The 121,896-nt window shown below is 49.8% G+C and overlaps 1 protein-coding gene across 2 annotated transcripts; it reads left to right on the top strand.

Moving 5' to 3' along the window:
* Positions 1–1,454: 1,454 nt before the first annotated feature.
* On the top strand, positions 1,455–96,649 carry TRANK1 (tetratricopeptide repeat and ankyrin repeat containing 1). 2 transcript variants are annotated; one of them, XM_037070875.1, is made up of 24 exons: positions 1,455–1,738; positions 27,721–27,852; positions 32,588–32,714; positions 37,870–38,020; positions 38,977–39,095; positions 41,173–41,256; positions 41,468–41,603; positions 43,341–43,472; positions 50,019–50,189; positions 57,767–57,928; positions 60,710–60,964; positions 62,578–62,754; positions 63,419–66,352; positions 69,352–69,551; positions 69,945–70,082; positions 74,345–74,491; positions 75,614–75,770; positions 78,734–78,822; positions 82,486–82,589; positions 82,696–82,828; positions 87,357–87,502; positions 90,135–93,178; positions 94,015–94,113; positions 95,249–96,649. In XM_037070875.1, the coding sequence occupies exons 1-24, from the start codon at positions 1,716–1,718 to the stop codon at positions 95,347–95,349; spliced, it is 8,961 nt and encodes a 2,986-aa protein (XP_036926770.1). In that variant the 5' UTR covers positions 1,455–1,715; the 3' UTR covers positions 95,350–96,649. The 2 variants fall into 2 exon arrangements, with proteins under 2 accessions (XP_036926770.1, XP_036926769.1); XM_037070874.1 differs by lacking the exon at positions 1,455–1,738 and having other exon boundaries at positions 27,632–27,852.
* Positions 96,650–121,896: the final 25,247 nt, after the last annotated feature.

Raw genomic sequence — 121,896 nt, 5'->3', positions numbered from 1 at the left:
CCCCAGCTGGCTGGAAGGAGGAGACGCACCAGCAGGGGCGGCAGGGGCCTTCCCTGAATACAGACCTGGGAGACGCCGGGAAAACACTGGAGAAAGGACAGGTAGAATCTCCTAAAACGGATGATGTCTGGGAAACAGTGAGTGACTCCAACTATGTGAAGACGGGGAGTGTTTCCCCAGCTTTGTGTCATGTTATAATCACATGAGGAGCTTTGAAAAAGGCCCCCGTTGTTCCCCATGCCCAGGCCACACCCCATACCAATTCAATGGGACCATCTGGGAGTAATGAGCCGGGTATCAGTAACTTTAGAAGACCCTCGGCCGACTCCAGTGTTCAGCCGAGTTCGCAAACCAGTGGAATACAGCGTTTGTGTCCGGAGGCTAAGACTGGAAGCGCGGCGGAAATGCCCAGCTAGGTCCTCTGGTCTTTAGGAGGCCATGTGATGACCCCCCCGCCCCCCCACCAAGGCTTTTGAACTGTGAGAGATGCACAACAGAGTTGGGGCAAGTTTAATGCGCAGAGGAGATGGGAGGAGGCCAGGCGGGAGCCCACTGGCTAGGTGGACAGGCTTGTTCTCAACTCCACGCACTCACACCCTCGCCTCCCGGGAAGCAGTGCTGTCGCTGAAGCCCAGTGGGGTCCTCCTCCTCCGCCCGGGCGCTGGGGCGCTGGCGCAGTGGTGCCTCCAAAGGAAGTGAGAACCCCCAGGAAGCAGAGTGGACTCGAGCCTTGCCTCGATGTCTGGTCCGGCCAGTCCCTGGTTGGGGGGCCGGGGTGGGGAAGGATTCCCGGGGAAACTGAGGACCCACAGGGGCGGTGAGGGGGAGGGCGGGCCGCTCGCAGCCCCATCCACGCCGACATGGCAGCCTGAGGTTGGCCCGACCACCTGCCCACTTGGTACCCACGCTGCCCTCCCAGAGGCTTCCTTGCAGCTTTCTGCCTCCCCGGTGGGCTCCACGAACACTGCTGTCAGCATTGAGAAGCCCGAGGCCTCACTAGCCTCTTCACCCGCATCCTCAGCTTCCCAACAATGGAGGGTCGAGCTCAGAGTGAGTACTCGGCATCCAGCGAAGGGCTGACCGGGAGCTACAGGAAGTGGGAGCGAAGGGTCGGGCTCGGCGACCCGCAAGTTTCTTTGCAGGAGGGACTGATGGAGGGATGGGCAAGTCCAGGCCCCTGGGTTCACCGTGGCCTCCATTCCTGCGGCCATCGCAGCGTCCGGGCCAAGGCGAACAGAGTTCCCCAAAGACCGAAACGTGTCGGTGGGGGGAGTGTGTGCGCTGTCCCCCGTGGTGACTGGTCCGAGGCACCCGATTTTCAAAGGCAACCGACAGCCGCTCCACGGCAGCCCCCGCCCGTGCTCCTGGAGAGACGTCGAAACGCCTCTTCTGAACACACTGGCAAACACCCCCTCCCACCCAGAGGCGACGTGCACGTGACAGTCTTCGGGCTCTTGCAACTACGTGGAAACTTGGAATAGGTCTGCGGCTGCACACAGCTGGCCGCCGGGGTCCCCGCGCCCCCGCCCTGCTCATCAAGGCTCGGGCGCCGAGCCACCCAGAGCAGGGGCCCCGCGCGGCCGCTGCACCGCGCCGCCCCTGCCCAGCGCCGTGGCTTTCGGGCTTCCGCACCGCCCGCTGCGCCCTGCCCACCGGGGACCAGCTCCCGAGGCGGCGGCGGCTGCGGCCCCAGTGCGGGCCCTCAGGCCCCAGGCATGTGGGACCCACGGGCAATTAGGTGCGTACGCGGCGCGGGAAGAGCTGGGGAGCAGCCGGCCTTCCGGGCCCCGCGCCTCTTCCAGGCGGGAAGCTGCCGTGCGCTGGGGCTAGGGACCCCAAGGCGGAGGCCGAGCAGGCCATCCCCTTGTGCCCCGCACTCCTCCAGGTGCAGACCGGGTTTGTCTCGAGGGGTCGGACCCGGGGCTGCTCCGGCCTTCCGGGCCCCAGGGGACTAGGGCGCGCGCTGCGACAGGACTGCGGCGGCGCGCGCGGCCTGCCTGATCCCCCAACCCGGGGACTGAACCTTGTGGTTCCTGGGCGCCCCCTCCCATCTCCCGGGGTGAGGCGGGGTGCGGACCTCGGGGCACCAGCACGTTCTGACGAGAAGACCTGTGGACGCGCCCCCGGGCACGCACTCGAGCTGGCCCGCGCCCGGGAGTGGGGCGGGATTTGTGGGGAACTTGGAGAGGCACCACTTCCCAGCAGGGAGAGGATCGCGATTGCAGCCCCAGGAAGGCCTCTTGCCCAGCCTTCCCAATCGTGAGCGGGGCTTGCCCGAAAGGGGCTGCACCGCCCACAGTCCTCAGCGAAAGGAGTGTAGGGTGGGGGTGCAGCAGGGGCTTAAGGCCGAGAAGGGGAGTCCCCAGAAGCCCAGGCTTCTGCTTTTGGTCGTTTTCAAATCTGGACTCGGAGCCTGGAGCCTGGAGCCTGGGGGGGTGCACTCAAGGGAAGCCCTGAGCATTTGCAACGCCTCCGTTGAAGTGGTGCCTATCTTTCAGCGTGCAGGGCGGGCCAGCCAGCTTCCCAGATGGGGTTGTTTCTGGGTGGCCGAAAGCTTTGGTGCGGTGGTGAAAATTCTTTGGGAGATGGGCAGTTTGAATAATAAAGAAAATGATTTTTAAAAGAGAGAGAAAGGGGACCCTGAGGTGACTAGCCCCTAGCCCAGTTGCTGCTATTAGCTCAGTCAATACTTGGCTGGAAGAAATACCAGGGAGCAAAGGGCTTCTTGCATGTCTAGCACTCAGGTTCTCCCCACGCTGAGCCTCCCCAGTGGCAGGCACCTTTCTTAGGCAAGGTTGTTACACAGATGGCTTGGTCTTTTGTTGAGCATCTTGTTTTGCACCTGATAGGAAGTTCTACCACCTTGAAGGAGAGTGAGAAGTTTGTTCCAAGTGTTTGCCAGTCAGCCCTATTATGTGGGACTGCGACATGGGTGCTTGGGTTCTCAGTGCCGTTTGCTGGCCCTTGCATCCTCCGCAGGGGGTGGAGGTGGGAACGGGGTGTGTGGCATTCCTCGGTGGGGTCAGATCCTACCCCTTCGGCACATGGGTTTCTCAGTCTCCTTTTGACCAAGACCAGCAAGAGAGACCACATCTGCCCACATACAAGTAATAGGGATAAAACTCTACAGTAATTTCACAGTATACTTATTCTCTTCTCAGGGTGAGGCACAATGACATTTTCTGTTTCTCTATCATTATTATTTTTTAAAGCTAGTTCTAATCCATGAACTTGAGGCCTCCAGGGGTGCCCATCATTTTGGCATCTCTGGGCCACACATTAAATACACAAACACAAACAAAAACTGATGAGCAAAAAAAAAAGATTTTCAGTGAGTGTATGATTTTGTGTAGGCTGCATTCAGTGCCATCCTGGGCTGTGGGTTGGACTCCCCTGGAACCAGGTTAGGTGGTGGGTGCAGGCTGCCTTTGGGACATCTCCAGGTGGGCTGAGGAGCACATCAGCCTTTCCCTAGGAAGGAACTCTGGGAGGGAGGAGACAGTGTTGGACAGATGGAGGCTGATCTTCATACTCGAGCAGGGAAATTCCTGCCTGAGTAATGAGAGTACCACAGGACAGGGCTGTGTGGCTCGTACCGGGCAGCGTCTGCAAAGGCAGGCTAGAGGATGCTTCTGGTCACGGTGGCTGTCTGCCCACCCGCCTGGCTGCTGGCCATGGGCCTTACGTGAGTGCTGGTGCTTGGGGGTGGGGTGAAAGGGGAGAATGAGGATTCCTTGCTATTATGCCTTCCTTTTTTTTTTTTTTTTTTAAAGAAGGAAAGAAAGTGCTGCAAGCCTGCCACAAACTCTGGATTTATAGATTGGAAAGGGGATTCTTTAAGTCTCTGGTCAGAATTTCACACCTGCAGTGTCAGGAGCTGGGCCATGAGCATTTTATAGGTGAAGAAACCAAGGCCCGTCTCCTGTTAGTCACCAGTGGTGGGTCTGGGATCAGACACCAGTTCTCTTGACTTCCCAGCCTGTAGCTCTAGGGGACCAAATAGAGACTTTGCCTTTGTGAGATTATTAAACTTGCTGATTACTTCTGTTTTCCTGTGGCTGATACTTAAGGCTTGTCACTGTGGTATAGTCCCTCTTACTCCTACCTTGTTTCTTGGGGTGAAGTTTCTTTTAGCAGAGTGGAGCCTGCAAGCCCCACGTTGGGGTGGGGAGGATAAAGCACTCCTGGATGTTTTTAAGAGATGAAGTGGAGGTTGGGGTGTGGGCCTCCGGCCATTGTCATTGTTACGTAAGAGCGTGGCATTGTTTTGATTGACCTTGAAGAATAGGCTGTCCACTGCCCTTTCAGAGGGGGAAGTGGAGCTGACAGCTCAGTGCCTTGCCTTCGGTTTCCCAGCCAGTGACGCGCTAACTGTGGACTCGTGGCTTTTGTAACAAGTTTCCTTCGTGTGGAGCCTGAGGTTCTTATGGTCAAAAAATCCTTGCTCTAAGAAATGAAAGAGACATTTGAGGGCAAGTTGTCTTTGTAGCAAAGATGACACTAAGTTACAGCAGAGATGGATGGTGGGGACAGTGGCGGTGGGAGGGAAAACACTTAGGTTTAACATTTTTTTAAAAAGTATTAATAAAGAGTTAATGAACTGAAAAAAAAAGTATTGAGCCAGATAAACAGGCAGCTCTGGAACCCCAAAATGCCACAGTGCTTAACCCAAGAGCAGTGTTCTTCCTTTCATCAGCGGGGTCGTCCATTCTGCCTGGTCAGACATTTTTCTTGGTCTGAATTCCTCAACTGGGCATTGCTTCACTTTCTTGTTTTTGAGCAGTGCCTCGTCTCCTTGTTTTTGTGGGAAATCGGGAAGCGTGAATCAGCCTTACCGATGACACCTTGACCGGGTCTACCTGACTCGGCTCCCTGTCTTGCCCGGGTGTTGAGGTTTCAGTGGCCACCTGTGCTCACTGTGGCCTGTGCGTCTGAGCTCCTGTGAGCCCGGGGAGCTGGTGGCGCTCCTGCATGGCGGCCAGAGCCGAGCCATGGGTAGGGTTAGCTACCTCTGTGTTTGAAGTTCCTAAGGCATTTAGATCGAGATGTTTGTCATTTTTTAAAGCACTGGGTCCTCCTGCAATGGGGCCAGAGGCAGGAAGTGGGCAGAGTCAGGAATGGGGCAGGATTGCTATTCCTAGAAAATGGTGATGACCTTTCAGAGGCATAGGGGTGGAAAAATTTCCCCTTCTTCCCTGCCAGGTTCTTTGGCTGTTGTAATAGTGAAGCTGGTGGAAGACAGATTAACAGGAGAATAATAAGTTTAATTTTATGTGGGGGAGGCCCATAAAATATGAGGTTCAAAGAAGTGAGCAGAGCGAGAAGCTTTTTTATCTTTTAGACACTGAAACAATGTGTTTGTGGGAAAGTGACAAGACCAAGGGGCGTGAGTCGGGGGCAGTAAATCAGGGAAGAAGTAACAAGGTTTATTTATACAGCCTTGTCTGCCCTCCACTCCCTGTCTGGTGAAAGAACGCCTTCTGCCTCCTGGTACAGGGAGTGTTCCTTTCACATGGGAGATTTATCTCACAAGGTAGGTCAGAGTGTCCTTGTACTGGCTGTTTCTCAATACCTTTAATGCAAAATAATCAGTATACCAGAGAGACGTATTTGGGGGTCATATTCTGCTCCCCGTCAGAGGAAGCCAGGCCATTTGGGGGAAACTGTGCAACATGGAGCATGGAGAGAATCCCAGTGCTCTCCTGGGCAGTTTGATCTGCTGGGAACAAGGATACTTGGGTGGTAGCCTTGAACGGGGATGAGCTTCTTGCCCAGCTGTGGCCTGCAGGGTACTCTTCTTATGTCGCCCGTGGGCCAGCTCGTCCTTGGCCCCGCAGGGTCCACCCTACCTGGCGGCTCAAAATTTGGTGACTTCCAGGGCTCGCTCAAGTCCGAACTCATTGGCCACTTACCAAGTAAGGTTCTGTCTGATAGGCCTTTTCTTCTCTTCTCAGTGTCTGGCTCTTGTCACCCCTTTTCACTTTTTGTTTTTCAGGGCAGTGTCACTTTTCACAAAACTCAGGGCCCAGGCCTATGTAGGATGTCAACAGATGAGGCACAGGCATTGCTAATGGTGGCAGCATGGAGTGAATGCCAGGCAGGCCCATGTGAAAAATTTTGTGGAGATGCAGACAGGCACTCCAAGAGCGTTCCCAGCCCCTAAATCCTTCCGGGGGGAGGTATGGGAGGTCAGTTTTGGGCCATGTCTAGACCGAGGAAAAGAACTTCTAGCAGGCAGATTGAGGGGTGCCAGGAGGGAGAGATAAGCATCCCTGGTAAAAGAAGCAGCTGCTTTTTAAGAATAATGATGAGTAAATGGGCTTTACCTTAAATATCAAAATAATAATGATGATGATGGTGATGATGATGTAATTATAGTAGTAGTAGTTGATCCTGCGCCAGGCTCTATGGTGAGCATGTATTCATATGTTATCTTAATTAATTCTGACAGGAATATTATGAGTAACCTTCTGCCCTAGAATGTAAACTTCACGAGTGTTTGGGCTGGTCTGGCTCACTCACATGTCCCGAGCATCCAGCAGAGCACTTGGCACTCGGTACTTGTTGATTGACCGAAGAAACGAGAGTCCAGTTCACCTAGGGGGTACCGTCTGCTTTCCAGTGAGGAAACTGAGGCCTAGCGTTGAGTGAATTAGGTACCTGACCCCAGGCCCGGAAGAGGTAAAGTGGGGCTTGATCTCAGGCTCTAGATTTTCTCTTCTATCGGGGGACACATTCATATCCTTCTGTCCTCCTCCTGGCACCAGCCCCAGCCCCACTGTGTTGCCCTGCAGAGACCCATGAGAGGGAGGCAGCCAGATGCATTGGTGTCGCACATGGTGACCACGCCGTGGGGCTTGCAGGGTTGGAGAACGCTGGAAAGGTAAGTGGAGGGCGTGTGTGTATGTAGGACTTAGAATGAGAATCTGAGCTACCGGGCTTTACTCTACAGGGAGTTCAGCACTGTGAAAAGTGGTGTGTGTGTGTGTGTGTGTGTGTGTGTGTGTTTAACAGTTCTAGGTTTTATTTAGAAAGCTGGAAGTATAGATGGATAGATCTTCCCATCTGGCCACTTTTTTCAAGGCCAAGTTCAAGGCCCTGTGTTTCAGGAAACTTGTTAGCTAGTGTTAGAACTGGGGCTAAAACTCAGATTTTCCCAGCACTACTGAGGGGCTGCCCTTCAGGGGTCCCTGTCTGGGGGAGACTTTTTTATGGGAATTTCCAGGGTAGCTCTGAACCCCTCCTCGCTCCTCCCCATGTCACAGTGGATGGTGTTTTAGCCTCTTTGCTGGGCTTGTCTTGCCCTGCATCCAGGGAGGGAGAAGTAGCTTATCCTGGTCTGGAGGGTGGAAGGTGCAATGGAGGCCAATCCGCATTTAAAATATCACAGAGGGGGTTGGGGAGGGATCTGGAGGACAGGTTGATGGGGCTGCTATTCAACTCAAGTTCCCTCATCAATGCGAAAGCGCCTTTGTTCCAGAGCTGCCCCGGGAGGGCTTTGTGCCCTCCAGGGCTGCTCCAAACTTTGCAAACTTTGTAATCATCTGTAATTCCCAGGTGCTTTGGGGGCAAGTGGAGAATATGACAGGAATGTGGTGCCTGCCGGGCAGCCTGGATTTAGCACAGATGCTGAGTCAAGATTGATGAGCAACCTGTACGGGCTGATCCTTAACTTCCTCCTTTGTGTTCAGGCGGAGTGAAATGCTAACGTTGGGGGCATTCTCTGGGTTTGCTGTTGCAGGGATTTGATTTAAATCCTAAAGGCTGTCCTTCCCATTTTCTCCAGTCACCCTCACCCTTTGTGCAACTCACCCCTCCCAGGGCTTGTGAACACTGATCTGGGTACAGATTTGGATTTGCGTCTTGCTTGGAGATGTCCCGTCACCTTGATTAAACCTGTTTTCTGACCTGGGAAATTTGGATAACTGGCATTCTAGGGACATTCAGTGAGAAAATACCCAAGAAAAGCTTAGTCTGTGGAACATAGTAAGTGCCCAATAAAATTTACTTGTTATTGTGCAGCTGCCTTACACTACTCACATTCAGGTATCAGAATGGAAAAAGGCCAGTCTGTGGCACACACTGAGGAGCAATTGTGACTGTCACCGGCCACCAACTGGGAGGAGGCCTCTCTATGACCCTTCTCTTTGGAGGTCAAGTGATCGAGACTTCACTGCGGCATCAGGAGTTGACACTGATCTTTCTGTGTCGTTCAGTGATATTTCTTGAGCATCTTGCAGGGACCTGGTGAGGTTTCAGGGACTCGGACCTGCCTTTCAAAGTCCAAACCATCTGCAGGCCATCCAAGTCTAGAAGGTGCTGTAAGATTCTCAGCTCCCCGTTCCTTGACAATGGCTTTCTCTGGTCCAAGTTGGCATTTCCCTCCTTTTGGAGGGAGTTAAAATAGCCCTTCCTTTGTGAGATGATGGGGAGAGAAGATGGTACACTTTTTAAAAATGTCTTAAAGACATTTTTAAAAATGTCTTAAATGGCAAAATAGAGAGTTAGCAGCTCTATTTAGGTTCCTTTTGATTCCTTTCCTGTGTGTGCAAATGTTACTGCCTTCCAGCTCCAAACTGATGTATAGGATTACTCGTTGCTTTGAGCATTTCTGCATCCCTGAGACTGTAATTTCTTTCACACGGGAATATGTGGCACTTTTTGCTGACTATTGAGTTCTCCACAGGTGCCTATGAATGTGCAAACATCTCTCTCCTTTGTTTTCCCAGAGTAGCCAGCCGCTGTGGCAGTTTTATTTTGGTTGGATCTATCTGGTGGTTTCTGCTTTGTACTTTGTGTGGTTGGCTTTCATTAACTTTGCGTCTTCCAAGGGAACAGCTGGCAGTTCAGCATTTCTTGGCTTTCCAGGAGATGGTGAGAAACCCAAAGCCACCAGTGAAATCAACTGCCACCCCCTTAAGCATTTCTCCCTTTCCAGTTCCTCCAGCTTAATCGTCTGCCTCTGATAAGTAAAGAGCCAGGAAATCATTTATTCATGCAACAACGCTGAGCCCTCCGGTTGCAGAAGTAACAAGACTTAGTGAGACTTGGTTTCTGCCCGAGGAGCTCAGTCTAATGGGGAAAGCAGGAAAACCAAGGTCTAGCAGGGTGCTTTGGGGCCTAGCAGAGGATGGGGGCAGGAGAGCCCCGACAGAGGCCTTGTTTAATGTGAAGTGGTAGAAAGAGAGGAGATAGGCACGCCACTGTCCTTTCCTTTCTAGGGAATGAAAGAGAAGAGCTACTTAAGCAACAAGAGGAAAGTTTTAGAAGGCTGCCGATGTCTTTGGTATTTAGGGAAGGGGCCAGGGAGCAGGTTGGCCTCAGAGGCAGCGGTACCCTGCTTTCTGCCTCTCTGGCCTCTGGGTATTGGATTCTCTCACGCCAAAGTGGCTATTTTGCAGGGTAGGGGCAAGGCCACTCTGTCTGGAGCCTCCGACCTCAGCTGCCACCATGGTTGGAGCTCCTGCAGAGGTGCCAGTTCAAACACTGCTGTGGAGGGGCTCCGGCCTGTAGGTCTGAGGCTTAGATCGTACCTGAGGGCCGGCCTCTGTGCACCTCGGCTCTCCCCTGAGCAGGTCTCTGTGCTGAGCTGGACAGCCATCTCAGTGAGTGATTACCACGGTGACAGTCCTGCAACTGAAAAGTTTTCTAGGGCCTGTGAGCAGGTGCTGAGCCCTTCTTCCCAGAGGAACAATCACTGAGAAGGACTTGGAGCCATTTTCAGACTTGCCAGCCATGACCCCTCCCATCCTTCCTCCAAGGCCTCGAGTCTCACTGATTGTCTTAGCTACAGCTCCTTGACTAACTGACTGGTGATTTCAGGGAAGCCCTGTGAAAACAGGCAAATACTAGGGCTGTTTTTAGCAAATGTTTTCTCTTTGCTGAGTCCACAAAACAAAGGTTCTGGCCAAGCTGCAGGGTTTACACTCAGATTACATGCAGGGACCACCACAGCTAATACCAGTGCCCTGAGTCGTCGAGGACCAGGGATGAGACCTGGGATCCGGTCTGGGCTTTCCTGCCCACCCCAGGGGGTGTGGGCCAGGGCACCCCGGTGGGGGCCTGGCCATAAGCTGGGGTTTCATGGACCGTGCTCACTCACTGGTGTGTGACCTTGGTCAGGCCCTTGAATCTCTGAGCTTTGGATTCCTGGCTCCAGAATTTTAGTCCAAGCACCTCACTTTATTAGATCCTTTCTGTTTGTGTGATTCTGTGAATGTATTCAGAGAGGGTTGCTGGGTGATCTCCCAGATTTACTTCCCAACGATTACCACTCCGGTTAGTGTCATAAGTGTCCTTCCAAAAATTCTCGCAGATCCAGTGTACACACACACACACACACAGATATTTCCATAAGTTCTTCAAGTTGCACTACCAAGTGTCCTCCAACTTGCTTTATTCACCCTAATTGCATATTGTTACATTTCTTCCTCTTTATCTAGATCTGCCTTATAGTTTTTAACAACTGTATGGTGTACCGTACTAAGCTGTACCATTTTTTAAAAAATATAAAATCCGGCTGTGGGGCTTTTGGATTTCTGTTGTTTTTGCTTTTACAAAGAACGAGGCAGTGCGTGTCCTCATGCACTTGAATGAAGTAGGTTTGTAGAATGAATTCCCAGTGCGTCTAACGTTTCTATAGATAGAAGCTTCACCACCCAGTCCCGCCATCGGCAGCAGTGTGTGACAGTTGCTCTCCAGCCATCATAGTGCTGAGTTAGGGTGTTACGCTACTATTTTCAGGGCTTTTTGATGTATAGAAGTTTTGCATTTTTCATGGATTCATGACTAGTGCTATATGGGTTCTGCTTTTGTTATCATTAGAATGGCTTTCTTGAATGTGGAGCTTGGTATTAAAACTTTTGAATTTACGTAATTCAAGAATCAGAAACTAGAAACGGAGGGAGTAGGGTCTCCTCCTCAGGTCCCCTCCTCCACCTCCACCCCATTTCCCAATAAAGGTAAATCATTTTATTTCTGGTGGATCCTTCTAGAATTTCTTTATGCATATACAAGCAAATACGAATATACATTCTTATTCAGCCCTTCTTTTTTTTTTTTTAACTTTGCACAAAAGGGAGAATAGTGTACACACTATTCCTGCTTTTTAAAAATATATTTTGGAGACTCCCAAGTCAGTAGTACGTAGAAAGCTCCTTCCTTCCCCCCTTCCACACTTGTGTAATGCCCTGTCTGGGGCCTGCACTTTAATTGACTGAACTGGTCCGCTGGTGATGGGCATTAAGGTTGGCTCCCGTCTTTTATTATTATAACGAGTTTGACGGTGACTAATCTTGCACGTCTGCCACGTCCTACGTGTTCAATCAATCTACAATATTGATCCCCAGAAGCGGCATTACTGGGCCAAAGGCCATATGTACGAGTCACTGATTAGATATTAACCAAATTTCCCCCTAGAACAGCTGAACGTGACCTAAAATGTGTCCCTGTATTTTTCTTTGTGCTTTCATGGTTTCTTTTTCCCAATGCTTTTTTGGTTAAAGAAAATTAGATACTAGCTTGTGATAAAAGGCACACATTTTAAATATACTGTTCAATAAGCTTCGACAAATTTATACACCTGTGTGGCCACCTCCTCCCAGTGAGACTATTGAACATTTTCATCCCCCGCAGAAAGGGCGTTTGCGTCACCCCTTTCCAGTCACTGCCCCTCCCTCCCTTTGGTTCCTTCCCTTTGTTGGTTCTAGAACTTGACCTAAGTGGGATCCCAAGTGTATACTCTTTGAGTGTGGCTCCTTTGGCCAAGCATCCCATTTTTTGATATTCTTTATGTTGCTGTGTGTGTCAGCAGCTTGTTCCTTTTTATTGCTGCAGGTTTTGAAAATAATTTTATTTTTCAATTACAGTTGGCATTCGCTATTTTATATTAGTTTCAGGTGTACGGCATAGTGGTTAGACAATTTATGCTGTGGCTTTTTTTTTACACTAATATTTTTTCATTCATTTAGAACGGACTTGGTATATGATGTGTATTAGTTTTCTGTTGTTGCCAGAACAGATGATCACCAACTTAGCATCTTATAACAACCAAGTTACACAATTATCTCACGGTCGGTGGGTCAGAAGTCTGTGTTAGCTTGGCGTGTGTCACAAGGCTGAAATCAAGGTGTTGGTTGGCTGGGGCCTAATAGAACCCTCTCCTGGGCTCATTCGCGTGGTTGGCAGGACCCAGTTCCCTGCAGCTGTAGGGCTCCTGTTTCCTTACCAACCGTCACCCAGGAGCCTCTCCAAGGCCACTACCTTCCTTATCACGTTGGCCCCTCCGTCCTTCAGACCTGCATCGATGGGTGTCTTCCACGCCTCCCATCTCCTGCTGCGTCTCTTCTGCCTTCCTCTTTCCAAGGTCTCTCTGACTCTGGTCAGAGGAAGTTTTCTGCTTTAAAGGGTTCATCTGACTGGGTTGGGCTCACTGGGCCATCCGGGTAACATCCTGCTCTTAACATCTGTAATCTTAATGACATCTACCAAGTCCTTTTGCCATGCAGTGTAATGCTTTTACTGGTTCTAGGGGTTGGAGTGTGGGCTTTTGTGGGGAGGTGTCCATTACTGGTCCACCGCATGGTACAAAGGAGGAATTTAAATTCTCTTCTATCTAGCCGGTTGTAGCAACTGATTCGATCTTTTCTTGTCAGTTTAAAAAGCCCCCATTATCATGGGTGACATTCTTGTAGACTGCACATTATTTCTGTGTATTCCATTTGTCCCATTGGTCCCCTTACTCACAGTTCAGTGTCGCACTTAGAAATTAGAGGAGTTTGAAAATACACTTTAAAGTGGCAGAGAAGTTTTTCTCTTAATGCTTCTCTTTTTGTTAAAAATATCTCAGCTATTCTGGCTTGTTTATTCTTTGTGATGAAGTTGGGAATTATTAATTGCTGTAAGCATCCTGTTTTTTCATTGAAGTTTTGTTGAAAATAGACATTAATTCATTAATATGGAGAGGATTTGACATTTTATAATAGGGAATTTGCTCAAACAGAAACATGTTGGGTATTTTTAAATATAAATTTAAAAATAAATTTATAAAATTTAAAATTTAAAATTTAAATTTCAAGACGATTTTTTGAGTGAAAGTGTTTTTTTTCTTCCTTTTTTAATCCACGTGAGTCTTGCAATTATATGAGTGTTAGCAGATATTCTATGAGGAGCTTAAAAAAAAAAGCTTCTGTGAGAAGTTTATGTACTCCTGGACTTGTATATGTTTTCATTAATATTTTTCTTCTTACCTTGGTTTTTCCTGGAAAAGTTTGTTCCCTCAGCTCAAACAGATACAGGTCATTTTCTTCCTGTGTCAATTTTAGCCTATAAACATTCAATTGTAAAGCAGCGTGACTGTAATTTACCTTCCCAGGAGTCCTCTTTCTGCTTTTCTCCACACAGTGAAACGGGCCACGTGTGGTCTAGAATTTGAGTCCGTCCGAGGTGAGTCCAGTCTTAACAGGAACACCCAGGGGAAGTTGGCTGCATTGTAAACTCTAGACAGTCACTCAGCAGGGGTAAAACTGGAATCATAGAATAAAACCATTTTATCCTCCTCTCAAATGAAATAACCAAGTCGCTTTAGGAAATCATGTCAGGAAACTCTCTTCACTCTTGCTTTACAAGGTCAGCAGCAGTTTTCCCAGGTTGTACCTCGGTTTTGCAGGTCTTTGCTCTGTTAAGGGAAGAAGTAGAGACACTTAAGGTTCTGTGTTTACGGGGAAGCTACGGAGCAACAAGCTAGTTTGTAGTTGAGCTACTGCGGGCACTAAACTCAATGTTTGGAGGAGATAAGGCCTCAGCACAGGCTGTGATGCCGCATTCTACCCAAACTATGGTGCAGAAGCAGTCCCAAGTGAACTGAGTCCCTGATCACAGGTATTATCGGTCTCTCTGTGTTAGATGTTGTGCGGGATAGAAAGACAGTACGGCCGGCGCTGGGTGGTGAGAGCAGGGTCATGCAAGAGACGTGGGCGCCCAGTCCCTCGGCAGAGAGAGACCCTGTGCGCCGAAATTTGGGGCAACAGCCCTCATGTCTACCACTTGCACACGCGAGGGATGAAAGGCTCCTTTGCTCACTGAGCAGAAGAACACTGTCTGAGATGTGCACCCAGGTTACTGTGCTATCTGGAACGGCACTCTTCAGATAGAACTTTTTCCATGTGGGTGACGTTCTGTGCCTGTCCTGTCAAGCAAGGTAGCCACATGCAACCACTGAGACCTTACAGGCAAGAAGGGGCTGGAAAGAAGTATTCCAAGTCATGAAATCCAAAGACCTACAGCCAAGATTGCTTTATCCAGCAAAACTTTAATTTAGAATGGAAGGACAGATAAAGTGCTTCTCAGATAAGGTCAAATTCAAGGAGTTCATCTTCACCAAGCCCTTATTATATGAAATGCTAAAGGGACTTATCTAAGAAAAAGAAGATCAAAAATATGAACAGTGAAAGGACAGCAAACACACAGTTATTAACAACCACACCTAAAACAAAAGCAAACCAAGAGGACAGCTAGATCAGGAGTGGAACCATAGAAATGAAGAACACATGGAGGGTTAGAAACAGGGGGGTGGGAGGGGGAGAAGGGGGGAGAAGGCACAGAAAATAGCATAGATGGTAGGTAGAAAATAGATAGGGGGGAGGGCGAGAATAGTGGGGGAAATATAGAATCCAAAGAACTTGGGACACGTGGTTATAAACTAAGGGGGGGAGAATGGTGGGGGAGGGAGTGTGCGAGTGGAGGGGAATGAAGGCGGGGAATAGAACAACTGTAATGGTATAATCAATAAAATATATTTAAAAAATAAAGAAATGTGGCTAGAGTGACCGAGGCACGGAAGCTTCCCACTGAATTTAGTATCAGTTAGTTTAGATTAAAATGTAAATAGCTGCATGAATAAGGCAGGCCTCAGACTCTCTCAGACCAGTGGCTCCCGCATATTTTCCTGTAATTCCCTGGGCTCTGTCCTCTTCCACTCCCTGTTGGCTTCCTCTCCAGGCTGGCGATGGGGGCTGCGCACCTGCGTGTTTGGTGTCTAGAGCCACAGCCTCACTTCTACACTGGACGGTGCCCCAAAGGACAGATTTGCTTTGGAAGCTTGTTCAGAAGAGTGAGCAAAAAGTGTGCCCAGAAGCCTCTAACAAGCACCTCTGTAAGTCCCAAGAGCCCCATTTGTGTCCCACACTCAGCACGGAACCAGTCCCTGGCAGAGAGATAGGACTTGCTCATCGGACCCTCCTCAGGAACTAGGGTGGGGCCGGCTTCCCCAGGAACTGGAGGCTCTGGGGAAAGGGGAAGTAACGGAAAGGCAACTGGGGTTCCGTCAGCCAGGGGTGGCCACTTTAAAGGCTCCAGGATGGTTCACTGCAGCAAAATAGGTCTTCTCCAAGCCCTTCTGAATTATGGATACTGTTAATTGATGCTCAGGACCAATGTTCAAGTGGCTGCCGTAAAAGTGAACCTGGGTTTAGCTTTTTGCTATGACACCGTGCTGTCACTGTCGAATCCAATGACCTCTCGTTAGCCGTTAGCCACTCACTTGTAAAACCTGCTTAGGAAGTCCGTTTCCTGAGCTTATTGTCATCTGTGTGCTGTTGTTTTATGTGAGGGCTGTTGGGTGTCCAGGTCAGAGTTCAGCCCTGTCCCTGCCACCAAACAGAGATGTTATTGCCAAAAAAAGGAGCTAAAGTGGGCCTGGCATGTGGTCACCTAGTGGTTACTTATTAAAAACAAAACAAATAACCCTTTCCTTTTAAGATTGGGTCTGTTTGGCTGACATCTTTATCTAAGAGCACATACCATCGTTAGTCATCAGGAAAATGCTAGTTAAACCCACAAAGAGATCCCACATTGGTTAAAGTTAAAAAGACTGATAACACCTAGTATTGACAAACGTTGGCAATTTATGCTCCCAACACACTGCTATTGAGAGTACAAATTGGTCCAACCACCTGGGAAACTGGGAATGTCCACCAAAGCCGTACAGCACCTTGGGACTCAGCGGTTCCACCCCTGGGCTATGTACTCAAAAGAAATGCAGACACTTACTCACTGGCAGACATATGCAAGGATGTTTATAACAACTTTAGTCATAATTACCTCAAACTGGAAACAGCCCAATGCCCATCAGTGGCACGGATACATAAAATGCGGTGTAAATCAGGCAGTACAACACTGCCCAGTGGTAAGATATGTGAACTATTCATACACAGTCACACGGGCGAGGCTTACACGTACAACGTTTAAGGAAAGACACTGGGCTCGAGAATCCCTACTGCGTGATTAGGTGGTTCCAGAACAGATAAAACTGATCTGCAGTTTAGAGATCAAAATCGGGGTGAAGGTGTGTGTACACAAGGCAGGGGCCAGAGGGTGCTATATATCGATCTGGACGGGGTTACCTGGGTTAGAAACTCATCGATCTGAGCACCTAAGATTGGTGCATGTACCGCGCATTACTGTGCTTTCCCTCACTGGCAATGGATGTTAAAATAAAAAAATCGGGCACCCCAAGTACCGATATCTTTTTATTAATATGGCATGTAATTGTTGATGTATGTTGTCTGACAATTTAACTATAAGTCCATATACATTATTTGCACACTGTCAGCTTTCTTGTGCTCACAGAAATCACCCTCTGAGCGCTGTAACCCACACGATGTGATGCCTTCTGGAGGATGGGTTTCCCCTCAGCTTTATGGAGCTGAGATTGATAAATAAAATTGTTGGATATTTTAAGTGTACAATCTGGCGATTCGATGTATGTCCACATCGAGGGACAATTTGGAGGATGGTTTTTTTAAAAATAATATTTTATTGTTCCGTGACAGCTGACATACAGTGTTATGTTAATTTCAGGAGCACAGCCTATTGATGAGACATTTAGATAACTTACGATCACCCTGATTGGGGGATGGGTTTTGATTGCCGTGGTCTCCGTGGGGTGCGCATGTCCTCCTGGCTCTGTGAGTCTTGGCCGCCTTCTCTGTGCTGGATGTGCACGTAAGTCAGGACTGCTGGGAGTCAGGGAGGTTCGGGACCCTGCCGTGTTTTGGGTATCTTGGCGTAGCATAGCACACATGGGGAAAATGAGTACTTTTTCTCTTAGACTTGGAGTAGAAATACAAGTCTGAAAAAAATAGTCTTCCTTTCTGGGCTTTCAGTTTGTCTTTCCTTTTTAAAAATTTTAATTGTGGCAAAAACCCACGTAACATAAAAGGTACCATCCTGGCCATTTGAAGTGGGCCGTTCAGTCACGGTGAGTGTGTTCACACTGGTGAGTGGCAGACCTCCAGAACTGTTTCATCCTGCAAAACGAAACTGTGCTCAGTGAGCCGGGACTCTGCCTCCTCCCCCAGCCCCTGGCAGCCACCTGACTTTTGCAGGTGGCCGCCATTCTACTGTCTGTCCCTATGAATTCGACTCTTCCAGGGACCTCGTGCCGGTGGAATCGCACAGTGTGTGTCTGTCGTGACTGGCTTATTTCAGCCAGTCACACACCCTCGAGGTTCCTCCGTGTGGGCAGCGTGGGTTGGCACTTCCTTCCTTTGTAAGGCAGAACTCTCGTGTGTGTGGATTCCCCACTTTGTCAGTCCGTTTGTCTGGAAATGGATCTTTGGTTTACTTTTCACATTTCTTTATCCCCCAGTTTCCTCATCCCCAGGGCACTGTTTCTTAATTTTCTCGTTATAGTCACCCCCAACCACATAACTTCTTTTTGCTAATGTAGCAAATTTTAGCACCACGGATACACTGTATATATATTTGTTTTATCTATCTATCTATCTATCTATCTATCTATCTATCTATCTATATCTGTGCTTTGTACATAGAAAGAATAAACATTTTCACTCCTTTGGAACCATTTTTCACCCCTTTGGGGACAGTATAGCTCTGTTGAGTTTTAGAGAAAATCACTCCCAGACTGATGTATATGGAGGGAGCCCCAAATTTGCTAAAAATCCTGGTAATGAAAGAAATGGCACTTGAAGAAAATTCTAAACTCACCTCTGCTCTCCCTTCTCCTGCTAACTCGATCTCCCCCACTGCCTGTCCCGCCCCTTCAACAGACAGACAAACAAACAAACAGACAGAAGAAGGCAGCATCCTGACTTTGGCTGCGTTGCAGTAGAGAAGCATCTTTTCCAGCCCTGGGGTGGGGCTGTCGGCCCCTGTCCCAGAGGGCAGAGTGGCTCTCCGTGCCTGCCACTGCCCCCGCCTGGCCCCTGCAAGGGCTGTCGCTGCCGGAACGCTGTAAAGGGCTCATGACACTGTCCGGCTCAAAGGACCTGTTTTCCCACAGACTGTCTTTCTCCTTGGTGTGTCCTTGACAGTCACAAGCCACCCATGCTCAGACTTGCACATATTTCCCTACATTATTTATGTCATAGAGCATATACAATAGCCCGTTAGAGGCAGTGGCATTGGAAAGGTTGTTCTCAGGGGCTAGGCTGAAAGTTACATACATTTATATTTGAAACCAAAGCTCCTATTTCTGTGATGCAGAGTTTGACTGAAAGCGTTGGAGTTGATTTTCCTGCCCTTGACTCCCACGTAGTCCCATCAGCAACTCTTATTGACTCTGCCCCCTGAGTTTGTTTTATGTTGGCCTATTTCTCTCCAACTGGCCTGCAGCCAGTGTAAGCCAGTTCTTGGTAGTCCCCAGCTTAAAGCCCTCCGGTGCCGTACTGTCCAGTATGGTAGCCACTAGTTACTCACTCATGGCTGTATAAATTAAAGTCAGTTAAAATCAAATAAGATGAAAAATGTAGTTCCTCAGTTGTACCAGCCATATTTCAAATGGATAATAAGCCACAAACGGCTAGCGGCTACTGTACTGGCTGGTGCAGAATAGATCATTCTCATCACCACACAAAGTTTTAAGGGACAGCCCTTTCCCAGTTGCAGTTAAGATGAATTCCAAGACGTTCTGACGGCCCCCCAGACCCCAGGCCCTCCCTCTGATGCAGCCCTTGCCTACCCCTCCAGCCTCATGCTGTACCCCCACCCACCCGACAGTTCTTGAAGCCCAGAGCCTTTGCATATACTGTTCCCCCTGCTTGGACACCTCTCCCAACCACCTCCCTGTACTTTTTAAAAAATAGATTATACTTTTTATTTATTTTTAGGGAGAGGGCAAGGGAGGGAGAAAGAGAGAGAAGGAAACACAGATGTGAGAGAAAAACACCAATCAGTTGCCACTCATACGTGACTCAACTGGGGACTAACCTGCAACCCAGTGCCCTGACCGGGAATCATGTGCCCTGACCGGGAATCAAACCAGTGACCCTTCGCTTTGCGGGGTGATGCCCAACCAACTGAGCCACACCAGCCAGGGTCTACCTATACTTCTCACTGGCCTAACTCCTGATTTTCTGGATCTTAGCGTAAATGTCTACTAGGAGAAGCCTGCTTTGCTCCCTATAATTTAGGGTGTACCCTCCTTTTATGTGCTTCCTTGTACCGACTACTTTTTATTCTCAAGGAGAAAAGCCTGTTAACTGTAATATGTGTGTGATTGTTTCATGTTCCTCTCCCTGGTGGACAGGGAGCTTCTCAGAGATGGGACAGTGGTTGTCCTTCCACGATCAACCCCCGGTGCCCGGTACAGTGCCCAGCACAGGGTGGGTGTGGCGTAAATGCTAGCACTGAAGTGTTCTGAAAGTGACAGATCTTCCTGAGAGGCCCATGTGTGTTGGGTGAGCGTGTGAAAATCTCATCAAGAGGCGTAGATTTTAAAATAGTCGAGAGACCCTGCATGTCAGGTAGATAGTTATTTATGGTATTTACTTTTTGCTGGGAATGTGTTCTTGGGTGTAAATTTTACAAGAGCAGTTCAGAGCTGGACTTGTCAACTGGTTTTAAAATCCCCGTCTTGACTCTGGTATTCTGTGTAGTGGGGTGTTAATGAGGCTGTAAATTGGAGCAGAATATATATTTTAAAGATTTTATTTATTTATTTTGGAGAGGAGAGGGGAGGGAGAAAGAGAAGGAGAAAAACATCAATGTGCGGTTGCCTCTCATGCACCCCCTAATGGGGACGTGGCCTGCAACCCAGGCACGTGCCCTAGATTGGGAATAGACGGTGACCCTTTGGTTCGCTGGCTGGCACTCAGTCTACTGAGCCACACCAGCCAGGGCAGGGCAGAATAATTTAAAGATGATGGATGAAGGAGAATGGATGAACTGGGACAGCCTTAGGTTTATTGCAGGCTGGTGAGAGAGCCGAGGTAGGGTGGCAAGGTGGTCTGTTTTTCCGTGTTCTATGTTGATGCCCAAGTAGGAAAGGCTTGGGCCTGATACTTCATATTTTTCCAGAGGTCTGTTGATTGATTTTGAGTGAGTTTCTTAAGGAAATCCTTACTTTTCTCCTCTTGCATTTACCCTCTTTCCCTCAAGAAAAAAAAAAAAAGAAAAAGAAAAAGAAAAGCAAAGAAAACAAATTGGAGTCCCCAGAATGAGCCTGGCTTGGATTCTTTTCCTGGCTGACTTCCTGTGAGGAGTAGGAAGGAGGCAGTTTTGAGAATTGTTCTCTGGCCTCGGTCTGGAACTAGCTCTCCACCCAGCATTCCACAGTTGATCTTGGACCATTGACTGCTTTTAGGGTCTTTTGAAATGATTTTATTTTATAAAAGAACACCACCCAAACCCCAAAAAGCAAATTAATTTGCTTTCGAGATTTCAAGTAGTACCCAGATGCCCTGTGAAAGTAAAGCTCCCTCTGCCCATTTCAGCTGCCCCCAGCCTGCTCCTGTTGGCAGGTTTTGCTGCCTTCCTATAAGTCAGTTGTGTAACTTCACGTACAGATACATAATGAATAATGCAAACCACAACATCCCGGATCTGTTTGCCTTCAGACTTGCTTGTTTCAAAATCTACTGAGCGTATTGGTGTTCTTGTTTCTGTTTCTTTGTTTCTAGGCGGCCCATGACACCTCCCCCGAACTGGACCTTGAATTCTCAGAGGGGTGTAGTGAAATTGACTGAAAGCCAACGCAGCTGCTGCGAAAATGACTCTTCCTTATCTTTTTAGCTTTTGCACCCTTAGCAAAACTGAAAGAACAGGGGAGTGACTGCTGGGTGCCAGCCAAAATATCACACACTGTAGTGATTTGATTGGGTTCTGACCTTTGGCCTCTGTCTTCGCCCTTCAGAAGGGAGCTGAGCTCCTAAAGTCAGGCCGTCTAGGTTTGGATTCTTGCTCTGCCACTGCTCGTGTGACTGTGGCAGGGGGTGTGATGTCTCTTTGCCTCAGGTTCCCTGTGTGTCATGTGGGGGCACAATCATGCCCACCTCACGGGGCTTTTTGCAAGAATAAAATGACTTGATGATGTAAAGCCCATAGTCGGTGCTCAAGCATATGATTGTCATTCTGTCCAATTATTGCCACTTGTGTTTAATAATTTCACCTTGCAAGTGGGTCACCCCATTGTTAAAAAAAAAAAGACTCAACAACTGAGCCCTCTGTGTTCTAAAGCAGAGATAGAAAGCATTATTTCTTATAATAAAAATGTAACTGTCAATAAATCCTATTAAGAAGTGAAAAGCCTTCTGTGTGGCTGGCAATTCACTTTCCCCTGTGACTTGTCGGTACCAACAAAAAGCAAAAACATAAATGCATGAATACAAGGGATGTTTGCCCATAGAACATTAAGAGCTCACTCCTGGTTTCTAGAGGAGTATAAAAACCCCCAAATATTCTAACATGAATAGTTTTTATTACATTTGTAAGCAGAGTGGAAAATATTTTGAGTTTGAGTTCTTCAACACTGATTTGACAACACTGATTAAATGTTATTTAAAATAGTAATTAAAACACCGTGATATTGGTGTAGAAACACACATCTAGATCAATGGAACAGAATAGGAAGCCCAGAAATAAACCCATGCCCACAGGCTCAGTTCATATATGACGAAGATACGCACGGGGGCAAAGGACAGTCTCTCCAGTAAGTGATGTTGGGGAAGCTGGGCAGCCACGTGCAGAAGAATGAAACCTGACCACTGTCTCACACCACACACAAGAGCTAACTCAAAGTGGCTTAAAGATGTGAATGTAAAACCTACACTGTGAAATTCCTAGAAGGATCTAGGCTCTTTTACGTAGATCTTGGTGATGAACATTTGAATCTGATAATGCGAAGAAAAGCAACAAGAGCAAAATAAATAAATGGGACGACTTCATACTGAAAGGCATCTGCACAGCCAAGGAAACCATCAACAAAATGAAAAGGCAACCTCCTGCATGAAGGAATGAAAATACTTGCAAGTCATATATCTGATAGGGGGCAACTATCCAAAATGTATAAAGAACTCACACAACTCAAAATCAGAAAAAACAATCTGATTTAAAAATGGATGGAACAGAATGTCTTCTTTTTTTCCGGAGAAGATGTAGAGACAACAATAGGTGCATAAAAAGATGCTCAACATCACTAATTATCAGGGAAATGCAAATCAAAACTGCAACGAGGTATTACCTGTTAGAAAGGTCGTTATAAAAAGATAAGAAATAACAAGTGTTGGCAAGGACATGGAAACACCTGCTTCCATCTGGGTATCACAGGGCCGACAGGCCTCATATTGCTGAATTCCAACAACATGACCTCTGAAGGGGCTGACGGGTCTGGATCAGGACTTCAGCTCACTGAGTACTGAATGGCTCACAGTGACTTTTGGCCAGGTAGCAAGTCCCTGAGTGAAACTAAAGTACTGTTTTGGAAGCCCACCAGGGGCTCACTGAAGGAAAGTTTGGGGGTTTGAAGCTCACATTTGCCTAGTCTCACTAGGATTGCTCAGGCTGCAGGAGGGCTCCATCTGGACAGGTTTCCGTAACATGTCCTCCATATTAAGAGGACAGAAAATCATCTTGTTTGCATTTGGGAGTCTTTCCTGGAGAAGCCAGGACCATAAACAGGGCCTGCAGAGTCTGTGGAAATGTGGAGGGGTGTTTGTTAGAGCTGAACCCAGAATGGAGATGGTGGGTCTGAGTTTCCCAGAAGAAAAACACTCATCCAGTGAGGCTGACTTTTGAGGAAAGCTGCTGGGAATGTTACATTTGATGACAACAAAAATGCCATCCCATTCTCCAGTGGGAAAATACGGCCCCAGTGACAAGGCCAAATGGGGGGAGAGGGAGAGTAGCTGAGAACCCTGCATGGAGGGTAGCCCCGAAGGATTTGTTAGCACCCCCAATAAGTACCCAAGATCGATCTCGTCAATAAGAGACACCATTGCAGAAATAAACAAAAGGGAAGCACAGGGCCTGACATCTTAATGGCTTTTGAGAATATACGAGTTGAGAACCTCCAGCCAAGATGGAGGTGTAAGTAGATACACTTTTCCACCTTGCACAACTAAAAGAAGGACAATAACAAATTTAAAAACCAGAGATAATTAGAACTGCCAGAAAATCAAACTGTGTGGAAGTCTGACAACCTAGGAGTTAAAGAAGAAACAATTATCCAGGCGGGTAGGAGAGGGGAGACAGGCAGCCAGGGCAGAGAGGACACATGGCAAGGAGGGGGCTGGAGGACCGGGGCAGGCAAGGTGGTGGCTGGCAGACCTGGTGGTCCCACATACGCATGCGGACGAACTGGGAGGAACAACTGGGGAGCGAGACAGACCGCGCAACCCAGGCTTCCAGTGTGAGGAAATAAAGCCTCATAACCTCTGACTGTAAAAAGCTAGGAGAGTTGTGGCAGCAGGAGAAACTCCCAGCCTCATAGGAGAATTCACTGGAGAGACCCACAGGATCCTAGAATGTACACAAAGCCACCCACCTGGGAATCAGCAGCAGAAGGGCCCAGTTTGGGTAGTGGAGGAAGTGACTGAAAGCCAGCTGAGAGCCAAGCAAGTGGCATTGTTCCCTCTCGGACCCCTCCCCCACGTAGAGCACCACAACACAGTGGTATGGATTGCCCCATCCTGGTGAATACCTAAGGCTCTACCTCTTACAATGTAACAGGTGCACCGAGACAAAGAAATATAGCCCAAATGAAAGAACAGATCAAAACTCCAGAAAAACAACTAAGTGATGAAGAGATAGCCAACCTAAAGGATGCACAGTCCAAAACACTGGTAATCAGAGTGCTCACAGAAATGGTTGAATATGGCCTCAAAATAGAGGAAAAAGTGAAGGCTATGCAAAGTGAAGTAAAGGAAAATATATAGGGAAAAACAGTGAAGGGAAAGAAGTGAGAACTCAAATCAATGATCTGGAGCAGAAGGAAGAAATAAACCTTCGACTAGAACACGATGAAGAAACAAGAATTCAAAAAAATTAGGAGAGGCCTAGGAACCTCCAGGACAGCTTTAAACATTTTAACGTCCGAATTGTAGGGGTGCCAGAAGGAGAAGAGTAAGAGCAAGAAATTGAAAACTTATATTTGAAAAAATAATGAAGGAGAACTTCCCCAATCTGGCAAAGGAAATAGACTTCCAGGAAGTCCAGGAAGCTCAGAGAGTCCCAAACAAGTTGGACCCAAGGAAGCACACACCAAGGCACATCATGATTACATTAGCCAAGATTAAAGAGAAGGAGAGAAAATAAAGCAGCAATAGAAGAGGAGAGAATTACCTACAAAGGAGTTCCCATAAGACTATCAGCTGATTTCCCAAAAGAAACCTTGAAGGCCAGAAGGGGCTGGAAAAAATTCAAAGTCATGAAAGGCAAGGACCTACAACCAAGATTACTCTATCCAGCAAAGCTATCATTTAGAATGGAAGGGCAGATGAAGTGCTTCCCAGATAAGGTCAAGTTAAAGGAGTTCATCATCACCAAGCCCTTATTATACAAAATATTAAAAGGACTTATCTAAGAAAAAGAATATCAAAAATAACAGTAAAACAACAAACGACTATCAACAACTGAACCTAAACCCCTCCCCCGCAAAAAACTTAAGCAAACCACTAGAACAGGGACAGAACCACAGAAATGGAGATCACATGGAGAGTTATGAGTGGGGAGGGGGAGGGAAAGAATGGGTGCAAAGGTACAGGGAATAAGCATAAATGGTAGGTACAAAATAGGGAGACGTTAAGAATAGTATGGGAAATGGAGAAGCCAGAGAACTTAGTATGTATGACCCATGGACATGAACTAAGGTGTTAGAATGCTGGTGGGGGTGGGGGTGCAGGGCAGAGGGGAATAAAGGGGAGAAAAAAATGGGACAACTATAATAGCATAATCAATAAAATACAGATAAAAAAGAATATATAAGCTGATGGCGATGGCTTCCATTCCTTTAACACCCCCCTCCACTTGGATGTGCCTGTCGGCAGCTCATAAAATAAAGGAAGGATCCACTCAGAGATGTTGCTTGCTGCCTAGAGTCGAGGTCCTCCGTGATGTCTACGGAGCACATGCTTAATCGAATGAATCAGTGAATTGAAGAAGAGCAGCACTAGGAGCAAAATGAATCAAGGGTGGGGCTTATTCTGCTTAGTGTAGACAGACCTGCAAAAAAATCATTTACGGTCTGATTACTCCGGTTGTGTATCGTAGAGCAATTGGAAGTTGGAGAAGGTGAAGCCCTGCCTAATCCCGATGTGTGATTGTTGACATCTGGCATGTTTTCCATACCTTTTGTGGTTTTAAAATTGAATTTTGGATTATACATCTTTTCATGTGGGCTGTAGTTTTTTTTTATTTACTAACTTAGGCTATCATTGAACTTTCTCTTACAGCATGATTTTAAAAATAACTGTGTGGTGTTGCACTGTACGGATATGCTACAACTGATTCTAACCCATTACGCGTTGTGGAGCGTTCAGAGTTATTTTCCGGTTTACACCGCGGCGAGCATCCGCAGGCCTAACTCTACCCTTGATACATAATATTTCCCCTGTAAGAGAATACGACAGTGCCCGATACTTGTGCCCAGTCTTTTAATTATTTTCCAGTGATACCTTGTTTTAATTTTCTGTTTCTTGCTCACTAGTGAGGGTGATCCTGTTTATCTTGTCTCCATGTATTTAGCCATTACTTGTAGTCCTTGCGAGTTGTCTGTTTAGGACTTTACACATTTTGGTCAGGGTGTTGCATTTTTTCTTGCCTTGGAAATGTATTTACCAAAGAGGGCTTTTAATCCTTTGTCAGTTGTTGATAGTGATTTTCTTTTTCTAGTTGCCTGATAATGGCCGGTTTAAAAAAGATTTATGGGACATATGGCTGACAATATTTGAAAAAGAAACATGTTTTTGTTCTCAGGTCAATAGATTCTTTAATTTTCTTCATGTTCTTCTCAGTCATCTCTGTGTAAATGCGAGCCGTAAATTTGAGAGATCATTTCATGGAAGGTGTAGGTGGAATCTCACCTTCTGACTTGTTTTACGAATCAAGTGTCTTGTTCTGCTTACAGCTCTGCCTGAGGAATGCAGCACAGTGTTTAAAAGAGCCAGACAAAAAAACCCATATCTGATAAGCTCATATGGGTTTAAAATAAGCAACCACTTATATCTGCGTGGGTCTGCTTCCCTGACCTGAACCCCCCTCATTGGGATCTGAAACAATGACAATAATAGGAATTATCATATATCCAAGAACTGTGTTAGTCAATGAAACCCCCAGTAGGTTGTAGGACCCCGCAGGTACATGGCGTTTGCAATCACCTGAATCGCCCTCATATGTAAGACCTTCCCCACCGCCTTCCCTTTTCCTCTGCTGTCTTGGGAAGAGGAAATCCTCAAGGACATTTCTGCTGCTGCCCCATGTCCCCCGCCACCTCCCCGATGTCCCCCGCCACCTCCCCGAGGCTCTCCAAGGTGGTGTCTGAGGCTCTTCACGTGAGCAGGGCCGCAGCGCTTCTCTCTGACTCTCCCGTCTGCACCCGAGAGAATCAGTCAGAAAGAGGCAACGCTGGGGTCCTGCGTTCAGATTTGTTGCACCCACTATATGTTAGGCAGCAGAGCACACAGTGAGTAAAACAGAAGTCATGACCCAAAAGAAGCAAGGGTTTGTTGGGGAGGCGCAGACAAGTAAGCAGGCAATGGCAAGTGCAGGGACAAATCTAGGGGACAAAAGCTCTGAGGCTTATTTTACAGTGTTTTAGGAAGGGTGGAGGGTGGGTGGCACTGCAGTGATCGTGGTCCTGTCACTCAGTCCCTTGTGTGTGGTGGCCTTCAGAACTGCACCTCCCCCCACTGCCCTGTCCCCCCATCTTCTGAGTAGAAGGGCTATCAGCTGAGTTTTCTTTGCACCAATGGGCGATGGGGTACGGTGGTTAAGAGCAGAAACCTGAATTTCGGGTCTGAACCAGGGGATGCCATTAGCAGATCCTGAGGCGAGTGGACGTGAACCTCTTAGAGGATTGTTCCCAAGTCTGAATGCTGTGAACAATGACCCCTTATGCGCTGTGGTGATGGGTAAATGGTATAATCACAGTGCCTGTTATAGGAACCACTGCCACTTCTTGAGCCAAACTACCCACCAGCTTTACATTGTTTTGTGCCCCGAAGCAGCTTCCTTGCTCAGTGCCTATCTGATCTTCAGCAGAGAATGAATGGAATCCTTCTGGTTTCTGCCCTGAGGCCGGAAAAGGACTGAGGGGAAAATGACCTCATCAGACTCTTTGTTGGGGTTCATGGTGGTGAAGGGTGTGCCCTGGACAGGTGGGCGGGGCCGAGTGCACAAACGGCCTCTGTAGACTCTCAGCGATGCAGATGGGAAGGAGGCTGGCCTCATGTCGACCTGGAAGCCAACCTTTCCTCTTGCTCCTTGCAGGATGGACCCTATAGCTTATGCTGAGCTGTTGAAAGAATCTGGCAACCAAGTGTTTAGGAATGGGAACTTCGCTTTGGCCATCAGGAAGTACGATGAAGCCATTCAGGTTCTCCTGCATTTATTCCAGTGGGGGTAAGTGTTTGTATTTTCTTTCCACTTTTTTTGGTGGGGGAGGGCAGATAAATGGAAACTCAGTTGGTTCTGTTTTCTTGACATTTCTTACCCCACTGCCTAATTTCTGTTTCCTCTCTTCCTCGGTTCCTGTTGATCTTCTCTGTGTTGGCAGCTCAGACACTGAACTGACGACACCAGAGTATTAGAGGAAACAGAAAATGAAACCTAGGGACTGTTGATAAACATTTCAGAACTTTTGCTTCTGTCTGGTTACGGAACCAGAGTTTCTGGAATGACTGAAGTCCCCAAATATCTCAGTTGTCATTCATGCCATCACCTTTTTAAAAAAAATTATTTATTGATTTGAGAGAGAGAGATTTGTCCTTCCACTTACTTGTGCATCCAGTGGTTGATTCGTGTATGTGCCCTGACTGGGAGTCAACTCCATGCCCTTGGTGTACTGGGATGATGCTCCAACCAACTGAACTGCTCACTGCTCAGCCAGGCCGGTGTCATCTTCCCTAGTACCTAAGCCAATGTGTACCCCCTGGCCGCAGTGCGTGCCACTCGGGACCCGAGGCTCTCCCCTTCCCCTGCCCCTTCTGCTTCGAGTAGACCTGTTCCCAAACATTTTAGTGTCATGATAATGCTTAAAAATTATGGAGGACCCCAAAGAGCTCTTGTTTATGCAAATTTTTAGCTGTTAATATAGTCTGTATCAAAACTTAAAATGTAGAGAAATTTAAAATACGTATTTATTCATCTATTTTAAAATGTCAATAGGAAATCGATTACATATTAATATAAACATGTTTCATATATTGTACTTATTTATTTATTTAGTGAGGGGTAAGGGAGGGAGAAAGAGAGGGAGAGAAACACTGATGTGAGAGAGAAACATCGATTGGTAGCCTCTCGTGTTTCCCAACCGGGAACCAAAACCGCAACTTAGGTATGTGCCCTGACTGGGAATTGAACCGGTGACCTTTTGTTTTGCGAGATGACACCCAACCAACTGAGCCACACTGGTCTGGGCTAAATAACATATTTTATAGAAAAATGACTATATTTTCCAAAGCAAACAGTTTGGTGAGAAGACTGGAACGTTTTACATTTTTGCAAATCCCTTTAACATCTGTCTCAGTAGGAAACACCCAGCTTCTCGCGTCTGCTTCTGCCTTCAGTCTGTTGTCGTGTCACACATCATGTAGCCTCTAGAAAGTCCCCCAAACACGTGGGAGCGGATGAGTGCGAAAAGGGCACACATAGGCTTAGTGTTGTTATTGTATTAGCTTCCTGCTGCTGCTGTCACAAGTTACCACAAACGTAGTGACCTAAAATGATATGATTTATTGTCTTACAGTTCTAGAAGTCAGAAGTCTGAGATGAGTCTTAACGAGGCTAGAATCAAGGTGTCGGGCAGGGCTGGGTCCTTGCAGAGGAGGATCCATTTCCGTGCCGTTTTGAAATTTGAGTGGCTGTCTGTTTTCCTTGGCTTCTGGCCCCTTCCTCTGTCTTCAGAGCACATCGTTCCATCTGTGTCTGTCATCCCATCACCTTCTCTGCTGTAGCCCGGTCTCTCTCTCTCTCTCTCATAGGGATGCTTGTGATTGTATATAATCTGGTAAAACTTCTTGTCAAGATTCGTAAGTTAAACACATCTCAAAGTCCCTTTTACCAGCATCATTTGGGGATCATTATTAAGTGCACTATAATTGTGAAAATATTTTCACCTTGTGGTCCACCTGAAATGGCCTTGGGGACCTCCCAGAGGTTCCCAGTAGAAACAGAACTTGGCATTTGAGGGGCATGTGCAGCCTAAACTTGTACTTAGAAATGACAGGCAATTAAATTGCTGAACTATGGTTCCTACCTCCTACCTCCCTGTCACCATGGTTTCTGTACTTTAGCTGGGTTTGGATTGAGTGTAATTGGCTTGGGTCTGTATTTCTGTCATTCTGCCCCCTTCTGGTTTGGATCAGAATTGTGTGTCAGAGCTGGGCCTAGAGATCCTCATTCAGGGCAGAACTTCCAGCTTTCTTAAAGAGGTGGCAGCATGGGAAAGTGGTTACGGCCACAGACTGGCCCCACACTGTGAGTGCTCATATCTCAGCTCTACTGCTTACTAGCTGTGTGACTTCTGATGGCACTTCTGCCTGGACCCTCACGTGTTGCCTTTCGTGGCCCTTCCCGACACTGTGTCGCTTGCCCATCACCTGCTGCCCACCCTCCTGCTGACACAGGGATTTAGGTGCACGTGCTTTACAGAGCAAGTGCTCTCAGGAAAACGGGGCTGAGGGAAGGAGCACGGGGCAGGGGGAGACTCCAGGCGGCCATGGCTCATCTGCAGTCCCCACAGCCGGTCTTCCCGGGAACTTGGGAGCACAGACTGTACCGCAGAGCTGGTCCCACTTTGGGGCCAGGGGCTGACGTTCTGATTCCCATGTTAGTCCATCACTGGTCGTAGGCCGGAGCTGTCCTAGGGAGCGGGGCTGTGTTAGTCGGGCTGCCATAATGAAATACCATAGACCGACGGTTTGAACAGCACGGATTTATTTCTCACAGTTCTGGAGACTGGGAAGCTGCTGGCCAGCTTCGTTCCTGGTAAGAACTCTTCCTGGTTTGCAGACGGCCACCTCTTCATTGTGTCCTCGTGTGGTGGAGAGGGAGAACAGGTGTCCCTTGTTACAAGGGAACAGACCCCAACACAAGGGCCCCACCCCCATCATCTCATCTAAACCTAATTACGACCCCCAAACTCCTATCTCCAAACACTGTCACACTGGGGGCTGGGGCTTCCACATGAAAATTGGGAGCAGGGCACAATTCAGTTGGTTGCAGGAACATAATAACTTCCTGTGGAGAGACTGCTCCCATTAGGCGGGGTTGCCTCTGGAGCCCCTAGTGGCAGCCAGTGCTCATTGCAGATGGGGATGGCTGTGCTGGTCCGGGTCTCTGGGCTGGACACCAGGGCCCCTACTACACTTCAGCTCCCTTGCCAGCCACCCACTGGATGCTCCACTGCCCCTTCTGGGCTTCCAGGGACTCATCTCTTGCCCCAGAGGGGATGATGGACGCTGAGAGAAGCCCGACACACAAAGCACTGAGGTGGGGACAGTAGTAGAGGAGATGTTTTTCTTTGCTTTATTTCTGTGCTTATCTGCATCACCTAACCTTTCTATAGCAATTTGTATCATAATCACCATGAAAAAATTTTTATAAAAGAGAAGCATAGCCTTGCTTGTTTTGTCCCCCAGCTCCCACCCCATTCGTCTTGAAATCAATGGCCCCTGGGCTTCTGTTAGCATATTGTGATAATAATTTGGGTTTTCCTTCTTCTTTTGACCTGATTTTAGCACTAACTTTGCCATTGTGTTACCCCAAGATCCAGCACGAGGGGCCCTGTGCTGCCACACTTCAGAGAGGCCTGTTTACCTGCCCCTAGCTGTACCACTGCCCACAGGCAGGAGTCTGTGGGGCCAGGGGCTTGGTCCAGTCAGAGCCCTTTCTTCCTCTTTGGTCCACACTGTGGGTACTGGGACTCTGAAATTTCTGCCTGTGAACCCTGTTCCCAGGCCCTGCACAAGCCTCCTACCTGTACCCATTCTTCTGAGGGCTGGCAAAGGTCAGGGGTGTGGACAGAACTTGGAATTGTGCCTCCTGCAGGAGCTTGCAGTTCTAAGTTTGAACCTTGCCTTCCAGCTATTATAAATTAGGAGGGTAGGATATATATATAATCTTTATTATGTGTTTTCCATTACCATTTAGTCCCCTTATACTCCTGTTCCCCTAGCAACCGTCACTGTTGTCCATGTCTCAGAGTCCTTTTTCCTTTTTGCTCAATCCCTCCACCTTCTAAATCCCCCCTGCCACTGCCCCACTAGCTGTCATCTGTTCTCCATCTATGAGTCTGTCTCTGTTTTGCTTGCTAGTTCAGTGTGAGGGTAAAACATATTTTATTGATGTTTTAAGCTTGAGCGGTAGCCTTCACATATTGAGACGAGCACTGTCTGATAGGATCTTCTGTGAATGTGGTTACTCAGTACTGAAATTAGGCCAATACAACCAAGGAACAGAATTGCAAATTTTATTTAATTTTAAGTAATTTAGACTTAAGTAGCTACCCGTGGCCCGTGGTCACTCTGTTGGGGGCTGCAGATTAGTCGCATGGTGCGTGGGCCTCTGTTGGTGCCCTGGCTCCGGGCCGTGCCATGTTAGGGTGGCCCTGCCAATGTAACACAAGAGTGCTCATCCTGGGCCTCTCGGGGTGGGTCCGTGGGGCTGGCATGCTCAGGTGTTTCGAGAGGCCCCTCCTGTGATCAACTCTGCCCCCACGCAGCAGGGACCTGAGTATGTACGTTCACACCACGTCAGGACTCTGCTCAGGCTCAGTGCGAAGCTCCCGTCCTCTCCATCCTTGGGAACAGGCACCATTTCTGCAGCACGTTCACCAGTGGTCCCTGAGGTGACCATCAGTGATCGACAGGAAGTGAGAACGAGGTGTTGAGAACATTTGTCAGTAAAAGCTGGGAGTGGAGGTTTTGGGAGCGAGGAAGGGCAGATCTGTACCTTGCAAGTGCCCCAGACTTTCTTGGGGTCAACAAGAATCAGCGCTGACAGGCACAACTGGGACAATTCCTGCTGAAACCGCATCGTGATGGTGGCAGCCAGCACCAAAATGGTGCTTTCTAGGATTGTTTTCTGCATTTGCAAGAAGATAGTTTTATGATTACTAGCTCGTTCTTTCTTGCAGGGTCCCCCCCAGGGAATTGGCTGTACTACTGTGCAACAAATCCAATGCATTTTACAACCTCAGGAAATGGAAGGAGGCATTTGCGGCTGCCAAGGAATGTCTGGAATGGGATCCGTCCTACGTGAAGGTACGGGGCATGGGACAGCTCGGGGCAGCTGCCGCCTCCCTCCCCTGAGCCTGCCTCCGTCCCTCACTGCTCTTTAAAGTGGGAGTGCTCCTCACTCAGCTCTCTTTGTATTCCCCACGGATGTCCATGGGCACGGGAGTGGCACCCAGAGAGGAGTGGACACTGGGATGGCCAAGCGTTGAAATGCTCTTGCAGAGGAGAGCAGTGCTGGGCCTCTTGCAGGTGGAGTGCTATGGGGATAGCTTTGTTCTGAAGTAGTTACACCAAAATTCAGTCTGTTCACGTTCTCTGCTCTTCTGAAGTCTCATTTTAGCAAAGCTTTATTTCAGATGCAAGTTGGGTGGACGACGTGATGCAGGTTCTTGAGGCAGCGTTTCTTACTACCTCAAGAAATGCTACCTCATTCTTGCTTACTAGCATTTCTTGAGGCCCTTTGGAGGGATCAGGGAAGTTTGAGAGGCTAGTAAGGCCCTTTAAGTTGGTTAACAAAGGCCCATAAGTCATCATTTTGATTGTGTTTTTAGCTAAAATGCTTTGAGCGCCCTCTGTCACAGGCACCTGTAAGTTCTTGGTGTTGAGGCAGATGAAAGAAGCGGACGACACCATCCCAGACCTTGGGTAATTCACAGTCAAGCAGGGGAGAGGAAAGCCATGTGCAAAATCAGAGGCCTCAAATTACACTATGGGCCTCTCTGAGGCAATAATATACACCTATGTGTCAAATTAGAGGTATAGGCAGTTTCTAGAAAGGCTTCGCAATAAAGCGGGGAGCGCCCAGCCCTTTCGCTGTCCCGCTCGCTTGGACTGGTGTCAACAGCTTGGCTGAGTTACTTTTCCCTCTCTAGGCCTTCATTTCCCCGACTGTAAAATGAGAGGATACCTCTGCCTTAGATTTGCTTCAAGGATTAAGGAGACGGGAAGTGTGGTTGTTGACGCTCAGTAAATAGCAGTCTGCATTGCGCCCCCAGGGGTCTGCGTTTTGTGTGGGAGTGTTAGACACAAAACAGTGGGAAGTGGGTGGGGAGGTGCAACCTCCAGAGCACGTCGGCCTTGAGGGAGAGATTTGTATATTTTACAGCAAACCTTTTCTCTTGGAGGATGGATACTTTAGGAATTATTGAGTAGCTTTGAAATGCTAATGAATTTCTGAGGAATTCTGCCCACAGACTTTGTAGGATTTTCGCACCCTGCCCCTGGCATAGGGTGGGGGTAGTGGGGTCTGCCCGCGTTCCCGACGTGGAGGCTTGGCTGTGGCCGACTGGGTGCCTGGGATCCCGGATGATGCTCTGGGCTTTTCCTTGAATGGACACGTCTGCAACAGCCCCCGACAGCAGAGTCACCAGGGCCAGTCGCCCGGTTTTACTGAGAGCTTCTGGGTGTCTCTCTCTCGGTTCTTTCCCTCTGCTCATCCCTCCCCCAGGTGTCCTCCATAGTGGAGGAAGAAAGTAACCTTTTTCTTTACCCTCTTTTGGTTTAGTGGCTTAGGGTCCTGCCGATTTGCCTAAAAAGAGACAGACAGGCAAGAGGAAAAGCATACAGATTTAAAAAAATTATATTTTATTGATTATGCTTTTATAGTTGTCCCGGTTTTTCTCCCTTTGCCGTCCCCTGACTGGTACCCCCTTCCCTCTAGCAGTGCCCCGCCCTGTTCATGTGCATGGGTTGTGCATATAAGTTCCTTGGCTTCTCCACTTCCTGTACTATTCTTTACACCCCCCTGTCTATTTTGTACCTACCAATTATGATTTTTAATGCCTGCACCTTCCCCCACTACACTCCCCCTCCCAGCTGATAACCCTCCAGATGATCTCCATATCTATGATTCTGTTCCTCTTCTGGTTGTTTGCTTAGTTTGTTTTTTACATTCAGTTGTTGATAGTTGTGAATTTGTTGTCATTTTAATGTTCATAGTTTTGACCTTCTTCTTTTTCTTAAATAAGTCCCTTTAACATTTCCTATAATAATGGCTTGATGATGATGAACTCCTTTAGCTTTACCTTGCCTGGGAAGCACTTTATCTGCCCTTCCATTCTCAATGATAGCTTTGCTGGATAGAGTTATCTTGGGTGGAGGTTCTTGCCTTTCAAGACTTTGAATACTTCTTTCCAGCCCCTTCTTGCCTGTAAGGTTTCTTTTGAGAAATACAATGTCTTCAGCTGATATTGTAAAGGGAACTCCTTTGTAGGTAACTCTCTCCTTTCCTCTTGCTGTTTTTAAAAGTCTTTCTTTATCTTTAACCTTTGGTACTTCAATTATGACGTGTTTGGGTGCGGTCCTCTTTGGGTCCAACTTGTTTGGGACTCTGTGCTTCCTGGACTTGTGTATCTATTTCCTTCACCAAATTAGGGAAGTTTTCTTTCGTTATATTTTCAAGTAAGTTTTAAATTTCTTGATTTTCGTCCTCTGGCACCCCTATGATTCAGATGTTGGTACATTTGGAGATGTCCCAGAGGCTTCTTATACTACCCTTGTTTTTTTGAATTCTTTTTTTCTTCTTGCTATTCTGTTTGAATGCTTCTTTCTTCCTTATGTTCCATATTGTTGATTTGAACCTTGGCTTNTTTATCTTTAACCTTTGGTACTTCAATTATGACGTGTTTGGGTGCGGTCCTCTTTGGGTCCAACTTGTGTGGGACTCTGTGCTTCCTGGACTTGTGTATCTATTTCCTTCACCAAATTAGGGAAGTTTTCTTTCGTTATATTTTCAAGTAAGTTTTTAATTTCTTGATTTTCGTCCTCTGGCACCCCTACGATTCAGATGTTGGTACATTTGGAGATGTCCCAGAGGCTTCTTATACTACCCTTGTTTTTTTGAATTCTTTTTTTCTTCTTGCTATTCTGTTTGAATGCTTCTTTCTTCCTTATGTTCCATATTGTTGATTTGAACCTTGGCTTTATCTCCTCCCTGTTGTTTCCCTGTAGATTTTTCTTTATTTCACTTAATGTAACCTTCATTTCTGCCTGGGCCTTCTTATGCTGTTGCCCCGCTCAGTGAGTTCTTTGAGCACCCTGATGGGCCGGTGTTTTGAACTTTGCATCTGATAGGTTGGTGTTCTCTGTTTTGTTGAGTTCTTTTTCTGGGGTTTTGTTCTGTTCTTTCATTTGGGCCATATTTCTTTGTATCCTCAATTTGGCATCCTCCCTGTGTTTGTTTCTGTGTATTAGGTAGAGCTGCTTTGACTCCCAGTCTTAGTAGTGTGGCCTAGTATAGAAAAGGCATCTGTAAATTGTGTGGGGCAGAGCCTTAGGTAATTGCCAGGACAGGGTAACCCACTTCACCACTTTGTGGCTCTGTATGGAAGGAGTGTTTGGAGAGGGAACCATGCTACTGCCTGGCTTCTGGAGGTTTGCTTGGCACTCACCCTGTTTCCAGTCCCTTCACTTTCTCCCCATGTGGGGCTGGTGCCCTTCTAGCTGTTGCTCTGGTGCTGAATCCCAGAGGTGGTAGGTATGTATAAGTTATAAGTCTGTGCAGACCCTTTAAGTGGAGGGAGTCTCCTGGAAATCTGGCGGTTTCTTCCACTGCCCCAACCTCCACTGGTTTTCACAGCCACAAGTTATGGGGGTCATCTTTCTGGTGCTGGAACCCTGGGCTGGGGGGTCAGGTTTGGGGCTGGAATCCCTCACTCCCAAGGTGTCCCTCCTGATTTTTATCCACCACACGTGGATGTGGGACTGTCTATTCCACCACCTCCGCACACCTCTCCCCCTGGCTCCACATCTCTGCCCTCCTACCTGTCTGGATGAGTGTGGCTTCTTTAAACCCTTGGTCGTCAGACCTCCATACAGCTAGATTTTCTGGTGGTTCTGGGTGACACTTGTTTTGTAGTCTATTGTAATTTTTTCTGCACTTGTGTGAGGGGGCGAAGTGTATCTACCTATGCCTCCATCTGGAGTGGAAGTCTCATCGAAAAGCATACAGATTTTATTTGATGTTAATTTTTATGTGACGTGGGAGCCTTCTGAGAAAAGAAGTGAGGACTCCAAAGCCGTGGATGGGCTGAAGAGCTTATATACCATTTTAACAAAGAGCGATAAATTGTGGAGACCCGGCAAGACAAAGGACGGTGTTTTGAAGACTTTCAGGGTCTGCGAACTGTAGAGAGTGCTTGTGCGGAGAAACTGAGGGAAGGGAAGGGCTAGCTTGACTAGGGCGGTTTCTGCAGGCTCAGCTCAGTGCCAACTCTCTGCCTCCTTCATGGCCGTCAACGTTGCCTGGGAGAGTGGACTCACGAAGTCCTCCTTTCTCATATTTTGGCGTGGCGTGTTCAGATCCCCCTCACCCCTCTCTGAAATAAAAATATGGGACTCAAACCGAGGAAGTCGAAGAAGGGGGAAATTCTGTACCAGCTTGTCTGCTTGGGGAAAACACACATTTTTTTTTCTTTTTCCTGATATCTGAAGTTTAGACCTTCAAGTGAAGGTCAAGACAAATTAATAAATAACTGAAGATTTGGTGGCGAGTGGAATTTTCGGCACTGATGCGGCCACGTGGTCAGAGTGGGGGGCAGTAGGTGTTGTTTTGCTTTTACTCAAACGACAGTACAGGATGCATGGGTGGCCTTTTGCATCACAGGCTGTTTTCCTGTGTTAAGCATTATAATTTTCCCCTCTCTACAGAAACTAAAAAAAAATTGCCTCTGGTATATATTGCCTATGATGTGGAAATCTGTAAATCTCAATGCTTGGGGTTGCAGTCTTCCCCCTCCACGTTAGTGCAAATTGGGTTGAACCGATTGAAAGGACCAGGGAACGAATTCTGTGTTTACATGACAATCTCATTCTTCCCCAGAGCGCTGTAGTCGCGGCATTTTTTTCATTCTTCTCTTCTGGCTCACTCAGGCTGTGATTTGAGGCGTGAATAAATACACCACACATGCAATTGGAAGCCGGTCAGCTTCCTTCTTTCTCTGTGTCAAATGTTAGATGCTGCGCACATCATAGATCCGGAAGCGATTATTTTCTTCACACTTAGGAAATGATAGGGGAAATGTGGCCCAGAATCTAATGTGGCGATTCTACGCGCAGAGCCTGCTGGGAATCTGTGTTTCTACAGAAGCGAGGTTCTGTCCTCATGTCGTCATTCTGGTTTCGCCCTTCAGCAGCACATGAGAAGGGAGGGGTGTTGTTAAGGTTTTCCTTTTCCCCTTTCCAGGGCTACTACCGAGCTGGTTATTCCTTGTTGCGGTTGCTCAATCACTATGAAGCTGCTCGCATGTTTTTTGAGGGCCTTGAACTTCTGCAGGGTAGCAGCGACCAGAGCCAGTTTGCTGATTTCCTCGTTGGAGTCTTCACCACCGTGGGCAGTAAGTCTGATGTGGGGAGGTTCCAGAGCCCGGCGGCTCGTCCTTTCCATGCACGTCTTCGCTGTCTTCTCTGCGCCTTCCGAAACTCGTCGTTCAGTCAGAAGCCAGGCTGGCCAAACGCCTGCTCTTGGTGACTGTCCCTTGAAGAAGTCTAGGTGGTTTCATGCTTCCCTCGTCATGAGAGAGAGCAGTTAACAGGGCTTCTTAGGGCAGTGCATCCCATACTTTTCTACCAACGTGCTCCTGTTTGGAGTGGGAAAGAATGCCCATGCCCAGTTCCTAAATTTTGGAAAATGTATTTATGGGAATTTTGTGCCCCTTCACCATAATAACATATGGTTATTTTGATATTTATTTATTGTCGGAAATTCATACCCTGGAAGAAGTGCCATCTTATTCTGTCTGCCCCGTGTCCTTGGATGTTCTTGTCGTCCACGAGTTTGAGGAACGGGGTTTGAAGGGTAACGAGGTGCAACATTGTTGGGCCACCAGGTTAGAAGAATGGATATCGATGTGGTTTCCAGCCTTGATTTTTGTCGGGAGCTACCAGCACGATATACTGTGAAGCCCGACCTCATTTGCGACCATTTCTCACCTGTTGGGTGAGAATAGTATTTGTTGCATTTTTCTTCAGGGAAGTGGACTCTGTAACTTCCCTTAAGCTTCCGTTTTCTCCTTCATAAGTGGAGATAACAGGCACTGCCCTCGTGGCTTGGTTGAGGGATTAAACACAAGCACACGTCACTGGATTTGGCGAAGAGAAAAGCTAAGTGAATGTTGGCTTACCTTATGCTAACGCGAGGGGGACTGACTGTCACCCGAATTTCAAATAATTGCAACTTCGTGTGTGTTTAATTTATCATTTGGGTCTGTGCAGTCTTAATTGGAAGGCCTTTTCCCAAAGGCTGTAGACTTTTCCCAAGTTCAACTTTCTGAACTCTGGCGCTTTCTTTCAGGTGACCCCATTGTTTTGCAAAGTTTTATGCCCCACTTTGATCAAATTTTCTCTACTGGATTCTCAGCGGAAGTGTGGCAGTCTGTAATAGAAAAGCTGGCAAAGAAAGGGTTATGGCATGTAAGTAGAAGGAGACGGCTCCTGTGTGGGAGAGCGCACTCTATACCAAATGGCCCCTTTCTGTGGGCCCTGGGGGTGGTCATTTATGGTTTGTTCATCTTTAGGCCAGAATAACTTTTTAACTCTGACATGTCATTGAAGATGGAGACTTGTTGAGATATATGAACTAGCCAGATTCCATTTTTTTAAAAAAAAATAAAAAGGCACACTCCCTGCTCTGTGTCGCCAACGTCGCGGAAGAACCGTGAAGTCCAAACGCGAGCGGTAGCACCGAGTGGGGAAAACACGCGAGCACGTTCATCTTCACAACCTTTGTACACTGCTCTGGCCAGTGTGGGCCCAGACGACCTTCCTGTGATGCTCGGAGGGTTGTTTCTAAGGGGCTGCTACCCAGAGGTGCCCTGGAGGCTGTAGGACCTGAACCCAGAGCTGGGTACCCAGCGAGCGGAGGAGCAGAGCAGACTGTGGAGCCTGGCTACAGTGTCACAGGGACATCTCCGTGAACCCTAATCCTCCACTTTCTATTTTGGACCAATTACTTCCCCTCTCAGCCTCATTTTCCTCATTTGTAACTTGCAGGATATAAAGCTCTTTCCTCAGGGTTTTGATGAGGATTAGAAATAATGGGCCAAGAACTCCTGATAATAACCTCACCTAATGTTTGTTCAGGACTTCCCATGTGCCAGGAGCTGAGCTACAGGACTTTTAGAATACCTGGCACATGCCAAGTGCCCCCTGAACAGGAGTTATCCTTGATGGCGGCCTGTCAGTGCTCCTGAGAAAGGGCTGGCCGAGGCTGGGGGTGTCATCAGGAAGGTCCTAGCGGGGCTTGCAAAGCTGGGAAGTCCAGGGAAGTCACCAAAGCAAGGGCAGCCTGCCAGGGCAAAGCGAGGACTCTAGAGCCAGGCAGGCCGAACGACTTCCCAACACAGAAGTCTTCACTTTTTGGGAAGGGCGTGGGTTCGGTTGGAAGTGCGATGAAATCGATGGGAATCTCTCTGTGTGCACACACAGTTATGGCTATAGTTTCAGGGTGTCTGGCCATGAGGTCCCGGAAGCTTGTTCTCATAGTAAAAGGTCTTAAGAAGACAGACAGCCAGGAAGAACCAGGAATCCAGTCCAAATGGCAGGTCCAGTATCTTACTAGCAATGGGGCTTAGGTCATTTTCAAACATGAAAACCAGAGGCACTTAAACAAACAAAAAACAGCCAGGCTAGCCACCGGGACTGTCAGAACCTCAGACTGTCATCTTGCATTGAGCGTTGGCAGTGGAGTGAACCATTACGAGTGGGGACCCAACTGAGAGAAACTGGAAGCTATTGTGGTCCTAGGTTCAGTTAGCGACAAGAGGACACAGGAGGGGAGTTGATTTTGAGATCGGGCCTCCGGTCATGGCCACAGCGGAGCCTGGAACTCTTAGACCTCTCAGCGTACCTGGGTGATCTCAGTAAAGGGCCTCTCAGGATGTGCTACCTGTGTGGCCCAGGAAAACTCGCTTAACCTCTCTGGGCTTTTGTTTCTTCAGGGGTCTAACAACTAGCCTCTGACAAAACAAAGTCCTGGTTTGTAGTGTTGGCCAACTCTGCAGTGTAAATACCTCGAACATGGCCAGTTCCAAGCTCCTAATACAACTCCAGGACTTGGAGATGGGGAGAGATGTGCCTAATCAACTCTCACTAGCTGGTAGGAGCTGGCTCCAGCCCACCACTCCATAGGGTCTCACGGAGCCCAGAGACTTGGAGCTGGTGTGCCAGAGACTTAACTGGGATATTTCGAAAGGACTTGGGTATTCTGCTTGCTTGGCGTTAAGAACTCGGCCAGTGTGCTCTCTGCAGTCATGCTGGGCACCCACTGCTCTGGTCCTCGGCAGGCTTCGAGGAAATGTGGAGAGAGTTTAGCTCTCGGCAAGAAGGGAAGTTGGCCAGACAGACAGACTTGGATTATCACGGCTTGTGCCGAAAAGCTTGGCAGGTGGCTTAAAAAAAGAGACAGAGCCAGAGGGTGTTTTGTTTTGTTTTGTTTTTGTTTGTTTTAAAGCATCGTTATTTCAACCTTTTCCCTTTCTCCCCTCGTCAGTCATTCCTACTTCTGTCAGCGAAGAAAGATCGGCTGCCAAAAAACATCCGAGTCCCAGACCTATCCCTGAAAAGTCTCTTTGAGGTAAGGTGGCTTCTTGGAGGGTATGGTTTCACTTCAGGCCTGTGTTCGGGGCCTTCCTTTTCAGCTGCCTCCTAGCAAATGTGTTATCTTCTGCTCGAGCCGCAACAAATGCAGGGTTTCACTGATTTTGAACGTTATGGGTGAAATGGGTTTGGAGTTTCGTATCGATAGAGTAGCATCCTGGCATCCATGACTGTGTTTTCTTTTCTAGAAATATGTCATTGGACCTTACGAGAGGATGGAACAGGTGCCCAAGTTAGTCCAGTGGCTCATCTCCGTGGGCGCGAGCGTGGAGACTATAGGGCCGTACCCGCTTCATGCCCTCATGCGGCTCTGTATCCAAGCAAGTGAGTCTTCCCCCAGTTGCCCGCCCTGCTGGGCGCCCTTCCAGCTCAGAGCTCTGGTGCCCTGCTGAGCTCAAGGGAAAGCAGAACTTAGCCGCCTGAATGGAGGCAGTTTGGATGTTTTGAATATTCAGTGACTGATTATTCAGATGACTGAAGGCAGCAGGGACACAGCGTCATTTTTATGTCTCCTGGAACCCAGTAGCTGCGGGAGGCCCAGACTGAGAGGATCCTGGGTCCCTAGACAGATCCAGGCGGCAGGGACCCGAGGAGTGGAATGGGACAGAGAGCCTTTGCCGGGCAGAGCTCCCGGGAGAGCTGCGGAGGTTCCTCCCTCTGGCAAAGGCAGATGTGGTCTTTTTCCAGGTTCAGGTTCATTTTCTCGGTAGCCTGGAAGGCTGAGTGCTGTGGGGTGGGGTAGAATCCCGGGGGAGCATTGGCCATTGCCCATTCAGACTGCTTGTGGTTCTTTTAAAGGGACTCCTATGTCCATAAAATTCAAAACACACACGCATATTTTACACCTCGTATAGAAGCTGCTGTTCTTTTCCAAGCAGGCATGGCGTCCCTGCTGGACACGTACCCGCGGCATTCTAGAGCCAGATGGGGCCACGAGAACTTTTCAGGACAGTCTTCCTCTCTCGGCTGTATTGTCTCCCTGAGAATGAGGGCGCAGAGGTGGCCAAGGGCTTGCAGACCTGGGCCCCCATCTTTGCTTCCGCTAGATTTGCTCTGTTGCTATTCATTTAGTGTGTTGGGGAATCTATGAGAGATTATGTTCTTCCACAGGGGTTGGTGGATAGAGCATCCAGTAAAGTTTGGTTAAAAGCCATCTAATCCAGTTTTCCAGTTTCAAATCAGGGATCTGGAGCCCAGAGAAGCATGCGTCTGGTTGTGAAAGTCCTGATTCCTCATTGTGTCTGTGCTTAAAGTCGGCTCCTGTGGGCACAGGTGCTGTACCCGCAGATAAGAGCGAGTCTTCAAGTTTATCCCGGCTCCGTTTCTGCAAGGAAAGCTCTGACGCAGTGACAGGTGGTGTCCACCGAGTTGGCGGAAGTGTGTGGCTTTCCTCGATCCCAGGAGCTGCAAGGGAGGGAGTCTGGAAAATGAATTTAAAGTACATGTCCTGTTGATAGTCATGTAGCAGAGTCATCTGTTCGGGGATACGGCCTTGCCAGGTGCTGCCCGGCCCTGCCCGGCCCCTCTGTACCAGCAGTGCTCGTCCCTGCTCACTGAGTGTTGGAGGCCCCGACAGAGGATTGGGCCTCTGTGCCCACCGCCTCCCAGGGCAGTTCTCTGTCAACCTCACCTTCCTCCCTGGGGGCACTCTATAGGTCTCCACGAAAGGACAAGGGGGTACAGAAGGTCAGCCCCTGCCTCCAGGTGGGTCAGCTCTGTGGGGCAGTCCATGCCCCGGAGCTCCCCGTGGGGTGAGGCCTGCTTGCCTCCTCCCCCTGCCCTGGCCTGGCCCCCCCTCTCTGTCTCCTGAACTCCCACTCTCAGTAAGTCGCACAGCCGAGAATCTTTGCCTCAGGCGTTGCTTCTAGGGCATCCGACTTGAGCGCATGACGAATAACTTTCTACAACTCAGCCTTTCAATTCTCAAACTCCCGCGTCTCCCACAGCGGTGAGTGGCCGGTGGCAGCGTGTGCTGGATTCCCTGCTCGCTCCCCGCAGTGTGCTTTGCTGGTTGTCCGTGTGCAGAAGAGAACGTCAGTAACTGATCTTAACGTCCTGCAGGGGAGAACCATCTTTTCAGGTGGTTAATGGAGAACCAGCCCGAGTGGAAAGGCCGCATCAACCAGAAGGACCGGGACGGCTGCACCGTCCTGCACGTGGTCGCCACCTACTCCCCAGGATACCTCATCAAGCGTAAGTGGCACCGCCCCAGTGGAGGGCGCGCTCTGGGCTGGAGGACTTCTGGCATTGGGGAACCCACACAACAGACCATTACATTTTACCCGTGCCATCCTGTGACAGGCTCAGCGGGAAAACTCCCTGGAGTCAAACATGGTGAGGAAGGCAGGCTGTGTGCAGAAAGGGGGCCGGCGAGGGAAGGAAGGGTTGCTGGGCTCTGCGTGCTCCGTCGACTTCACGTGCCTTCTGTGGGGTCAGGTGACTGCAGGACATGGGCTTCACGTTGCATTTGTTCCCGCCCTTATCACGTGGCTACTCATTGCTTTATTTTATGCCAAATCTGTGCTCCAGCAGAGATAAACCGTGAACCAGACCACAGACATAGTCCTGCCTTCCTGGCACTTAGAATCCAACATGGAGTTGCAGCCTGCGGTACGCCCCAGGGCCAGATGGGCCATGTGCAGAAGTGGGGTGACACCTGGGAGGCGGAGCTGGCTCTTGATGCAGACGTTCTTTGCTAGCCTGGGATGCAGGAAGAAGCCTGCATATCTTTCCCGTAAAAAACAGGGTAGCTGTGAGGAGAAATGGTAATGGACTCTCAGCCCCCGTGGAAGGAAGGGGACAGGGAGCGATGGGGGCTTGTGCCTGGCGTGGCTGCTGTCGGGCCCTGGTTGTGGGAACCGGGCCGTGCTGCCTTCTGATGTGGGGAGAGATGTTGGAGAACTGGATTTTAAAAAATATGGAAACTCATGATTGTGAAATGTCAGCTTGAAATTGAACATGCTGTGGACCAGACGCTGCCGCCGGGGACCGCTCCTCTGGGGGGTCCTCCTGGGAGAGTGCAGTTCTCTCTCCTCGGCGGTCCTGGGGGCAGCCCTCTGAGGACTGTTCCTCTACCATTACCGCCCCACTGAGCTGGGCCCCAGGAATCCACGTCTGGATGTCTGTGGATTTTAATTTTGAGCTTTCTTGAGAGACAATTCATATATCATACAGTCCACCGGTTTAAAGTATACAACTTGGGACTTTTTGAATATAGTCACAGAGCCGTGTAACCATGATCACAATTTCAGAACCTTTTCATGGCCCCAGAAGGAAACGCATATCCATGAGCAGTCACTCCCCGTGTCCCCTACCTCTTGCGACCTAGGCGTCCACTTGTGTACGGTCTGTCTGTGTGGACTTGCCTGTTCTGGACACGTCCTGTAAATGGAATCCTACAGTATGTGGTCTTTCGTGACTGGCTTCTTTCACTAAGTGCATTCTCATGGCTCGTTCACGTTGCGGCGTATCGGTGTTTCATTCCTTTTTATTGCCAAGTGATATTTCATTGCGTGTGTGGGTCTCATTTTGTTTATCCATTCATCACCTGGCGGATACTCGCTTCCACTTTCAGCTGTTATGAATAATGCTGCTGTGAGCATTTGTGTGTAAGTTTATGTGTTGGAATATATTTTCATTTTCCTCAGGTAGATACACAGCGTTGCTGACTCATGTGGTGATTCTTTGTGGACCCTTTTAAGGAGCTGCTGGCTGTTTTCCAAAGTGGCCGCCCCATTTTACACTCCCACCAGTGATGTGGGAGGGTCCCCGTTTTCCTGTACCCTTGCCAACACTTGTTATTATATATCTTTTGATCTCCTATATATTTTACTACCTCCCTAAAGACAGTGGTGTCCTGACAAATGTTTGACAACTGGGTCTTCTCAAAGGAAAGTCCTGGACCATAATGTTGCCAGTTTCCCTGGTGTAAATATTCCCACTGTGGCTGATTTTGCGCTGCCGATGGCACTGGCCATGGAGCTAGGCACTGTGCGTCATGGCACGCAGTGCTACTGTGTTTTCCACGCAGGTCCATGTGAACGCACATGTAAAGAAACCTCATCATGGGTAATAGCAAAACACGGAAAAATAATTAGGAAGGAACGAGTTTTGTTTTAAATATAATTTGCGTGTTTAAATTTAAATAGTTTAGTTGTTAATGATGGCTGTTTTATTTATCAACCGGCTGACGACATTCCTGGACCTGTAATGGTTGCTCCTTGTGAGCAGGACCAAGCCGGTCCAGTGCACTTCAGGGCTGAAGTCGTGGTAGCCTAGTCATTTGTGGTTCGAGTCTGTGCCTCTGCCTTTAGCCTGTGTTGTCCGCACCCCCCTGCTGGGTGTTTGAATGGTTGGCAGTTATTCTGTCACTGAGAACATTGCTCAGAGAACACTTTTCTGCATCCATCTTTGCGAACTGGCATGGATGTCTCTGTAGGACCGTTTCCTAGTTGAGGAATTGCTGATTGAAAGGATGTGTGCACCTTATTCATTTGGATGAACTCCAATTTCATTCCATTTGTCAATAAGTAAACGTCAAAAGGTGCAAAGGTCTGCACCGAGAGTCTCTGTCCTGTGTCTGTCCCCCCGCCACCAGTATCATCAATGTCTTACCTCTTCTTCCACAGATATTTCATGTGCCTGCAGGTGAAAACGTACATCCAGCTTGAAGATGTTAGCATGTGGGTGTGTATTTGGATGGAAGCTGTTGCTAACTTGAACTCCAGAGAGGCTTCCCCAATAGTGTGTGAGATTTTCTCTGTCGCGAATATATGTTTGGTACAGGGAGAGTCAAGGACTGCGGATTCTTTAATGTGGCCTGAATTTAAAACCCACCATTTGAAGTAACTGCAGCCTCCCAGGGCCTTAGATGTCCTCGGTTCTGTTGTCATCTTGGTGGGTGCTCGTCGTTATGATGGTCCCCTGGCTCGGGAGCCATGGTTTCGAAAGGCCCAAGGACAGAGCCTCAGGGAGGCTTCGGAGCCAGGCAGCAGCGGGCCCCAAAGCCCAGAAGCGGTCATTGCCTTGAACTGAAAAATTGAGGACAGACTGGGAGTTGTCGTCTGTCCTGGTTGCAAGCTACAGACACTCAAGCCGGTTTAGGCAGGAAAGGGAAGTTACTGGCTCGTGTGATGGAAGAGTCCGGTCTGGTCCAGGTGCTCCCTGGTTGTCTTCAAGTATCGGTCTCGCCTCTGAACTCTGCCCTTTCTGCGTGAGGCCCTTTTTAGACAGGCTTCCTTTCCGCTGGGGCCGCCAGGTTCTTCAGGCTTAAACTCTGCCCTTTTGCCAGTCCCAGCCAAGGAGACCATCTTCTCCCAGTGTTTCAGTAGAAGTCCCAGGAAAGAGTCGCTGTGACTCTGACTTTTGTAACATACCCGCAATGAACTGATCACTGGAGCCAGAGGGATGGAATGATCTCACTGGCCAGGTCCCAGTCAGGCGATCACCCCTGGAACCGAGGCGCAGACATTGGTAGAGAATGAGGTGACAGCCTTGTGTGTATGTGTGTGTGTGTCTGTCTGTCTGTCTGTCTGTCTGGTGTTCACTCCTATCAAACGGGGTGGGCTGGGAATGGACAGAGGTGCTTTCCCACAGGAAAACTGGGGGTCACTATCAGGAAAAGGGGGAAGCGATGCCAGTCAAGTAAAACAATGGAAAGTCTGGTATGTCAGTGTCTTTAAATTTGGCTTTCTTATCCCCTTAAAGAATTTAAAAACCTGTGTACCACTTTGCATCTTTTTAGTTTGGCATCTAGAACTTTAATTTGTAAATCTAGATAATTGCAAGAACAGGGAGTTTTCAGAATTCTGTACACATTGATATTTTAAAGCAAAACTTCTATCTTACTCCTTTACTTGTACACGTAACAGAATATATACACACAACAATGATATAACCCCTAATGTCCATTTTAAAAACTGTGGGCAAGCTCTTCAGTAGTCAAAAATATCCAATGTGAACTTTTAATTCATATTTCCAGTTTATTTTTTGAAAAGAAGTTTGCCCCAATGTATTTTATGCTTCAGAGTCTTAGCAGTCATTCAGTGATACTGTCCTGGAGGAAAAGTACTCAAATAACGTTAACAAAAAAGTTTCAGTGATTGTAATATTGTAAGGGTTAATTTTTTTTGGATTGCATTATTTCTAAAATCACTACCACAGAAATCACAACAACAGAAACGTATTAACCGTTTTCATAAATGATCATTAAAGATGTCAATAAAAGTTTGGGAGGAGTCAGAGGAGGGCGGATTATGGAGCCTCTGAAGAGGGACGTGGCAGGCACTAGTTTTCCCTCACACGATCCGCTCCACCCCCCCACCCCCCGCCCCCTGCCCCGGAGTCTGAGTTTTCACCTCATTTGGGTCAGTCCACTCCAGTAACTGTGCTGGTTTTCTGCGCTGTGAAACTAACCCCCGTAAACTAAGCGGTTTAAACAACCACCCATTTGTTGGCTCACAGTTTTGCAGGTCAGTAGACCAGAGTGATGTGATTGAGTTTTCTTTTCTTTGGGGAAGTCAGCAGCAGACGTAACTGCTTTAATATACGTACGAATATTTCAAACATAATTGGTTTCTTAGCAAACAAATCGTTTCACGATATTTTTTACTCTTTGCAAAATACGCTGCTAAATTTTCAGTAAAAGGATAAAAATGGAGATTGATATATTGCCACCTGGTGGCCAGGTTCAGGATTGCAGCTTTGAGAATTGTTGGGGGTTGCTCCACAAGGTGGGAGAGAAGGGCGGAGGTTGGGAGCTTGAGTTTGTGGGTACAGCCAGTGTTTCCTGGAGTTTCACTTAACTGGAGCAATCCTACTGTATCCACCACTTTTCTAGGGCAGAAAAGCACGTTTTTCTGGAATATCTAACCTTGAGATTGGGAGTCCAGCTCTGGTCTAAACTGAGGATAAAGCTGCAGGGTGGTCACGAATCGCAGGTGACAAAGCGAGAGGGGACACAGAAACGCATGCCCACACCCACACAGAGTCAGCTCAGCTTTTGAAATCTACTTTGTCTGTGCTGAAAACTTCGAACTGAAGGCACATGTGAGAGAGATTTGATTTCTGTGCTTTCTTCCAAAAGATACCTACCTTCTCACCCGTAGAACCAATGAGAAATGACTTTTCACAATGCCAGCCTCGGCGATGAGGCCTGGCTAGCCCCTGCCACTGTGTCTCAATGCTGAAAGGGTCCTGGAGTCCCACCACATGACACGTATGCAGGCAGGTTTTCTCAGTCACCCTCTGGGGCCAATGTGAAGCATACTGAGTCCAACCTCAGGGAAGACAAAGCTCGGGCTGCTAGAACGTGTCACTCTCCAGATGAGTGACAGGATGGGAATGGGGTTCCACCCCTTGTCCTCTCTTGGGGACACAGGGCAGTCCTTCTAGAAGACAGGCATCCATGTGACTGAGTTTTCTGCTCAGTGTCTCCCTGAGCTGAAACCAGGTACTGGGTTGCACTGTGTTGGCATCTGGAGTTCCAGGCCTTCTTTCAAGTTCACGTGGTTGGGGCAGAATTCAGTTCCTTGTGGTTGTAGGACTGAGGTTCCTGTTTCCTTCCTGGCTGTTAGCTGCTACACATTTCAGCTGTTACATGCTGAAATGCTACACACATTTCTTGTCATGGGGCCCCTTCTATTTTCAAAGCCAGCAGCGGAGAATTTCTTATGCTTCAGATTCCCCCTTTGTACTTTGGGTCTCTGACCTCTCCACCTTTGATCTTCAGGATTCTAATGATTAGGTCAGGCCTTCCTGGAAGGACTTCCTATCTTAAGGTCACCTCCTTTGGGACCTTAATGACATCATCACAGAGTCTCATCACAGCAGCACCTGGATTAGTATTTAATTGAAGAACTGGGAGAAGGTGTGTGTGTACCAGGTGCTGGGAACCTAAAGGGTATCTTAGAATTCTGCCTACCACTGTGAGAGATTCGGTGGGGAAGGAAAAAGTAGGACTGTGAAATTTTGCCGTATTTCTGTGAAGTGGGAGAAGGGCAGTTATTGGAGACGCGAGAGGAGAACACCTTGAGCAGGACAGTGCCTGGCATATAGGTGCCTGGTCAAGGCGGTGGATTTTAGGAAGCATGGGTGTGGAAGTGGGGTTCAGGCATTAATTCATCTCACTCTCCTTGCCCCCATGAGTCTTTGTACCCCAGGGATACACCTGTTTCATTCTAAAAGGTGTTGCCTCTGTGAGCGAGACACCTTGACGCTTGGCAGATAGATTCGTCAAAACCACAGATGGAACTGGCAGCCAGAGGGTAGGGGCTGGGAGGATGGAAACAGTGACAACAAAAAGACCCTGATGCAAGAGCAATTGCCACTTTCTTCTCCCGTCCCCAGACTCTTTTTCTGGAAGAATATTTTGCTTCCTCTCTAGGGAATAAAGAAATCTGAAGTCGCAGCTTGCTGTTATCCTTACAGCTATAACTGTTGCCTAGTAACCAGATTCCCCCTCTCCTTGCTTGTTGCCAAGGAGAGGGGAGAAAGGTATAGAGGAGCGCACTTCTAAACCTCTTCAATGCTGTTGTCGTTTGCACTCCACACAGGACTCCTTGCTTCCGGGAGTTGGGTGGACTGCCCAAGGCCAGCAGTCCAAGACCTGTGAGCTGGGGGGATCTTGGCCTCCTTGCCCGAGGAGCTCAGGCAGGAGACTGGGAGGACGAGCACTCATGGGGGCGTCTCCTTACGGAAGGCACCGTGACAGTGCCCCCTTCCCCTTCTGGCCTGCTCTAGGGCAGACGGAGGATGTGCAGATGCTGCTGCACTTCGGGGCTGACCCCACCCTGCTGGACCGGTACTCCCAGACCCCCGTGGATGTGCTGAAGAGGAATAAGAACTTCAAAGCCATCGAGAAAATCAACAGTCACTTGGAGAAACTGGCTGCGTGTTCCAAGGGCCTATCAGGTACAGCTTCCCGTGAATTAACTTTTGGGGGCGTGAGGGTGGGTGAAACTGGTTCCGTGATATTAGATACAAGTCCGTTCATCTTTTCTTGGTATAGGAAGATGGAAATGAGATTCTTAATCTATAGAAAACTTGTTTGTTTGTTTTTTTTTTTGAGGATAGAATGAGAAAACTCTTATTTAGAAAGCATCTGCGATGTTCTGGGAACTTCGACAGGTTCAGCTTGGGTATTTTGGAGGATTTTTCTTTTTTTAATGCACGTATGCAGGAAAAGAGAAAAAATCAGACAGAACAGGAGATACCCCAAATCATTCCTACTCTTCAGAAACAGACACAGCCAATAACTTACAATACACTTATGCTACATTAAATTACACGCATGCACTTATAGATTAACTTCCATTTCTACTTCTTGGTGTATCAGTTTGGGGCACTGTCCATCGGCTGCCTGCTGTGTAAGGTGGAGTGCAGTAAGTCAGCCTGTCTCGTTGAATTTTGTCCAGCAAGGTTATTCGTGTCATTTGCCTTCTGTTCCTTAACTCTCCGTTTTCTGTGCTTCATCTATAGATTGATTCTAAAACTCGAAAACCAGTAAGTGGCATTGGCAGAGTAGGATGACTATAGAGACGTTACACTTTCTACAACTAGTAACACATAACCAGACCCATAGAAGTGAAGTACCATAGGAGAGCTGTGCTGAAAACTGTGCTCTTTAAATACTGTAATGACTATGTACGGCATCAGGTGGGTACTAGGTACACAGGGGGGATTGCTTCGCAAGTTATATGTAAATGTCTAACCACTATACTGTACACCTGAAACTAATAGAATATTGAATGCTAATTGTAATTGAAAAAGTAAAAAATTTTGATTTATTTCTAGAGAGAGGGGAAGGGAGGGAGAAAGAGAGGGAGAGAACGTCAATGTGTGGTTGCCTCTTGCATGCTCCGTACTGGGGACCTGGCCTGCAAACCAGGCATGTGCTCTGAGTGGGAATTGAACCAGTGACCGTTTGGTTAGCAGCCTGGCACTCAATCCACTGAGCCACACCAGCCAGGGTGCAAGGACATTTTAAACTTTTTACGCATTCCAGTTTAATGCAACATACATGTACATTATTATATATATGTGTATGTGTGCATGTACACATATATACTCTTTAAACTTTATGTAGACTTTTATTTAGACATTATACTTCTTTTAGTTCTATTACTCACATGTGACTCTTGTTGCTCATGTTGTTGGTTTAGATTTCTGCCTTGTTCTGCCAGAGCACTGACCCAAGTACATTTTTCACGGAGGAGACAGGGATAGTAGACTTATGGAGTCTTAAGTCTTTATTTTATCCTTTATTGGTTGATAATAGGAATATAGGCATTGCATTTCATTGATTCCAAGTTATACTCCCCGTCCCCCCCCCCCATTTTAGCATCTTGGAAATCGGAATGTGTTTCATAATCTTTGACGTGTCCCAGCCTTTTCTGGTGTGTCTGACAACCTGAGGTATCTTAGATGTGTGAATATGCAGTAAAACCTTGTTCCTCCAGACCAAAGAAACTGTTCTATTGCATTCCAGCCTCCGTTCGCTACTGATCGCATCTGATGTCTGTCCCATTTCTTTTCCCTCCTAGGAATTTCTCAGTCCTTGGAGTTCTGAGATTTCCCAGGGATGTGCCTAGGTGTGGGTCTTTTCTCGTCCTTCTGGGTTGGCACTTGTCTGTGCCTTCCAATCTAACTTTTTGAGCTCAGGGAAGTGATGGTCTTCCCTTTGTTCCCCTCCGGTGTCTGCTTGCCACTGTGTCAGACCGATGAGCTTCCTGATCAGTTACATGTCGCTCTGCTTTCCCTTCAGGTTTTCTGGCTCCTGTTTTCTTCTCGGCTCTTTAACTTGGTCTTCAGCGTTTCCTTTTATAAGTCAGCCTGCCCACTGCATTTTGAAATTAGGAAGCTCAGTTTTAATTTTGAAGAAAAATTTTCTTGTTCTGTGATTGCTATTATCTGTGGAAGCTTGTGCTTGTTTACATTTGCCACGTCTTGAATGGCACTTAACAATATGGAGAATTTTTTTAAAAAAAGAACATCTTCGTCTCATAGAGTTATTTGTATTTCCTTTGGGGTCAGTTGTTCATTTTCTTGCTTCTCTCTTGTGCTGTTGTTTTTCCTTACTTATCTTCTTATCTTTGCATTTATGAACGAAAGACTAGACTGGTTAATGCTTAGTAGCTGGTGCGCGTGCATGTGCTGAAGTCATTTGGATGTTTTCCCCTGGGATGGGTAAGCAGGCGGCAAATGGCAGGCAGCCTGTAGTGTGCTGGGGCGCCGGGGTGCAGAGAGGGGAGGCAGGCAGGTCAGAAACGTGTCACATGGAGGCAATTCAAGCTGCTTTTCATTTAGCATCCCCGCTCATGTCCCCGTCTGTATTTTCATTTCCATTCATTTTCCTAAAACATCTTCTCTCGTTTCCATGAAACCACAGGAATGAGGGTAATCAAATGTATTTACAGAGTCCTCTGTGTCATGGATGTTCTTTTAAAGCCGTGACATATCATGGGTAGTTTTTTAATAAACTCTATTTGAAGGAGTTGTGACTTTTCTTCTATGAAGCAGTATAATTAAATCAGTGTGAAATGCTTTCTGAGAGCTTATGTTTATAATCTCTGTTTCAAAATGGTTTCTACCGTTTGGGAAATTAAAACTAACTGTCTCCACCAATGAATTTCCGAGTTTTAAAATAACCAAAAACAACCGCCAGTTAATGGTAGAAAATGGCTGCTTTTTGGGCAAATTTATTATTAAGTCTAATATTAATGTATTAATTAATTGGAATAATACTCATATGTATTATAATAATAATACTTATATTAATATAATAATAATAATTAATTGGAATAATGTATATGTATGTTATATGTAGTGTTACAGACAAGCACAAGTCATTCATTTTTATTTGGTTTTTAAACTTTTGATATTTTTAGTCTCCTTGTATAATAGGATTTTTGAATATCTGCTGATCTTAAAACCATCTCATCTGCTGAGGCAAGGTCTTGCTCTCCCTTCCTTGCTCAGGACCAACTAACTCTGATCCAGGTTTGGAACCACGAGAAGACACTCAGCGTTGCAGCCAGTCCCTTTCTTATGTATCAGGACTCACTGTCCTTGCTTGGCTGGAAAGCACCGCAGGAGGAGGGGGCCCCATCCAGGCCTGCCCTCGGGCTGGCTGGGTAGTCGGTGCGGGAGTGGATGCAGACAGGCCTGAAGTCCCCGATACTCATCAGTAAACTTATTACTGCGTGTCTGGTTGCTTGAGAGTTTCCCAGACCATTGACTAGGAAGGTTGCCTTGCTGCACTAGACGAATATGGAATGATTATAGGAAGACATTGAGTCCAAAGAAAAAAAAAAGCAAAAGAAACTGATAAAAATCAGAAAAGAGGAGGATGAAAATTATCAGGAAGACCTAGCAAGTGATGGTGTACGTGGAGAGGGTAGGGTGGCTTTTGCCTCTGGGTGAGAAATAAAGCCTGAGGATTAAAGGATCTTGCTGAAGATTCCTGTCATTCTCTAAACCAGAGCGCCTGTGCATGTGCACGCGAATCACTGTGGAGCAGGCATTCGAGTGCTGGGTAGGCCCGAGATTTTCACAAGCTGCCACAAGGGCCAGAGCCCCTGCGGAGAAGGCTTTTTCGCCTGAGTGGTCAGCGTTACGTAACTGTCTTACATTCCTCACAGCCACCACCAGATGGCAGCATATCCACCTTCTCTGGCTGCTCAACTCTTAGGACCCAGAACAGGACTGACTGATTGATCTCAGTCACTAATGCAAGGCTTTGAAGGGGGAACAAATCCAGCCTTCTGAGGCTTTTCCCTGGTTTTCGGAGGGAGCCAGCTGTTTTCTCCAGCAGGGCACTCAGAGGACGCTGGGACCTTCTCTGTGTGCTGTCTCCTTTGCAGACAGAGCCTGTGACTCAGGCCTTGGTTTGTCACCTTCACACCCCTCAGCACCAAGATGGTGCCCTGTTTTCAGCAAATGCCGGCGTGCAGTATTTACTCAAAAGATGCCCACACAATGGGTCTTATAAAAACAATATTTTTAAAAAATGGATTTTTATTTTAAAAAGATTTTATTTTTAGACAGAAAGGATGAGAGGGAGAAAGAAAGGGAGAGAAACATTGATGTGTGATTGCCTCTCACATGCCCCCTGCTGGGGACCTGGCCCTCGACCCAGGCATGTGCCCTGACTGGGAATCAAACTGGTGACCCTTTGGTTTGCAGGCCCGCACTCAGTCCATTGAGCAACGGACACCAGCCAGGGCAACATATATAATATATATTCCTTTGTTAAAAAAATTTATAAAATATTGGAGAAGAAAATAAAAAATAGTAATTCTCTATGAACTCACCTACCCCTGCAAATTAATATATTTGTGATTTGGTTACTTAGTCTTATTTCATGCTGTTATAGTTATACGTTTCTATGTTTTCTTTTATAAAAATGAGATGGTGACGTACATCTAAATTGATAAAATGTGTGTAATAAAACGTACCAGCTCATGTGATAAAACATAGCAGTTTTGTCTTTTTTAGCTTAAAAGAAAGATTTCAGGCAAAAACAGAATCTCGTTTTGAAATGTTTATTTCTGTTTTGTGATACTTCTGAGCACTGTTGCATCTTGAGACGATCCCCCTTTAGTTTTAATTTTTAATTTCAAATCTGCTAATATGTATCTACTAAACATGATCCTTGTATAAAGTTTGTAGAAATACAGTTTTATATAAAAACAAGAATTTATTGTAATCACAGGGTGGCATATTTGCATCCAGTCTTTGGTTGTCGTTGCTCAGTTCTTATATAGTCAAAAAAATTATGTGATTATAATGTATAAGCAACTTTATATCCTGATGTTTCTCTTGTCTCCCATTAAGCTTACAGAAGAAATTTAAAAGCCAGACAAGTTTGGAGTAATAAACACGTCACCCATACCCCACCGGGGATCCATGGTCAGTGTTTTAGCACCGTGCCTTCTATGCGTTTCACAGTGTTGCCATTCTTCTGCAGCTTCCCTGATGTCTGGAGCTTTCTCTGACCCCTAACTGCCTCCTTAACCACACAAGCCTGCATTTATTACACAACTGCATCCAGTTATCTCTGCTGTCAAGCTTAGTGGATTTCTGTTCCATTTCAGGTGACTTTTACACGAAACTAATTACCCTGGTGGAAGAATGATGTTCCCAAAAGGCTTGTCATGGTATGAGGCAGGGAGGCAGCTCACCGTCTGCTTGACAGCGAAGGAAGTTCCCTCTTTACCAAGGGCCCTATTTTTCTGTGTTGTGACTTTGCAGTCTGCCGTGTCTTCCTGGGAATTTTAGGGTGAAGGTGGGGGGTCGAGTTTGGGAGCATCAGTCAGTCAGTCACTCTTATACCCAACCACATTTTCTGTCTCGGCGTGGGCTTCTAGCTTAGGGGATGGAGGGTTTTCTTCGCTAAATGGTTTCCATTTCTTTTTCCCTAGAGGCTAGTGCTAGAGTGAGTCTTGTTCTGTCTGGCGCTGAAGTTTCTGGATTAGAGAGCAACGGACGTTTGTCTCAGAAGGGGTGTGTGTGTGTGCGCGAGATTCTGGTATTCCAACTTGATCTGTTCCAGGTGAACCAACTGTGTCTCAGAAGATACAGGAGGCAATGTCAGAGCCCTCCTGGGATCGATCCCCTGCCACCATTGCTGTGTGCTCCCCGATGTGGCTGGGCCTTTGTTCTGAAAAGTCAGCACCTGAGGCTTGTTCTCAGCAGTCAGGGGGTTTATGGAGCCCGTGGTGCTCATGATCCTTCAAACCAGACGTGCCTGGGACTTTCCATTCCCCAATAGGCACCTTGTCGCTAGTGACAGAGAGAGGTGAGAATGCGAAAGCTCATTTCCTGGCCCTGGATGGGGACAGCTGTCAGATGTCACCTCCTCCAGAACTCCTGTGTGGGGTCAGGAGAGGCCACCTGCGGTGGGCCTCGGTCAGACCCTGGCCCGGCTCCCTTCCCCCACCCCCTCTCTGGTGCCCTCCTGCAGAAACCCCTGGCACACCAGGCCCGCACTCAGGGTCTGCTGCTGGAAACCGGACTAAAGACAGGGCGCATTGTCACTTTTCGCCCTCCGTTAGAACGCGGCGCTGAGCATTCGGTGGTGTCATCACAACGGGATGGCGCCCATGCTGGGGGCCAGGCCCTTCGATCCGGTGTGCACACGGATGTCCGGTTCTGCTCCCCTCGCTGCGCAGCAGGCTCCGTTTTAACTGAGGGCGCCGTCGGAGTGTAGAATCTGATATCCAGTAAATAGCAGTTGCTCGTTTTCAACATTCCATCAGGGGGTGTGTTCTAATCACAACTACTTTCTCAATTAAATTGAACCAAGGAGACACTGTCTTCCCTTCTTTGGCCAGAGAGATGGCTCCTTACTCTTGCCAGTAAGAGTAAGTGGCTGGCTGTCATGCACAGGGGTCCCCCTTTACCTGCAGGCGATACATTGTAAGACCCCCAGTGGATGCCGAAAACCGCAGATAATACTGAATCCTATTTTACTGTCGTTTTCCTATACTTACATACCTTTGATAAAGGTTAATGTATAAATTAGGCACAGTAAGAGGTTAACAATAATTATCAAACAGAGCGATTATAAAAACATGTGGGTGTGGTCACTATGTGTCTCTGAAACCGAGACAGCTGCTAAGAGACTGACGGGCAGGGGTATCTACACGCGGAGACACTGGTCAGAGGGATGATTCATGTCCCAGGTGGGAGGGAGCAGATGGTGCGAGATTCCATCACGCCACTCAGAGCGGGGTGCAGTTTAAGACTTATGAACTGTTCATTTCTGGAATTTTCCATCCAATATTTTTAGATCAGGATTGACTGTGGGTAACTGGAACTGCAGACCGTGAAACCGAGGATAAGTGGGGGCTGCTACGGTTGGATGTCGCTGTTGCACCAAGTCACCCCCTCTGCCACTTCCCGGAACTGCTACATCAGTTACCCACTGTTGCATAACTGACCACCCCGACACTTCGTGGCTTAACACAGTAAAAGTGTGTTCAGCTCGTGATCCCGCCGGTCAGCAGTTTAGGATGGGCCGTTTTCACAGCCTTAACCAACTCCTTCTAGTGTCTGCAGTCTTGCGGATCTTGGCCAGGCTCTTCTACATCTAGGGGGCCTTGGACAGCTGGGCTGGTTCCTCTTCGTTCTATGTGTCCTCATTCCCCTGAACACCAGCCTGGACCCTTTCACTTGGCAGAGGCCAGGGTTCCCAGGGAGCGAATAGAACTAAGTAAGGCGACCGGAGGACTCGGCTCGGATCCAGCGCAAAAATCCCATCCCCCGTATTCTGTCGGTCGTAATTCCTCCTGAAGCCAAGCCAGAATCAAGGGTGGGGAGGGGAATGGGCTCCACCTCTCGATGGGAGCAGCTGCAGAGTCACGTGGCAAGGAGCGTGGGTCCTCGGAGTGGCGGCGAATTGACTGCAATTCGCACACTCGCAATTGTGCACGCTCCCACGGCTGTGACCTCTGTGTTCGGAAGCGTCACCTGGTGCTGTTTTGCAGGACTGAGCGGTGGCGATGGACCCGCCAGTGAGAGCGACATTTTCCGCAAGGCCTGTGCCCAGCTGGTGAAGTACATGAACTCAGGAAACCGGTTACTGCACAAAAACTTTCTGAAGCAGGACGTAGTTCAGAGGTTCTTGCGCCTCCTTTCTTCTCTGCAAGGTAATCTTTCTCACAGATTCACTTGTGGGAAAGGTGGTTTGTGTTCATTCAAACTCTTTCTGGACATCTAAAAATAGATTTAAAATGTAACAATCTGCATGTGAAACAGCGCAGAACATCAGTTATCTATCAGTGAACAGTCTATCATCTACCTGTGAACTTCAGCCCCTAAATCCCATCCCTGAGGCAACCTCCATTACTGGTTTTCCATGTCTCCTCCTAGAATTACCCTTTGCTCAGACTGTCCTTTTGAAAAGACCACAGATGTTTCTCTCTTGTATAGATACTGGCTAACACTGGGGCATACAGTTAATGTAGAACGGAGGGCTAATTTTAATGGTTTTTCATTATGGGGACATCAGGGAAGTTCCAGAGAAGAACTCTGGATGATGGGCTTTAGATAATTAGGGAAGATTCTAGAAATCCTAAGCCGGTGAAGTTTAGTTGTCAAGATGGACGGTCAGCATGAGCTACAAAGCATCCGCTTGGACCACTCGTGGGGCCGAAGCTCCTCAGTTCCTCAGAAAGCACGGGAAGGCGGGGCCGGAAGAGCCAGCATGCTCTTCAGGGGTGCCTCGGGTCTTAGAGTTCAAGGCTTGGAGTTTTGGGTCTTAACTCTACCACCTACCAGGCCCGTGACCTTGGGCCAGTGACGGAACCTTTTACACATCCGTGTCTTCCTCTTTGCCTTGGCTGGGCCATGAACCTCATGAGGTGACAGATGTCGAGCACTTGTCCAGTATCTTGCACAGAAAACGCAGGTTGGGTGGAGGTGAGGCAAGGTTGTCAGAGTGATCTTTCTTGGGCACGAGTGGGTGACAGGTAAGCAGCGCACCTGAGACTCTGGGACGGGGCCACCTTGTGGAGGACCTATCTGTGTGGATGTAGGCCATGCTGTGCAACTATTTCCAGGGAGCCTTCGGCCTTTGGACTTGATGCCCTCCAACTCAGGATCCAGGAAGACTGCCCTCATTCATGCCTAGGGGTGAGAGCATAAATGCGGGCGTTTGGTAGACGTCTAAGAGGCTGCAAGACGGGAATGCTACTCCTTGCCAGTCCTTCCTGCCCCTGGTCTGTGCTCCCGCGTTTCTCTGGGTCTCTGGGGAGCGCATTTGCCGGCATGGTTCCTCTTCCTCTCACACTGGCCGGGCCCCTCTGTCTGTTTCTTTCTGTCCCCGACTCTTCCTGCCTTTCCTGAAGGTCTTCCCTCATCTGTATTCTAGCATCTCTATTCCATCCCACCCTTTTGTTTTTTTTCTCTCCTTGCTTTCCTTCTTTATCCTCTTTGTCTCCTTAACTGACTGCAGGATAGAATATATAGAACTGTTTCTGTTGGAAGTGGCAGACAGACTCAAACTGGCTTACACCAGCAAAAAAGTGACACTTTTGACAGTCATATTAGGAATGTGAGCCTGGCCTCAGGTACAGCTGTCCTCAGGGATTGAACCAACGTCAGCAGGACCCAGTATCTCCCATTTTTCAGCCCAGCTGTCCTCTGGTTGGCTTTTATCTCAGACTCTGTGGGGACAGGACCCAGGTCTCTCACTGCTGATTTCGTCCAGGGTTTCTGGACCCATGGGTTTATCTGTCTCTGAGTTGTTTGAACAAAAGTGCTTTGCTTTTGGTCACAGTGTGTGCCTCCGATCTGATATCTGTGGTCAGGGGGACAGAGAGTCCCAACTGGCTTAGACCCAGATGCGGTCCTGCCCCATCTCTCTGCCATGGGAATGGAGAATGGAGAGGGCTGGTGGGTGGGAGAGTGCTTTCACAAGAAGACAAGAGCATGCATTGCGGGCACAACAATTGCAATGGTCTGTTATCAAAGTTTGTACTTTATACTCTTGTTTTGCTGATTCCTGTTAAGATGACAGGGTAGCCTATACTGAAATTTTTTTCTTGTTTGCAAATGCCTCTTTTAAATAGTAAAATGAATATTCATTTTAGAAAACGTAGAAAAAGATGGGAAGCAAAAGCTAGCAAATGCACATCAGATTGATTTCAGGTAGCCCTGATTTTCGTTTCCCTTGTCTTCCTTCCTGCTTTTCTTACTGATAGGATTGCCTGACAACATACAGAATGCCATTTCAATTATAATTTCAGATAAACAGTGAACATATCTTCAGCACATGTATGTTCCAAATACTGCAACAGGCACACTAATGTTGCAAATTTATTTGCTGTTGATCTGAAATTCAAATTGAAATGGCATTCTGTATTTTCATTTGTGAAATCTGGCGATCTACTTGGTAAGGATCTCTTTAAAAGTCTGCCACACTTAAGACACACCGGCATCACAAACTGGGAAAACTATTGTCCTGTCCCTGGGTATCAGAGGTCAGATGGAAACCTTTATGCCTCAAGGTATAGAATTCTCACCATTTATCCTGTAACGCTTGGCTTTTTAGTTATTCTGTAATACCTTCCTGTATTTGCGTTCCTCCAGCGGACAAACTCTTTCTATTACGCAAAATCTAAGCTGGGTTCTTGCCCTTTGATCTCAGTAAACCCTCCTAACCCAAGTATTCTTCCTTAGGACACAGCCAAAATCCTGCCCTGCTTCTGGATAAGGCTGTGCTCTCCTTAGGGCATTTCTAACCTTCCTAAGAAGCTTCACCTGCCAGAGTAACTAACTCATTACTTGTTTATAGTTAGTTTCTCCAGAACTTAAAAGTACTGATCGGTGACTTGTGTTACTTTTATATATGTGTGTGTTAAGTTGTGTTTGGTTAAGAAACCGTATGAATCTTACTTTGGACTGTGGTGTATTCTTATTTTCAAAAGAAATCCCTCCTGACCTGGTCTGTGACATTAATTGTGACGGTGCCAATGCCTTCATCAAGTTTTTGCTGGGAAAACAGAAGTGGCCCGAAGTGCTCCTGCTGCTGACCCGCAAAGTGAGCGGGGAGCCCCCGCTGGGAGACTGCCTCGTCAAAGGCTGCAGCTTCTCGGACCTCGACCTCTGCACCGTCATCCCCCAGCTCAGCACCTGGGACCAGCGCAGGACGCAGCTCCTGGGCCGCTTGATAGACCTCGGAGGTGAGAATGCCGAGACGCCAGATGCCGAGATGCCCAGCACTGGGTGAAGGGTTCTTCCCGAGGGCGCTCAGGCCGCTGTCTGTCACAGGGCCTTTCGCTCGGCTTTGGAGACTCCTTTAAATTCTGTCTCCTCCTCCTCCTCCGTATCTTCTCATTTGGAAACAGCAAGACCCGTCCCTGGGTGTTGTCCTGTCGGGACTCCACACTTCTCTGAGTTACCGCTACCTCTGTTGTCTTCTCTCTCTCTCTTGTGCGAGGGGCCTCAGGTACAGGGAGGGGGTCCTTGGCCCTGCTTCAGCCCACCGCAGTCCCTTCCTCCTGACCTCCGGCTGGACTTCTCCCTGCTCTGCACATGCTGTGTGGGTCCTTGTCAACTTGGTGGCATTCTTTTCTAATCAACACTTGGGGATCTGAGATGCTTGTTTCTAAAGAAACAGTCAAACAGTCGGTGGGTGGAAACATCTGCCGTGTAATCAGCACAGTCGCACTTGGCTGGATGGATGTCTGGAGCGTGTGGATGTCTCGCTGGGCTGGGTTTTACTTTCAACTGAATCTGAAAACCCCGGCCTCCTCCGGCCCCCACTGCCGCCGTCAGTCGCTGTGTCCCTGAGGTGTGCTGTGTGAGCCTCTATCCCCTCGTGCATGAAGTGGGAACGGTCGTAGTCCCTCTTTCTTAGGGATGTTTGGAACGTTAGGTGAGTGCACATCATGGTTCTTGGAGAAGCCCCGTGGCTGTGGGTTTTCCGCTTGCTTTGCTGTGTACTCGGAGTGGTGGCACATTGGTCCCGAGCTTTCAAAGTGCCGTCCGAAGCCCTCAGGCATTGGTCCCAACCCACAGGTTTCAGGAAGCGGATGGAAGGAATGCCTCCTATAGTTTGTTTCTTCAAACCTACTCCTCGTGTGGAGCGTGACTCCCTTTGCCCAGAAACTATGGCTGTCATGGGACCCAGTTTTATTCCAGATCCACCAAGCACTTAGGGAGCAGCTCCCTGGGGTCAGGTGATGGGGACCAAGGGCAGAGAGTCATTGCAGGGCTGCAGGGGCCCATGCGGGAGGGCGGCAGGTCCACAGTGAGTGGAGGGAGGCTGGGGAGCCTGCAGTGCAGAGGGGAGGCGTAGACTGAGCTAAAGGAAGGTATGCGGGGGCTGGAGACGTGTCAGGGAAGGTGGCGATTGATGGCAGATGGGCGTTCTCGGCAAGAAGCTTTGTAGGAGCAAAGGATGTAGGGAGTGGTAGTTATGTCCTGATCACTGCGTGGTGGGTACCGTGTCAGGCAAGTACCCGTGTCTCAGTTGTTTGCAGGCCCTGCGCCTTCTCCCCAGCCGTGCTGATGCTGGGGCCCATGGTTCTGTGGTGGGACAACAGGGGGAGCTAGAGAGGTGGCAGAGGCAAGTCCCATGGACAGGGCACTTGAAGGAGCTGAGCTTTCATGCTGAGAGCGCTGGGAAGGCTTTGCCTCCCTGGAGGGGGTAGGAGCACCTCAGAAGTCAGGTGACCGTCAGCTCTTCCCTTGGAATAAATGGCAGCGGTGGTCCTGCCCTCCCCAGGTGCGCCGGGCTGTACTTGGCACACGAATGCAGCTCACAGGTGCCCTTCTCCTCTGCCTCCCACAGCCTTGCCGGAAGGTCTCCAGGACAGCCAGGAGAGGCCGCTCGCCATGTGCCTGAAACGGGAGGACTTCGAGCTGGCATTTGTCCTCCTGACCAAGGGCGCAGACCCCCGCGGCATTTCTCTCACGGAAGGCGACACTCCTCTGCACGCGGCTCTCCACATCTTTTTAGATGTCAACGGTAGGCCTCTGGTTTCTAACTTGTCTCTGCCTTGAGGAGGAGGCTGGATATTAGAACTGATGCTCTGGGTTTTTTGTTTGTTTGTTTCCTTCTCTTGGGAAAACCAATGATCTGGAAAAAGCCCATTCTGGGCACAGCCTGCCCCTAGCTTGATGGGAAGGAGTAACCACCATGGTGCATGACCAGGGGATCATTCACTGAGGGGGATCAACTTTCAAAGTTGGCCGTCCATCACTAACCAACACTTTCTATTTATGGAAACCATTTTCAAGGGTCTTGGCATAGAGGATCTTACTGGAGAATTGTAAGGTTATCTCAGGGTTTCTCAGCCTTGGCACTGTTGACACTTGGGCTGCCTCATTCTTTGTGGTGGGGGCCACCCTGTGTCCTGTAGGATGTTCAGCAGCATCCCTGCTGAACCCCCACCCCCCAGACCAGATGCCTGTGGCACCTCCCAAACTGGGATGATCACAAATGTCCCCAGACATTGTCAGATGTCTCATGGGGAGCAAATTGCCTCTGGTTGAGAACCACAGGGTTAGCAAATATTTAGGGGCGTCAGGTGCTCCGAGACGCTCCTGGATGGCATCTCTCTTAAACCCAGGGGCCTCTGCTCCTGAGGAGAGCCCCTGGGCACTCACAGGGTCTCGTGTGTGTCTTTCAGCTGATGTCGGTTTCAACTTCCTCAATCACCTGTTGGATCTCGTCTGGTCCAACCCCTCCGAATTTGACTACCTCAACCCCAACACGCAGGACAGCAGCGGGAACACGCTGATGCACGTCCTGTTCCAGCGGGGCATGCTGAAGCTGAAGAAGCACGTGCAGAAGCTCTTAGACCTGCTGGCGAAGTTCGACATCAACTTCAACCTGAAGAACAAAGAGGGCAAAGACGCGCGGCACCGGATTAAGAAGAACGATGCTCTGCTTGTGGCCTGGAACAAAGCTCTGTCGGAGAGCCGGCGGAGGGCCCGGCAGGACCCAGCTGCCCACCCGGGGAAGCTCTCCAGGCCTGCTGCCACCCCTGGTCACGCGCCTCAGCTCAAGTCCCAGGTTTCGTCCAAGTTGCTGCCCTGCGGTGGCACTGACCCGTGTCTGCCTGCAGGAGGCAAGGTCCCCGAGAGCTGGGAGGTTCTCTCGGGGGCCCAGGTGCTGAAGCAGGAGCCTGGAGTGGGCCAGCCCTGCTCTCTCAGGGACCACCTGGTGCAGCAGATCCGGGCTCTGATTGAGCAGGTCGAGTTGGATGTGCCCCTCCCAGAGGACTGCCCTCAGGACCCCAAGCCTCTGGAGACAGCAGCTGGCACAGAAGTGAAGAAGGACGAACTCCAGCGAGCCCTGGGGGCGGGGAGCTCTGACCGCAGCAGGAACAACCCTGCTGTCCTTGAGACAAGGGGCGAACAGGCTCAGGCGGGCCTTGGGACCTCGCAGCTCCTCCCCGCTGGTCTCAGTTGTAGGGAGGACAGCAGCGACCAGGACAACCAGCAGGAGATGGAGGCCTGCCTCCAGGACTTCGAGAACATGACGTGGGAGATCGAATGTACTTCAGAAGTGCTGAAGAAGCTGTCCAGTAAGGTGATGACCAAGGTCATGAAGAAGAAAATCATCCAGGACATCCAGCAGCTGGGCAATGGCGAGTGGACCCAGAGCCTGCAGAAGCGGCTGAAGCACCTGAAAGGAAACATCCAGCTCTTCGAGGCCAAGCTGGACAAAGGGGCCCGGATGCTGTGGGAGCTCGCCATCGACTTCTCCCCTCGCTGTAGCGAGAACCCAGAGAAGATCATCACCACGGAGCGGAGCTCACACTCCGCGGGGAGGTCGGGGCAGGTCTATACGGAGATCATCCGCATCTGGGACATCGTCCTAGACCACGGCAAGCTGTCGGACTCCATCAGGGCCATCTGCAGCGCCTACAACCGGGGCTGGTCCTGCATCCTGCGGAAGAAGCTGAAGGGCATCAACAAAGACCAGGTGTCGGCCAGCATGAAAGTCCAGAAGCGGATACCCCGCTGCTACGTGGAGGACACAGAGGAGGAGAGGGGCAGGGAGCTCGTGAAGCCCGAGTACTTCCCCCCGGCCAGCGCGGTGCAGACAGAGTACAGCATCATGAAGTTCCACAGCTTCAGCACGAACATGGCCTTCAACATCCTCAACGACATGACGGCCACAGTGGAGTACCCCTTCCGGGTGGGCGAGCGCGAGTACGCCGTGATCCACCTCAACCCCAGCCCGCTGGAGCCTATCATCCTGATCGGGCGGAGTGGCACCGGGAAGACAACCTGCTGCTTGTACAGGCTGTGGAAGAAGTTCCACATTTACTGGGAAAAGGCCGAGCAGGCGGGAAGCCCGCTGCTGGCCAAACAGATCTGGCTGAAGAGAAGGCTGGAAATGGAGCCCAGGAAGGAGAATCCAGGAGGGGAGGAAGAGGAAGAAAAGGAGGGGGAGGAAGAGGAAGGCGCCATGGAGGTGGAGACAGTGGACAGCATAGACGAGGAGCAGGGGAGTGAAGCCTGCACAGGCACAGCCAGTGGGGAGCCCGGGGGGCCCGGCCCAGGAGCAGAGGCTTGTGCCCCAGACTGTCCCCCGGACTGTCCCCCGGACTGTCCCCAGCAGCTGGAGCACTTACACCAGATCTTCGTGACCAAGAACCACGTCCTGTGCCGGGAGGTGCAGCGGAATTTCATTGAGCTTTCCAAGTCTGCCAAGGCCACCAGTCACTACAGACCGCTGGAACCCAGTGTGCACAGGCTCCAGGACCTGAGGGACGAGAACTTCCCCCTGTTTGTCACTTCCAAGCAGCTGCTCCTCCTGCTTGACGCTTCTCTCTCCAAACCGTTCTTTCTGAGAAACGAAGATGGCAGCTTGAAAAGGGCCATCGTTGGGTGGTCCACGCAGGAAGAGTGCACCATCCCCAACTGGCAGGACGACGAAGAAGAGGCCGAGGCGGATGGGGACAACGGCGAGGAGGACAGAGTTGTGGAAGCGCGTCTGGGCGACCCCGACTCGCGGGTGTATGTGACCTTCGAGGTGTTTGCTGGGGAAATATGGCCCAGAATGAACAAAGGAAAAACCTCCTACAACCCCGCGCTGATTTGGAAAGAGATAAAATCTTTTTTGAAGGGATCTTTTGAGGCCCTCAGCAGCCCCCAGGGGAGACTCACGGAAGAACAGTATAAGAAATTCGGGAGGAAGCGGTGCCCCAATTTCAAGGAAGACCGGGGTGAGATCTACAGCCTCTTCTGCCTGTATGAGCAGATCAAGTCTCAGAAGGGCTATTTCGACGAAGAGGATGTCCTGTTTAACCTGTCCCGGAGGCTGTCGAAGCTCAAGGTGCTCCCGTGGTCCATCCACGAGCTCTATGGCGATGAGATTCAGGACTTCACCCAGGCGGAGCTCGCGCTGCTGATGAAATGCATCAACGACCCCAACGCCATGTTCCTCACCGGGGACACGGCCCAGAGTATCATGAGGGGCGTGGCCTTCCGCTTCAGCGACCTGCGCTCTCTGTTCCACTACGCCAGCAAGAGCACCTTGGACAAGCAGTGCGCCGTCCGCAAGCCCAAGAAGATCCACCAGTTGTACCAGAACTACAGGTCCCATTCCGGTAAGTCCAGGGCTTGGGCTCTGGGTGGGAGAGGTGCTGGGGAGCTGGCCTCGGGCTGCTTTTGAAGGCGTGGCCTAGCTTTGGTTAGGCTTTTGTAGCTGCAGCGAGGATAGTAACTTGGAGCTCGTTAGTAGGTAAATGCCCTCACAAGCAAGAGGTCTTAGGATTTCTGCTGCTACCCATTCTTAGGTTGACAATCAGACTGTGGTTGAGTGGAAATGGACCAGAAAGGAATTACATCTTAGGGAGTTTGCCATGGCCTGAAAACATTTCAGGGGAACCTTTAAACCGCTGGAGAACTCAGTACAGCGCTTTTGGAAGCACCTGCTTATGGAATGCTAAGTAGTGTACGAATTCCAAGTTAGTAACCCTTTAAGTAGCTTTTCTATGAAGGAGAAGCCGCAAGAACAGGAGTAGCAGGGGGTGGAGATAACACGGACTTAGGTGCTCTGAACTTGTACCTCAATTGTACCCCATCTCTGTGCCAGGCATGATGCCAAGTGGTTTTCTTTTAGTTACCTGTGCTTTACCCTCAGCTCATAAAGTAGGCATCGTTCCCATTTCACAGAGAGGGAAGGTGAGGCACAGAGGGTTTAAATAACACTACACCACGGCCAGAGCATCACTTTATGGTTTATAGAACGCTTACAAATTCACCTCCTGCGCCCTCTACGTGCCCCTGGACAGCGTGCAGTATTATTTCACACATTTAGAAACTATACTTAATGGGATCATGCCAGACGTATCTTTTTGCAGCTGTGCATTTCTGTTTAACATCGCGTTGTTGGCTTTCTGCACGTCAATAATATGGGGCCGTAGTCCACCCGTCTCTAACTTGTTAGTGTTCTGTTTTGTGAGTACAACACAATTTGTTGTCTGTTTTCTGGTGATGGACATAGGTTCCTGCCAGATATTTACGGTGACATGCAGTCCTGGGGTGAATTAAGTTTTGGTGTCGGCCGCCCAGAGCTGACACACACTTTCCATGTATTTACACCATTGCAAGGGTCCTTACATAAAGGATCTTACTGGAATATTACAAGGTAATTTCAGTGTTTCTCAGCTTTCTGCAGTCTAACCCTGCAGTGCACACGTTATAACCCTTCTGCAGTCTACTGTATTTTGCAGTGTATAATGTGCACTTTTTGGCCCAAGTTTTTGAGGCAAAAATAAGGATGTGCATTATAGATGGGTAGTACTAATTCTGTATCTGTAGCAATGTCTTTCATTCTTTTATTTATGCTTATGAATTAAAAGTATAACGCTAGAGAGCAATAACAATATCCATATACAAAACAATGCCCTGGAATACGACAAGTGATTTTGTTTCTAAATATAAATAAAAATTGAATTAAAATGAAAGACTCTTTCCCTGAAAGTGTGGGCCACAAACCTGAGTGTGCCTCATACACGGTAGAACATGGCCGGTTCCCTTCGTTCCGTGGAGATAATCAACCTCCCCTCTGGTCCGTGATGCTGTTTTACACATCCGGGAGTGTGTCTCTGGGCTCACGACTTTATTTGATTTGTCTGTTCTCGTGCTATTAATATCACACTCCTTATAGTAGTTACCAAAGTTGTTCAGTGACTTCTTATAATTCGGACTGGAATGTCATTGAATCTATTGTGCTTTGGGAAGAAGTCACCTTTTTACATAATTGTGATTTCTGAGCCATGACGTATTTCTCTATTCAGGTCTTCTTGTAATGCCTTCAATAGCATTTTATAATTTCCCCCAGACGTTTTTTACAACTGGTACATTTGTCTCAGGTACCTTACATGTTTTATTACTGCCATGGCTGCCCTTATTTTTTTTCCCATTTTCTAATCAGTTACTGGTAGTCTAGGAAAATGCTGTTTATTCTCATATGTTGATTTGGTATCTAACAATCTTATTGAACATTCTGACTTTTGGATGTTGGCATTTTTCTGCACATAGGAACAGTTTTTAATCTTCTTTTATGTACTTGGTATGTTTTTTCCCAATTGATTTTCTTAGATTCAGCAATTTCCACATGGGCTTATGGTTTCTTTCTATTGTATACTTTTAATAAGTATTGGTGGTAGAATTTCCCTTTATTGTTTGGTGATAGCAATGGGGGCATAGAAACCCATTTCCCAGGCATCTGCCAAAAATACAGTGTTCTATGTCATGCTGGGCAAAGGGCACACGCTCTGGACAGCAGTGGGGAGACCTGGCATGACCGGCCGTCAGTCCAGCCTCCAGTCTGGCCACTTGATGGTGTTTACTGACTTCTCGGACCTCAGAGTCCCCGTTTGTTCAGACGGAGTTATCTGCTCTGTCTCACTGGGCAGTCGTGCGGATACCGTGGGGTGGTTTTTGTGAAGGTGCCTGTTGTTTGGTGGCATTCGGTCAGTGTCACCATTGGTGTCACTGCAGAGCTTAGACAAAACATGGGACCCAAGCAGAAAGCTCTTTAGAAAATCTTTACTCCAACTCTGACAATTTTTTTTTTGGCCGAGTCCTCTGGCAGCTGGATAGAAACCTGGTGGTGGGAAAGGGAGGTGAAGGCCTTGGTTGCAGCCCCAGCTAACAGCCAGCGCTGCTGTTCCTATGGCAACCTTGTCTCCAGTGCTCCAAGCCCCGATGAGAGGGGACAGGACAAGTCTCGTTTTCTTCCCATCTGTGCCAGCCCCTTATGTTGGGACTCTAATAGCTCTAATCGTTCACATTGCATTTCTGCTACGACTCTTCTTTATGAGGTAGTTTTCTCCAGGATGAGTACAGGTTGCGAATTAGATCCCACGGAACCTTCTTAGCACAGCAACACATCTCTGCCTTCATCCACGGCACCCAGAATAAAACAGCTCAGGGCCACAGTGATCCTCTAACGAGAACTGGACATTGGCTCGCAATTACACATATTCTCAGGGCCAATACTGCTTCAGCCAAGCCAAACTGTCATGTTGTTCAGCACCTGACACGTGTTTTCTGCTGTGTGTGTGTGTGTGTGTGTGTGTCCTCTGTTTTGCCCCAGGAATCCTCAACCTGGCATCAGGAGTGGTGGATTTGCTTCAGTTCTATTTCCCAGAATCTTTCGATCGTCTTCCACGGGATTCTGGCCTCTTTGACGGTCCCAAACCAGCTGTCCTGGAGTCTTGCAGTGTCAGCGACTTGGCGATTCTGCTGCGAGGGAACAAGAGGAAAACCCAGCCCATCGAATTTGGGGCCCACCAGGTTTGCGTCTCGGGATTCTGTGTTTTAAAATAAAGCATAGTTTGTGGTTGAAAAAAGGTTTGGGAGGCTAAATTATTCTGCAAGGTAGAATTCATAGTCCTTCTCCCGTGATGGGTCTCAGTAACGGGGGAGTGACTAGTCATTATTGATATTTCCACCAGCCTGGCCGACCAGGTCCACACTGGCCCCTGTAGATGTGGACTGAGCTTTACCACATTGCTCTTCATATTATTCTTTGATGTTTTCTTCTCTCCATTTTAAAAAACAATTTTATTGAGTTTGTTGGGGTGGCATCAGTCAATTTAATTGGACACGTTTCTGGTGTGCAAGTCTGTAATACGTCATCTGTACATTGTATTGTGTCTTCGCCCCCCCCCCCCCTTCTTGTTCTAGGTGATCCTTGTAGCCAATGAAATGGCAAAGGAGAGGATCCCAGAAGAGCTGGGGTTAGCACTTGTGCTGACAGTGTATGAAGCAAAAGGCTTAGAATTTGACGATGTCCTCCTTTACAACTTTTTCACGGATTCTGAGGTATGTCGTACTGACGTCTTTTCAAGCACGCATGTATATGTCTGAGTTACATTTCTGCTCCAGGAAAGAGAATTTGGAACTGAGTATGAGAGAGTTTGTCGCAGGCGCCTGTTCTGTTTTGGAGCATCATCTGTTTCGCGTGGGGCTTGAGTGTTTGACGTGGGTTTTGACGGTGGCTGTGGGTTGTCTCACAGTGGGTCCTGGGCTGGTTCTCCCCGTGCCCTACCTACCCTTCCCTGTTCTCTTGTATTCGTCTTCTTCTAAATGCCTGATACCCGAGTGCCAGCTTCTGGTTTTCACTAGCTACTGTTATCCTTGACTCCCAAGGATGCTCAAGTTGGAATGAGCTCTAAGGAGAGCCTTACAAAGGAAGGCAAGGTTAGCAGTGTCCACCCAATGAGGACAGAGCTGGGCAAGGTCAGTCCGTAGAAAGAGCCCACTCCGGGAAGACAGATGAGGCTTGGCTCCTGCCTGCTGGATCAGGTAATGCGGGGGACGAGGACAGCAGCCCTGCCTGGGAGCTCCCTTCTGGCATGGCTTCACCAGCACCGCTTGCCACCCATGCAGACAATGGCAGCCAGAGTATCCCCAGACTGACCCCCAGTGATCTTGTGTCGGCTCATTGCTTTGACCTGATGGTCTTTCTCCCCAGACTCAGTGCATTATGGGTGGAGCCACTAACTCAAGACTGTTGTCCTTGATTTTCTCACCACTGATTTCTGTTCCCCACTGTCTTTTGGTGGGGGCTCAGGCTGGCTGCTGACTGTGCTGTGGGGTCTCCTTTGGGGACGTAGCTGGCTGTGCCCTGGTCCCTGTTGCAGACCTCCCACGGCTGCATGCTGGAAGAGGCTGTTTTTCGTAGCCAAGTCGGGAGCACCATTTAACTTTGACACCTTAAAATCGGCCCCACATTGACCCTTTACATGGTGTGCTTATTTTTTGGTGATCTTTGAAAAATATCATGTTTGACTTGATAATACCCATGATTAATGTTGCTACGGGTGCTTTCCAGTTTACGAAATGCCTTTTGAATGCCTTGTCTCACTTTATCCTTCACCAGCCCTCTGAGGTTGTCTGTGTTCTTATTGCCTTCATTCTGGAGAAAAGGCTGAGGGTTGCGGAAATTCGGTAAATTGCCTGTAGTGATAATGGAAGTGGCAGAGCCTCGAAATGAACTCAGGCACTTGGAGTTCTAAATTCCACTGTACTTGCTTCCTTTCAAAGCCCTGCATGCCCATCAGCTTCTAGAACCTTCCACGATGAGTATATCATTGCCATACCTGAAGTACATTTCTTTCTATTGACTTTTGCTAACGAAATCAGATGCACTCTCATTAACCCTGGAACCACTCTTTAATCTTTGAGGACTAACTTTTTTTTCTCATAATATATCCATTGGTCATAGTTGGACCGAGGCTCTCCTAAAGAGGAAGGGGTAAGACTTCATCGTTCCTGTCCTTTATTAAGTGCCAGTTGTATGCTCGTGCCAGTAAGAAGCTCACGGAGCTCTGGACTTATGGATCTGTAACTTGTGGTCGCCTCTGTGAGAAAAAAAGAAAATCCAGCAATTGTCTCACCTTGATCCTGGAAATGACGAGGGCCTGGATACCTTGACCCCGTGCTCCCACCGACGGCTCGGTGGGATGCACGCAATTAAAACCGTCACGAATTGAATCTTTTGCTAACATCCACTCCCTCCCTGTGCACAGTGAGACTTCCAGAAAGACCTCTGCTGTGGTGCTTTCCAAGGCACCGGCAGTGTGCTTATGTGTCCTTGGTACAGAGCACGCCCTCAGTCCGCCGTTTACAACCTCAAGACCCCAAAGTGTCAGTCAGTGCACCGGAGGAAATGCTTTCAGCAAAGCAGAGGAAAGACAGGGATCACATAAGTCCCTGGTCGCCTGTGGGCCGGCTGCTCCTGTGGGGCTTCTTTTGGGGTGACTGGCAGGAGGCTGTTCAATAGTAACTGCTGTGTGGGATGGGGAACCATGGAGGGCTCCACTCCATCCCTGGCCTCTTCTCCCAGTGCCCCCCACCCCCCACCCCCCTTTATGTTTCTGGCAGATACTCTCTTTACAGCATCTGTTGCTGGGTGTGCATGTGTGAGTATGTGTGTGTGTGTGTGTGTGTGTGCACACAGGGCTTCTTATTGCCTGGGTTTGTGAGCATTCGCCCTAGAGGATTTCCTGTTGTCTGTTCAGCCACGGGTCACCAGGGCCATCTTCTGAGACAAGGAGGGACCCAGGGAATGTCACACCAAGTCCTTCTCTTATAGGATCTTTCCTCATCTGGGGGAGGGGCAGTCATTCTCCCGGTCACCCCCAAACTCTTCTCCTGTGGGGCCTTGGAAGGGCACCCACCATCTCCAGTCTGCCCCAGTGGGGGGTTCTTTCCTTCACACCCCTGTGCAAACAGGACAGAGAGGACTTTGAAAGCCACAGTGTTCCCAGTTTGCCTGACTAACCTAGAGAGCAGGCTTGCAGTGGAAACCAAGTCCTGTACCCTCCCAGTGATCAGTCCCAAAAGAAGCTGAAAGATTTAAATGCTGCTTGCTTTACTGCCAGAAGTGCCTGTACTCTTTGTCTTCCTGCACGAATACGTGTGCTCATCCTAAAGGGCTTTGTCTTGAAAGCCCCATGTGTTTTACGTATGGAAACAGTTAGTCATGTGCTGTTGGGGCAGCTTTTCTGCCCACCCAGCAGCTCTGAGGCATACTGGGCTTCAGTGGCCCGTCCGAGGCCAGCCTGCACCTCCTGGTGTCTGCCAGGAGGTCCTCAGAGGGCAAGCACTTGTGTCTTTTGCCTGCTTTCCTGGGCAAGCCATTCAGTTGGGTAAACAGCTGTACAAAGAGGGTAGTCAGACCATGCCCTGAAGATGTTTAACGTCCGAGTGCTTACGTGATTACGTGATGTGCCACGCATCTCTTCAGAACCTGGTGATTGATTCCAAAATTGGCTCCTAGTGTAACCATTCTTATTTAATAGGTAGTGTTTAAAGCATTGAATCTAGTGTTTATATAGTTTAAGTTACAGAAAGGAGGTAATGAACAGTATCTAGTCCATTGGTTCATCCTCCTTGAAAAGATACATAGGTGGCACGTAGCACCGTTTTGGAAATAGAAAAAAGTAAAGTAAAGCTACTCTCAAAAGACACAGTAAAGAATGAAGTCTAAAATTGTACAGGAATTCTGGACTCTAAGTTCTGCATGTGATCCGGGCACTTTAGCTTCACCAGCCCTGCAAACCATGGCCACATGGCCCCAGTCCAGCCCACTGACTTTTTTTGTATGGCCTGTGGACTAAGAATGCCTTATATATTTTAAGTGGTCAAAAAAGATGAGAAGGAAAGTAGTATTCTGTGGCACAGGAAAATTATATTAAGTTCAATTTCATTTAACACACTGTGCGCAGTCAGTTACACATTGATCATGGAGGCTTTTGCGCCGCAATAGCAGAATTAAGCAGTTGCATGAAGCCAAATATATTTATTATCTGACCCTTTAGAGAAAAAGTCTGCCTGCAGTCAGTGTGATTTTGTGGTTTGAGTTTAGATAAAGAGAAAAATAGCTGAACTATCTAATGATGTATCGGGCACAGTATTAGAGAATTGACACCAATGATTTCCTTTTATTTTCCCAGTAAACTTGGGTAGTTCTATCATCCTCATTTTATGGAGCAGATAAATGAGACCTAGAAGGACAAGGGATTTGCCCAAGGTCCCATAGCCAATGAGGGAAAGAGCTGAGGTCTGAGTTTGTTCTGTCGGACCTCAGAGTCTACCTTGCACAGCACACCCCGCAGTTCTGGAATAGTCTCCCATTCTGGGTTGAATAATTTAGTTAGAAAATTCTGCCTCATGCATTTTAGCAGCTGATCCAAAGTGGCGTCTCTTACGCATGTAGTGACAAGGGGTGAGAACCCTGGGCTCCTTTCTCTGTGCTGCCTGTCGCAATTCTGTCAACAAGAACTCCTTGGGCCCTTAGCCTTCCTTCTGGCCATGGGCACATGTCCTGTCTTCTCAGCTGTCTTGCCCAGGCCCCCAGGGGGGGTTTCCTGGAAGCCTCCCTGATCCCTGCCTGTGCATTCTCAGTCCTGTCCCACCATCCTGAGGCCATAGGAATGCCCCCTCCTCACAGCGGGGGCTGAGGGCCTCATCCCCAGGCTAGGGAAAGGGGGGCTCAGTTCTCCAGAGGCCCAGGGGGGCTGTGTGTGTAGAGTTCAGAAGCATATTCCGTTGGTCTTGAATTTGTCATTGCTGCTCAGGCTTACAAGGAATGGAAGATCATTTCCTCCTTTACGCCTTCATCGTCCTGCTCCACAGAGGAAAACCGGCCACTGATTGAAGTGCCTCTGGAGAAACCCAGCCCCTCTCAGGGCCGGTCTCACCTGGCCAATCCAGAAATGCACAAGGTGATTGCTCTTAGTTCACACACTTATTTGACAGGGGGCCAGTGAACGGGCTGGGACCAGAAGATGAGATTAAAGATGGAGGCTTGCCCTTGGCCCTGCAGGGAGCCTGGGCTTTCGAACTCCCTGGTCTCAGCAGGGAGCTGGGCTGGGTGGGTCAGGCGCTGTCAGAAGGTGGGAGGGGTTGGTCGTACCTTCTTTTCCCCTGGGGAACTCAGCTCTGTCCAGAAATAGTGATGCTGCTGATGGGGAGCTCAGCTGTGAAGCCCAGAACTGTCGCTAGTGGGGACTGCGGCCCAGCAGCCTCTGCTGCTAAGGGGGCCAGCTTCCCCTGCTCTTCACACCCCCGCTGTGTCCCTGAGGAGGAGGCCAGAACTGGGACATTCCGTGGAGTTCCCGCCTGCGAAGGGTTGCTGGGGAGCTCCAGAGAGCGAGAGAGGAAGCACCGCAGAAACTCGAACCAGCAAAACCAAAAACCGCAGGAGAAAGTACCATCCTAGTTTTATGTCTCGTACAACAAGCAGAGTGACAGCTTTCCAGTTATTTCTGTAAATGCCCCTAAGGCTCTACGGAAGTGGAAGTTAAATCACTGCCAAGCTTTGCAAACTCCTAGGTAGCCGCAGATCTGTGGTTGTCTTGAAGTGAGCCTGCCTTAATCCAGGGGGCCGTCCCTGGCTCCCGGCCCTAACCACCCTGTCGCCGCAGTCCCCAGTCATGGGGTAGGGCAAGCGTAGTTGAGCGCAGTGTTCTGGCGGGAGCTTAGGAGTGGTTCCATTAAAAAAAAAGTAGTTACAGTCATAGTGTGTGACGTGACCTTTGGGGTAAACTGAGTGCAAGGTGCATGGGACCTTCTCTTTGTAACTTCCCATGAATCTGTCATTATTTTGCAAGATAAAATCACCCCAAATTCGAGGGCAGTCCTGACGGCATGGTGTGCCCCCAGTGGGAGCCCTGCTCACCCGTGCTGTGGCCACAGGGAGTTCCCCGTGCCTCCACAGCTGGCGCTAGACTTCCTGATGGTTTACTTTCCGTATTTCTCCAAAATCGGAGTAAGCCCATTGAGGGGTGTCCCCTCATAGCCCCAGGCACGGGGCTCATTGCTTTTGTCCCCCACTGGGCCCTCAGCTCCTCAACGGGGAGCTGAAGCAGCTGTACACCGCCATCACCCGGGCTCGCGCCAACCTCTGGGTCTTCGACGAGAACCCGGAGAAGCGGGCTCCTGCTTTCAAGTACTTCATCAGAAGAGGCTTTGTCCAGGTGGTGAAGACAGATGAAAATAAAGGTACAGTGTCATTAGAATCTTCTGCCTGTGGGGTAGAGAGCATGCTACTCTCCACTGTTCTCGTGGTCGGGTGGAAAGGGTACAGTCTTTGAAATCTCTTTCTAATCTTCTGAGAAATGAGTGAGGTGTGCCGGGCAGTGTGGTTGTAATGGGGTCAGGGGGTCAACTCCTCTAGGAAAGGTCTCTATTTGTCCTATGATAGTGAGGGGGTCATGGTCAAGGGTTAGAGAAGGAAGGCTCAGCTGGGAGACTGCAAACTGCTGTGGGCTTTCGGATAGCCAGTTGGGAATAGTGATTGAAATAAAGGATGAGCATACCTTCTGACCCAGTAATTCCAGTGCAGGAATCTAGAGAAACTCACGTATATAAAACCTCAAAGAGACACGAACACGAGTGCCCATCTGGGTCCTGTCTGTGTTATAAGAAACTGAAAACGACCCTGGCTGGTGTAGCTCAGTGGATTGAGTGCGAGCCTGCGAACCACATGATCCCAGTTCGATTCCCAGTCAGGGCACATGCCTGGGTTGCAGGCCAGTTCCCAGCAGGGGACTCATGGGAGGCAACCATACATTGATATTTCTCTCCTTCCCTTTCCCTCTAAAGATAAATAAATAAAATCTTTAAAAAAAAACTTAAAAAAAAAAAGAAACTGAAAACAACCTACGTGCCCCCACCCCCACCCTCGACACGGAACTGTTCCCCGTGGCCTCTCTGGTGCTGGGTGGGATGGGTGGGTGTGGAGATGTGAGTGCCTTTACTTTTCACCTTTTGTGCTGTTAGCAATGCTTTCTGGTTTTTTTTTTTTTTTTTACATTTTCATAATTTACAAAGACTAGTTAATTAAAAAAGATAGTGTGAAGATCTCCTGATAGGATAACTAGGGCAGAAATAATCAGCCCCTCCTGAAGGGAAAAGTTGTCTTTCTTGTGGGTTAGTGGTTGGGTCGGCCCCTGTGAGTCTTGCTTAGTCAATTTCTCCAAGGGCTGGGGAGCGCAGGGCTCGGCTGCCTTGCAGGGTTCTTTGCGGGTGTCCCCAGAGTGCTTCAGCCCATTGCATGAGGCTTTCTAGTTACAGCCTAGGGCTCAGTTGGGAACCAGGGTTAGGGTTAGGCCTCCCATTTGTGGGCCCCGTCTGTTGTGGTATAGTGGGACAGTCGGAGCCTTGGGGTTAGCCTAGGGTCTTGTTAGAATTCTCCACCTGTGCGGGCCCAGGACCTTGTTCAGACCCCACTTTCCCCTCCAGGGCCCTCACTTCCTCAACTAAAATGAAAACAAGTAGGTTGGCCTTCTGCGGTTGCTTCTAATCTTTCCTGTGTGTCTTTTAGTCTCAGAACCTGTCACACACCTATGGTAAGCGAGCATAGAGATAGGCATTTTTAAAATTCTAAAATGAAAAAGGATTACAATTTATTTTGTCTTGGTAGCTTCAAAGATACCAGAAGGGGACAGTCTTAATTGTGTTCTGAGTTGCACATGGTGAAGTAGTGGAGGCCATCTGTTCCCACTGTGCAAGGGAGCTTGGGGAGGGCGTGGTGACCATGCAGTTAGGTTTCTTCCCCATGGGCTCACGGGCCTCTGCAGAGAAACCGCAGAGCTCGGCTGTGGGGACAGCATGTCACCAGGGCACCAGTAGTGCACACGGAGCTCGAACAAGGTGCTGTGGAGTCAGCTTTGCACACGGGGCTGGAGGGCATGGTGAGGGCCCGCAGCGGGCGTCGGGCCGCAGCCTCCCCTGTGTTTCTGCACCTTCTCAACACAGCCGGCCTGTCTGCCTCGCTTCCGGTTGATATCCACTGTCCCAAGTATGTCTGACCCCTTCAGCTCAGATTTGTTCTGGTAGCCACTGTCACTCCTGGACTCGACGGGAGCTGTGGCTCGGATCCTGCAGAGAGTGTCTGTCGCCCACTGTTGGTGATACTCAGGGGTGGGGGCGGGGGGGGGGGGCGCCGGGGGAGGGGAGCCGGCACAGTCGCCAGCCGGCCCTTGAGGATAGCAGGCAGAACGACAGCAGGCGGTTGTAACCGTCTGTGCCCCCGACAACAACGTCAGCTGCTCACCATGCTGAGGGCAAAGCCTGCACATTTGGAAGCCCTGGAAAATCCCGTGTCCTTGTTCCTTGCTAGGGGCCGCACAAGTGAGATTGCTAAAAGCTACTGGCTCAGGATTCTAATTCATAGCCATAGAAAAGGAAGGTAGAGCAACGTTCAAAAATCAAACAGCATCTTTTCTCACCCTGACACTCTCCTTCCAAAAGCTGCGACAACCTGGCCTGGTAAGCTGTATCTTTAAATGAGTGCTGGGAAGACACCATAGGTGTATTGGTTGGCTAGGGCTGCCCTAACAAGACACCTCAGGCCGGGCGGCTGGCATGGCAGAAGTGTGTCTCCTCATAGTTCCGAAGGCTACAAGTCCAAGATCAAGCTGTCAGCAGGGTTGGCGTCTTCTGAGCTTGGCTTCTAGGCGGCCTGTCCTCTGCATGAGCCCCTGGGGTCTTTTTATGTGTGTTAATCTCCTTTTTCTAAAAACAACACCAAAAGGATTTTATTTTTTTATTTTAGAGAGGGAAGAAGGGAGGGAGAAAGAGAGGCAGAGAAACATCAGTGTGTGGTTGCCTCTCACACAGCCCCTTCTGGGGACCTGGCCCACAACCCAGGCATGTGCCCTGACTGGGAATTGAACCAGCAACCTTTTGGTTCACATGCCCATGCTCAATCCACTGAGCCACACCAGCCAGGGCTGATCTCCCTTTCTTATAAGAACACCAGGCAGAGCGAATCAGGGCCCACCAGGACAGCCTCCCTTAGGCCCCGTCTCCAAACACAGCCCCATTCCGAGGTACTGGGGTTAGGGCTTGGGCACTTAAATTTGCAGAGGGTGGAGAGGAGGACAGAATTCGGCCCATAACTACAGGTGTAGGTGAACCAAGGCCCAGAGAAGCAAGTGAACCTCTCCTTTTCCTTTCAGACTTCGACGACAGCATGTTCGTGAAGACCTCCACCCCCGAGGAGTGGATCGCGCAAGGAGAGTACTACGCCAAACACCAGTGCTGGAAGGTGAGGGCTGGGCCGGGAGCCAGGGGCGCGGTCTTTCCACGGGTGGCCTCACGGTTTGCTACGGGACAGGGCGAGGGTCGAGCTGCTTGTGCCGCTTCTTCTGAAAGGTCAGGTCACCCCTTGACGTGGAGAGGTCCCCCACCGCGCCCCTCCCCCAGTGCCGCCGGGACCAGCCTTCACGTTGGCCGAGTGCCAGCAGGTGGCGCTCCGAAAGCGGAGGTCTTTGCCCCATGGAGGAGCACTCCTCGTTTCTTTCCCCGCTGCCTGCTACGCTTCAGAGCTCCTGCTGCCATCAAGTGACATTTTAAAAACAGTAACAGATTGGCCGTCTTGTTTTTTTTAAAGTTAATCACCGACTTCGCTGCCAATTTGAGTCTAGTGGGCATAGGTTAAGCTTTCCCACTAGACCGAGCTGAGTAATTTCCAGCCACGTGCCTTCCTAGTGAGCCTGAGCCGCCCTCATCCGGGAGCTGTTATTCCTGCGAGTCCTCTCTGCACCGTGAGACCCGCTCGCCCCATCCCTTTCCCCGCAGTCAGCGTCACCACCTGTCACCCGGTCTCGGGTGGGGCACCACGGCAGGAGTGTCTGTCCTGATATAGTTAGTGTCAGTGATGTCCTCACCTGCCGGTGGCGAACACCTTCAGCTCAACAAAGTCCACGTGAGCCCAGTCTCATTCCACCTCTTCTTCCCTGGGCCATCCGCAGCTCATCACAGATGTCCCCCTCATGGCTGCATGATGGCTGTGGCAGTGCCAGCCATCTCATTTCCCTCAGCAGCATCCCAGGCAGGAAGGGAAGGCAGGCACTTTCTTCTCCTGGGTCTCTTTTTGGTTATAAAGTCCCCAATGGACTTCTTCTTGCATCTCATTGGTCACTACTGGGTCACATGCCCATGACTGGCTGTGAGGGAGTCTGGGAGAGCAATCCCACCTGGCACACAGGTCCTGTCATCAGACAAGAAAAGGCAGAGAGGGTGTTGTGGGGAACTGACCGCTGTGGGCATGACCACACAGAAATGCACGTTCCCCCAAGATTTGACTCCCCCAGGCACCTGGTGTTCCCCCGTGCTTACAGGAGCGGGCAGTGCTTCCTGAGGACACCTGGGGCTGAGTGTTGGGCGGAGCACTTTTCCTCCCCCTGCGTCCGCACTAGGCTCTGGGCCCGCTCCTCCAGCGCTCCTGGAAGCGTGCCCCCAGCTTCTCTTGGCATTTCTGAGCAAACGCCTGAGACAGCGGTTTCTCTGGAGAGCTTGTCCTGATGCTTTAACGATCCTTCTTTCCACTGGAAGTTCTCAGAGTCAGATCCGAGTGAAGGTGCTGGAAGTGATGTGTGCAGTGAAAATGCACGTCAGAGCTTCCTGGAAGCAACTGCTGCAGGGGTCTTCCCTCTGACGTGCCTGGAGAAGGGGTCCCGAGGGCTCTCTCTTCCCCAGTTCCTTGGAGAATTTTGTTTCCCATGGCAGGGAAAAGGGCCTAAGTCTACAGCATGTAACTTGTATCTGGGGTTCACCTTTTTTGCATAACAACCAGCCCCAAAACTTAGTGGGTTAAAAGGAGTCACTTATGGCGCCTGCGGTTCTGTGGGCTGGCAAAGCCGGGTCCGGCTGTGGGGCTCATGTGTCTGAGCTCAGCTGCCAGGTGACAAGCAGATTGCTTCAGGGGTCAGCCGGCTCTTGGCTCGGGTGGTGGGGGTGAGTAGGGTTCCTGGGTCACAGGCCCTCAGCCTCCAGCCTGCAGCAGGCTCACCTGGGCTTGTTCACGTGATGGCTGAGCGGGTTGCGGAGAGGGGAGCAGAAGCACAAGGCCTCTTGCAGCTTGGCCTGGTCCATGGTTGCTTCCACCATGTTCTGCTGGCCAAGCAAGTCACAGCTCAGATCAGAGCGGCGGGGAAAGGCAGCCTTTTTGATGGGTGAAGGAGCAGAGTTATTCGGTAAAGGGGTGTGGACAGATACAGGGAGGAGTGAAGGACTGGCCACCCTTGAATCAACCCGAAGGGGTAAGAAAACAGGACTTGTACTGTTGGGCGTGTCTGGGAAGTATCCCCACAACCACGTAGTATTTCTCCGCAGAACCTGACACGGCCTGAAACTTGACTCACGGCCCACCCTTACTGTAACTGCAAAGAACCATAGAACACTGGGCTATCGTTATAAAACCCAGTTGTTTGTTTGTTCTGGAGAGGGCGTGGGGAGAGAAGGGAGGGCACTACGGGCAGCAGGTATGGGTAGGAACTGGAGAACTAGATAAAGCTTTTCCCTTTATTTTTTCAGAACACGTCTGGTGTTACCTGTATATTGCCCATGGATTTCCAATTCTTTATCCCTTAAAAAATGCCTTTTGAATAGGTGCATCTAAATCCTTTTGGGGGGAGCCAGCACAGACGAGAATGTTATAAAAATCTTTCTCCTCGTCTGAGTTTGTGTTGGCTCCACTGAAGGACCTCAGGACTCAGGTGGTTTATTGAGTTTTTGGCTGTATGTCTGCGAGTGTTTCAGAACTACCATACAAGTGGAAACTACTGGAGATTCATTCAGTCAACAGGCTCCTATTAAGCTAGGGGCCGACATCGTTTCGGTGGTGGGGAGGTGATGGTGAGCAAGATGGGCACACAGAAGAGTGTACCATCCCAGGTGCTGCAGGTGTCTTAGATGAGAGACCTGCTGCCCCCAGAACCACCTGTCCTGGATAGGGAGAGCTGCTTCAAGCAGGGGAGCGTTGAGCTGAGACCTGTGGGAGGGATGAAGTTAACCAGGCAGAGAAGGGGCAGAAGAACAGTTCAGTCAGAGGAACAGTATGTGCAAAGGCCCTGTGGTGGGAAGGGAGCATGGCACAGACCATGGGAATGAAAGGAGGCCCATGGGGCTGCAGCAAAGGGCCTGAGCGGGGAGAGGTACCATCCTGTCCCTTGCCCACAATGAGACCCAATTTCTACGTGCTGGGCAGAGGGTCGACTCTCTGACGCGATAGCCGGTGCTCGGAGACATGGTGTCAGCTTTCCTGTTTGAGAAAAGGGACAGGATTCTGGGGCAGGGATCAGGGTGCAGGCAGGCTGCCCTGTGACACTTTTCTGCCCACCTTCTGTTTGGCTTATACAGATCTTCATGTCCCAAGAATCTGGTCAGTTGTCTTCTGGGATGTGTGGTGATACTATCTCTCACCCCATTTCTACTCCCAGTAAGTGCATTGAGAGGCTGTTCCAGCAACAGCACCGGTGGCTGCTGTAGAGTCACCCACCGGAGGGAACCTGTGTGGAGCCCAGAAAAGCCACCGGGTGCTTTTGGTCCGGTTGCCACGTGCCTCCCCCTGAAGTTGCTGCTGGGTACGAGAGAAGGCTGTAACTTCCTCATGGATGGCAGTTGGAAGGGCAACTGAGGGTGTTATCGTGGTGGCCTGGAAATCTGTATTCTGCACCCTTTCCATGGCTTCTGGGCACTTCCAGAATGAAGCTTTGCATGCGAAGCATTAGCTGGTAACACTGTTGGGTTTCCTTCTTGGAGGCTGGGTCCCTAGCCCGACAGCACCTTCCTGCCCCCCAGCTCAGGCTGGCTGTGGTGAGACAGCGCCGTGCCGGCGCGCACACCGAGCGCACGCTATGACTCCAGTTCTGCTCATCACGTCCACTGCCTTCCTTGGCAGGGAGTCAAAACCTCTTGCCTCTTCCAGGTTGCAGCCAAGTGTTACCAAAAAGGAGGTGCCTTTGAGAAGGAGAAACTGGCGCTGGCCCACAACACAGCCCTCAACATGAAATCCAAGAAAGTCAGCCTCAGGTAAGAGCCTCGGTCTATTCGGGTTTGCCCCGATGAGATCAGCAGGCAAATATGGGGCCGTTAGGTCAGCATACCCGGAAACGCTGTTTTGTTCCCCTCCTCCCAGGGAGAAGCAGGTGGAGTACTTGGAGCTGGCTAAGACCTACCTGGAGTGCAGGGAGCCAAAGCTGTCTCTGAAGTGTCTGAGCTACGCCAAGGAGTTCCAGCTCTCCGCTCAGCTGTGCGAGAGGCTGGGGAAGGTACGGCCTGGCCCGTGGCTGCCCTTGGGAGAACGGGGCTCCCCTTGGGTAGATTGGGGGGTGCAGGGGCCTGCCTCTGCATGCTTCAGAAAGGGGCTCCAGTCCTCCAAAGTGGGACACGTGAGCCCTGTCCACTCTGGGGTGGCCCTTCTTTCTCTACTCGTGGAAGAATTGAGACAGCTCCAGAGACTCAGGGTTTTCTGTGTGTGTGGTATGTTTGTGTTCAGGTCTGTGGGATGTTTGAGACCTGATGTTAACCATGGAGGCCAAATGTTCAAATCAGAGGGAAGCCTAACTTTAGAATATTCCTACTCTTTCTCTGCGTTCACAGTCTGGGGTCGGCCTGGGCGCATGGCTCGGCATTCGAGTGGTGGTTTTTCTGTGTTCCCTGTAATTCCCATTCCGACAGCCACTAACCACATGTGACTATCTCATTTAAAACCAAATTCATTAAAATGTAAGAAAACGAAAAATTCATTTCCTGGGCTCATTGTTGCAGAACATCCCACTCTTGCAGAAAGCTCTGGGGGGCGGAGCTGCTAGCGTGGAGCGCAGAGACTCACAGGGTGGTCGCCAGGCAGGCCAGGGGCCGCACGCTGTCGCGTGTCTCCAAGAAGGTGAATGCAGGAGTCGAAAGTGAGCAGTTAGACGTTCTTATAGCCAATGAGCATCTCTGTTTTGGCCACGTGGTGATGACTTTCTTAGTGGTCATTTTTATTGAGTTCTCATTGACGTACACTGTATTAGTTTTAGGTGCACAGCATAGTGATTTGATGCATTATATATTGTGAGATCATCACCACAGTGAGTTTAATGTCATCGCCACACACGGCTACAATGTTTTTTTTTTGTGATGAGAACTTCAGGATTCCTTCTCTTCGCAGCTTTCAAATACATGGGGACTTTTGAGAGTATGTAGTCCCTGTGATGGACTTTGTGTGACTTATTGTAATGTGTCGGCTGTGATGGACTGGAGGTATAAAACCGCCTGGTCCTTGACCTCAGGGGGTCTCGGGCTGTGCTCCTCAGCGCCCAGCTGTGGTTGCTGCATTTCCCGATGGATGGGCTTTGTGACCTTCCAGCAGGGTGGTGGGTTTCCACGTCTCCGTGTGAAGTGTAGTAACTCCTGGATCCTCAGAGCATCCGGGCATCCGGTGGGGTCGGGTGGGACCTACTGGGACGTTTGAAGGGTGGCCCCGATGCTGCCTGCCCCGCCCCGTGTTTGTTTGGGATGTGACTGCTTGGGATGTGGGAGGTGGAGATGGGGTAGAGAACGCAGTGTGGGTGGAAGTTCTGGGTCCTACGATTCCAGCAACTAGAACAGTTCCAGTCTCTCCATTTCCTTGGTCCCCACCCTCCAGTCTCTCATGCCACCCCCTGGGCCTCCGGCAGGGACAACGATCGGCCTAAGCCCATTGCTTCCCCCTTTTTGCCTCCCAGTGCCTGTCAGGGCTGCCAGGGACCCGTCCTTGTCTGCTCGCCTTGCCTTCCCTGGCCTGCCAGGCTCTGCCTCTGAAAGTGGGGTGGGGCAGGTGTGGGGGGGCGTGGGGCGGGGCGGCGGGGTGCGAGCCAGGAGGCCGTGAGCACACCCGCGTTCCCTTCTCTGGGGCTCAGTGCCTTCAGAGTGCGGAGGCCGCCCTGTACCTCTTCCCTCCCACTTCCACAGGCCTGACCAGTACCTTGTGGGAGCTCCAAGCCCCACCCAGGGAAGAATCTGGTGCTTGGTTTTTTTTGCTCAGGCCCCTCCCTGGAGGGGATTCAGCCCTCAGCCAGCTTCAGGCCTCTTGGGATCATCCCCTCAAACTGACCAAGCAGCCTGGCTCCCATGGACCAGCTTGGTGGAAACCCAGAAGCCAAATCTTCCCCCTCCTCCCAGCCCCCGCCTGTGTGCTGCCTATGGGAAGAAATGAGGGGCGGTGGGGATGTGAGATTTCCTTCCAGGGAACCCTCAGCCTTGTTTGCTTCCTTTCTCTCTCCAGAGAGCAGGGTTGGTTTCCCTGGAAACCTCTCAGAGTCCCTGCTCTGTAGGGCGGCAGGGAGCTGGCCTGGTGGGAAGCTGCCTCTTATTGCCACCCCCTCTTCTCTCTCCACCTGGGTGCACACTTGGCACCTCATGGGGCCTCACCCACCCACACTCGGGGAGCTTTCTCCTGAGTAATCAGCTTCGTCAAGGAGGGGAAGGGAGACAGGGTGGTTACTTACCTGTGCTGGCTGTGGGGTTTTCGTGATGTGGCAGACGGGCCCCTGAGCTCCCCTGTCCGTGAGCTCTCCGGACACAGAAGAACCTCACACCTGAGTCTTTTGTGTGTGTTGGCCCTTCGTGTAGCTTGTCTTGTTAGATAAAACCCAGCTAAGGTTTATCAGAGGGCCTGGCCTATGTGTTTTGTTTTCTCTTTGGACCTCAGGTGCAGAGAGTAGAGCTATGAAGTTAAATATTCAACACATCCATGGACCCCTGCCTGTGCCTGGAGCTCTGGGTGCTCAGCAAGGGGGAGGCGGGGCCTCCTGCTCTGTGGAGCTGCCCTTTCTGATGCGGGAGGGAGATGGTGGCTATGTCAGTGGTACACGAGACAAAACATCGCAGGGACGAGGGCTGGGTGAGAGGGCAGAAGGCGTTAGGCGTTGCTGCCTTAGACCAGGGCATTCGGGAGCTGACTTTTGACCAGAGACTTTGAGAACAACTGTTGGAGGGCACAGCGGGCCAAAGACCCCTGCGGGCAATGGGCCACAAGGTGGGGACGTGGGGGCGAGTTTAAAGAACAGCAAAGAAGCCGTTTGGCCGGAGCAGAGTGAGAGAGTGAGTCGGGTAGAAATGGCAAAGTGAGCAAGGGGCGGGGCAGGGACAAGTCAAGCAGGGCCTCCGAGTCCCTGGTAGGAACTGGAGTTGGTTCGCATGTGGTGGGGAGCCAGTGGGAAGTTTGGATTGGAGGGCTGACAGGAAGGTCATTATTTGGACACTCTGTCAAGGGGTCGGTGGGCAGCAGGAGTGGAAGCAGAAATGCCAGGAGAGTCTCGTGGGTGCTGAGGCCGAGATACTGGCTTGGGTGGCCAGGATGGTGATCGGGGTGGTGGGAAGGGGCCGGATCTGGGAGCTGCTGGGAGAGCCAAGCACGCAGGGCTTTTACTGATGGGGAGGCTGAGAGGAAGCGGTGTGGAACGCACCCTTCCATTCACGGCAAACCCACCAGTGAACGTGGCACGAGGCCACCCTTTGCGTTTTGTTCTGTTCACCCTCTTCCTCTTGGCCCCCAGTCCCTGTCCCCTTCTCTTCTCCCGGTGCATGCAGTGTATGTCCCCACGTGCATGCGTACTGGAGAGTAAGTAGTAGCCTTTTCTGTACATATCTTGTCCTCTAAGCTTGTCTAAGTAGCATCTCGTTCTGTTCTTCACTTTTTCCACCTCTTGCTACAATGTTATGTCTGGCCAGGCTTCTGATCCCTGGTGGTGTCCCCCGTGGGCATCCAGGGCACCTGATTGCCATTTCCCTAGCGGTGGGCATCCAAGTCGCCACCCAGCCCCCTGGTGCAGCGCGCCTGCTCCAGTCCTGTGCCAGACTGAGAGGTGTGGTGCTATTCGTGGGTCTGCTGGTGCCCGGGACGCACGTGCCTAAGATCACCAGTGAAAGTGGCAGCTTCCCAGGGCAGTGATGCTACTTCGGGCCCAGGGTTCCACGTGCCCCACAGTCTGGGTACCGACTTTCTGATTTTCGCAAGCCTGACAGATGGGTCTTACTGTGCTTTTAATGTGCATTTCTGTGATGATCAGCGAGGTCGTGCATCTTCATTTATTTGTTCGTCATTTAAGTTCCCCCCACTGTGAACTTCCCGTTTCTATCCTCGATGTGGTGCTCCATGGTGTGTTCATCTGTGTGTACCTCTGTGTGTGTGTGTGTGTGGTTGCAGGAATCCATTTTATGTTCTAGACCTGCCTGGTCCAGTCCAGTAGCCACTAGCCACATGTGGCGATCAAAGTGAATTCCAGTGAAATGAAACAAAAAATCAGTTCCTTGGGTTGCAGTAGCCACATTTCATGTGCTCGCTCTCTGCACATGGTGAGCGAGAGGCTGCCAGAGTGGAGAGCCTAGATACGGGGCATTTCCATCTCCACAGAAGTGTCCATCGGACGGTGCAGTCCCAAACGTTGATGTTCGTCTTCTCTCTGGTAACTATGCTCACGTGTCTTTCGTTGGGCAGCTTTGGTGTCATCAAACCCCCCCATTTCTCCCCTGAAGTTCGTTTACTTGAAGACCCTCTGTACCTCTCAAGTCCCAACACAGTCTCACACACTCTCCTCCGACGGCTTTCACATTTAGAGCTTTAGCCCAGGTGGAGCTTAAATCATCTGTGTGTGGTGTGTGGTGTGGGGTGGCACTGAACTTCATTTTTCTCCCTATAAAGAATTCGTCTTCCTCACCTTACTTATGTTTTAGTGGTTTTCACTGGATTCTAACAAATAGCTAGAGAGATGACCACCCTCTTTATTACTGACGGTGATTCAGACTTACGTTCCGAATTTTACTCCATCTTAGATAAGAGATGCCGCCTATTTCTATAAGCGAAGCCAGTGCTACCAGGATGCTTTCAGATGCTTCGAGCAGATTCAGGAATTTGATCTAGCACTCAAAATGTACTGTCAAGAGGAGCTCTACGAAGAAGCTGCCATTGCCATGGAAAAGTAGGTGCTTTTATTTTCTCCCTCCCTGCCCCCCGCCCTCTGGGGGCCTCCTTCCCTGGGTGCTGTTACCCCGTTCTTCCATAGTGGCTTTACCGGGTCACCCTCTCCCACGGGAGTGGTGGCCTCGATGCGGGGGCAGGAGCTCCGGGAGAGCTGGACTCTCTGTTCTGCGCTCCCTTTACAAGCTCTGACTCAGTGTCATGAAGCAAAGGGCCTGAAGAAGATGTCGCAAGTGTGTCTGTAAAACGCGCAGCAATTTTGTGCTTAATGATGGTTCTTCCCTCTCACCTTTAACTGCTGAGTTGACGGTTTTGCCAATGGGCGGCTCCATAAAGGTAAGGGCACTAGTGGGCAGTCAGGGTCTTGCTTCGTTGTGACCCCTGGCAGATGCTCAGCCAGGCACACACACACATGTGTATGACACGTATGTGCACGTACCCTCAGTTGTCAGGTACATCCGCTTCCTGCGTGACCCAGTGAAGGCCTCTTTGAGCCTTTGGCCTGGTTGACATTCCAAAGGGAAGTGGAGATGGGAGGGGCTCCGGCTGGCAAGGGACCTAGAAGCAGCGTGTGGCCGGTGCCCCCGGGGACCTGGCGCTGAGAGGCAGCTAGAATCCAGGCAGCAGGGATTTGTGTCCCTTGTCGGCTCCGGAAACAGCAGGCTATGAGTCGGTTCTCTGTCTTTTTTACTTTGTAGCAAATTATGCATGTGATGAAATGAACATAATTGATCTTCAAACTTTAGATTTTAATTTTTAGGTCTGCTTTTATTAACGTATAGCCAATATTCAAAAACAAGTGCACATCATTTTCAGCACAAACACACTTGCATAGCCAGCACCTAGATAAAGAAATCAGGTTCTACTTTTGGAAATGGAAAAGCAGGCATCCAGTACTGCGGCTGGTAACGGAGCACATCCCTTTACGCAGGCCTTCGGTTCACGTGTGAACACGGTCTACAAAGCAGGTGTGCATGGGTCACGCAGAGTGCCACGACGAACTGCCGTGGATCGGGCAGCGCCAACAAAAGAAATTTGAGGCTGGGAGTCCAAGATCAAGGCTCTGGCCAGATGGGTCCCTGATAAGAGCTCTCTTCCTGGCTTGTAAATGACTGCCTCCTCACCGTCCTAAGGTGCCTTTTCTTTGGTGCTTACCCAAGCAGGGAGGGGGCAGGGCAGTGCACTCAGCCTCCTGCAATCTCCTCCCATGGGGACAGAACCCTGTCAGATCAGGACTCCACCCTTATGAGCCCATTCAGTCTTCATTACGTGCTTGGAGGGCTTGTCTCCAAATACAACCACACAGTGGGGTTCAGGCTTCCGCACAGGAATTTGCGAGGACACGAACTGTCAGTCCATAACAGGTGCCAGCTGTGACATTCATTGGGTACCCCCTCAGCAGGGCGCCGTGCAGCGGTGCTGTGAGGGATGGCCCAGGCCGACTCCCTGGTAAGTGCATAAGACAAAACCGACGGAGAGTTGCTTTTTCATACTTTCAACTGTTCATTTAACCTTCTGTTCTCACTTTTGCAGAGGAGCATTGAATAATCATAGATTTTCCCTCTGCAATGTGTTTTTTTTTCAATTTCCGATGACCTTGTTTCTTTTTGTCAGCTTTATTGGGTACGCAGCTGAGTTTTTAGTGATGGGCAGAGTGCAGACCTAAGGGTTATCTGAGCGGCTGGAACCTCTCGCTTGGTGTGCCTGAGTGTCCTTGGAACATCAGACACTCTGGGTGTGGAGTTCAATTGCTCAACGGCCTGCCTCAGAATACGCTGAGGACGTTTGAGACTTGAAAAGAAAATACCTAGGCAGCTCCTTCAACTTGCTAAAAGCACTTCCGCCCTCATCAGCCAGTGCTGTCCTGAGTAGTGTATTTCCTTCCTTCCTCTTCATTTCCACCCCTTCCTAGGGCGGAGGGGGGCTGTGACACCAGGAAACCGGTGTTTGTAGGGCAATCTGGGGCGTTGTGGGGTCCCCAGGTGCTTCTCTGGTCTTGAGGAAGTATTTTGTCCTAGGGGAGTTCAAAAGAAATTATGTCCTATTGGATTGTTCCGATGCCTTGAAAACCGGCAGTGTGGGATATACACTAGCTGTGGTCAACAGAGTAAAAGGGAGCTTCGTCAATGTCGCACTCACTCAGCCCCACACAGACCCGACGAAGAGAGACAGCATGGGCTGGACGATCACAGGAAGACTAATGTGACCGCTGGTGCACGCAGCCCCGTCTGCACCCTCTGTCATGAGCACACATCACACTGAGCAGGGCTGTGCACCAGAAGGGGGATCATGCCTTCACGAAAGCTGAAGGGCTTTATTTATCAAGGGCAGTTGTGGCCATGCATCAGTTTTGCCCTAGAGACTGACTTTCAAACTTCCTTCTTGCTTGCCTGGGTTGCAACTCTTTGCTACATTTCCCTAAACACTCCAATGCTCAGTCCCTTTGGAAAATAAAAAATTCGTGTCATCATTGCAAAATGAGGCATTTATAAAGAAGCTGCATAAGTTGAGGCCCTATTTTGCATAAATGTCTACATGTGGGAATTTTATTGAAGTTGCTTTATGCTTTATTTTGGAGGAATTGTTCTGTCAGTGGGGCGATGAGTTACCATTTGGGTCATCTGTCATTGCAGGTATGAAGAAATGCTAAGGGCCAAGACCCATCCTGTAGCCAAGCTCTCCTATTCGGCCAGTCAGTTTTACCTGGAGGCCGCAGCGAAGTACCTGAGTGCCAATAAGATCAAGGAGATGATGGCTGTCCTCTCAAAGATAGACATAGACGACCAGCTGGTGTTCCTGAAGTCTCGGAAGCGACTAGCAGAAGCCGCTGACCTGCTGAACAGGGAAGGTCGGAGGGAGGAGGCCGCCTTGCTGATGAAGCAACATGGCTGCCTCCTGGAGGCTGCCCGGCTCACTGCTGACAAGAACTTCCAGGCCTCGTGTCTGCTGGAGGCCGCCCGCCTCAACGTGGCCAGGGATTTGGATGTAGAACACACCACGGCCATCCTGGAAGAAGCTCTGGAACTCTGCCATCAGACCAGCCAGCTCTCTGGCATCGCCGAGGCCCAGTTTCTGCTGGGGGTGATCCTGAAAGACTTTCAGAAGCTCAAGGATGCCTTCTTTAGGTTTGACGCTCTCAACCACTCGGCTGGCATGGTGGAAGCCCTCTACGAAGCCACCAGCCGCTGTGAGGCTGACCCTCAGAAAGTTCTGGCCCTGGCTTCAGGCGGCTTGGTGGTCCTCCTCAATTTGGTCAAGGCCCTCGAAAGAGTGACCAACAATGCCGAGAAGGATATGGTCAAATCTTGCTTTGAGTTTTTTGGGATTTCGCAAGTGGATGCCAAGTATTGCCAGATAGCTGAGAACGACCCTGGGCCCATATTAAAAATAATTATTGACCTGGACTTGAACTTGAAAGAGAAGAAGACAAAAGACCATTTCACGATAATGACCAACCAAGTGAAACTAGCCCTGAACAAACACCTCTTGAACAGGCTGTGCCAGATCACGCGGAGCCTGCTTGGGCAGACCTACCCGGGCATCTGCAGGAGGTTCATTGTGGGCTTACAATGTAAGGACGAAAGCTGCGAAGATTACCACAGACCCCTGAGGCGTTGTGAGGCCAAGTGTTTGGTTCAGTCGAAAATGCACCAGGTCGCCATCAATGGGCTGCTTCTGGAAGCCAAAAAAGTCTTCCCTAAACTCTTAGCTGAGGAACTTGAAGGGATCGATAGTATCTTGTCTGCAGACGTGTATAGCCACTGCAAATCCTTCCTGAATGTCCTCTTCCCGAAGCATTTCCATCAGCGAGTGCTGTTGGAAAACCCCGTGGCGTGGAAAGAAATCTTCAAACCAGTTTACAAGTCCTTCCGACCCTACAGGTTTGCCCTGAAAGAGTACATCTGTTTTCTGTTTCAAAACGAAAGGGCGCGCAGCCGCCGGGAGTCCACAGACCTGTGGCTGCGCGCCATGCAGGCGTTCCTGCTCTCCTCCAACTACCCGGAGGAGTTTGAGAAGCTGCTGCACCAGGAGGAAGACAACTACCAGAAGGAACTGAGAGCTCTCGAGTCTGAGAAAGAGGAAAGGGGCCGGGGGCGAGGCAGCAGGGGGAAAGGAGTAGAAGGGAAATTCGGCATGCTGGCGCCCAACAAGGATGACGAGAACAGCGAGAAGACACACGTGTGCTTCATCCGGCTGCTGGAGAACTGCATCCACCAGTTCTACGTGCACAGGAACCCAGAGAACTTCAAGAGGTTCTTCTTCCGTTTCATGAACGTCCTCGTCAGGAGGTGTAAAGAACCGCTCATCCCCAGCATCGGGAACACGGTGGCCCTGCTGGAGTTCCAGTTCGTGCACTGCGGGGTGGTCCTGGCCCGCCTCCGGAAGAACGCCATCCTGTGCCTCCCCAAGAGCTACGTCGCGCTCCTGCACTACTGGGACTTTCTGTTCAGCAAGAAGGACAAGGAGCTCCGCGGCGTGTTCTCCATCATTCAGGAATACAAGCCGAAGGATGTGGCAAGGGCCATCCAGGATTTCCGGTTCCACCTGTCCTACCTTGTCAAGGTGCTGTGCGGCTCTGAGAATGTGCACTTCAATGTCCTGCTCGATGCCTTTGAGGACATAGAGTGTGTGGCCTCCGGCGAGGCGGAGCGGACCCTGGTGCTGTGCTTGGTGATGCTGGTGAACGCCGAGGAGGTCCTGCTGTCGTTCTGCAAACCTCTCCTGTACAACCACTTCCAGGGGATTGAGACAAAGCTGCAGGTGATGAGCCTGGAGTACCCGGACCAGGTTCCCGAGAGGCTCCGGAGAGTGGTGAAGCGGGTGCTGGTGGCGGCCGACGTGAAGGCTGTGGCCGAGGCGCTGCAGGACCTGCTCTTCGAGCGGGATGAGGAGTTCCTGATGGACTGCCACTGGTGGTGGGACAGCGGGCACCCCAAGGGGGTCCACGGCCTCTACCACGAGGAGGTCAAGCTCAACCGCCTGCTCCGCGTGGCCCTCGTGGACTACTTTTCTGACCCGGAGTGTGAGTTTGGCCAGGGCGAGACAGAGGAACTGGCCTCGGACGACCGGGACCACCTCCTTGCCGCCATCCTGTCCCAGAAGCAGTGGAAGGCTTCCATCCAGCGGAAGCTGAGGCGAGCGTGCCTGGTGGTGTCCCTGTGTATCACCTGGAGGAGGAGGGTGAGCGCCCAGGCGGGGTGCTCCGCCGAGGAGCCCGGGGAGCCCGGGACCGGGATCTTTAAAAAGGCTGACGTCGACAGGACCCAGTGCGACCTGTGTGGAGTAAAGTTCACTCAAGGCCCTGAGAACTATTTCAGCCCCAGCGGAGCCTTTGAGGGAGAGACCTCAGAGGCCGTGGCCCTTCCCGGGGCTGAGCTGGACGACGAGGAAGATCAGGAGAGGAACAGCGAGTCTTACGAGCATCACGTCCTCCTGGAAGGGCACCAGAGGCAGCAAATGGCCTACCAGAAGTACTTTGAATTTTTCCAGGAGAAGGTGGACCCGGCCGTTGCCGCAGGCAGGCTGGTGGTGCAGGACATCGAGCAGAGCGTCCGGATTCGCAGCCACCGAGGCCCCAAAGAGCATAGCCACAACCTGCAGCGGAAGGTCCAGGAGAACATCAGGAAGGTCTCGGACGCGGTGGAGGACCTCTACAGGCAGAAGGCCTGGGCTGGCGGTAAGGGGGCCTGGGAAGTGGGGCTCAGGGGGCGGTAGAGCCTGGGCTGGAGAACACACATCAGAGATGAGTCCTGTGAGTTTCAAAGTCTGACTCGGGGCGACAGAACTTGGCATCTGCAGAAATACATGCAGGGCTGTGTGTTCTCAAATCGGAGCAAAGCCCCATTCAGATGTCCCGACTGCCTTGAGCTGGGACAGTTCCCCTGGCCACATAGACAAGAAAAAGGCTTGCCAACTAGTTCTATGGAGACGATACAGGGAGAGTGTTTAAAGTCTCGAGGAAACTCTTTAAGGTTCTGATTAATTTGGGGAGCATTCCTTGAGCGCCCACTCTGCACTGAGATCTGGAGGTGCACTACTGGTCTCTTCCTTGGAGGAGGGTCCTCAAACCATACCCAGTGTGAGCTGTTAATGCTAAGAATTCTAACGTGGTCTTTGAATCAGATTTCCTCCGACTTCCTTATCAGCAACTTCTTAGCGACACTCAGCAGGAGTTATGTTACATATAAAATTAGTGAGATAGCGTATTTTAGAATCGTTCTGTAACTCAGACACTGTCACTTAAGGTTTAGTGACACTTTGAACGAAGCTTCCATGAAAGGCCTGCTATTGGCAGTCTCTGCAGACACATGGGCATGGCATCAGCCTAGCGTTTCGTGGTGGTCTGTGCCCCTGGCCGCAGTGGGCAGTTGTGGGTCCTCACCCTGTCATCCTCCTCGGGGGAGGCGCAAAGACAAGGTCTTGGGAGGTGGGGGCTTTGGCTCTAGTCCTGGGTGTTTGAGGCCCCAGGGTGGCCCCTTTGCTCAGAGCCCTCACATTCTTTGGTTCCCACAGCGGAGGAGGTGATGGCCCGGCTCATCCGCGTTCTGATCCCCTTAGTCGAGGAGGCGAGGGAGTGGCTGAAGAAAACAGAACTCCACTTACAGGAGGATGGTAAGGGGTCCTTTATCCCAGGATGATGCTCTGGGTCCTGTGGTTCTCGGTGCTGCTGACTGTCAGGTCAGACTGAAGGGGGGGCTGCCTGTGATGTCAGTAGTGACCACCCCCTGTCGCGGAGCATCGCCCTGCGGAGTCAGGTTACAATCACACAGTATCCTCGTTTCTCCGTGGGGCTGGGAGGGCGTCCTTTTGGGTGGATTTTAGCTGCTTTTCCGTAAAACCTCTTTTGCCACTCAAGAGCCATTATCAGTGATGTTCAGTCACTACTCCTGCTCAAAGCAGTGACCCCTAAGGATACACCAAGTATTATAAAGCCCTTTTCTGACATATGGGGTGGCATGTAACCTAATGATTATCAATGCTGAGTTGTTGTGTGTATCAGTATGGTTCTGGGCTTGGGGATACACAACAAATGAATTTGTGAACCAAACAGAATCACTGGGGCATCTCGCATGCATCTTCCTGCAAAGCATTAGAAGCTCCTCTGCCTCGGGTGGCTCTCCGGGCCGAATCATCCTGCACATTCTGGTTGTGCTGGAAAGGCCTCTCTTGTCCATTGCAGCCGCTGGCCCCCCCCTCCCGCCCCCGCCCGATGTCACTCCTTCTTACTCTGAGTATTCCCCTCACCCCAGGTTGCCCTCCTGGGAGTCCTTTTAACCCAAACGCCACTGGGAAATCCAACCCCAGAGCTGGGGAAAACAGGAGGGGACTTGCCCCAACTGTATGTGCCAATAAAAAATGCAGGGCTAAGATTTTTTTAATTGTTTCAAAAGGGAGGTAACTGATAGATCAGCTCACGTCTGTGGCTGAGTTTACGTTTTGTTTGATTTCTTTCCTTTAAAGGGCCTCTGATAAAAGGCCAGAGGAGCCAGCCTGTAGGAAAAGGTAATTCTAGAGGAGAAAGAAGGTTGACTCTGGGTTTGGCTCGTCCTAGGGAGCGGATTCAGTACTCCGAGAAAAATCCTCACTCTCAGGCCCCTGGTGGAAGGACAGCCTTTTCCCCTTTAATTTAAAATAACAATTACAGAGACATTCAGTTTCACGAGGATGTTATAGTTTGCATTGGAGTGGGGGGAAAATCACCACTTTGCATGTTGTTTCTTTTTTTGTTTGTTCGCCTCTCAAGCAGGTATCGGTCAGGAAGATGACTATGAAAATGAAGTCGAGGACTTTTTTGAGCTCTGTCCCAGGAGTCGTCCGCGGAAATGTGGAAAGCAAAGAAAATACTGAGGTCCACACAGCTGCCGCCACCTAAACCTTCAGAACATTCCATCCTGACTCCGAATTCTGAGGGCAGAAGGGAAAAGAATGCCAATTAGCATAAAAGCCTAGGGGAGTCTAGCGGCCCCTTTGCTTTAGTTCTGGTTCCCTCTTTCCCTGGTGGCCGAGGATCTGCCCGCCCCTCAGACCGGGGTCCTCTGTGCTTTCCCAGTTCAAGTCCAGTGGTATCAGTTCCCCTAACACTCGTTACATGAGAGTGCTCATCGCTGTGGGGGACCTTGGGACTCCTCACCCCAAAGTCCCCAAGTTCTCTGGCCCGAAACCTTCACGACATGAGGCCTAGGAGGGATGCCCCTCACGGCAGAGGGGCTCCTGCCCTGATCCCCTCTTGCCTTCGCTCATCTCCTTCCGCACGGCTGCACCAAGGGCCGTGTGTGCCCGGGACTGTGTCCTGCCACCGGCCACCCCTGACGCCCAGTCCCATTCTGGTCCTCTCTGAGCCTACTCGTAGCATAGTGTGTTTCATTATATACATTAGTTTCTTCTCTCTGTGGCAACTTTTCTGCCCTCCTCTGTCCCCCCACCATCCTCAGTTCCCTGTGCCAGTCACAGTTAGACTACCTCAGAATGTAGTCAAGCGTCCCCCCTCCCAGTGTCCTGTGGGGGCCCGCGGCAGGACCTCCCCCGAAGGAGGACAGGCTGGGGGATGTTGCTGGGGGCTTCCCAGCCTGCCTCACCAGGGTGGTCCTAACTCTGCCTTGGCGATGGTACCAACATTTCCAAAAGTGTCTTGTATGTAGCTTTGTGTGTCTAGTCTTCTTGGTCCTCCCTGACAAGTTTGTCATCCTGGCTTAGGCTGACATTCGGACAAGTTTTCTCCCGCTGAGCTCACCAGGGTGGGACAGGGACCTGCAGCAGAGCAGGCTGGGGACAAGTGGACAGAGGAGGAGGAGCCAGGCGTTCAGTGCCAATCCGTAGGGACAGGGCTGTGAATCACTGCCTGGGGCTGGTAGGCGCCTGAGAGGAGGGGAGAGCTGGGTCTCTCTGCAGGAGGCCGCTGCCTTCTGCCCCCCCCCCCCCCATTTCCCCAGCCCCTCCGTGCAGCCCAGGGGAAAGGTCGGCGCCCTGGCCCTCTGCTGTCTGCCGTCACAGGAGAGCCCACTTCTCCCACAGGTTGCTGCTGCTTTCGCTGCTCCTCGTGTTCACGGTCTTTCTAGATGGCTCTATTTCTTGGAAATGTTTGTTTCTAATTTTTATTAGTTACGTTTCCAGTTTTTACTTCAGGTTTTTTTTTTTTTAATGAACTTCACTTGCCAGAAAAAAAGAAACAGAAAAAAAAAAACAATCAAATCTTGCTGTATGATCACCTTTTTATAAAGTTAAATCATTTCTCTTACATGCTGCTGTCTGTTTATTTCCAGGCTCCACTCAGAGAGTAAAGGGGTAAGTCTCGGGGGCAGGTCTTTCTGGTCAGCAGGTCAGTGCTGACCAGGACAGAGCTTGCTGGGCCCCTGAAGTGAACAGGGACGGAGGGAAGCACAGGCTGGGCCTTGGAGCTGGTCGCAGTGGCTCTGTCCCCCCTGGATGCTTCTGGGCACGCGGGGTGTGGACCGCACAGTTTCATCAGAGCTGTCTATGGGGATCACCCCTAGCAAGAACACTGTCCTGGGAGGCAAGGGACCTGGAGTCTAATCCCCGTCCTGCCCCCAGCGAGCCATGTAACCTGGGGTGAGTCACGTCTGTCAACATGCCCTGTGCCTAAATGCAGCACCACCCTCGGGGGCCCGTGATCTGCTGTGGGGGAGAGGTGGAGACAGGGAAAGGCAGCGGGGTGGAAATGTGGATTGCACGGGGAGGCAGCGGCAACATTCACACACCCAGACAGGTCTCCGTTCCCCCTTTTGGGAAATGAACGGTCCACGCCCTCTCCCAGCCCTGCTGCTGAGGGGCCCTGCGGGCTGTTGCCATGGGGCCGAACACCCTCAGGTCTTGATTGTGTGACCTCAGTGCTCGTTTGGTGCTGGGCAAGCAGGACAGCTGGGTCTAAGAAGGCCAAGTCTCCTCTGGTCCAGGGGGCCCAGGACTGGGGAATATGATCCTGTTGCGTCTACATCAGCACTGTCTGAAAGAACTACCTCAAGAGAACTGTTCCCAGGAATCCCTGTCCCCAACTCACACGGGCTCTTAGAGTGTGGCGTGGAACCCGAGGGAGGAGAATGGGATTTAGCAGTAGATGGTCACTGCCATCCACAGCCCGGCTCCTGAGGCCCAGCCCAGCAGGGGGCACTTTGGTGTCCAGGGTGGGGCTCTGTGTCAAGGACCCCGAAGACCACTCTCGGGTTCAGTAATTCACAAGGAGGGTTCCCAAGGCTCAGCACAGGGCTTTGCTTGTGGCTCTGACTGATTGCAGTGAAAGCACATGCAATCACAGGGCGTGTGGGTGAGGTCCAGAGGGTCCCAGGTGCAGGCTTTCCCGGTGGGGTCACACGGGACACACTTGAGTCCCTGGCAACAGGCATGATCACCCATGTCAGTGGTGCCAATCAGAAAACTTACTGGAGACTCAGGGCTTGTACTGGGTGCTGGTCACACAGGCATGTTCTGCCGTGTACATACTGGGTTGGCCGAAAAGTCTGCTTGGCTCTTTCTGTGTGACGGCTCTAGTGGCACTTAGTTGTCCTTAACTTCATTCGATACAGTTTTGTTAGATTGTATGGTGACAGCTGTCTGTCAGTGTACACTTAAAAAAAAACACACATCACAATCGGTGATTTTTGTGCAGCCATTTTAGTATTGAAGGTGGGAGAAAACACACAGCTTTTTGGCACGTTATGCTTTATTTCAAGGCAGGTAAAAATGCAACTGGCATGCAAAAAAGATTTGTGCAGTGTGAGGAGAAGGTGCGGTGACAGATGAAACGTGTGAAAAGTGGTTTGTGAAGTTTCGTGCTGGACTTCTTGCTAGACTGTGCTCCACGGTCGGGTGGACCAGTGGAGGTCGACACTGATCAAATCGAGACGTTGAGAACCGTCAACATTATGCCACATGGGAGACAGCTGACATACTCAGAATGTCCAAATCAATAAAGTTATTGTTGAAAATGAAAAAAAAAAGTCCTTGATTTCACAGAAAAACCTAAATGGCCTTTTGGCCAACCCGATAGGGAAGCCCCAGAGTACCAGGTGCGCAGCATGTGTTTGGCGGAGGCCACACTGTTTGCACGAACTGCTGGGGCGCTGCGAGCTACGGTTATTGGTCCTGGGAACTGCAGGAGCCCCCCCCCCCTCCGAGATCTGGGTTCCCTGCCACCAGCCAGGGGCCACCCCCGTAAGCAGGCCGTTCAGTAGACGGTAGTTGAGCCTGAACTGTTTTCCATGCTGGGGGTTCCCCCCGAGTGGGGGCTCAGTCCTGATCACCCTGTCAGCCTGCGTTCTGGGCACCCCCCCCCCCGCCCCCCGCTGCGTGTCCCACTGCGGGATGAGCACGTGCACATCTGCTGTTTCTCCAGGCAAGGGAGTGGATTTTTCAGGGCTAGTTCATCTCCTAAAAGCCATCGTGAAGAACCACCCGTTTCCTGACTTCTTGGCAGCTGCTGTGCATGGTTCTGCCGTTTGGTTTTCTGGGGGAAAGGGACAGAACCCGGTGCCTCTGGGGGCCCTTCCTTCCCTCCCCCCACTATCACTGATATGTGTTATCCTGACCATTCTCAGCCAAGAGCCTTCATCCTCCTCCAGTTCTCTCTGGGGACGAGTCCAGTCTTTGACTGACAAGAGGCCTGGCAGCACCCTGTCCCCCTGCCCCACTCTGCACCAGCACCTCAGAACCTCACCCAGTTGCTGGAGGTGAAACTGAGGTCTAATGGCTGTTTCCTCCTCTGGGCGGCAGGGCCAGTCTGGGTCGGGGCTGCGTGTCCTGGACCTGGGTGTTCTGGTGCCAGCCAGCACTCCTCCCACTGAGGACTCACGCAGGGAGGTCAACAGCAGATGGCGGCAGAAGCGACACTGTCCGACACTGTCCGATTCTGCGCCTCCAAGAGGCCTGGCAGCTTCGGCTTTTCTTGGGGGGAATGAGGCTGCCCCGTGGGGCCCTTCACCCGGCTGTGGACAAGCCCGAGCCAGCCAGGTGGAGAGGCCACGTGGGGAAGCTACGCAGGTGCCATTCAGAGGAGGGGAGCCTTCGGTGTCCCCTCCACGAGGCCAAGTCTGCGACCCTATCTGATGCCACCATCAGCTGAGACCTGGTGAGCCCGAATTTCTGACCACCAAGAATCAGGAGAGTGAATAAAGACAGCATTATTGCTTTAAGGTACTAAGGTTTTTTGGGGGGGGAGGGGTTATGACACAGCAATAGATAACTGAAAATAAGGGCCTGCTACGTGTCAGGGACTATTCGACATATTGCATCTGTGAAATCCTACAGCTGCCCTAAATGCAGAATGCTAATCACTAGTCTCCGTGTGTGTAAAGTGAGGGGTTTGCCTGAGGACAGTGAGCAGAGCTCCCTGTTATTCCGCAGTCTGCACTCTGGTACCCTGAGGGACCCCAGAACCTATCCCTGGAACCAACAATTTGCCATCTTGGCCACTTCCCCTCTGGACCCTGACGTCCAGCTGGCTGTGCAGGGCTTTGCAGCGGTGGAGACCTGGTTGCCAGGGCAACCAGCAGGCAGGGTTATTCTGACCAATGTTGCGGCGTTCTCTCCACTCAGCTCCTGGGGCCGGTTCCCCTGTTTCACTGGCAGCCACCACTGCCAGCTGTCACATAAAGGGCACATCTGCCCCTCATATCTGTGGGGGGTGAATATAACAAGAGACCTCTCCCCCATCACTTCTCTTCCCACCCACCCTTTGCTTTATCCTGCACCATGAAGGACTTCGGTTGCTTGAGTGCGGACACTCCAGCCTCACACGCAAGCTCATTCGGTACCTGTACCCCCTCCTCCCCAAGGAGTCACCCTTGGCCACCCCTTGGGCCCGGTACCTGGACAGGGAAGAGGCTCAGGGGTATTTGATTTGGGGGTCTCCTGGGTATTGGAATGTGATCCAGAGGAGGCTGCGGAAATGTACTGTTTTTCCAGGTTGGGGGCACAACATTTAGCTGCCACAGCACAGCACTGTGCCACTTTTCTCGGTCGTCTCTCCCTCTGCATCCATCTCCTTCAGGGTTCCTGCAGGATGGGATTCCAGCATTCACTGATTCCACAGCCACGATAACCATCTCAATGCTTCTAACGTAGCGTGCCTGCCCTCTCTCCCTGGCCTTGTCCAGCAGGCTGACCTGGGGGCTGGGGTGCCTCGAACGTGTTCCCGATGGAGGCCACGTGATTGCCAGAAACCTGTGTCCCTGAGGTCATCCTCAAGTGTTTGATGCAGAGGATGGGTAAATCGAGGCAGTCGGTAACTGCTCTCCCTGCTGCCATGAATATCTTTCCTAAGCCATTGTGACTCGCTTTGGATCCTGTCCACCTACGTGTCAGAGGTCCTGGCTGTAGAGTGCAAGGTCAAGTGGGCGGCGTGAGGAGCCATCTCCCCACCCAGCAAGCTCCGTAGGGCTCAGAGGTTCAGGGCTCATGGGAACCCTCCCTGTTTAACTACACAGCTGGTCCTCCCTCCTCCCTCCCGCCCAGGAAAATGTGTCTCTGTGCTCGGTAACGGGGAGGGAGAAGCCGTCAGCAGGGCAGCAGGTGTTCGCTAGGTGGGTTGTTGAGAAACCTGTCTCCTGGGCGGCAGATTGCTAACCCCGCTCAGAATACCATGTTCTCTGCTTAGAACACGTGGCCTCGCCCTCCTTGGTGGTGCGCCCTGAAAACCCAATAGGACCTTCCCGTGGGAAGGGTTGCCCTGGGGAAACAGAACTTTCATTACCGTATTTTTGAAATGAGCCGTAGGATTAAAATTTAGCTTCTCACACGGGGAATTCAGAGACATTATTTCAAGTCTCTGAAGAACTCAGTAAATGAGTAAACAAAATAGAAGCAAACTTATAAATTCAGAGACTATGTTGATGGGTGCCTGATGGGAGGGGGTTGGAAGAATGGGTAGAAAAGGGGATGGGATTAAAACATGCAAATTGGCAGTTATAAAACTGGTCACCCGGAAGTCTAGTACAGGAGAGGGACTATGATCAATAATATTGTAATAACTATGTATGGCGTCAGAAGGGTACCAGGCTTATTGAGGGGGATCACTTAGTACGTTAGCTAAATGTCTAACCGCTGTGCTGTTCCCCTGAAATGAATATAATATTGTATGTCAACGGTTATTGAAAATAGTTTGGCCCTGGCTGGTGTAGCTCAGTGGATTGAGCGCGGGCCTGCAAACCAAAGCATCTCGGTGCGATTCCCAGTCAGGGCACATGCCTGGGATGCAGGCCAGTTCCCATCAGGGGACACACAAGAGGCAGCCATACACTGACATTTCTCTCCCTCTCTCCTTCCCTTACCCTTGAAAGATAAATAAATAAAATCTGAAAAAAGAAAATATTTTGTAAAATTAAACAAAACACAGTGAAGGGACCCCACAAACAGCGCAGTTTCGACTTAGGTGTTGGTGGGGAGTGTTCAGAAGTGGACAATAGGGGGGAACTCCCATCTCTGAGCCCCTTTGGGAGCTGATAAAGTGGAAATAAAGACACAAACTTGCAGTTTGGCTGTGGTATCATTACTCTCCCTCCCGCTGCCTCTCTTTCATCCGTGGACCAAGAAAGGGACAAGGTTTCAGGCGGGGAGGGGTGGTCACAAGCAATGCTGAGCTCTGGGGACAAAGCTGGGTCAGCTTTTGGGTGCCCTTTGCAGAGGTGGGGACATTTCTGAGAGGGCTTTGTCCTTTTAGAGGCCGAGACTATTTTTAACCCAAGTTTTAGTGATTCTGCAGGCCAGCTGTTTCAGGGAAATATGTAGGCCAGTCTGTGATATTTGGAGTCAGTATTTTAAGGGTAGGGATTGCAAAGAGGGAAGAGAGTGGGACTATCTTGGGAGCTTCCAGAGGTGGCAGAGACCTACACCTGCACCCGGAGTTTCTTTGTGGCCCTCCTTGGGGGTCTGGGGGTGCTGAGCAAGCTGAGTATCCATTTTGGCTTCCTTTCAGTGCCCATTTGCCATCTCCAAGTCACGACGGGGGGCTTGGGTGGACGATGCCTGGGGGAAGGGCACGCTTGCGCTGCGGTGGGAGCCGCACTGCGCAGCCCTTCTGGTGGGCGTGTCCGCAACACCTGTTCAAATGAAAACAATGGACTCGCCTTTGGACTTGGCATTCCTACTCCTTGGTTTAGGGTTATTTTTAATGGTGGCAAAATACACATAACATACAGCTTACTCCCTTGACCGTTTGTGGCACTCACCGCGCAGTACCAGGTACATTCTCGCTGCTGTGCCACCAACCTCCGTCCGGAACTTTTTCATCTCACAAAACCGAAACTGCACCCACTGGGCCCAGAGGCCCCTCCTGGGCTTCTGGCCACGCTCAGTTCACTTCCTGTCTCTGTGGTTTTGACTTTGTCTCTGTCCCTAGGTGCCATCTACAAATGGATTCGAGTGGCATTTGCCTTTTTTGCAACCCGCTTATTTCACAAAGAATAATGTCCTCCAGGTTCACCCATGTTGTAACACGTGCCAGAATTTCTTCCCTTTTTAAGGCGGAATAATATTCCATGGAATGCATATTACGAGCATTCCTACTTTTAGGGATTTGTATTAGAGAAACAAGTCCTGCAGATGCCGAAATAATCGTTCACTTCAGAAGCGTCCAGGCGAGTCCAAAGTCGGAGGCCGCTCAGGTACCCCGCGGGGGCATGGCTGAGTACGGTGCGTGCGTGCGGTTCAGGGTTTAGGGAGATCGGGTGTCATTGTGGCAGTGTCGCCGGGGTCGACTGTTCACCGGGAACCGAGGCTAAAGAGAAGGCTCTAAGGTTCAGCTCCCTGCAGACAAATTAAAAAAAATTCTTTCCAAGTTGTAGTTGGTGGTTACCTCGAGTACTCTAGAAGACGTGGACTTTCAAAAATAGTTTGGAGCATATTTGTAGTCACAAAAATCATGAATATATGTTTAGACGTCAAAATGGGAAGGTACAGGAGGGCAAACAGTTGCTGTTCAATGAGCTGGTCTGAGATGAGCATGCTCCACCCACTCGTTTTACAAAGCCGTGTTAGGAGGCAGTGTTGTGCCCCGGCCACTGTGGCTCAGCGGATGCAGTTCTGGCCTGGGGATGGCAAGGTGCCAGTTCGATTCCTGGCCAGGGCGCATGCCTGGGTGGTGGGCCAGGTCCCCAGTTGGAGGCACGGGAAAGGCAACAGATCGATGTATCTCTTGCACATTGATGTTTCTCTTCCTTTCTCCCTGCTCTCTAAAAATAAATGAAGTTTTAAAAAAGGTCGTGTTGTGTGCTCCTTGGTGATGATGACCCAGCAGGACAGGACGCTCTTCCAGACACCCCTGGAGTTCCTGCCCAGGTCTGGCTTGCTCCTCTGCTTCTCATCTGCCTGACCTCCACCGAGCTGGTGTGGATGGGCAGCCAGATAGGAAGGAGAGGAGGCTCAGCGTCCACGGCTGTGCATCGTCTACACCTGGAACTTTATCACCTGATGCTCGGATGGCCTGTCTGACTCCCCACCCCCCCCACCCCCGGGAGCGTTCTTGTCCTTGAGTCTCACAGGGATGCTGTCCTGCTGCTCTCTTCCCTGGCTCCTTTCCTAAGCTCTGAAGACCGGCCCCTGCCTCCTAACCAAGGGACTTGAGACAGCGAGGTAGTCACCATAACAGTAACCACCGTCCTTCAGTGAGAAAGACCACTCCAGGACTGGCTCCCGCAGGTGCCACCGCGGTGAACACGCATGCAGACCCTGTGAGAGAGAGACACGGATCACACTCATCACACAGACACATTGAAGGCCCTGGGAGCTCTATCCAGCCCGGGTCCTCAGGGCTGCCCCCTCCAGCAGCAGCCCATCACAGGTCAGTTTGTTTGAACTGAACAGAGACAAAGAGGGTGGGAGTTTTCATGAGAATAAAAACACCTTTTCCCCGTCTTCTCCATCATCATCCTCCTCCCTTCAGGTTTTTGTTTTGTTTTGTTGTCTTTTTTTTTTTCCAAGCAGATGTCACCTGTTTCGAGTTCCCTGGAGTCCCTTGGCTGTGTGCTGCTTGCGGACCTTGCAGGTGCTAATTCGGCTGCGGGAAGGAGGTGGAAGCCTGTTTTTTGTTGCTGAGCACGAAGTCCCCTTTCCTGACTGAGAGCTCCAGTGGTAAACCCAGTGTCGGGGATTCTTCCCCACCACGCCATGGGTCTTGCCGGCCCAGGAGTGGGACCCCCGGGACAGCACAGAGCTGGGCCACACCCGAGGAAGGGAGAGGGTCCCTCACGGGCATGCTCCTGATTTCACAGGGGAGGAGACAGAACAGACCAGGTGGTGACTTTTCCAACTTTACTCAGAGCTTCTGTGTCAGAGCTTGGGGGAAAAACTCGCTCCCTCCCGCTGGGACGGTGAGGTGTCGGACCCCGTGGATGAAAGGTGGAGGATGGTGTCTGCTGCCCTGGCGTTTGCGCGCCTGATGCCAAACACCCGAGCCTGGGGACCAGCTGCAGGTTTGCTCACCTCAATCATCCGTTCTCTGGGCTCATCAAAACTCAGCTCTTAGGAGCCCAAGTCAGGTTGGACTTTTCAGGGAGACCTGAAGGCACGTTCCTGGAAGAACTCTAGTCTGTCTCCTGTCAACGGCTTCCAAACACATTTTCACAGCAATCCTGTTAGAAGAGCCATAGAGGCTGAGATGCTGTCCGGTGGACGGCGCTGGAGGACACGACCTGGGCCCCGAGGGCACAGCTTGTGAGGAGGCAGGGCACAGCCCGGAGAGGGGACCAGAATCTGTGTGTGTGCGTGCGTGCATGTGTGCGTATGCGAGTGTGTGTAGGGGTTGGGGCACGGGGAAGAGGGTGCAAGTGGCAGGCCTGGAGAAGAGCGCCTACTACTCGCTAGGCCTCATGTGCAGCCCCCAGGTTTGTTGGGGCTGGGGTGTGTGTGCACGGGTAGAGACGATTGCTATTCTAGGCACATTTTCCTTTGTGGGTGAGACAGTTCTGGCTCACAGCCAAACACAGAATCAGGGGCCACAGTGTGCACGCAGGTGGGTGCCTCTCCAACTGCCACGCTGTCTGAGCCCAGTTCCTGTGGTCCTGTCTCATGGAGCTGTCGGGCCTGCCCTGCCAGTCCCTGGGCAGGCCCACTGAGGGCCTGGCCACCCTTTGCTGACACAGGGACACTAGAGAAAATGCAGGGAGGCCCATGCAGAGAGAGAAGAGCCAGGCCCCTGGCCTTTTTACAGCTGGAATCTGGGGCTGTGTGTCAGACGCAGCTTCCAACAGAGGCACCTCCCGTGTGGTGACAGGGAGCTAGTTTCTCCGGGAAACCCAACCTCAGCTCTGCTGACAGCCAGTGGGGGGCTCTGCACTCTGTTGGGCTCAGATCAACAAGGGGGTCAACTCTCCTTCAAACTCCGTTGCCTTCCCATAGATGCCCCTCCAGGAATTACTGTCACAAGATGATTTTGACACCTGGGACTCAGTCTAGTCCTGGTCCCAAACTTGCCGCTCAGTGCCTCTTCTGTTAAGAATGCTCATGAGCTGTTTCAGCACAGCGATCATGGTGTCCGTGTGGAGCACCCGCTGACCGACATTTGGACCCCAGTGTCTCACGTTGTCATTGCAGTGAAGCTCCCTGGCAACCTGTCTCTGCAGACATGGAGACTGAGGTGCAGGGCAGCTAAGCAGCCCGCAGTGTCTTTTCCTCGCCACTCTCCGGGCCTTGCTCTACCCCTCGCTAGCACAGTGTAAACACAAGGAATGCTCTTTGCTGCCCCACGGCGACCCTGAGAGCTCCCAGGGTTGCCCTTCCTGCTGCCAGGACTGGGTGTGCCAGTGCCTGCCTGTGGGATCTGACACAGCATCAGGTACCCCTGAGTCCGGCAACTCCAGTTAAACCTGTAACCGGTCCCACCACACCTGCATCATCGTCCCGAAGCCACACGGGCACTGAGGCCTCTTAAGAAAGATAACAACTGTCAGGCAGGGCTTGAAAGCTCCTACTGCCTCCCCTCCTCTCTGAGCTGGGCTGGGCCTCTCCACCCTGGGCAGGGTCTTGATGGCTCGCTGCCTCTCTCAGGCTCTTTGCAGCCAGGTGCCTACTCACTTTCTCACCTTAGTTTAGGGACGCCCCCTGCCTCATTTATCCTGTGGTCCCTCTGGTCTCTGACTTTTCTTCCTCTCCTCTCCTGTGGTAGATTGTATTTTCCAAAATCTGACAGAGCAACATTGCTAGTCGCCCATGCTCAACCAGCGTGTCGACACTCCTCCTCAAGAGATAGTCTATTTTCTTGCCCCTTGAACTTGACATCAGGGGGGACTTTGTTACTTCCTTAAGGAACAGAATATAGCAGAAGGAAAACTGCATTATTTCCAAGGCTAGATCATAAAAAGTGATGTGGCTTCTGCCTGGCTGTCTCTCTTGGACAGCCCACCCACCATGTTGTCAGGAAGCCCAAGTAGCCACCGGAAGAGGCCTGTGTTCCAGCCAATAGCCCCAGCCAAGGTCTCAGCCAGTAGCTGGCATCAGCCACCAGACCTGTGAGCGAACACGCCTCCAGATGAGGAGGTTCAGCTTCTAGCCCTGGCCCTCCGTGATGCCACATGGAGTAGGGACAGGCTGTGCTCACTGAGAGCTACTCAAATTGGAGACCCGTAAGCAGAATAAATGCTATCATTTTAAACCACTATGTTTTGGGGTAGTTTGCTATACAGCCATAGTAATTAGACACCTCAATGGATTTTCAATCCCAATAATTAATAATAACTGATACATCCCTTTTCTAATTTCCCCCCAACCCCGCCCACACGCACGCAGCCTTTCCTCCCAGGGTTTGAAGCTGGTTTATTGTTCGCTCCAACTGCTATATCTCATCTCAGGCAGCAGCAACTCAGACATTTGCCTATTAGCTTGGGGGGTGGGAATCTAAGGGTTGCCTTCCCCAACAAATGCCACCAGAACCTCTGCCTCTGGCTGCTGCTTAGCACATGTTCTGTGGAATAAAGTCCGTAACACCACAAGGACCATGGCCTTGTGTGTTGTGGTTTTGAAAACAACTGTCCTGATCCAGTTTCGAGGCCCTGGGTAGAGGCTGGTAAATTCTCCTTCCTGGACAGCCAATTGAGTTCGCACATCCTCACCTCCTCTATCAGGCTTCCACTTTCAAGGCCACTGTATACATTATAAGGCCACTGCCTTAGTGTCCCAGGGCCAGAGGACTGAATGAAACCAGGAGAACAACATCTCACGAGGTGGAGAATGTCGATCGTATGGTAGAAAGTATATAAGGGGAACAAATAGAAATTTGGGGGTTGAAAAGGACAACTGAAAAATCATGCCTCGACACATCAGAATGGAACTGTGCAAGGGTCGGTGAGCTGAGAGTGTGGGTGTGAACAAGGCAGAAATGGAACCATGTTTCTGGAGCCAGATTGGCTTGGTCTCATGCTAAGCGTTGTTACTGTTGCCATTGTTCTTTTTGAAAACTTGTTTCAGTCTTTTCTATTTCCATAGATGAAGGGTTAGGACTGTTGACTCTGCCTCTCACAATGGCTTCCTTTCCTCTCTCTCTTTCAAGGACCTACTGGGTGAGACTGTCCAGACACCAAGATGCTCTGAATGAGAGCTGTCTTTGCTTACCTGGGTTCCAAGCTCTCTGCCAGGTTTGCCTGGGGTTTGTCTGGGTTGCCTGGCAACAGGGCTCAGATGATAACAATCTGATGAAATGACAGAGCGATCTGCCCCCGCTCCCCAAGGTGTTTCTCTTCTTCCCTTGGAAGATGAGGACTATTGTCTTCAGTTCCAAGACCATGCTCGGCCGGAAGCAATGGAGAGGCTCACCTTTCTTACCTCCTTGGTCACTTCCTGTCACAGCTCTCTGTTTATTCACTTCAGAGGGTTTACCACCATTAGACATTATCTCGTATACTTGTTTTCTTTACTGTCTGTCTCCTCCCACTGGAAGGTAAGTTCCTGAAGAGCTGGATTTTTGTCTATTTTATTCACCCCTGCGTCTTCAGCACCTAGAGCTGTGCCTGTCCCTCTAAACCAGAAAAAAATGGAAGTTAATCATTGGAGTCAATGCTAGATCACTAGATCCCTAGATCCCTAGGATCCTAGTGATAGGGGATTCAAGACTTGGAAACTTATAGCTTAAGGTAAAAGGTTGTAAGTCTAGCAAGTAATATATATGTTAAAGCTTTTGTTTCAGAAACTACAGACAAGGCCCCTCCTGGCTCCTGGGAAAATAGCCGGTCCCCTGAGCCACTGATAGAAGATTATTACCTGGGGACACCCAGACCTTTTGTGTTCCAGGGAGAGTAGATGACCACCCTCCCCTGGGAGGAGCTAACGGCCCAGGACAGGAATGCTGCAGCTCCGCTCATCTAATCCTCCCTGAATCTCAAAGCCCTCACTGCACCTTGTTTACTCCCCCACCCCCATCTTATGAAAAGTCTGGCCTGGAAGGAAAAGACAAGATGGTCTGTTAGGGTATGAACCCACCATCTTCTCGGATCACAGCCATCTGAATAAAGTGCCCATAAAAGATTCAATCGCTGTCGTTGCTAATTGGACTTGGTAGTGACAGGCAACCTGAACGCTGGTGTCTTTTCCGGTTACCCTGGGACTAGACCCTAGGCGCTGTCTGAGAGAGGACACCAAAGGAATTTACATAACAAACCTCACCAACTACACCTTATCTACACTTAGCTCCTTCCTACATTTGCCTCCCACAATTGGCTGCCCCTAGAAACTCAAGTCCTTTTCCTTTATTCTGTCACCTCTCTAGAAATGTATTATTCTTTTTTTAAGAAAAAAGAATACATCCAAGTCTTTTTTAGACTTGGATGCTAAGTCCAAGTCTAACCATTCCTTTGAGATACTCATCACTGAGCCTTCCCCTGTGTATGAGAGATGCCTGTGTATTTTCGAATATATCTGTGTGCTTTTCTCTTGTTAATTTGTCTTTTGTCTAATTGACAGGGCCCCAGGGAGAACCTAGGATGCGTAGAGAAGGATTTTTTCTTTTCTCTGCTACAACACCAGTCCTAAACTATAGTGTGTTGGGGAACTAGAATAAAAACAGAATCTTCTGACACAGAAGTCCTCGCCTCAAAGGTAGCAGAAAAAGAAAACACTTCCATTATTTGGAGTGATCAGGATGTGATTGAATAAGTCAGCACAGGCCCATGGCAAAGACAGAAAGAAATTGCACCCCGTGTTTTAGCCAAGCAGCTACCACCCATGACATACCTGTTTCCCAGGTAAAGGATGGCTGGTCCTCAAGAGGGAGACTTGGCAGCACCTTTGGTTACAGGTGTTTGTCCTAACCAGCGTGGTTGTTGGGGAGGCTCCTTGTGTTGGCTTTACTGCAGGGGAAATGATACAGGGTGCAGCTGGGGGGGGTGGGGGGCGGCAAAAAAAGATTTGCAATGGTGTCCAGAACTCAAAGTGTATAGGAGTATTGGAGAGACGTATAAGATGTCCTCACCCCTTCCCCCTACAGGTGTGAGTTGGGGGAAGGGACACATGGAGCAGGAACATGCAGGGCTGTTTTGTACAGCCCCAGCCTTGCAGCTAATCCATGGCCTGGTCATTTAACATATCTATAGCCTTTGGCGGGTCACTTGGATATGTTAAATGGCTGTGACCAGGCTTGGAGCAGGGGGATGGAAGTCACTTCCCCCACAAGATGTAACTGGGGGGCAGGTCCCCTGAGTTACAGCACCTGTGTGGGAGTTTGAAGAAGATTGGCTCTAGGACATGAGGCCATACCTGCCCAGACTCACGATGGCCGCCCAGTAAACTTGTAATAATACGGGAATGCTGGCAGGTGTAACTGATTGTGGGAGGAGTTGGAAATAGAGGTACAGTGGAAGATAGGCGCAGGGATTTAAACCCGGACATGCCAGCCATTGAGGGGAGAGAGCCATGTGTTTGGGGCAGAGTGAGGACCCCCTCTCGGCGAGGTGAAAGAGGGAGCCACGCAGCTTTGGCAGAGTGCAGACCCCCCTCTTTCCCAGGTGAAAGGGAAAACCACGCAGCTTTGCCAGAATGGAGACCCCTGCAGCCAGGTGAAGAAGAAAGACATGCACTTTTCATGGAGTGCAGACCCCTGCAGCTTTGGTAGAAGAGGCCCATGCGACTTTGGGGTGCTCCTTTTGGCTGTATGGCCTGGAAAGCAGGAGAGACTTTGACTGGAAAAGTTGGTACAAGGAACTCTTGCCAGTGGAAGGTGCTGCATGACTTTGGATTAATTGGAGATCCTGCCTGGATGTCAACACAGCTGATGGTACCAGCGGCCTGGAAAAATGGACATGTGCTCTTTTCCTGATTTATGGTACCCGGAGTTAGGACAGGAGGAGAAGGGAGCGCTGTGTGTGTATGTGTGTGTAGGTGTATACCTGAAAGGACTTTGATATTTTAATGAAGGCATTAGGTCTGAATAGCATTAAATAAACATTTTGTTTCCTTTTCACAAATAAAGATATAGATATAGATAAAGATATATGTATATCTTTATACTTATATTTTTCATATATATAGAAATTTATGTATGAAAATATATATTTGAAAAGAACATTATAAAAATATAGATATCTATATATTTATATATGAAAAATATAAAAATAATATAAATATATAAAAACAAAGAACAATGTTATATATATGAAAACATTATAAAGATATCTATACCCTTATATATTTATATATAAAAATATGTATATATTTGAAAAGAAGAAAGGAATTGAGAAAGAGCAAGAGAAGGGAGAAGTCTTTTCCCTTATTTTCTTTTTTTTTTTAAATGTAGGATTTATTTACATCTTTCTTTTTTAAAATATTTATTTATTTATCTTTAGAGAGGAAGGGAAGGAGAGAGGAAGAGAAACATTAATGTATGGTTGCTTCTTGTGCATCCCCTACTGGGAATTGGCCTGCAACCCAGGCATGTGCCCTGACTGGGAATTGAACCGTGATCGTCTGGTTCACAGGCCAGCACTCAATCCACTGAGCTACACCAGCCAGGACCTTTTCCCTTATTTTCAATGGGGAGAATTAAGCCTCTTCTACAAAAAGTACAGTTGCCCTTACAAATGTCACTAACTTTGATCCACCTTGAAGACTTGCCTAAAACCACGTGACCCCAGACCCAAAGCCCACAAATACTGCTCCTGATGTCCCGTGACACTTGGACAATAGTCACAGCGGCAGTCTTCCTCACTGCAGTAAGGGAATTACAGTGATTTTGCTTGCCTGTCAGGTCACTCTGGTCCTGTTTCCTGGCAAGTCCACATTGACCCCCACTTTCCATGCCTGTCATCAAGGCCTATTGGGTCTCCCTTCAAAGTGTCTTCAGTGTGTCTTTTCCTAGTCCCGATCTTTTGGGTCCTTCCCCTTAGCCTGTACCTTGCATACCGTAGCCTGTATTCTTTACTCTTATTAGTCCAAACTCTCTTTTCTGGAACTACCAAGGGATTTTTTTCTGAAATAAAGCCCAGGTCTATTTACAGGTCTCGGTGTGTTCTCGGCACAAACCAAAACACCTGTGACAGGCTGGCCCTGCAGTCTGAGATGTCACCCTAAAGATCCTTGTCACGTAGGAGAGTATTCTGACCCTTGTTGAAATGGCGAGAGATGTTATTCAAGCCTGTTATGATAGGGGCTCTGGAACAGGGGAGAGTGATTAGGCTACCCTCGGAATATGACAAGGACAAGTGAGGACTTATGGCCAACAAGCAGAGTCATGGAGTCAGTTAGAAAATGACTCACAGGAGACGTGAAATGTAGGGGGACTTCACTAAACTGACTTAACAGGATTCACAGTGCGGGTGGATCAAGGACTTATACATCAGCGGTGGGGGACAGGGCATGTGATCAGAGTGTTCAGGTATTCAACTCAGGGCGGTCAGGTATCAAGGTGGGAGGGAGTCTTACTAACCTGACTTGGCAGGACTTTTGTTAAGACTAGACTAGGCAGGCCAAAGACAGGATGAGGATCAATGTCAAGGCCTGGTTGAAAAGAGGGCCCAGGGGAGCCTGACTACAGTCTGATTAAGAAAAGAGTCTTTTTCCTTCCTAACATGATGGTAAAAAACACGGCATAGGTGCTGCTGCTGCAGACCTTGTCCATCCATTACAGCGCTTTTCCTCCTGGGTCCAGACGTGGTCTCAGAATCCTCCTCCGTGGCATTACGTAGTCGTCAGTGTTTCTAATAAGATCCAAACTATTTGCTGAGAGCGTGGACTTTGAGGCCAGGCTGCCTGAGTCCACATTCAGACTTCACCACTGAGTAGCTACGTGAGTTTAGGCAAGTCAACTACGGTACTGGAGCCTCTTCGTGCTTCTGGTTCCTCACGGGTAAATCGGGGGTGGCACTGGCACCTCCTTCTGGTGTCGTTGTGAGGACTGAGTTAGAACACATGCTTATGTAAAGTGCCTGGTACGCAGTGAGTGCTAGAGGATGATGACGACGAGGGAATTAGAGAAGAAGAAACTGAGACCAAGCCATTGGAAGAGCCTGGCTTGGCTGAGTTGGGGCTCCCTCCCACGCCACCCCATTCCCAGACCACCTTGTCAACAAGGGGTGCTGAGCAGGGCCCAGCAGGGAGGGAGAAGTGGTCCCCATGTCATGGGAGGTTACAGGTGGGGACAGTCAATATAGTCAGAGATTGCCATGTAAACACAGCGAAATAAAATCATCAAACCTTACCAGGAAGGCACACCAAGAAAAGACCCGGCTGTTTGCCCAGCCTCAGTCTCTTCCCTTCCAGGAACCACCTTTTCAGACTACAGCCTCCTGACCCGATGCAGTTATTTGTCATTTAATAATAAAAGTGCATCTCCACCTCCTCATCCCCTGCTCCTGTGGACTCTCAGGTCCCATATTAGTCTCCTGACACCTGGATACATGATCTGCCCTGTCCCTCACGGCTCAGGGTCTGCCTGTCACTCCTCTTCCCCTTGAGCTCACCCAAAGTGACCCTAGCATGAGACGACTCCTGCCAACATGGTATTGAGTCCTCCCCCACCCTGAGGGAGAAGCGGACTCCCAGACTGACCCAGAAGGATCCCTCTAGGGAACGAGGCAGGTGAGGTGGGGACCTGAGGCTGCAGGTGCAACTACTGCCCTGACTTCTGACTTCCTGTGTTAGCTCTGCCTCGTTGACCCTTTATACAAATGGAATCAGACAGTGGGGGCTCTTTGGCACCTGGCTTCTCCTATTCGATGGTGTGTGTGTGAGATTCACACATATTGTTGCCTGGGGCTGTAAGTCACTCACTTTCCTTGATGTGTGGTACTTCATTGTGTGACTGTGTCCCATCTGCTTAATGCATTCTCCTCCTGATGGGCATCCCAGTATTTTTTAGTGTATGGGCTATGGTGAGTAGTATGGCTTACAGACATTTTTGCCCATACCTTTTGGTGAACATATTTACATATTTCTATACCTCTAGGAGTGGAATAGGGTTTGCATGTAGTCATTTGTAATAGACATTGACAAATGATTTTCCAAAGATAGTTAAATTGCTGTTGAATTTTTCTTCCATTTTTAAAATGTGGTAAAATACATCTAATATAAAATTTCCTACATTCACCACTTTAAATGTATAGTTCAGTGATATTGAATGCATCCATAATAGACAGCCATCCTCCCCATCCATCTCCATCACGCTTTTCATTTTGTGAAACTAAAGCCCTGTACCCATTAAACAGTAACTCCCCATCCCTCCTGCCCCTGTTGATTTTCATGTTGGTTATGTTTCTGAAAACCAACGTGATGAACTCTGCTATTTATTCTAACGGTTGCTACTGTGATGCTTTTGTTCACCGAGCCACTCGGTGAACATGTTTTCATTGAAACATGTTCGCTCGGATCGCAGGAACATTTTGGTGTTCCCACAGGATTCGCTGTGTTCATTCTATAATCCGCGTGAGAATTACCTCAACGTGTCAGAGCTGCCTGCTCATCTTTCATTGCTTTAGGTTTGCTTTAGGTTTACGCACTAAGAGCATTCTTGCCTTCGTCTCAAAGTGTGTTTCCTTCAGGTCCTCGGCCACTTTTCTATTTTTCTGTTTGTTTTCTGACTTCCATAGTGTCGCTGTCTTCCACACGGCTGATGAGAGAGTCTGGTGGCAGAAAACTGGCACTTAGTAAACGTCCACTCAGTGTGAGGCATCACACGAGGTGCATCCCCGGGATGCCTGGCGCATGAAACAAACACAGCTCACGTGGTTACTTCCCATTGCTAATTTCAAGTTCTGTTGCTGGACTTGCTCTTCTCTTCGTTGGCCCCTTTCAGGTAAGAGAATGTCTGCTGCTCAGTGTCCCTGGGCCCAAGGCAAACGAAGCTCCCCTTACCAGAAACCCGCTCTCCGGAGGGAGCAAGCAGCCTTTCGTCTCCTGACCTCTCCTGACCTTTCCTGACCTCTCCTGAAGTGTGTGGTTTCAGCGTGGCAGGATTCGCCCTCCTCAGGCCACCGCCCTGTGACTTCCAACAGATGACAGACGAGGTGACTGTATGACACCGTCACAATCAGGACACACAACTACCGCGCATTAACTGTGCATAATGCGCTCCCCTGCGTGCGTACTGCACACTCACATTTTTGGCCCAAACATTCAGGGGGAAAAATCTTTTGTTTTAATTTTTAAATCCAATTTAAAAAATTTATATTTAGAAGTGAAACCAATGGTTATAGTCCAGGGTATTAGTGTGCATATGGATATCATGATTACTTTCTAGAGTTACGCTTTTAATGCATAAGCATAAATAAAAGAATTGAAAATATTTATGTAGTTATGGAATTAGTAGTACCCATGTATAATGTGTATTCTTGTTTCTCCCTCAAAAATTAGGTAAAAAAATACGCGTCGTACATGGCAAAATACAGGGTAAGAGAAGGCCCATAAAGGGGTTTCTGGAGGGTTAGCCATCGGAGCAACCTGGGGTGGATTGCGACGCTGGCCCTGATGTCCTCCCCCACCCTGTCACCAATGTGCACACCCCCTCAGCTGAGGTGGCTTTCTGCCTCTGACCCTGAAGGAACTGACGATGGAGGGATTGTCTTCCCTTGGTGCGGGGCTCTGCGTGGCTCAACTCTGTGTCTGAAGCAGAAGAAGGGCCCAGAGCCCCTCCTTGACACAACTCTGTTTCCTTGCTCAGGAGAAGCACCACTGGGTCTGGCGTAGGACACAGGGCAGAGGGCAGAGGGCAGAGGGCAGGACATCGTGGGAGCCACTCCTGTAAAAGTCACCAGCTGGGCAAGGTGTCTGAGAAGGGCCCATTCTGAGGGGACAGTGGGAGCAGGATGCAGGGTCGGTGAGGGCAGGGTCAAGAAATGGCTCTGAAGGCTCTGGCTGGTGTAGCTCAGTGGATTGAGCTCGAGCCTGCAAACCAGGTGATCGCAGTTCGATTCCCAGTCAGGGCACATGCCTGGGTTGCAGGCCAGTCCCCAGCAGGGGATGCATGAGAGGCAACCGTACATTGATATTTCTCTCCCTCTCTCCTTCCCTTCCCCTCTAAAGATAAATAAATAAAATCTTAAAAGAAAAGAAAAGAAATGGCTCTGAGGTGGAAGAGTTGGAACCTCAGGACCGAAAGCGGAGTAGAAGCTTCCAGCATTGGCTGTGCTAACCCCGCTAGGGGAGGGGCCTGATGCATGAGTGCCCTGGCAAGAGTGCCCTTGAAGCTGTCATGCAAAAGAAGAGCAAAGGTCAGCTGGAGGAGGTGCTGGGAATGAGCATCACGGGTGAGCTACAGCACAGGCAAAGACCCTGAGGGGGAGGAGGACTCGACTGAATCATCGAATGAGGCCGACGTTCAGGTCACATCATAACGAGCAAGTGCGGGAGAAAAACGAGCAAGTGTGGGAGTAGAACACAGTGGGCCAGACCACACGGGGGCTGTAGGCTGTGAAGGACTTTGTGCTTTACGCTAAGAGCAGGAGAAGCCACTTGGGGACCTGAAGCAGGGGAGAGCCGTGGAAGGAAGGTCCAGGAATATACCACATGTGGACCTACACTTCTCTGAACAGAAGTTTTCACTGGATTGTGGAAGGCGGGTAGGAGTTAGAGGGGTAGAGTAGGCCTGTGAGAAGGGTCTAGGCCAGGGGTTGACAAAGTTTTTCTAGAGAGAACCAGACAGTAAATAGTTTCAGTATTGTGGGCCACGCAATCTCTGCTGTGGTTGTACTACCAGAGCAACTGTAGACAATACACAGATGAAGGAGCATGGCTGCGACCAATAAAACTTTATTTACATGAACAAATGGCAGACGGGATCGGCCTGTGGGCCGGCCAGAGTTTGCCAGCCATTATTCTTGCCCCGGGGAAAAGCAGGCACAAGGCCACCGAAGAAGGAAGGAAGCCACTGGGATGAGGAGCTGGTTCCAGGTCAGTGTGCCTGGAGTGAACAGCGAGCAGGTGAGGGGTGTGGAGGAAGGGTGGAGATTCAGGCAGGCGCTGGATGATTTGTGGGCTTGCAGCCCATGTGAAGGATTTGGGATTTTCTCTGAAGTAGTTTTTATTTGACTCTAAACACACATGGATGGGTGCACAGAAGTCCCTTGCTTGCCGAAGTTGCCACAAATGGAACGCCCACATCATCGGCACCTGGGTCAGAAAAGAGAACGTCAGCGGAAACCGAAAGTTGTCCCCTTGGACCTGCCCCCCCGGCCACACTCCTCCTCCCAGGAGGAAGCACTGTCTTGGCTTTCAGCAACGTCTATTTGTTTGCCTGTGTTTGTATATTATATACATGGAAGCATACAATATCTACTCTGGTATGTGGCTCCTTTCGCTCAGAATAACATCCACCCACGAGATTCCTCCACTGTAGTTGTGCCTGAGATGGTTGGTTCTCGCTGCGCGAATGCCGCGTGGTGGGTTCACCCTTTGCGATGGGGATGAGCACTGGGGAATTTCTAGTCTGGGGCTGCTACAAGCTGTAGGGAACATGTGGGACCGCGTCTGCACAAACATGTATTCCCTTGGCGGGGACACTTGAGGGCGTGACTGCGGGGTCACAGGATGGATGGATCAGCTGTGGCAGATGCTAGAAAACTGACTTCCTAAGTGGCGGCATCATTTCACACTCTCACCCGTATGGTGAGAGAGTTTCATTTTTCTCTCCACTTTTTCTTGCCAGTACTTGGCATTTTGCGTCTTTTTATATATTTTTTATTTTTAGTTTTGCATCGTTTTAATTTTAGCTGTTTTGTAGTGCTAGCTTGCTGTGATTTTAATTTGCGTTTGTCAAGTGAGCACGCCGGGGAGCATCTTCTCAAACGTTTATTGGCCATTGAAGACTTTTCTTGCAAGAGCGGGACACAACCGCATTCACATTCTCGGGAATCCTCTTCCGCTTCTGGTGTGGAATAGCTGTGAGAAGAGCAAGCATCTGAGTGGGGACACAAATTCGGAGCTGATGGCAGCGGTCCAGGCAGGATGCGACAGCAGCTTGGACCAGGGTGCCGGGAGTTGGGACGTGGGTGCATTTGCTGCTGTAGAGGTCGTGTCAGGACTTGGTGGTGAAGTAGGTGCAGGGGCTGAAGGAGAGAGAGAGAGATGGAGATTATAGCAATAGAATTTCTGGTAAATCTATCATCCCTGTCTATTCTGTATCTGGGTTGCTATTATTGTACACCTTTTCTTTAAGATTCTTTTTGTTACTTTCCAAAGACTGAAAAAACACATTTTAATTGGAAAAAAGAAACACATCTTTCAATCATGTTTCAAAAAGAAACACTGGGGGAACCCAGAGGATCACCGGGATCTTAGGTGCACCATGCTGAGAAGTCCCTGCCCCGGAGCTGGCAGGGCCTTGGGGGGCCTTCTGTGGTCCCCAGGAGCTGTGAGCAGGGGTGCGGCCCCCTAGGGAGAGGAGGCCAGCAACCAAAGCTCAAGCAGGCTGTGGCCCTGAGGGGCCATCGCTTTCTTTTATATTTTTAATTCTTTTAGGTAAGTCAAAAATGACCACTTGCTATTAAGACATAAAGCTTGACCTTAACTAGGGCGATGAACCCCATCCCTGGCTTTCGACAAGGGAAGTATTCACCTCAGTGACCTTGGACCTCTACCCTAAGGCCAGCATGGCAGAAGTCAACCATCACTTGTGGTGTCCCGCCCCCAGAGCCCGAGTTGAAATGGAGGACGTGGCACCCCCGTCTATGAGCTCTTTCCCTGAGCCCCTTTCCTGCGGGAACACCTCCTTCCCCTGACCCGACTAGCAGAGCCCTCCGGCCAAGGGGCTTCACCAGCCTCACACAGGCCGAGCAGAAGGAAGGAAACTTGCGAGTCCTGTTAGCTGTTCCCTGGAATGCCCCTGAGTCATGTTCAGTGTTCCATAGTGGAGGTCTCCCAGGAGCCCTCGGCATCTATTAACAGAGCAGCACCATTTTTGTGTCCCTGGAACACATTTTTTTCCCACTGCGCTGCTTTCTCAGGGGCGGTTCCCATGGTACAATGACATCTGTCTCTCACACCCTTACAGACGGACTTTCTCATGGAGAACTGGAGACAGCACCATGAGCTCCCAGACCGGCATCCTCGGGTTGCTCTCAGGATTTCCTGTTTGTTCCAGTTGGTGTCCTCCAACGATTTCCCAAAGGTAAAGAGACACAAATCTCATGCGATGACATGTGCTTCCTAAACTAATCAGTACCCTCTGGTCGTATCTCTCAGAGCCTCCAATTCCCACTCAGCTTCTCACAGCCATTGCGTCTCCAGGTCAGAGGGAGGGGGCGGGGATGGGACTCCGACAGGTGTGGGGAAAATGGCCCCCGTGCATGGTAATCCCGATGTTTCAAAGACACAGCTTGTCTTCAGAGTTAGGTAAAGCCGGGCTGGGATGTCACCATGGATGACATTAGGTAAGTTACTTCGACCTCGTGTGGAATGAACTGACTGGTCTCTGTTTTGTTTCTAAAACTCAGAGCTTCCCAAGGTCTGAAGCCACTAGCAGAATGTCTAACAGTGTAGGCACTTGGTAAACATCCGTTTCTTTCATCTTTCTGTACCTAAGATGATTTCTCTAGGGCAGAATCTTAGAAAGGAGATTATTGAGAAAAGGGACACAAATGTGTTTTGTAGAATCTCAAAGCTAATTACTTTTAAAAAATCATGACATGATAAAAACAATGTTCGTGGGGGCCCATCTTGCCATGTATGTGCCAACACTGAGCCAAAAGGCTTTGTCTGCTGTGACGTGGTTTATTCTCACCACGTTCTATTGCTTTGATAGCAACTGCAGTTGAACGTTTTTCTATTTTTTAAAAAACCTTCGATAGGCTCCTGGTTTACTTTGTCTTGGCTATACCGCGACACCTGTCTTTTCCATACTGGGACCTACATAACACTTATCTTCCATAAGCTCTCATGTCAAACTGTTGTTATTGAAACAGTCTCGTGCTCATTATTTAATGTCAACATGAGCACGCTATAAATGTGAATATATAAAGTAAACCCTCACCAAGAAAATTCTGCTGCTGTTGGTCTTAGACACTAAGGGTTCGTGTAAGATTCCAGTTGAGGAAAGCATTCTGCTAAAAATAACAGTTTGGAAATTGCTAGCAGATGTAAAGGGGTTCCTGTCCCACCTCCCCCTCTCTGACCCGCACCGGCCCCTGCACCAAACTTCTCATCACCTGCCCGCAGTGAGAAGGTTCTGATGCCTCCTGCCGGGGCCTGAACAAGGCCTCCTAAGTCACGGCTCATAAAGCTTCTTCTGCTCCCTGACCAGGGCAAACGAGGTGGGGGCACAGGAGGGCCTGGCTCCTGCGTGGGAGGATTATAAAGCGGCAGCCTGGGCAGCCCTTAGGAGTTAGAAATGCAGAATCTCAGGCCCCAACCCATTCCTGAAAAATCACAATCTACATTTTTAAAGGTTTGAGAATCACTGATATAGGGGAAGAAAGACAGCTTTTGTGGGCAATGTCCGTGATATCAACTTCCACGCTGGTTGTGGATTTGACTGAATAATCTTGGGTAAGTCACTTAACCTCTTAGGGTGTCTGATTTCCTTTTTTCTAACGTGTGGAATGGGGATGGTACGATGTCTGTCTTAGAGGCTCGTTATTGAGGATGGAATGAACTAAGGTCTGGGGACATGCTCTCTGGGGGCTCCTCCAATTGGAATCGTGCCTGAGGTGGGCCTTGCCCTTGGATCATGACAATGCAGCTATAAAATCTGGTGAATTAATTAAAAACTCGTTGGTCTCAAATGAAGTTTCTTGCTTTCACGTTTTGCATTTCAGTAGCATTTCTATTTCCCCGAGTCCCTTTTCTATGGTTTTGGGCACTGCATGTAGAAATCTGTAGACACATCCCTTTGAGTCACTTAGCTGGGTATAAACTTGAACCTGATGTCCTCATTGTTTTCTGCATTTAGATAGGAAATGGCATGGTTGCTAAAGAAATGGTAGACTCACAAATGAAACAGGTGGTTTCTTGTGAACAGTTTCCCTAAGTCAATGCTCACAGTAAAATCAGAAGAAACCAGGTAATAATATTTCTATCTATAACGACAAAAAATGGGAAGTATACTATGATTTTAAGACAAGGACTACATACTTACATACTCGTAGCAAAAAATATCATCCAAACAATGGGATCCAGGGATGTGTTATGACCCAGTTACTGAGATAGATGAAACGTATTGCCTGATTCACAGCATGAACTATAGTCTCGTGGGTAATTATTGTTTAACCTCAGCTTTGTATTGGAATGGCTTAAATATTATCCATCAGTCCTTTTATCACAACTTAAAAAAATCAATTTCTTGTTGCTGGGTTTATCACTGTGTAGCCTCTCAGAGCATTGGAGTCATTTCTGACTTGGGCACAACAATTTCCATACAGGTTGTTGTGAGGAATAAATCAAACAATTCCCACGAAGCCAGCCACACAGGGCTTGGCACACAAAAGGTGCTGTGTAACCGAGGTTCTGAGGACCAGGGTGACACTTCCTTAGAGCTCAAGGTGTAGGAGGTGCCATCTTTGGGGAACCACGTCTTCTGTCACTGTGTGCCGTTTGCTTTTTCAGGGCAAACATTCTTTAAAGCATTTCTAGGCTTTTTTCGTCACCAACAACTACCACTTGCATTCTCCAGGTTCTGTTTCCCTAAAGACTGAGGCACCTACTGTCCACTCTGCAGGTGACTGCGATCACCTGGCTGCCGTGCAGTAGAGATCTCCGGAGAGCTGGGCACGCGGCTCTGGAGACGTGAAGGGATCGGACAAGCCCCACCCACCCATCCCTTTAAACAGAAGTTTTCATGCTGCCGGGGCTGTGGAATTATGTAATTATCAGTATTGCTTTGTTAGATAATTGTGCTTTTTGAATACCTCCCTGCAAATAGCTTAACAAAAAACCCACATTGTCTCCCTTCTCTGACACTTAGGGACAATGTGAAGGGAGTTTTTTTTTTCCTTCAATCTTCTTGTTGCTAAAATGCTGCAAGAAACAACCTATTTAAAAATGAAC

Source organism: Sturnira hondurensis, unplaced genomic scaffold, assembly GCF_014824575.4.
Source record: "Sturnira hondurensis isolate 20B ecotype Veracruz unplaced genomic scaffold, ASM1482457v3 Scaffold0019006, whole genome shotgun sequence".
Classification (NCBI taxonomy): Eukaryota; Metazoa; Chordata; class Mammalia; order Chiroptera; family Phyllostomidae; genus Sturnira; species Sturnira hondurensis.
This window is presented reverse-complemented; position numbering and strand designations above follow the sequence as displayed.

Coding starts and splice junctions, on each gene's coding strand:
- TRANK1 (XM_037070874.1), top strand. CDS start 27,680: ATGTCGACCTGGAAGCCAACCTTTCCTCTTGCTCCTTGCAGGATGGAC. Junction 66,353..69,351: donor GAACTACAGGTCCCATTCCG/GTAAGTCCAGGG, acceptor GTTTTGCCCCAG/GAATCCTCAACCTGGCATCA. Junction 75,771..78,733: donor GAAGACAGATGAAAATAAAG/GTACAGTGTCAT, acceptor TTTTCCTTTCAG/ACTTCGACGACAGCATGTTC.